The sequence below is a fragment of the Micromys minutus genome (assembly GCF_963924665.1).
Source record: "Micromys minutus genome assembly, chromosome: 7".
Classification (NCBI taxonomy): Eukaryota; Metazoa; Chordata; class Mammalia; order Rodentia; family Muridae; genus Micromys; species Micromys minutus.
In genome coordinates this window covers 5,826,030-5,969,401 of record NC_137976.1, presented here as the reverse complement: position 1 = coordinate 5,969,401, position 143,372 = coordinate 5,826,030, and the positions used below count along the sequence as shown (strand labels likewise).

The 143,372-nt window shown below is 46.8% G+C and overlaps 2 protein-coding genes across 5 annotated transcripts in view; one reads left to right on the top strand and one right to left on the bottom strand.

The window, feature by feature from the left end:
• Positions 1-45,541, bottom strand: part of URB1 (URB1 ribosome biogenesis homolog) — a 55,774-nt gene extending 10,233 nt beyond the window's left edge. For both annotated transcript variants that reach the window (XM_080918705.1, XM_080918706.1), the window contains exons 1-30: positions 45,395-45,541; positions 42,769-42,908; positions 41,861-42,012; positions 40,783-40,915; positions 37,454-37,550; positions 35,568-35,653; positions 34,107-34,241; positions 33,018-33,142; positions 30,936-31,131; positions 29,605-29,742; positions 27,787-27,960; positions 26,799-26,928; positions 26,058-26,174; positions 24,808-24,920; positions 21,941-22,060; positions 20,713-20,829; positions 20,126-20,264; positions 18,787-18,957; positions 17,757-17,950; positions 16,104-16,310; positions 14,904-15,083; positions 12,847-13,699; positions 12,142-12,340; positions 11,453-11,639; positions 8,233-8,291; positions 6,359-6,552; positions 5,081-5,191; positions 4,907-4,970; positions 3,932-4,103; positions 3,575-3,683 (exon numbers count right to left, since the gene is read on the bottom strand). In XM_080918705.1, the coding sequence (XP_080774831.1) occupies positions 3,575-3,683; positions 3,932-4,103; positions 4,907-4,970; positions 5,081-5,191; positions 6,359-6,552; positions 8,233-8,291; positions 11,453-11,639; positions 12,142-12,340; positions 12,847-13,699; positions 14,904-15,083; positions 16,104-16,310; positions 17,757-17,950; positions 18,787-18,957; positions 20,126-20,264; positions 20,713-20,829; positions 21,941-22,060; positions 24,808-24,920; positions 26,058-26,174; positions 26,799-26,928; positions 27,787-27,960; positions 29,605-29,742; positions 30,936-31,131; positions 33,018-33,142; positions 34,107-34,241; positions 35,568-35,653; positions 37,454-37,550; positions 40,783-40,915; positions 41,861-42,012; positions 42,769-42,908; positions 45,395-45,530 (4,948 nt within the window). In that variant the 5' untranslated portion in view covers positions 45,531-45,541. The remainder of the gene's footprint in view (positions 1-3,574; positions 3,684-3,931; positions 4,104-4,906; positions 4,971-5,080; positions 5,192-6,358; positions 6,553-8,232; positions 8,292-11,452; positions 11,640-12,141; positions 12,341-12,846; positions 13,700-14,903; positions 15,084-16,103; positions 16,311-17,756; positions 17,951-18,786; positions 18,958-20,125; positions 20,265-20,712; positions 20,830-21,940; positions 22,061-24,807; positions 24,921-26,057; positions 26,175-26,798; positions 26,929-27,786; positions 27,961-29,604; positions 29,743-30,935; positions 31,132-33,017; positions 33,143-34,106; positions 34,242-35,567; positions 35,654-37,453; positions 37,551-40,782; positions 40,916-41,860; positions 42,013-42,768; positions 42,909-45,394) is intronic.
• Positions 45,542-67,888: 22,347 nt separating this feature from the next.
• Positions 67,889-143,140, top strand: EVA1C (eva-1 homolog C). Of its 3 annotated transcripts, none has more exons than XM_080918869.1 (8): positions 67,889-68,425; positions 105,921-106,117; positions 109,186-109,309; positions 115,482-115,634; positions 130,802-130,945; positions 134,478-134,555; positions 136,776-136,865; positions 142,575-143,140. In XM_080918869.1, exons 1-8 carry the CDS (start codon positions 68,266-68,268, stop codon positions 142,949-142,951), a joined length of 1,323 nt encoding a protein of 440 aa, XP_080774995.1. In that variant the 5' UTR covers positions 67,889-68,265; the 3' UTR covers positions 142,952-143,140. The 3 variants fall into 3 exon arrangements, with proteins under 3 accessions (XP_080774995.1, XP_080774996.1, XP_080774997.1); XM_080918871.1 differs by having other exon boundaries at positions 68,394-68,477; XM_080918870.1 differs by lacking the exons at positions 105,921-106,117; positions 109,186-109,309.
• The last annotated feature ends 232 nt before the right edge of the window (positions 143,141-143,372 follow it).

Sequence of the window (143,372 nt, the reverse complement as noted above, 5' to 3'; positions counted from 1 at the left end):
TGAGGCTGGGGACCAGACATAGCTAAGTAGCAGAAACCTTGCCGACTACACACAAGGCCAGAGTGACCCCCAGCACCGACATGGCTAGGGAAAGCCTTCTGGGTGACACCCATTTGCTATCCGTGAGGCTTCAAGGTCCTGCCAACTGCCATGAGAAAGTGCAAGACAGTTGGCTCCTGTGGTGGTGTGAATACGCTTGGCATGGGAAGTGGCGCTATTAGGAGGTGGCACTGTTGGAGTAGGTGTGGCCTTGCTGGAGGAAGTGTGTCACTGTGTAGGTGAGCTCTGAGGCCTCCTGTGCTCAAGCTCCACCCAGTATGGAAGAGCGTCAGCTCCTGGATGCCTTTGGATGGAGATAGAGAACTCTGGGCTCCTAGAGCACCAAGTCTAACTGCATCCTCCCATGCTCCCTGCCTTGATGGTAACAGACTAAACCTCTGAAACTGCAAACCAGCCCTAAATAAATGCTTGCCTTTGTATGAGTTGCCATGGTCACAGCAATGAAACCCTAACCAAGGCAGCTCACATATACAACATCAATCCCAGATAGCTCAAGGGCTTGACTCTCACCAACAAAACCTATACCTTGTCAGCTTCACTTCAGTGGGAGCTCAAGGTTTTTCCCAAGAGTAATTCTGTCCAAGAACCTCACAAGAGAGCTATGTTTCTCTTGTTGAATAGATGAGTGACCTGGTGATGACTCCCCATAAAAAGATGGTTTTTAGATTGGATGACCCGTGACCCAATCAGGAACTGATGACGCAAACCGAAAGGAGTTCCCTATGAGCATCTTGGGATACACTGTCAATGTAATGCGTTAAAACTGAGGCAAAGACAGTGCATACTAAGACAAAGACGAGAGGATGAAGACCCCAGCAGCTTCCAGTGGTGGTAGCTGGGATGCTAGACATGAAAGCGCAAGGGTTGGGACTAAGATCAGACTAGGATAGGTCAGTGACTCAGAAGACTGTAAGAGAAACTACTTGAACCCAAATACAGAGGGGAAAATATTATGGAAAAGCCATGGTGACTTGTGAGCAGCAGGGGAACTTGCAGGAAGCCAGGGAGTGACTAAGGCCTAAAAAGAACCTGCAGAAACAAGAGCCACGCTTCTCTCAAGCTGAGCCAGGCTGTACTGTACATAGCCTAGGAGCTCCAGCTACAGGGACAGAAACAAAAGAAACTATGAAAAACTGAGGTACAAATAACCATCATGAGGTTTATAGGTAATAAAAAGTTTAACAACAGTACAGAAGCCAAGTGTGCTGGATGCCCGTGTGTCAGCCGACAGGAGCTAAGGTCATCTGAGAGGAAGGAGGAGGAAACTTCAATTAAGAAAATGTCTTCATAAGATCAGGCTGTAGGCAAGCCTGTATGTAGTGTATTTTCATAATTAGTGATCAAATTGGGAAGGCCCAGTCCATGGTAAGTGGTCCTGGGATCTATAAGAAGGCAGGTTGAGCAAGCCAGGGGAAGCATGCCAGTAAGCAGCATCCCTCCGTGGCCTCTGCATCAGCTCTTGCCCTGTTGAAGTTCCCGTTGATTCCTTTAATGATGAGCTGTGACATGGAAGAGTAAGCCAAATCCTTTTTCCCCACACTGCTTTTGGTCGTGGAGTTTCATCGCAGCAATAGATACCCTAAGACACCAAGAAAGAGGGAACATTCTACACTATGGTTACCCTCTTACACAAGGCATGAAGCAAAACCATTTGGCTGAAATGTTAACTGTGATAAACAGTATGACATGAGCCCTAAAGCAACCACAGCCACCTCTTAGCAAAGATAGGATGAATCACAACTATGATTTCGTTTAGTATACACAGTGTACACTCCAGCTAAAACCAGCGCTCAAGTGAAGGGCACAGCATTTATCACAACCCGCTGATGTTAAAGCCCAGACTGGAAGCAACTACTGGAAAAAGATCAGTCAGGTGATTATTCCAGTAACTTATGGACTCGACTACCCAATTTCTAACAACCAATGAACTCTGATGCAGAAAGAAAACTAATACAACTTTTTAAAAACATCAAACTGCACATAAAACTAATACTGCTTTGGAGAACAAATGTGTTTAAGAGATAGCAACCTTACAAATATTCATAAATGGAATATATTTGAGAGAGAGAGTCTAAACATTTAATTTATACTCAATGAGAAGGCTAGAACTCTGATGGCTTAGAGTATCTTAGTAACTACTGACATTCTAAGACAAATGAATTTTCCACATGACCATGAGGAAAAACCAACTTTCTATTTTGTGACTTTCTCTGTTCCTCTATGGTTTTGGTGTTGTACTTATAAAAAAGGGTTGCCCTTGGGTGCTGAAAATATTACTGGTTATTTAAAAGTGGCTACACAGGCTGTTCTAAGAACCACTTGAACAGTAATTTGACCTTCTAAAACCAGCTCTAAAATCCCGAGATGACTTAGCAGGACAATAACCACGGGTAAAACCAAAGCACCCAGGTTTAGTGCAGACAGACGGACTGTGGTTCTGCTCCAGGAGCACCAGCGAGTGTTCCTCAGCCTCCTTTTATACAGCATCTCAGTCAGGAACTGGAGAAGGCTCTACAGAGAGCTGTGTTCACGGCTGGTACACAGCTCCTACACCTGGCAGGGGCACTCAGATCAGGCTGTGCCAGCTGCCTTGGCAGGTATGAGTCAGGAGCTGCAGACGACAGCCCCATTCTGTCTAACACAAGATCTGCTGTGGAAAAAACATCTGTCACTGCCATTGGAAACAGCCTTGGTTGGCCCTGTTTCTTGGCCAAGGACTCAAAGAGGGGAGGTAGCAAGGTTATGAAAACAGGTTCCTGTCCCCACAATGGGCTGAAAGTGGAACAGTAATACAGAAGCATCTGGGGCCTGACTTAGGACAGAGTCGGCAACACTTGGTTCAGTGGAACTGCAAACAGACTGCTGGTGCCTTTGGTTACACCCATGTACATATATACACGCATGAAATAAAAAGGAACCCACAGAAGTCTACTGTGTGCCTTAAACTATTTCTTCTATCACCTGAATTCCAAAATTTAAATGTTATTATCCAACACTAAAAAATAATTAAATTCTCAATTCTGGGGGAAAAAATCTTGTTCTTCCATTAAGTACAGATAAAGACCTTGAAAATAACAATAAATAAACCTATGGGAGGCAAGATGACTTAGTGGATAACTTAGAGATGCTTGTTGCAAAGCCTGTCAACTTGAATCTGAAGCCTGGGAGTCACAATAAAGCATAAAACCAACTTCTTAAAGTGGTTCTTGGACCCTTACATGTGTGCTGTGGTGTGTGTGCTAAATGTCCTAAGCACAGTAATAATTACTAATTAAAAAACTAACAAACAAACCATAGGTCTCTAACGACTGAAAGGGAGAGAAAGCAGATCAGCTCAGGTGCACTGTGCCACTGTGTCCCGGATTTAGTACAAAGAACCCAGCCATGTATTCAAAATAGACAGACAGACTGACTGACACAAACCCTAAAAGGATAGTTCCTCCTGATTCAGGACCTACCTGGGAGCCATGACAATGATTAAGAGCAGTCTGACCATGGAAGGCAGCACACTCACCTGGCCTGGTCAGTTCCCCGAAGAGGTGGAGAAGAAAGCAGGGGTCATAGAGGCCGCCGAGGTCCACCCTCACAGTCTTGTCCTTCAACACCAGTGGTTCCGCTGAGTCCTGGAACAGTGCAAGCCAACAACATGTGGTCAACCTGCTGGATGCCGACCATCCGAATGCTGACCCACGGGCAGAGTCCATAAAGCATAAGCACTGCTATGAAAAGTAGAGATCACACATGATAATGTGGTCTTTGAGAGCTGCTTCAAGCTTGTGGGGGTAATAAAACCGTGTGACCAGACACTGGGGTCCTGTGTGTACCCCTGTAAAAGTTGACATGGTAAGGAGGGAGAAAAGCAGCACCACACCTCAGTGGGCAGCAGCTTCCGGCACAGCGGGAAGTGCAGGATGGTCTGCATCATCCGGTCTGGATCCAGCAGGCGGAGGATGTCCCCAACGCTTGGCTGCTGCCAAAGCGACTTGCCCAGGCTCCGGCATGTCTTGTGATGTTCCACAGCTGCTGGACCCCACAGCAGAACCCTAGAGCCAGACAAGAGAGCAGACTGGTTGCAGGACTCACCAGAAACAGAACTGAGAACAACCCCAACATGCGCATCAGTCAGGACTGTACAGAGCCTATGCCACGTGCTGCTCTGGGTAAGCGTGCATACTCTATCGCTTAATACCCAACACAGCTTCTGAAATCGGCAGTGATGGTGCTGCTGAGGGGACAGGGACAGCTGGTGATGACAACGTAAGCCAGCATCCACACACTGCTCCTGAGGTACGTGGCCAGATTCTTAGCCTACATGCTTGCATTAATTTACCTCATCTGTGCAATGATCCCATAGCGTACATGGCCACGTCCTGTGCCTGGGGAGAAGGGCACCGGAAAGACTGGGAAGCTGCATGGTCACTCACTTGCTGGTTGCTGTAGCAGAACTGTGCTCTGCGTGACGGTACATGGCTCCAAGGCAGGCTAAAGCAACTACAGGATCCTGACCTTAGAGCAACCCTGCCTGGAGAGCCCACCCTGTGCAACCCCATAATCCCCTACACTCCCAGAGGCCCATGAGATATGGCAAGTGCTATGCCGTGAGTCTGGCTCCTGCTGACATTTACACAGAGGCTTGCTCTTGACTCCCAGGTGTGCCATTCCACACATATGCCTACATGCATAAACATAAGGAAGTATAAACACTAATAAAACTTTCAAACAACAGCAACAAAAGGAATGAAGTCTTGAAGTTGAAGCTCGAATCTGCTCTGTGGCGAGGGCTGCATCGGTGGCCTGGGGTGCCCAGTGCTCTGTCCTCAGATCTACCTGTCAACCCAACACTCACCTGAAACTGATGAGGCTGAGGTTGTTCTGCTCATATGCTCGAAGGAGAAGTAAAATCTTCTGGTCTAGAGGACAAATAAAGGACACTTTCAGGACCTTCAGTGTACCTCAAATACACAAGAGGGTACACCCTAGTAGCCCTGCCCACACAGTCTGGCCATCTGGTTCTCCTCACCCAAGACACTGAGGGTGGCACTGTAGGTCCCAAGTAGCACAGCAAAGTGGCTGCTCTCACAGACAGAAGGGCACATCCTCACCAATGTGGACATCAGGTCCAGCAGGGTTTCTGCAAGAAACAACAGGGACATAAGCACCGTGGAGACCCAGTTTCAGGACAGCAGAGTTGGGTGCCTGCAGCAAGCCCTCAAAGTTGCAACTGTCCTTTCTGAGTTAGGCTGGGCTTTGGGCCTCCATCCAGCCCTCTCCCCAGGATCACAGGCACCCTTCGAATAAACCCATCTTCACAATCACCATCTTTCTAGGACTCACAGGGCTTAAGCTGAGGCTCTACTGCCCCCACCAATTTTAAGAAACCCAAGATTCTCCTCAATTATTCCACCACAATCACCAGCATGTGCTCTCCTGCCTGCACAGAATGCGGAGCCCATTTCTAATTGTCTGTACCAATACTCTGCACCTAACAGTTTTCTGTCTTCAACTTAGCAGTTTATGACAGACCAACTCTGCGCTGATGTGTAAGGTCCGGGGTGATGGCTTTATCTCTAAACAGTGTTACTCTGAGTGGGCGGGAACTGTCTTCTGGCATTCAAAGCAGACTACACTGCACTCAGGACTCATAAGCACAAAGTGCATGCCAACTGAGGTGAAGACAGTTGGAGACAGTGCAAACTTGGCTGGAAAGACTTTTTTAAAAAAAGATTATTTATTTTATGTATGTGAGTACACTGTAGCTGTCTTCAGACACACCAGAAGAGGGCATCAGATCCCATTACAGATGGTTGTGAGCCACCATGTGGTTGCTGGGAATTAAACTCGGGACCTCTGGAAGAGCAGTCAGTGCTCTTAACCACTGAGCCATCTCTCCAGTTCCCAGAAACTTCCATAGCAATGAGTTCTCTCCATAAGTTCAAGCCCTAGCTGCTTAGGTTCAATCTTCCCTATAAAATTAATAGTTAATCCACTCCTCCCAGACAAGTGTCCACTTCTGTTTTCCATCCCTCTCAATGTCCCCAATTCCCAGACTTAACACCAGCTCCTCACAGGGCCACATGAGCCCCAACACAACCTCCACAGACCAAAGCCTTCAAAACAGGTGTCAACTTCTGGGTCACTTTTAAGACACAGGAATATGTCTGGTCCCTGGATTTAGTAGACGCAGATATTTAATAGACACTTGTATTACACTGTGAAAACAGATGGGGAGGCACACTGTTGTATGGCTGTGTGGATGAAGCAGCCACCACTGAGCAGGGCTGGCAGAGTGCATGGTCACCTTTTACTTGACTGTCTGGAGTTTCCTTTTCGTCAGATGTCAACATGGTTGGCAGAAACAGAGAATGCTGGGTGAGCATCATGTGGACCACTGAAAGCTGGACAAGTTTTGTGTGTCCAGAGCTTTCTGGACTATACAGGAGCTTTGTGGCACTAAGCAGAGTCTTCAAAAAGGTGAGATCCTGGTACCGAAATCTGAGAGACAAGTCAAAGGTAAAGAGTGTCATGAAGGAAGGTTCATTTTTAAAGAAACAAGCAAAAGTACAAACTTGCGAGGATCGCGGGCTGCGTATTACTCGTCACCTGGGTCTGTCAGTGACACTCTTTGTACCTGTTTAATCACAGTTCTATCTGCACACCACAACAGGGATCACTAATATACACCATGAGGACATTTGTCATGATACAGACCTCACATAATAGACTGGCACAGACTGAGACAGGTACATTTCTAGGAGCCACGACCTCATGGGGAGCACCAGCAGATACAGGACTGCTGACCAGCCATCTTTATGTGGCACAGTCATCTCTGTGACAGACATCAAAAGGACTTTCTGTCTAGCTAACCCAGCAGGCAGCAGCACTGAGTTCGAGGGTATTACTCTGCAGTGGACCCTCCCAGGTCAGCCTTGGTCCTTTAGCCATTTGAACTGCACCAAACTATGTCTTAAATCCCTTCCAACCCACTAAAAGACCCATTATAAAAAATCCTTATAGCCCTATGTGAGCATTAGCATGTCCCTACATGAAGGAGGAGGAGGAAGAAGGGGAGGAAGAAGAGGAAGAGAAGGAGGAAGAGAAAGAGAAGAACTAGTAGTAGTTCATTATCTTGTGTAACATTTGTGTGAGTGATGTCACATGAACTCTTACACATTCCCTGCTGGGAGCACAAAGTCAACTTTGCTCATCTAGTGACACTCAAAGTGTGTGGGTACTAACAGTCAGCAGGTCCCCACCGGCATGGACATAAAGTGGATGCCAATATGCTCCCACAGACATGTGGGAGCCACTGCAGGGGCCATAACAGAGGAGATGGCTTAGGGAACAGCCTAGAAGTTCACCAGCAGGGAGCTGCTAAATAAACCACCACACTGTCTAAAGACGGAATTCTAGTCAGTGGTAAAACTGACGACTTTCCGATCTCTATATCTTAAATTAGAAAAGACAAAGAATGATATGAATGTTCCAAATGCCAAACACATGCAGCGATACTATACCACACCGTGAGACACTCTGCCACACAACAGTGCTATAAAATACTTGCCCGGCATTTGTAAGGTCATAGGTTCAACCCCCGTGCCACAAGAACAAATAAATAAAATCACAAGATAAGCAGAGCCTTGGAGACAAATGTGAAGTGGGCAGATGAAAATGTATTAGGAACAACACAGACAATGTGACACCCATTGTGCTTGAGTACAATTATAATCTCGACATTTTACTTTCTTACATTTCAGGTTTGCTTACAATGTATGTTTATGTGTGGGTGTGCACATGTCACAGCATGCATATAAAGGCCAGAAGACCACGTATCCCCTGGGCCAGAATCAAACTCAGATGGTCAGATTTGGCAGCAAGCACTTTTTATATACTGAGCCGTCTTGCCAGCCTGTTTTGTTTTCTTGAGATAAAGTCTCACGCAGCCCAGGCTGGCCTTGAACCTGCTATATAGCTGGGGATGATGACTTGAACTTCCTCCCAGTGCTGCATGACAGACAAGCAATAGCATGTCACTTCCATGTTCACGTTTTTAAGATGTTTCCTTCTCACAGACAAGGCTGACAGCTGCTCTGTGACTGCTACTCTACGACAAGACTGCACGGTCAGAACGCCCACAGCTCTATAAGCGGCACCAAGAAAATGAAATCAGCTTACTTGAGTCCTGTCTTCACAAACTGCTGCCAGTCTCCAGGGTCAACCTCCTTAACTGCATGCTAGAAAAAAAGCAAGCAAAAATGCACATGAAACATGTCAGTGAGCTGCAAACACGGAGGGCTCCAGCATGCAGTCTTTGGGGGAAGCTGACCTACCTCCAGTTCCTCTTAGAGCTTTCTGAATCAGGGTTACAAAGAACCCCGCTGTCCCTCCTACTAAGTCTGTCTGTCCACAGCAGCTGCCCCTGTCACCTACTACCACTCCCTCTGAGACGAGAGGGCAGAGACAGGACAGTGATCTTACAACAAGGACTAACACACACAGAGTCTGGAGTTACAGCAAACATAAACAAGTATCCAAACCAGACAGGGCTTTAGACAGGGTCTCGCGCAGCCCCCCCCCCCCTGAACTCACTATGCAGCTGCCTTGAACGTCAACCCATCCTGCCCTCCTTCCTGAGTGATGACCACAGGTGTGGGCCACCAGGCTGTGTATGCTGAGCAAGCTCTACCCACTGAGCCACAACCCTTTGTTTTGTTTTAAAAGAGTAGCGAAGGTAGCTTACTAACACGCCCATATACATCAAACGTGCAAAGGACATTTCCCTAGTGGTCTTGTTATATTTCCATGCCTACCTTTTCAGGCAACACTGTTGGATTTGCAGTTAGCCCTTTACTGAGCAACCAGTGGATAGTACTTAGGGGACACTCCAACCCAACCCAGGAAACAGTGTACAAAGGGAAGATGTTTGTGGAACATGAGGCTCAATGCTGGTGCTGAGGCACCAGTGAAGTACAGTTCACATCTGTCGCCTCCACCAGGCCAGCCATGCATGAGACCTCAGTTCGAAAGGGTGTGGAGGAAATCCCAGAGCACTGGACCCCTCCATGAGGGACTTCTCTGACTCATCCCATTCTTAAAGACTGTTCCTGCTACCCCAGCAAGTGCCTTTTCAGCAACTGACCTGGACAAAACTATGACAGGTAGCCCTAACCTAGACCAGATCTAGATAATCTAGAGGTCAGACCCCAGGCACCTCTGTGAGGGAGTTTCTACTTTGGGTTAACTGAAGTGTGAAGACCCACCCTAACTGGCAGCATGGGCCCCAGAGCGCACAGATGAAAAAAGCACACGTCGCCTGTCCACGTCCTTACACAGATGCAGCAACCTGCTCCCGGCACTCTGCCGTCTACACGCACCACAGCTACAGGCTGCGAGCCCAACAGTGCCTGCTACTGTCACCCATGGTGTCACGAAAATGAGAAGCCTTCACTACTCCAGGTACCATGCAGGACTTATCACAGCACTCTTTTTAACAGCGAAGATCATGGAAAGCCACCCACAGGTCTCAACAGTGTGTGCTAAGCACATTTTACTAAGAGGTTAGCGCCACTGCCAACACCAAAATGTGTCCACAGACAGTGGTGTGGGAAAAAGCCTGACATATGCATGCTATCATGTTAAAAAGCAAACAAAACCAATGCCTGAAAATCCAGGCTACACATGACTTGCACACAGTTCCATTAACACTTAAATTTGGTTTTATCGCAAATACATACATGCAGAGATATATAACCTCTCTAGGATATCCTTCACCTAACATGGTGGAATGGCCTCTCAATGTTTTCTCATTTCTGTACAGCGGTTCTCCTGGTTGTGGTGGTGGGGCTGTGGATGGAGCGAAGGGGCCTGCAAGCACTAAGCCAGCACTCCACCATTCAGTTCCCTCCCAGCTCTGCACTACGGTTTCTGTAGCAGGTATATTTGTTAGCTTTATAATCACAAAACACAGGAAGTTCAAATTTTCATGGCATTGGGGATGGTAGACATCATATATGGAATACTACTAAGAAACAAAAGCCTAGTTACTCACTCCCATGTCTGCAAAGTATTATTTAACCCAGAGAAGCTATACTGAATAATACACATTGAAGTTACTCCATGTTTGGGTTCCTGTTACTTTAAATTCACAAACCTGTGACATAACAAAGTAAGTCTAGAAGTACAGGCTGTAAAGTTCTACACACACACACACACACACACACACACACACACACACACACACACACACACACGATATATATGATATACAGCACTTTGTGATTTGTAATGAACTCAGGAATAAAAACATCAAGCAGCTAGATTAAGGTAACCACTCAAGCAAACACCTGTCCTGACCGAAACTCTACACATCCAACATACCTCTGAAGCCCTGGGGCTTTGCTCAGGGCTTCACAATGAACCAATGTACGGACCCGCCTGGAAACTATATGCCACACCTCTGGAGCTAACAGGAGCTTTTGGGATACTATTTCCATAAAAAGACAAAAAAACAGAAAACACCACCACTATCAACAACAACAACCAGTTTAAAGGGCAGGGGTACTTGAATGGAAGGGAATAAACATGGAAATGTTTCTACGTCTTATAACAACTACCAAGCTGCAGACTAAATGGCTCACTGAAGCCAACGCATAAAAAACTAGGGATGAGAAGCCCAGAGGCCATCTTACGCAAACTGTTCAGCCCACATTTTTAAAACTCCCTAAGGTCAGACAGTTTTGGAAAAGGCATCATGTATTGATGAGTGAGGGTAAGAGTGACAGATTGCTTCTTTTTTTTTTTTTAAACTAGAAACAAAGTAACCCAGAAGACAGGGCAGCAGTACCCACAAAATAGTTAAGGAAAAACTAAACTGTCAGCTTTGAATTTCAAACCCAGTAAAACTTTTCCCAACTCATCCCATGAGGCCTGCCTTACCCAACACAGAAGCATCCATCAGAGTAAAACCAAATTAAACACAACTATTCCTTATGCACAATGGAGCAACAACTCCTAACAAAACTTATTAGCAAATCAAATCCAACAATAGAGCAAGACTAAAACACTATGATCAATATATGTCAATAATATATCATGTAGGTTATCCCAAAAATACAAAAAAACTAATAGAATTCAACCTATTAAGAGACTAATCAAGAAACAGACTATAACATGTCAGTAGATGAAAAAAATCTGATAAGATCCAACATCCACTCCCAAAAGATGGCATACAAATTCAGTATCCTCCTACCCCAACTCTGCCCCTAGACACGGCTCCTCTCACTTCTTAGGAAGCCATATTCACACCACACAGCTAGAAATGCACCTTTCAAGTTTGGCTTGTCTGGCTTGCTGTCCCCTTAGCATGCAGCCAAGATCTCTAGGGAGAGACACTTACCAACAACTCGCTTAATCGGAGCAGCATTGTCTTCTCTTGCTCCTGGGTATTTTCATCTTCCCGCTCCCTGCCACTGAAGGACACAGCCAGCCACTGTATACAGGACCGCAGGAGGGTCTTCCTCCAGGAGCCCAGCTCCTCTGCTGACTCTGCCAGGGCTGCTGACACAGAGTCAGCCACGATCCAGCTGCAGCAGGAGACCAGGGTGGCAGATCACAACACTGCTAAGGGCTGTATGGTGGCACAGAGACTTCCACTGGCCGGTCTTACTGAGCATCACACTGTCAGTCTCTCCACTCAGTTGTAACTAGGCCCCCCCCCCCCCACCTCAGCACTAGTGACATACAGAGCCTGGTGCTTTCTTTGAAAACTGTTAGTGAAACACTTAGTGGCACTCTGTCCTCTCCACCCTCTGAAGACCAGAAGCCACATCACCTCACCCCAGTTAGACCCTGCAAAACAACTTCTGGGGAAGCCACTCTAGTAGAGCACTGCTCCCAGGGCATCAGCCACAGCCATCTATGTGCAGAGATGCACTTCTCCAGCCATGATGGCTGCTCTAGTCAGAACTGCTGCGGTATCTACTAATACAAGGTGACAGATGCTTTTCCTTAACTTTCACTATATACGCCAAAGAGACAAGTGACACTAAAAAGGGAAACACCATCCAATGGCCGTGGCTCTCCTACCTCTTGTGATTACTCAGAGTCCGAAGCAGGCTGGGTAAGTGGTCCATGAGAACATGCAGATCTTTGGTTCTTGCAAATGGAATGAGCTGGGCCAGGGCCTCCAGATGCGGTGCATGTTTGGAAGGCCCAGCAATATGAAGGAACCTGTCTCGCACTTGTCTCCACAGCGCCCTCAAGACAGGAGTGACAGCAGAGGATACTAGGCAGACACAAAGAACGCAGAGTACTTAGAACAAGACGATGTGTGTGGAAGCCTTCCTTTAGGAAGCACCTGTCACCATGGACACAAATACAAAGCAACAGGGAAACTGCTTTTATGTTCACTATAAATGACTGAGTTGGAGGTGGTTGGTGCCAGACTTGAGGCTCAGCAGGGGGAGGGAGCTGAATTCATGCTGCCCAGAATCAGTATGAACTCACCGACAACTTTCCTTAGGAATGGGAATTTCAGCTCAATCAGAAATAGCCAGACCACCCCAATGGCTGCCCACCCCATCCCACTTTTAAAATTAGGAATGGATAGGCAGGCACCTGGGGCTGCACCTTACTTCAGGTCAAGAGACAGGATGTTGAGATGTCTCAAGTTTCTCAGTGAGGATGAGGACTGTACTGTGCCCACACACAAGTAACAGGGTTTAAGATGGCAAACTATTTTCTTTTCTAGGTGGAAACTCCTAAGTTGCCCAAAGTCAGTTCTTCCCATACCTTCTGTTGGCCGAGTGAAGCTTCCTTGTGCCCTGTGCTGGAGGTAGACATGGATGAGGGGGAAGAAGTCATCCAGGTGCTCCTGCAGAATGGGCCCCACACCAGGCTGCCCACACCACAGCTCAAATTTCAGTAGGTGGGTGCTGCTGTACTCAAGGAGTAGGCTGGCAATGCCCAGGACTGCCTTTGTCCGTCGGACCAGGCAGTACTCGAGAAGGTCAGCTGGGACCACAGGGACCAGCACAGGGTCCTTCTGAAGAGCCTGAAGGAATACAGTGTCCAGCTCATGCTCAGCCAGAGTGGGGAGCAGAGCCCCCAGGCCTCGCACATACTCGGCGCACCAGAGTAGCTCACTGCTCTGAAGCCGGTTCTGGTGGCCGCTCGCCAGCAGTTGTACCAGGGTCTTTCCAAGACTGCTAAGTTGTCTCTCTTTCCCGGGAAACCGTGTGCCTTGCTGAGTCAGCAAGTGGGCCTCTGGCAGGCCCAGTAGGGCCAGGGTGACTTCTCGGATCTGGGCACCTTCCATGTATGGGTGCAGTTCTCTCAGGGCCTGCAGCTGAAGCAGGGTCTTTGGTGTCGTGGCTGAGTTCACTGTTCGAGAGCCGAGCTCTCTCAAGACACTTTGGGTTATGGCTTCCGAGTACTTTGCCAGAAGGCCCAAGTGCCCCAGTTTATGGAGAATTGGGGAACTTGCCACCAGTAGCTGAAGGACCCCTGCACTGAAGTGGGCTGCTAGGAGCTTCACAAGAATAGGGCTGAGCGTGTGTGGGGGTAAGGCTTTCTGCTCCAGGGCTAGAAACCAAGTCTCCAGTGTGGGATGTTTAAGGATGGCCACCAGCAGCTCCTCTACCGTCTGCAAAACAAAGTCAAGGGCATAGTTCATGCGTCACACAGAGCCAGGGGGAGGCCACAGCTACCCAAAAGTATTCTGTGTTCTCGGTGAAGCTGCAAGAAACACTTTGCAAACCCACTCTATCCTTAGCCCCAACTTTTAATGACACTCGCAGGCAAGTTTGCCATCTCCTGACTTGGGTTGTCAGGACACTACAGTCCTCTGGGGTGTGCTGCACCTTTCATCTATTCCCTGTACAACGGTGACAACAAACATAGTTTGTTCCCACCTAGTCACCAGCACGTCATTACCCAGCAGAGCAGAGATAACACAGCAACACTGCCTTTTCCTGTCATTCAGCAGAGGGGATGGCCATGTAGAAACATGTAAAAGCAGTCACCTGCTGCCTGCTCATGCCTCTCTGGTGGCTTGGCTCTACTGAACAGCTCTGGTAGAGGGCCATGGGTATAGCCTAACAAATGGGGCAGACTGTTCAGAGTTAGACAACGTCCTTGGGGAAGCAGGGCAGAGACTAAAGCACATTATGAACTGAGGTCAACCCTGTCTCTACTTTCAGATGCCCCCCAAAATGAGTTTGGCCTGGGTGAGTTCTACACAGTTCCTAGGCAGGCTAGAGAATGACGCAGTCCAGGTATATCTCTCATAGCCTTACCAAACATGATTCCTGGAAGATGGTCTACTAATTTCCAGGGACAAAAGTTTCTTTACCATGTTCATTTTTGAGGGAAGTAAAGGGACCTATTCCCTTTCCAATGAGGCTTTGCCAAACAGAAACCAGAGACACATCTCCCAGAAAGTCAATGTGGAAGTCAGGGGAAGTAGGACTGTAAAACGAGAACATACTTCTCTCCACTGGGCGTTCCCTGACAAGCTGCAGGAGAACTAGTCATCTGGCCAGTGAGACAGGAGACTGCAGACAAGACAATGCTGCTGCATAAGTGTGCCCAGTCAGCAGGACAAGTTACCTGCACCTCACTCTGTGGGCACAGGTACAAACAAGGCTGACATGAGGACTGACTGGAAAGAAAGAACCCAGATTAAGCTGCTCTCTCGCCCTGGACAGGGGTTATAGATGGCTTGCAACATCTCAGGTGTAGTTTTCTACACTTCTCTATTTTCCTACAGTGAACATGTAACTCAGAAACAGCCAGTATCTGCAACCTTGTGGGAAATGTTAACAGGCTGCATGGGGTGAGGGGAGTACCTTGTCATTAGCCACCTCAAGTGAAGCTACAGACTCCATGTCCAAAAAGAGGTCAGACTCGGCACGGGCAGCCTCCAACTTCTGCTTATTCTGGGCGTCCAGCTCCTCGGAGTGGGTGACCAGGTGCTTGAGGAGATCCAGGAGGAACTGAAGGAAAGTTGGGCCCACACTTTTGCCCAGCTGTAAGAAACACATGACCCTCAGACAAGGAAGGGCTGGTCAGTCAGAGAGCAGTGACTGCCGGCCCCTGTGGACTCACAGCAGAAAACTAGAGGGAAGACCAACACGGTAAGACTCAGGCAGTTTCCAAGTTTCTTTTCATGGGAGATTGGCTTCCTCCAGAACTATAGGCCATCTGACCACCACTCTTCCCCAGGCTAGCCCAAGCTGTAGACAAGAGAGCACTTGGCTATGTACTCGCTATTTATAGAAGCATGAGTTAAAGGAAACTCAATCTTCCTAAACCTCAGTGAAATACAACTGTTACTTTGGCTAAAGTAAGGCAAAAGACAGCTCACTGGGTAAAGGCACTAGTCACCAAGCATGATAACCTGTGTTCAGGCCCCAGGATCTACACTGTGAGAGAAAATCAACTCCTACATGCCAGCCTCAGGCCTCCACACGTATGCATGTACACATAAATCAACAGTAACTAAGGAAGTAAATAAATGTATTAAGGTTGTTTTTGGGGGGGAAAAGGGAGGTGTTGATTTTCTGAGACAGGGTTTCTCTGTGTAGCCTTGGCTGTCCTGGAACTCACAGAGATCAGCCTGCCTCTGCCTCCTGAGTGCTGGGATTAAATGTAATGTGCCACCACTACCCAGCTTTTGTTTCTGTTTTTTTTTTTTTTTTTTTTTTTAAATAAGGGGAATGGGTCAACATCCAAACCTAAGGTAAGGAAGTGTAAAAGCACATCCGCAAAGGTTCAACAGTGAGCTACTAGAATTACAAACCGGGAACGACAAGACTTGGCCACGCTGCTATGAGCAGGCGAGCACAGGCAGGGCCTTGTCCTGAGCACATACACTAGCAGGCAGAAGGGCACCACTGTCTCCGCACGGCTGCTCGAGGAGGCAAGAGTCAGGTTCTAGAACTGGGGTCTGCCTTGTGGCATTATCAGGATTCCTGTCCCTCCCTGTGGTGCAGACTCAGAAAAGCACATGCTCTGCACGTGGCGGGAGGAGAAGGGAAGGCACTGACCTGGCTGAAGTTATCCACAGTGCTCTTGAGGTACAGCAGTACCTGCTTGGCTGAGCGCAGTATGTGCTGCAGAGCGAGGCGTGGGACGAAGGCTAGAAGCTGTTTCTGGACATTCTTATCCCCAAGTGTCCGGCTTTCATATGCTGTTTGCAGCAAGGTGGAGAAGCAGGAAGATGAGGGCGATGAGCTACTGGATACCTGTACTGGCTGAGGGATCAAAAAGGATAGAACGGAAACAAATTACCTCAGAAGCAAAGGCTGCACTCACTGTTGGCAAGTGTGGTAATGTGTAATGAAGGGCATTTCACACTAAGCATGCAGGGCAGTGTGGCACTGTATTCAAGGGAACTCCATCCCAGCACTGACAGGATGCACAGACCAGCACTCAGTACGAACAGACCTTTCAGTGAGGAGTGCCTGCCTCAGGCATGGGATCTGATCACTGCACTGCCAGGATGAATTGCTGCAAACTAGAAAAGCATCCCACCCAAAGCAAAGGCCTACTGCAAGCTACGTGCCCACCCCAGAATATCTTGTCCAAAGGCTTGGGGCGGGGGTAGGTAAAGGAAAAGAAGAATCCAGAACAGTCCTGCTCCAAACAGAAGTTATTCACTTATAACCAAGCTGCCAGCCAAATCTACACGTGACCCAGAACACATGACTTCCTTCAGCCAATGAGCTTAGGCACTGGGTCCAGAAGCTCAGTGGCTCTCCAAGCATGGTCTGAGGACAAGTATTACTTAAGGCAGAGGGACAAAGGCTGAGTCTCAGGATCTCACTCCACACCTGCTAGGTAGGTCACGACATGATCAGAGCCTGGCAGCCAGGTTTAAATAAATACCACGAAGATTGAATCCAGCTGTGACCCACTTAACAGAGGGTGGACATCAACACCAGCACACAGGTGGAGTGGCACTGAACCAACCATCTGCTGACAGTTGGTGACCATGGCCTCTTTGCAGAGGAAGGTGGCAATTATTGTTTTGGACATAAACTATGGAAACAGAATGACCAAATCCTGTCCCATCCCCGACTGTGGGTGGAAGCTGTCTGCACTTGTATATAGTGATCAGTCTTGACCTATCTCTCAGAAGCAGTGGATCAAGCAGTTTAAAATACACAGGACACACCTTCAACATGGCTACCATCACAAGAAAAAGTCCTTCTCTATCTGCATTTTAAAGCAGAGCTGAAATGGAATGGATCCACACAAATCCACAGCAAGATTTACTCTGCGCCTGTGTTTGGACACACAGCATCTGAGCAAGAATCCCATTACACAGATCCACCCCCATCACCCCATTTCCTTTCCCAGTATGGAGCCCATGGGGTGTATTGAGGGGCAGGCATCATAGCTGAGAGCACTAAGGTCTGCAGAAGATAGGAGACAAACACTCCGGTTCACTTGGGAAGGGAAGAGAGGAAGAGGCCAGGCTGAAGCAGTGAGGAGCAATTTCTGCCATGAGGGAGCCACTCCATTCCCATGGGCTGAGCAGTGACAACAAGGCTGGCATTCCTCTGTTAAGCAGAGGACAGAGGAGGGTTATGCAGGCTCTGCAAACTGTACAGCATCTGCACCCTCCAGCCACACGGCCGCTGCGTATCCAGCTACGAGTGAAGCGACACTTCAGGGGAGCCGTGAGTGCAGCTCACCAAGGCCTCCTGGGCTTGCTCAGGGATCCAGAGACTGTAGTAGCTGTGAAACTGGGCGAGCTGCTGGCCGCAGAGCACGCTAACAGGCTCAATCTTGTCATAAGACTGGAGCAGCAGACACAGAGCCAGGGGGTCCCTCTGGGTATGGAGGAGATCGGTCAACACTGCAGTCATGTAAGCCATGATGCTTTCCCCTGCAAAGGAATCGGGGCAGGCAGGGTTAGGGATCAGTGAGGTTGCTTCTGAGATACTGACATGCTGCCCTTCCATAGTCACATCAGACCCAGGGGTACCAGCTCCATGGAGGGTCAGATGCCCATGTGGAAAGGCTCTATCTCAATGCATAGAGCACATGGTCTGAAATCAGGTCCTCAAGACTGCAAGGGGAGACCCAGGTGCACACACAGCTAGACCAAAGCTACCAAAGACTTGCAAGTGGCTTTCCTATCCCTTCCTCTAACGAGACACACAGGCCTCTCCGAGTCCCTCTCCAGGCACAGGCCTCCCTGCCTGATCAGATCCTCTAGGATAACCAGGACTGCCTTGCCCAGTGACCCTAGAGCCCATGCCTGCAGATGGCATAGCTAGCTATGAGACAAGAAGAGCCCAAATCCCTGGGCCACTTCCCAGAAGACAACCACCAGAAAAGCCACCTGGCCTGTACTGGCCTATGACAAGGTCAGTGCCATGGTTGTGGTAAATGTGGGCTCTCCAGACTGCTATGATCTGTGAGTGCTCTCAGGCCTAAGATACTTGGGAAACCCAACATAGCCAAGACTCATTGCTACCCTGACAGCAGGATTGAGTGCTGGTGAGAAAACCTCAGCTATAGCTGATTCCACGGAGCCATGCGAGCACATTCTTCCAGAGCCATCCTTCAAGAACTACTTTGCCAACAGCCTGGTCAGCCTTCACATCCACCCGTGCTCTGAGCTGAGCTACAGATTGTGTCCCCTTCTGAGGAATCTTACCAGGGGCTCTTAGCACTTCCAGCCCCAGTCTCCACAGACACCTGACTATGCACAGGTACCTGCTTCACATTCTGTCCCAAGGAGCAGCTTGTTCCTAGCTTCCAGAGCTGCAGGGACCAGAGCACTGAAGGGGAAGGTGAGCAGAATCATGTCTTCATTCAACAAGAATCCAATATCCTCGTCCAGGCCCTCACTGCCTTCCACCAGGACGTCCACCATGTCCAGCACATCTGAGACAGAAGAGGGGAGGCTAGCTTAAGGAGGAGCCATCAGAGGTCACACTTGAAACAGCCCAAGACAGGGAGAGGCGAGAGAATGTTTACAAAAAGAGAAAAACAATTTTCAAACTTCTCTTGGGGAAAAACGCTTCCCAGAGTTTGGGCCTGAGCAGATGAAGACGAGGCCTATGGTTTTTATGGTATTCGACAAAGTGCAGGCTACTCTGCTAAGATGGTAACTAAGGCCCAGAAGCATTACCCCATGTTCAGACAAACAAGCCGATACCCGAGAGGGTTACAGCACAGACCAGCAATCGGACACCTAGGTTCAGACCTTTCTTTCCTCTCCTCCCTCTTCTCCTCCCATCCCCATTTTCTTTCTTTTCAAAGAAGGGGAGGCCTTCCTTGGATATCAACCTGCCTTGGCATATCAGCTGCAATAGGACTAGGTGCATCTTCTCCTACTGAGTCTACACACAAGGCAGTCTAGTTAGGAGAAAGGGATCCAAAGGCAGGCAGCAGATGGACCCTGCTCCAGCTGTTAGGAGTCCCAGATGAAGACCAAGTGCACATCTGTTACATATGTGTAGGAGGTCTAGGTCCACCCCATACATGCTCTCTGGTTTATGGGTCAATCTCAGTGACTAATATGGGCCAATATTAACTGACTCTAGGTTTTCTTGTGTAGGCCTTGACCCCTTGGCTCCTTCAATCCTTCCTCCTACTCTTCCACAGGATTCCCTGAGCCCTGCCCAATGTTTGGCTGTGGGTCTCTGTATTTGTTTCCATCAACTGCTGGGTGAAAAGGTTCAAATCTTGAAGTTGCAAGTACCTGTGATAGCCAAAGTGACTTGGTCTCTGTTCCCAGTGCTCTTAGCTCTCTATTAAGGAATTAAAACAATTCCTTCCTCACCTTAGAGCTGTTGATGAGGTTTCTGAGATCTATGAGGAGTGTAACAGTGCCAACAACATACAATAGACAACACACACAGACATGCAGCAGCTGAGTTCTTAAATGGCCCTGTTTCTAAGTGAGATGGCTTCATCCCCAGAGAGCCCTCATCTTTCACACAAGGAAATGGGCTGTCTGTACGTGGAACAAAGGCTTAGCACAAATCTTGTTCTGTCTAACGCTTGCCTGAGAGTCAGAGCACAGGCAGGTGCTGGGCAGGAAACCTACCATCAATATGGGAGATGGGGATACTGACATCATCTGCATCTTGCTTGCCCACAGCGCCCTGCAGGGTGCTGGCTTCTTGGACAAACTCAGAAGCTTTGTCTGTGTATAAGTAAGGATTCGCCACCAGTGTCAATAAAATCTGAACATAAAAGAGGCAGGTGAAAACAGTCAAATAGCAACAAGAGGAAAAGAGCCCAAAACGCCCTTGGTCTAAATCAAAGGAAGTAAGAAAATATTAAGCACCTTTAATAATAATAATAATAATAATAATAATAATAATAATAATAATAATAATTTACTGAAAAGATTTAAAAAGCTTTTTTGTTATACAATTTTGAAAGTATCTCTTCTATTCTACTGCTTTGTAACTTAGTTTTTGAATACATTTATTCCTTCATGAAAACAAGCTTCCCAAATGAAATCAAGAAGCACGCAGTAGAGTGTCGCTATTTCAGAGGCTAACATGAAGTGGGCTCAGCGTCAGCAGGACGAGGAAGTGAGAGCCCTTCAGGTGTAAAGGCATCAGGAAGGCCCCAGTGTGGCCCAGTCAGCTGCCCCAGCACTGTCCCCGGGAGCTCGGCACTCACACGCTCCAGGAACTGAATTACGGTTTCCTTGTGCTTCTCTGCAGTGCTGTCCAGCCGCTCCAGCCAGAGCTCCAGCTCTCTCCACGTGTGCTCGAACACGCCCGTGTCCCGGAGAATCTGTTGGCAGTGGAGCCACACAGGTCAGAACAGAACCTACTTTCTGTGCAGCTACACGAGTTTCAAACCAACATGCCAGAGGACAGGTGCGCCGGCCATTCTCCCGGGACAGAAGCCCAATGCTGACGACAGAGCCGAGATCACGCCATGCCCCACTGGGGACAACACAGTTCCTTTCTCACTACTATGCACTTCCTTTCCTTCCTTAGTTCTTAGTAAGGAGAATGACCCAGGCGGTTCTTAGGCTGGTTTTTGATCTGGATTTCCACAAAGACCAGATAAGCACGGGTGACTCAACCTTCAGCCTGAGGGAACTCCAAGCCTAGGTATGAAGTACACCATTCCTAGCCTGGAATAAGACAGGTCTGTTTGCCAAATAAATGACCACCCCCCCTCAACGGTCCAATGATGTAGGAGGCTCAGAGGCTAAGTGCTCTTACGGCACAGAGCCCTGCAACAGTGTGCATCAAACTCCACACAACTGTAGTGTGCAGCTATTCGTCACGAGGTCAGCAAGGAAATGGTTGCAGCAGCAGGGACTAAAGCCACTCAGGTAAGAAGCTCAAAATGCAGCCCATCAGCAAACCCCACAAGGTCTCATCCTGGCACTGACTGCCATTAGTGTTTATGAGACAGGGTGTGGAAATGTGGCCTCAGAACTGCCGAGTCTGGACTACAGCTGTGCATTACTGTGCTACATGCCTGGCTGCTCAAGTGACCTGAGAGGAGTGGCTGCCACATTCAAGAGAGAAGACAAGAGGACCAAGTCCTCACTCCGGCACCTGACTCTGGGGACAACTGAGATGGGGGTGATAAACAAGGTCAAAAAGTGAGGCCCTGGGAAGTGTGAGAAGGAGGGACAAGCCACAGCTCTGACACTGTTTCCATGGGAACAGAGTATGTAGAGTGCTTGTCCTGACTGTCACCTTTCTGGTCCCCACATATACACACAGACACAAAACAAACAAAACATTATAAAAAATTAAATTTACTATACTCCAAATTAAAAGATTCACAAAATCCTACTGTACTCCTAACACAGTCTAAGTCACCACCATAAGGAAAGCCATGCAGCTCCCTGTCAGTCGAGAAGCTGCTACACAATACTGACCTTTATGATCAGAAGCTTAGTGGGTGACTTGAGTTGCAAATGGCTACTATTCACAAACATCTTCATCAACAGGTAAAAAACCGAGCGTTCTCCTCCAATGATTTCAGCCTCAGGACCTTCCTAGAGTTTGGACATTATCGCAAACTGTCAATATGTATGATAACAAGGGCCAGTACTTGTTGAGCAAACATGACTGACCGCAAGCTCAGCACCCTTGCAGGTTCACCATGTTACCTCATTTTAACTACCGATCAGAGAAACAGTACTGGATGCTGCACATAGGAAACCTTACAAGTGAGGGCCTTCATCCAGCAGCACATGGTAACAAGCCACAGAGCAACTCGGAACTATTTCTAGGGGCCACAGCTCAAGGTCTTCCTGTACGTGGCTCACATAATCCTCCCCTCGGCCTAGGAAGTGGCCTAGCTGTTACCCTATCAGACTCGCAGAAGATCCGGTGCAGATACGCACACAAGTGGGCAGTGAAGAGCAACCTAGTGTCCACCTCAGCTGACGGGCTGCATGCCATCAGCACGCCATGTGAACACACCAGCCTCTCAGTGGACACATAATAGGGCCTTTAGAACAGCTTCCAGACCTTGAACACATGCCTTACATCAGTGGTTCTCACCCTTCCTGATGCTGTAGCCCTTTAACAGAGTTCCTCATATTGTGCTGACCTCAATCACAAAATGATTTAGTTGCTACTTCACAACTGCAACTTTGCTACTGCTATGAGTTGTAATGAAATATCTGTGACTTCTGATGGTCTTGGTTGACCCTTGTGGTCATCTGACCCACTGAGAAACCTGTCTTAAGAGAGGTGCACAAAGCTTGAGTCCCAGCCCACACTCTGTAAGGTCTGTGTGTGTCATGTCCCTCGGTGGGATAACCTGGTCCAGTACACAATGCTAGTAAAGAAGACGCACTTTAGAAGCACGGAACGGGTAGAGCAGAGTGTCAGTTAACGGCATGTGTGCAGTACCGCCCACCCCTCACCCCCAGGACTCTCTGTGTGGCCGTAGCTGTGCTGGAACTCCATCTGTAGACCAGGCTGACCTCAAACTCAGAGATCCACCTGCCTCTGCTTCCCTGGTGCTGGGATTAAAGGTGTGCACCACCACCTCCAGGCTGTCAATCAATGTCTTAGAGTTTCCATTTCTTTCCCATTAAGTGGCCTCTTCTAGGCAAATGTTCATGGACAAAGACTGTGTGGAAAACATGACTTATAGTGTGTCACATCTTATGACACTCGGGATCCAAAAGTACTCAGTGTCATGCCATAAATTGCCGAAGGAAGAACTACAAAACACTGTGTGTCATTTGCTGCCCCTTCTATTTGACAACTACTCTCTGCCTCCATTGCTTCTGTCACTCTTTAAAGACTCTCCTGAACACGCTTGGACAAGTAATCCATCAGCAGGAACTTCCTAGTGCACTGTTTCAAAGCGCTGACTTGATACGCAGATACGACAGTGAGGTTACTGGCTAGAGACTGGTAGTTTGGGAGGACCTGTTCACCCTTTCACTTTTCCTTGTAAAGGTTTGCCTTGGTCCTGGGAAACAGTACAGGTTTCTCTTCTTCCACCCCACTTCTCCTAGAGATAGCAGGTGTCCTAGTTTTCATGTCTTTCTAGTAATGATCTGCACACATACATGTATGAATAGTTGTGAGTGTGCACTCGCATGTGCACATATCCAGGTTTGTATGCCCTCCTTTTGAATGATAACTATTATGTTTTCTTTTACCGTCTTAATGATACATTTGCATTGATTTACATGTGAATCCTCATATTCCTTTGGCTTGCTGTCTGTTAACTCCACAACATATTACGATCTGGATCACTGTTTTTCAGGTGAGGCCCAGGTTTCTTGTATTTAAAAAAAGAAAAGTGTGAAGGAGATGTAGCTCAGTGGCTCAGTGGTAGAGTGCTTAACTGGCACCGCAGGCACAGGTGTTAGGTTCTATCCCTAGCACCGGTGTGAAAAAGAACAATTTTTCTAACTTTCCAAGTACAGCATCAAGATCTACTGGCCCAACCCAGCTGGAATGAAAGTCTATCGACATACAGCATGTCACTTCAGGATGGAAACAGCTGAAGGCTGAGAGGAGGACTCAGGACAGCACTGCCTGGGCCCGCCACAGAGCTATAGCACTGCAGAAGTGTCCTGACCTCTCTTTAACCCCAGAAGCCTGCCCAACATGTATGGGTGGAGTGGCCAGAGCAGCCTTTGTGCAGCCTGCCATCTTGTAAGTCCGTAGGCAATAATGAACTGTCCTCAACTCGGGAAGAGAGCATCATGCAAATATACACACCTTTCTGAAAATGCTGTGTATAAATGTCAACATGCCTTTCCATGCCACTGGTTCCATACAAAAAAAGTACATAAGAACCAAGCCACTGTATGATCTGAGGTACTCAGAAGCACTTGTAATCTTGCTGGTCATCCTTCAGTGCACAGGAGGGACAGCATCTAGGGTTAGAGGGCACAGGTGAACATCTGGTGCCTGCTAACCTTCCCTGCATGAGTGAACATTCTGGTTCTAGAAGACGCTACTGAAGACATTCAAACACTGCCCAGTATCTGCCAGCCTCAGCTCTATTAGCATGGTGGTGCTCCCAGCCTCAGCTCTATTAGCATGGTGGTGCTCCCAGCCTCAGCTCTATTAGCATGGTGGTGCTCCTAGCCTCAGCTCTCTGCTGGCATGGTGGTGCTCCCATCCTGGCTACTGAGTTCTTTCAGGGTGAGAACAAAGGGAAAGTGATGTGCTTTATTTCCAAATGTGTTCACTGACAGGAACTGTGAAAGGATGGAGAGAAAAGCCAGTCAAGCACACTGGCAGACTGGAGATGCCCGATTCCTACCTGTGCCTTTAGCCACAAAAACTTGTTAGCAGGCAGTTCCAGGGCCACCTTCAGCATGTGGTGCTGCAGGATGGGGGGGACCTCCTCAGGAGAACCCTGCTCAGAGATGATGCCTGCAGCCAGAGAACAGGAAAACACAAGATTACCCAGAATTGAGACCCTAACCCAGGGAAGAAAAAGGACGTAGTCTGCTCCCTATGTTTGGGCTGTGGGAAGCATATCTTTCAACACCCCGATCTGATGTCCATCAGAATTTGTCAACAAAAGTCCAAATTCTTCATGCCCCAAATACCCCTTGTTTGTCCCTTAGCCAACTTCAACCTGTCCTATAACTGCAGTTACCATACTAAACCACACCACGCTGCCTCATAATATGGTCCCAAACTTATGAATCTTATATCACCGCATTACACTATGCAGAGACTGGCCTTATTATCCAGGCTTAAGTATTTTGTAGAGAGAGACTATGACCACCAAGGCTGACCACTGACTCTGTTCCCTAGCCTGGTCTCTAGAGTCCTCCCCTGCTTGGAAAGGATATCGCTCCTAAGATCTACATGGCCACATCTCCATAAATTTCATATTCATATGGAAAAGATAACTTTCCACCCTTCATAATTAAGATGCTAATTACAAGTCTTAAAAAATAATTATTTCAATAACTTATATAAATCCCAAGAATGGTATTTTTGCAAGTCATCTGTAGGCCCAATTATAACGTCAACTTTATTAGGCAAACTTGACCCATCAAGAAACCTGGTCCAGGCCAGTATGCTGATATTCTATACAACACGGCTTGAGCCTGACTCCCTTGGACAAATGCAATGTGCACACTGCACCTCTCACAAACAGAATGGCATGTGCCTTCTACGGGGCTCTCTTTTCTTCTGTCCCCTTGCACCTTTGCCTTGGAATAAGTACCAAATGACCTGGTTTGGGCACAACCCTTAGTAGCTTTGCCGAGGCTGGTTGGCTTTTCTCCACTCTCACTGTTGTCCTGTGTGTTCAATAAGTATGTAATATGTAGGTAATAAGTATGTAATATATATGTAATAAGTATGTAATATGTGAGCCCCACTAGCAGAGAAAAGAGTGAAACAAATAAATTATGGTGGTGGATCACATCTACTGATAAACTGCCCACACTCCCCCTTCCTGGTCCTCAGCTCCTAGACTCCACTGTCTTGGAATGTCTTTTATCCCCACTAGCAGAAACAGAAGCAGCTCGCCTGTGGTCCCTTAAGACCCACCTTTTAGGAGCTTGCTGAAGTCAAAGTTGTACTGTGTGACTATGTGAGGAACAACCTGTTGGTAGAGGCATATGACCTGGAGCAGAATGGATTTCAGAAGAATCGTTTCAGCATCATCTGAACCAAAGAGAGATAGATAACATGCATTAGGACAAATATTTGTCCTTTGTCCCTCATCAGGTGAGAATTCATACTACAGCCCTAGCCAACTGCATCCTACACACTCGGGCTACAGAAAACACAATAACTACATTTAAGGGTCAATGTGGTAACAGGGTTGATACTGTTCCATCGACCTGGTCTTAAGCCTTCTTTACTGCAGGCTACCTACCAATATCTGGGCTTCCTGTCCTCATCTAAGGGATACACAGTTAAGGACTGCCCTGTGGTGTCTAAATATGAAAAACCATACCTGGCCAATACCAAATTTTAACACAACAGGGCCTTGTAGCCTACCTCTATCTGCACAGCAACCAAGAGTCCTTACCCATTCACATGGCATGGGTGGGCAAGTCTTTAGGGACATGGTCCTAACATACAAAGACCAAAAGTATGTCTGAAACTAAAATTCACTAAAATGTACAATTCCACCTAATGCTTCTCCCTAAGCAAAGAAGGATACAAGAACTTCATGGCCAGATGGGCCTTGACACAGAACTGCTTGAGGGTCCTCTGGGGAGCCATCCTGGCTACCTGACATCTCTGTCCCAGGTCAAGAACAGAGGTGGCTGGAGCCCTCACCATGCTGGACAGCTCTGGAGGCGGCAGGGGCCTTGCTACTGCTCTTCCTCACTTTCTCATGGTCCTCCTTAAGCTCTTGCCTTTTAAATGATTGCCAGACCCAAATAACAGTGTTCAGATCTGGCAAAATCTAGGTAAAACAGAGAAGTGAAGATTAAACACCAGTCATGTGAAACATGGAAAGACATCAACGAACTGACACATTAATAGGAAAAAAGCAAACCCAGAGAGGAGAACAAAGGGAGAACAGTCATCCCTGTGAGCTTGCTTCTGCAGTATATCCCAGAACTAAACTCAGTCTTTCCCTCAAACCAGACAGTGGAACAGGAGGGACTCTTCTTGGAAACACCTCCAGTAACCTGCCAAGCACCACGAGGGTGCTCCACACTGCTGGCCAGGGTGTGGAAACCATGCCTTATTAGCAGAATTAGCCAGGGAAAAACAGATGCTCTCCAGCCACCAACTCTCATTCCCTTCTAACTTGAGTCACAGTCCCATCAGTGCGTTCACAGGTAGAGGAAAGAAGCATAGTACAGCTGCAAATGAGCCACAGGTCCCACTAGGATGAGAACCCACTGTTTTTGTGCAGAAGTCATAGCCTGGCTCCTAGCTCACTCAAGGATCTGTGCTAACGCTGTATTAGCTGTTCCTGAGTACTGTGCCAGGACACAGCCTGCTAGCTTCTCTATCCGGCAGCTAGGAGGACACATCCCTTGGTTCCCACCCCATGTCCTAGGAAAATTCTTTCTCTCTTCTGTGTCTGGTGAAGGGGTCTGCAGTGAAAATTCAAACCTGGGGCTGGAGAGATGGCTCAGCAGTTAAGAGCACTGACTGCTCTTTCAGAGGTCCTGAGATCAGTTCCCAGAAACCACATGGTAATAGGAACTGATGCCCTCTTCTGGTGTGTCTGAAGTACAGCTACACTGTACTCATACATAAAAATACATAAATAATACTTAAAAAACTTCGAACCTGGACCTGCACCCACCTTGCTCAAGGCCTCTCTGAAGAGCTGAACGAAGTCTTCCATCATCTCAGCTGTGTACACGTCTGAATCTTGCCAGGCCTCTTTGTCCAGACAGTGGTCAACTGTTTTTAGAGCTCTGTTCAAAATGACCGAAATAAGGGACAATGCTGACTGTTTTACAGGTATGCTGTCCAACTGGGAAGAAAAGAGAATTAAAGTCACATGTGTCTCTTGGGGACAACTGTGCTTGACAAGCTCTTGCTCTTCAGTTTACTATTAGGGAAAAGCAAGAGATGACAGGGCTCTATGCTCAGCAGTGACCTGGGGACCATCCCCAGACATCTATTCTATCTGACTACAGCAGCTGCCTGGAAAGCAGCTCCGGCAGGTGTGGGCCCATGGTGGATTTTGCTCTGCATGTACTTCTTAGTAAGCCTGCCCTGACAACCTCTCGCTATCACATAGTATCTGCAGTGACAGCACAGCGTCTCTCCCCAGCAGCCACTTGGAATCCAAAAGAAGCACTCACATGAAGTACGGTAGGAAGTCCAGAAAACATGTCAGGTTGCTCATGATGAAACCCACCTTTATGAAGACTAAGCAACTTTGATAACTTAGATGAAATCTGCCCCCTAAAAGTTTATATGCTAGAAGCCTAGTTCCAATAGAGTGGCAGTGAGAGGTAAGAGAACACTTAGGAGGTAGCAGCACTGAGTAGGCTTAAGTCGTCAGTTAACACAGTTCTCATGGGATGAGTTGATTTCTACAAGCAAGTGCTATTACAAAAACAAAAAACAAAAAACCTGGGCCAGGGCTGATAACCATGCCTATAACTGTAGCACCCAGAAGACGAAGGCAGGAGAATCACCATGAGTCGAAGGCCAACCTGACAAATCAAGAAATCAAAAAAAAAGTAAGCCAGCCCCTCCCTAGTCACCAGCGTCCTTCTCACATGTGTTCCCACCCACCCTGCTCACACACTCTGTGCCTTTTGTTCATCCACTGTTGCTCATGACACAGTAAGTGGGGCCTCACTGAAGCCTGAGCACATGAGTCACTCAACCTTGGACTTTAGCATCTAAAGTTACACACAAGTACACAACTTAAAGTGTTGGAATAGGGACAAAAGATGCAGCAACACAAAAAGCAACCCATAGCACAGACTTCTGATACCCAGTTTTCTCGTTAGAGAACAACCAAGAAGCGTGTCCAGGACCTCAGCGACTGAGTGATGCTCAAAGACCCATAGGTCCTATTATCAAAGAGGATGGGCCCAGGCACTGTGATACAAAACAGGAACCCACAGAACATTTCGGATGGGATATGGGGAATTCTACCAGAAACAAAATACCAATTTTTTTCTGAAGTTTATTTTGTGTGTGTGTGTGTGTGTGTGTGTGTGTGTGTGTGTGTGTGTGTGTGTGTGTGTCTGAATATATGCACATGGATGCAGGTGTTTGTAGAGGTCAGGAGACAGTATCATATGCCCTAAAGCTGGAGTTACAGACAGTTGTGAGCTCTGTGTGTGTGTGTGTGTGTGTGTGTGTGTGTGTGTGAGTGACTTACCTTTGTTTATTTTTACATTTTAAATTTTATTTTTTATGTGTGTCAATGTTTTGCCTGAATGCATGTATGTCTGTGCACCATATATGTGTGTGTGTGCATGTATGTACACACACACACACACACACACACACACACACACACACACACACACACACACTGACAGCAGAGGCCACAAGAGGGCATCTGATCCCCTAAAACTGAAGTCACAGATGGTTGTAAGCCAATACTTGCTCTTAACTACTGACTTGAGTCACCTTTTCCCCTGTGACTTACATTTAATGCCTGAGTGAACATGATTTTATTGCACACCAGTGGCACTGTGGTCACCATCACCATGGCCAGGAGCCTTGGCAAAGGGATAAACTCTCTAGTCCAAAAGGCCGGGGAAATCTCTGGCTGGGCCTCGTAGATCTACAAAAGGGAAGAAAGAGACCGAGTTAAGGATGGAAGAAGTACTAAGTTTAAGTCCCCCAAATCCATTATATATCACTACACAACCTGCTAGACCCAGTCCCGCTACTCCCTGACAGGTGCCTGACAAACCAGTCAATCCCTCTGAGGCTTCATAAAAATCTTTAGACAGACACTTAACACACAGATGTGCTCAGATGTCAAAGCTGGACCTCAATGAGAATTCTAGCCACATGGTAAACAAGCTACAACAAGGACTCAAGCCAGACTATCAAACCACACCAGTGCCCCTTCAGCAGCATGGGCTGGACAGCAATAGAAGCAGCTCTGGACAGATACTGGCACATGGCAGCTTTTCTATGCATGGCCAAGGTAAGTGCTTCTCACAGGACTCAGGAGGCCTGTACACATAGGTGCTCTAAGAAAACCATATATGAATCAAAAGAGCTGGACTGAGGCATTTGCTAACAATCATGAAAATGTCCTCAACTGAAGACCATAAATCAGAGAATGCTAAGCCACAGGAGGTGTCACTACTACAGTTCTATTTACTTTATAGTCAAGTACGACCTGCAAATCCAAGATCCACAGCTCTTTGAACACCAATATGTTCAAGTTTCATATCTTAGAGCATTTCGAATTTCAGATTGCTAGAGCTGCTTCTGTAAGAGCACTTGATACATAAATATATGAACCTTCGTTCAACGCCACAGAACCTACATAAAATATTAGACATAACTGCAGATTCTGCAGCCCCAGTAGTGTGTGTGGGAAGACACAGGAGGGTCACCATGCTTGCAAAAACCTTGTAGAGGTTATTGCAAAATTCACCCCACCCCTATCCATGCAACGGTCACAAGCGTCCAAGAACGGGCTATCTATTCGATCCAGCACACCCCACTCAAGCATTGCACCACTTCCTGCAAGTTTTACTGTTCTGTTCAGACTTCACTGATATCAGCCTAAACTGTGACTCCCAAGGATCAGAACTGAATTCAACTGAACCAAAAGCAAAAATTCCAAATCCAGCTCAATGATAATGCTACCATAGGATAAGGCCACCAAATCCTGTGGCCCACAATACTTTATCCCTGAGACTGACTTCACTGCCCATCCCAGCAGACCAGCATGTCCAATGGCTCCAAGTCCTCAGACTGTGCCACGCCCACCCAATAGCTTTGCTGACTCTGTACCTTATTTAGCAGTTTCACATTGTTTAGCCAAGTAGACTTCACTCTTGGGAGAAAGGAGAATGTGACTTCCTTGAAGTATTTGGTCAGCAGATCCGGGCACACCTTCAGAATGCTCACCACAAGTGAGGCCACCAGCTCATCCCCAGCTGCAGTTTTCAAACTCAACAAGAAGTGTAAGAGTGTCAGGTTGCCTCCTCTGTTGGAACGGAGACAAGATCAGAAAGGTCAGAAGAGAAGTTCAAATACACTGAGCACTGGAGTCACTCTCAGGGACACAGCAGTCACACGACAATGAGTACACTTTCTCTAGGGTACCTGACAGGGTATGCCGTGGCCTGAGGGGACACAAAGGGTTTTAATCTCCCTCCTCTACTTCTGAATAGCTGACAAGGTCTCCATTTCATCTCACTTGGCAATTGGAGCCCTAGGAAAGGAATCCTATGGGAAAAGAGGCATGGTGTCCCCAAACAGGCAAAGCATCTTCAAGCATAAGATGAAGATGAGAGTAAAGCCAGGCATGGTAGCACATTCCTGAACCGGAGCTATTCAGGAGGCTGAAGTGGGAAGATGGTTTTAAGTGTGCAGGCTCTAGACCAGCCTGGGCAACAAACACAAGCAAGCGTTACACCCTGCTGACATGAAAGCTCAGAGGGAGCACCGACCCACGGCCTCCATAGCTGAGGCTCCAGGGCTCTGTGTTTCATCTGCCCAAAGCCCTAATACTTTCCACATCTGCTCGACCTCAGAGCATCCAGATGTACCAAGGCTCTGCCATCTGCTCTTAGCTGGCTCACTAGGTTGCCCTACTATGGGCTACCACCTACCTTTAAAGCTGTACTTGACAGTTACAGCCATTTGTCTTCGCCTATGGTCACTTCAGTGTCACAACAGCAGTGCTGGGTGGTCACAGAGACTGGCCCTATCAAGCTTAATCTATTTGGCTCTCACAGGAAAGGTCGCCACCCCTTGCTCTATGCTGGCCCCTTGTCTTCAGTGATCACTTAGGGGTCAGCGGCCACCAGCCCAGACAAGGAGCAGTCTCTGCTTGTTCTTCTCACCAATCAGACTATGAACAAAGAAATAACTATGCATGGTGGTGAAAAGCCACAGAGGCCTTGGCCAGGCAGATGACAGTGACAGCAGAGGGGCTCTCTGAGCAACAAGGATTTCCAGGGTAAGCACCTGCAGTGGTGACACTTGTGTGGGGACCAGAAGAAATAAGAGGATAAGTCCCATGACTGTTGGGGCACCCTGCTTTGAATTCCTCAGTCCTTTCCACTTCCATCAGCACACAGTTCCCTCTTCAACCCCTAAGCACAACACTTAGTGTTTGCCAATGGTTTCAAAATATATATAACTACAGCTTTTTGCAAATTTACAGCATTTCAACTGATGCTCTGATGCTCTGATGCTTCCTAAGTGACCATCTTTCTCGGGGACACAGTAATCAAAGGAAAATCACTTAAAGGCATGTACGTAACAGGTTTCTAACATTGTCCTAAATTCTAAAATCCTGAAGTTGCATTTTAACAGGAAAATTAGTTCATTCTGATGAGGAAAGAAAAAACTCTAATTAAGTTTTTTAAAAAGTTAGGGTTAGAGATATAGCTCAGTGGTAGGGTACTTACCTACAATGCTTTAAAGTTCTAAGTTTGAAAAGGTGAAATAAATGTAGTAACTTGTATCAGAATAACCTTAAAACAAACCCACACTCAGGCAGATTCCCACCATGCCACCACACTGAAGGTGATGTCCTTAGAGCTACTCCAGTCAGAGTTAGAAATAACTGAATTCTTTTGCATTTGTCTCTTTCTCTGATCCAGGGACACTGATGTCTTTAAATACACACATGCACTACCTCCCCCTTGGTAAATTGATCTGTGCCTGAATTTAACTGTGAGCCCTCTGTCTCCTAGGGCACTGATACATACACACTCTCCAAATCTCCCCTATTAAGTTTAACTGTCCATGATTCTGACTTGAAGCACCACAGTTCCATCACTTAGCTGGTTTCCACTGGACAGTCAAGTGCCACCCTTTAAGAAACACACACGCAGGGGTTCACGGAGCAACATACTTTACCTGCCAGAAGTTCCCAAAGAGGGGTCATAAAAACTAATCCCATGCTTTCGAGAACAGCAGAGATCTATCAGGAAGTTATGAACGAGGTCCCTCACCATGGCTTTCCCCGCTTCTTCAGTAGACATCTAGAGGGATTTAATAAACCATCAATTTCAAGGTCCTTATTGACAGCTACAGAATAAAAACTGGGCAATATCACTTGATGATAACAACTAGGAATATACTTTAAATCAAATATTTGAGATCAGTTCAAAAGCAAACGAGCAAACCCCAGGCAGTAGATACACACTGATCAGGACAAAAAAAAAAAAAAAAACACTCTTAAGAAGGGTGAGATTAAGCATGTAAGTTTAATCTAAGGTTTAAAATGACTTAATTTGTCTTGTGCTTTTGAATGAAAGTCCACATTTACGAGTGCTTATGTCAGCCTGTGGGACTTCCTGGTGAGGAACATACAGCAATACGCTTAAAGCAGAAGGACAAGGGCAAGTCACCCAGACAGAAGGAAGCAAAGTAGGCTCTCAAGAGGCAGTGGCCATCAACTTAACAGGGAAGCTACACCCTTCCCAAGCTAGCCAAGTCCCTGTTCCAAGGAAAACCAAAGTGAGCGATAGGCTTGGGCCAATTGTGAGGGCTGCTGTAATTTAGCTCATGAATTAACAATCACAACATAAGCAAAATGTGAGTTCTTCTGGACAGAATTCTGAAATAAGAAAGTTACACTGCAAAAGCTGGATATCATAACAAGGAAAAGAGCCAAGTGAGAGGAGAAAGAGGCAGCCCAGAGGAGTCCTATAAACCTACCAGTCAGGTACTACAGGGCCAGCCAGGGTGCCACTACACCAGGAGATAATTGTTTTCTCATTAAAAACAAAAGTGGTATTACTCCCATTGTTCCAAGAATAGAATAAAAATTTTATAGGAATTGTATTATACCTTGCAAAGAATTAATTTAACTATATAACCCTAAGTCAGAAGAAATGGACCAAATGGTATTCCCTCAGAGGTCTGAGGTAGGACTCCGAAGTTTTCTTGTCCTGACCGTGAGGGTCACACAAGGACAAGGTTAAGTGAAACCCTGCGACTCACCTCAGTGCCTTCTGGGTTTTCTGGAACAATATCTGTGATCCCATTCCAGTTGTAGAGCGCAGCTATATGGTTCAGAAACTGCCCAGTAAAGAAACGCACCTTCTGGGTTTTTGTGATGTTTTTATTGTGGATCACCTGGATACAGTAAGAAGAGAAAGAAAAATGAAAGTCAATCATTTCTATATTCTAATATTATAAAAGTATGCATGCCAAGAGAAGATAATTTACCAAAAGAAAGGAAAAATAGAGAAATAGAGAATCTGCCAAATTCCCAAGAATCTTAGACTACGCACTTAGCATTTTAGTGTTTCTTTTTGAACCCCTCCCATCTATACCCACAATGTACACTGATTACATTTACTTATGGTTTGGATGTTTCTTTTATTTACATAATTTAGCTTTTTTCAGAGCATCATTTAGAAGATCTAAATGCCTTTCTGTGCTCTGACTGGTCCATAACTGATGTCATGGCTCCTGTGGTGCTTGTATTAGGTGATCCCACACTCTGGCTATTCCCTGCAAAGCCACGATCAGCATCCGGCTACACAGATTTTTACCACATTTCTGTCTAGGGAGTAGGTGTTGGTTCTTACATATAGGACCCACATCAAGGTCTCAGCCCCACCTAGGGATACCCTCAAATTCCTGTGCTTTAGGAACTTGTATTCCAAATGCATCCTTGGGTGGCTTGAATACATAATGCAATGAATCAACAGTTAATTCAGGTATAGGTAAGTAAACACACATAAGACATCATGCCTCTAGGCTCAGCTCTCACTTTTGCTGCATCTCTGCTAGCACTGAGTACCACTGTAGTAAGTTCATGTAGTAACTCTACTCTGGAAGCTGTCCTGTAGGATGTGCTCCAACATCACTGGTTTCAGCCACAAGGGACTAGTGGCACCATCCCCTGTGACAATCAAAGTGCTCTCCACTAGTGGAGAGTGGGTCTATCGCCCCAGTGAGACTCACTGAGGTAAACACTACCCGACACACCCTCCTTGCTTCTAAGCCTTTTTTAAAGCATTGGATTCTAACTTTTCATTTCAGGGGGTCAGTTTGTTTGCTGATCACTGAAGGTATCTCTATATACAATCCATGATCCTTTTACCAAGTTTTAAAACGTCTCTTAAGATATCTAAAAGGTCAGGATATGCAACATGACTCAAATTAGCACTTGGGCGTGTTTGTAAAAAACGAACCATGTGCAGTTTACAGTCCAAAATACTGCAGCTGAGTTTGTAGACTGACAGCTTTTCTCTTCTGGGAGCAAAAGGGGCCAGGAGGTCTTCTTTAACCCTCCAATCCCAAAACTAACTCCACACCAATCCCAAGTCTAAGCCTGAACAGGTCTTGTCCAAACTACCTCACCGTGAACTCAGCCCTGAAACACACTGTGGGTGGGGGCAAGCCTAATTCATTCTCAACGACAAACAAGATACACTAGGCAGTAGACTCTACCTTTGTTTTCAGTGTGGACAACAAAATGTTGATGGTAGAAATCTTATCCTCCTTTATGCCTGAGCTAAAAATGCAGGGGATAAATTCTGAAAAGAAATGTTGCAAAGAATTAAACTCAATGGTACTTTCAAATGTCAAGCAAATAATGCCGCCCCGATCCAGGTTCTGTACCGACCACACAAGTTTTCAATAGTAAACATGCTCCATGGCCCAGGGAATCACGGACATGTCAAGGTGAAATAACCACAGAATTCTCAAGAAGTTTGGTACTTGCCCAGCCCGATTTATTGTTTGCTTACATGAAGTAAAAGCAACTTGGTGCTACTTGGGAGAATCCAGAGCATGGCAACAGCCCTTGGAATCCCTTCCACTTCCGTGAGCTCAGGGATGCTTGGGACGGTCCTGGGTTTGGAGCTTCACAGTGCAGGGGGGCGTGTTTGCCCTTCACTGTGACTCACCCCTTTCCTCTACCAGGACATCTACAGACCTAGAGGTGACAGGGCAGAATGCCCCAACAGTCAGTCTCACTGGATCCACACAAGCCTAAAGAGCACACAGTTCTACAGAGAACTCATTCTTTTTTTAAAGTCGAAACATAAGTTTCAAGTCAAGCACAATCTGTACTCAACAGCAAACACGCCGCCATCCGAGCTGACTTGGCTTCTGCTGCTGCACATGCTGATGTTCATGATGCTATTCTCCGCTCACCCGCCTGTCACTCAAACACTGCCGTCGGTGTGTACTATGACAGCTAGTACCCCTTGCTCTGGTTGGTCAGAGAATGGTCAATGCTGGCTCCCAGCTTGCCTTCGCAGTATTATTTAGTCAGGGACCCAGCCCATGGGATGGTGTAGTTTACATTCATCTCCCTCTGCTTCCTGACCGTGATTCCATGTCACCAGTCCCCTAAAGTAACGCAAGCCTAAGTAAGCGCCTCCATCCTTGAGCTGCTGTTGTTAGGTGCTCTGCCACCAATGCCGACCGTATGCGAACAGTCTGTCTCCTCCTACCATGCCCACCAGCGGCAGAGCCCCCACATGCCCAGGCTGAGCAGTCTCACTTCCACTCCTACCCGCACCTGCAGCACAAAGCTCAGTGTGCCCTGTCCTGTGATTCTGGAACTCCGAGCAATGCCAAATGCCTCTGCAGGATAGTCACTTACTATCCTTCTGAAGCTCTGAATAAAACACTAATGTTCCTAATAACTCTGACGAGCCTTGTTCTAGGAAGGCAGTCACCAGAAGGTGGTCAAATTGAATTGAAGTTCCCTAGTGCCTTCATATTCTGATAACATGAAGTACAGCCATTATGGTAATTAATATATCTGTCTATGTTACTTATTATGATGCAGAGAACACACAATCCTTGTAATATGTTAAGTGCTATACAACTGAGCTATGTCCCAACCCCTAATACTTTATTTTTTTTAATTCAATTACTGGAGCTGGAGAGATGGCTCAGTGGTTCAGAGTAGAAGCTCTTCCAGGGGACCCAGGTTTGATTCCCAGCACCCACATTAACAGATCAAAATTGTTTGTAACTCCAGTCCCATGAGGTCTGCTGCCCTCTACTGTCCTCTACAGGTACCACAAGCATGGGCATATAGACACACAAACAGGGAAAACACCATACATGTTAAATAACTAAACATTTAGAGTACAAATACTAAGGAAAGTCTGGGCTGTGGACAGAAGCTATAAAGTTTCCTGTCTGTCCAGGCTGTGCTCAGTATCAGCCTCACGGAATACCAACCGTACTACCCACACACAGCTGCTCACAGCCTTGACAAACGTGAGCTCTGAGCGTTGTAACTCTTCTTTTGGAAGAAACACTTGCAGTAGGTTCCTCTAGACTTCATATTTCCCCATGGGACGAGGGACCCTCACCTTTTATCTCCAGCACTTGCCCTATGGTGTTGTCATCACCTGCAATTAGGAAGGAGAGGGCAAACTGGATGTAGGCCAGCCGAACGTCATGCACTCCCTGTAGGACAAAGACTCATATGTCACATGCAGCCATTACAGACAAGGATATAGAAGGTGTGTACACCTCTTAGCTCAGTGTCACCAGCTGCCTGGCCTTATCTCAGGCACTGGCATATGGATTCCTCTGCTTTACAGAAAGCAAATCTCTTTGCATTCCAACTCTGAAAGTCTTCTCTGCTTTCACTGTATCCGAGTCCTATTCTCAATAGAAACATATGACTGAAAACAGCTGCGCCCTCCCCTGACTTATGACATAAGTTTCTTTAGTTCACTCTAGAATGGCGCCAAAGATCCTTAGCCCTGCTGGAATCAATCCCTCATGCTTGCTAATGAAAACAATCTATTGTGTTTTTAGAAAAGCCAGAGATAATGGAGACATGGTGCTGCTTTTGATGAGAGGCCAATGTGGTGATATCTGGTTTTTATTAGAAACTGTAAATAAGTTATTAAATCACACTAAAGCACAGATGATGCTTCATGTTACAAATGCATGGACATCCCAGGGTACAGCGTACAGGCACTGGCATGACCCAGGGAGGCAGGCACAAAAGCCATGATTACCAGCCGCCACTTCTGGAGAAGTCGTGAGCCATCTCCTCAGCCTTCCCTCCCAGTGTTAAGACACATTCATGTCTCAACACAAGGAGGTGAAGGCACAGCTCACCACAGCTGCTCCTGCCCTGGACATGAACTTAGAGCCTCCACCACGCAGACCGAAAACCTTTCCAATGACCAGTTATTCCAAGAGTTGGAGTGCATTGCAAGTATTAAGTCAACAGGATAGAAAGCATGGTCTTGAACACCTGGCAAGACCAAGAAGTCAGCATCCCTGCCTTCCGGACCACCCTTGCCCACTAAGTAGTAACAGAAGAGGTGGCAACAGTCATTGTGACAGTGGTGAGGATGATGGCGGTGTTTACTGAGCACCTACTTCAGCAGGCACAATGGCAAACAATTAATCACTGTCATCTCCTTCAGTTCTCAACAGCCATGTGGGTGGGAGCACTCACACTTCGAAAATGAGTTAGAAAAAGACTCATCATCACCCTCCTCCTCCTCTCCCTCCTCTTCCTCTTCTTCCTCTTCCATTGAATTATTCAGAGGCAGTCTGGGGCCTAGAACCCCTAGTCCCCATTTCTGTAACTTTAGATTTTTCTAGACGATCACAGTAGACCTGGACAAGATCTTCCTGTAAGATCTTCCAAACAAAGAATTTCTAAATGAAAAAAAATCTGGTTACTATCTATTGATTCCTATCCTAGATCCCAAACCAACCTCGAATCTCAGGTCCTGTAGTACAGAGAAACTAGACTGACCACTCTCAGAGATAAGGGCATCCACTCTCCCTAGACTAGCCACCACCACAGACCTCCACCTCCAGCCTACCCTTCAGAAGCATCTCACTCCCACTGAAGCCAGCCTGTGCCTACTCCTCATTCCCACCCTATGACCTCACAGGGATGTCATCCCAGAAAGGAAACATCCTGAACTTCTCTAGACTTGTTCTAAAAAATACTTTCCAAAATAGACTGAAACATTTGGCAAAGCTGCTATTTGGCACAAGATTTTAACAATGCTTTCTTTGGCTGGATGAACAGATATAATCTACTTTCTTCAAAAACATCAAAATATACCTTACAAAGCAGAAGTGACTCTCCACAGTCAACAACTTTAGGGTATAAAATAAAAAAGGGAAAACTCAATGCTTGAGATATTTAATGACACCTGACAAACCTATTAATCAAATACAACAAACATATGGGCCTTGCTTAGACCCAGATTTGAACTAAGTATAAAAATGTTTTTGAGACTGGACGATCCAAAGACCAAACTGGCTGTTCGCGGTGAGAAATTATTAATGGTGACACTGCCATAATACCATTGCGGTTTCTTTTTTCAAGACATTATTCTGCTAAGAGTACATACTGAAACATTTATACTGAAATAGGATTCTCTTCTGAGATTTGCTATAAACGTCAACTGAAAAGGTGGGGTGTTAAGTGGGTGAAGGCAGCTGACACCAGCTAAAGCTGGAACTCAGGGTCCTTGTGCTGCTCTATTTTTAATGCCTCTGACTTTTGATAAACTATGTCTGGCTGTCACTGACCACAATATACCTAAGGGAGTGTCTGCAGATCACACAAGGACAGTACAAGCACTTGTAATGGGACAGAGTCTTCCACTTTACAATCCCAGGAGTAATATAGGGTCCCCTAGGAGCATGGATGGAGCAGCTGCTGCAGCCAGGGTTTGGGCTTTTCCATATTGTCCTGGCTGTCTGGGTGGCCTGGATATATCAGACTACTTTACTCAGAAAGCCTGGATAATTCATTCTGATATCATGTCCAAAGCCTTACCCACTGATGGGAGTCTGTTGACGTGTTAATAAAGTGTAGCATCTAAGGAACACTGAGACATAAACTTTCTTCCCTCAGATATTGCCTTATTTGTAATTCTATAAACCCCTAATACCAGACCAGTCTCAAAAAGCCATAAAAGTTACAGCATTATTATGAACCCATCCGACCACTTCCTAGCAATTAAGAAATGTAATAGCCAGGCAAACTAGGACAAGGGGCTAGCATGCTGTCTGTTTTTTTACACAGGAGATGCACAGTAACAGTCTTCTACCTCAGCCATGGTGCGATATGTATTCAGTGTGCTCTGTTCTCAGGAGGAAAGCACTCAGGCCTTGGCTGTGCACAGCACTGAGCACCATTAGGAGCCGATCTGGCAAGCAGGAACAGGTGCTACCAAGACCTGCAGCTGGCCCCTGTGCTGGGAGCTTAGACATCTTTGCTGTGTTTTCTTCTTCAGATCCCTGCCAAACCCACGTGTCACTTCTAGAGCTACCAGTGAAGTCCTGCATGCTCCTGAGATCCAAGCATGCCTGCTCCTGTTCTCCCTGGTTCCTTCAGCCTCTACCCACTAAAGATTGTAACTGAGGAGCAGAGGTCCTTTCCCACAGGCCCCAGGAGCCCTCCTGGGATTTTTCTAAAGGGGACAGAATGGGAAGAGGACTGGGATGCTGTATAAGCTCACAGCTGTAGGCCCAGGTCTTCCTTAGAGGTCCCAGTTGTTCAGGTTCTGAGCCATTGGCCCATCAAAGCCAGATTGGAGGGGGTTGGGGGTGAGGGAAAGGCTGCTGCCCTACTCAAAGGCACGGACTTCTGCAGCTGTGTGAGAACCAAGGGAAGGGAGCTGTGGACCATGACACTGGGGGTTCTCACCTTTGAATCTCTCTTGGTCACCAGGGCAAACAAGGCTTTTTTATTCAAATCAAAGCAGCTGCACATATCTCTGGCAGCTTCAGGACCCTGGGTCACCATGGCAGCCATCAGGTCCAGGCAGGCTCTAGCCATTCTGCATAGACAGGAAACCAAGTGTCAGGAACAGCACTATCGGGGAGCCCAGAGCACACCTGGCTGTAGGATTTGCTACCCAAAACCAAAAAAGAGAAAGTCTGAATGTTCTTCTCTTCCATTTTTTAAAGCATAACCAAAACTTTAAAAGGAAACTAAAAAGCCAAGAAAAGATTATAATACAAGAAAGAAAAATATATTATTAATATTATTATTTGAGACACAGATTCAGTATGTATATAGCTTTGGCTGAAATTGAACTCACTGTGTAGAGACTAGGCTGGCCCTGAACTCACAGATATCTGCGTGCCTCTGCCTCTTGAGTTCTGGGATTAAGGTGTGAACACCATGCCTAGTACTAAAGACAAAAGTTTTATCTCTCAAGTAACCATCAGTGACAGAGCAGCCATATCCCAGACACGAGGTGTCTCCAGAAGTGCCCTCTTGGCAGCCTTCTCTGAGCTTGCCAGAATTGGTGGCTCCACGCAAGGTTCTAGACCCCGGAAAATAGGATGCTACGATCCTCTGCACACATATTTAGGGGAGAAGTCAGTCAACAGATATAGACGATTGTGTCAAGTACACAGGTACTGACTACATGCAGACAGCCAAAGTGGGACATGGAGACAGAAAAGGACAGTGGGACTGTTACTGGCCTAAGGTGGTCAGTGAAGATCACAGAGGCCTTTCCTCTGCAAAGTGCTGAGGAAGATGTATACCATGACCACTTGAGAAAAGAACCATCTAAGGCAGAACAGGCTATGTAAGGCATGGTTGAGTCCTAGGACAGTGAAGAGAGCAGGCTAGAGGCAGAAGGGACACTAGGTATGAAGTGAGCAGTGGCCCCTGCTGGTCACTAATGAAGAATGGGCTGAGTCATGGTCTGAAAAACTTCAGTAATGGTCAATCTAAAGGCTGGTCCCTGGCCACGCAACAGACAGCTCACCTGTAACCAGATGCATACAGGGATTCACAGAGGAGCTTCATGTGGTTGTTTAGTAGCTTCTTCACAATGTTGGTACCCACCACGTGGAAATGGGTAAGGTCACTGGCAGTCCTCAGTAATATAGCCTCAAAAGCTTGAAATACTAACAGCATCTGCAAAGGCAGAACTGAGCTGTCAATCATCTCATTCTTGCCATAACTACAGTTATACATTAGCCCTTCCCTAGATCCTGAGCCAAAATAACAAGAGGGAAGCAGGCAAGCATTTACCAGCCTTACCCAGCAAGACCCAGGCTCTGAACTAGAAACAGACAAGAGGGTGCTTGGTTTCATGAGACAGAAGCAAAGGGCAAAACGTTTTTGAGGATGAAATTCAGTGCCCTGAAGACATTCAGTTCGACATCCTTATAACAAGAGCCCAGTTCCATATGTGTTCTGAGTCTATAACACACAGCATTTCCCCCGTGTTAAAGCAAACCTAGTGCACTGTAAGAATCTATAATCCCGGGGTGGAAAGATGACTCAGCAGTTGAAAGAACTGGCTGCTCTTGCAAAAAACCTGGGTCAGTTCCAAGCACCCACATGGCAGCTCACAGCTGTCTATACCCAAGTTCCAGGGGATTCAATGCCTTCTTCTAACCTGTGTGGCAACAAGCATGCATGTGGTATGCATACACATAAAAATAAATGAACAAACATTTTAAAAATCTAATCCTGACTTATGACATTATTTATAAACTATTAAAGAGAAGTTGCTGTTTCCCACAAAGGCCACAGAAGCAAAGCAATGAAACAAGAGATCACTTTCTGAGGGAAGCTGACTGACCAAGACATGGGTATCACACTTTGCCAAGCTCACTGCTACACAACACTGACTTCTCTTCATCATGCAAGTAAGAAACAACCTACTTCACTCTCCGGTCGCTTCTCTCCACTCAGGAGCTGGAAAATTTCTGCACATTCCATGGATATCTTGATGTAGCCCTCAACAACATCACACTTGTCTTCCCGTGGTAGCTGCTTGGCAGCAGAGACAAAGGCCTCCAAAGCTGAAATGAGAGTTAAGAGATCAATGGGACAGTCTCCTCAGAAACCACTGTAGCCAATACTACACCATACTTTTCTTGTTCAGTGACTCCCACACACCTTGAATGCACCAAAGAGGCAAAGAACCCCCTGAACTGAGGGTTCATGTTAAGGCTGTAACTCCTATAAAACTAACTGAAGACAGCCCTTCACATGAAGACTGAGGACACAGCAAGGGGTAACTGTGTGCAGTTCAGGAAGAGCCTGCATGCACATGACATTGGGTTCTTTCTACCTAGAACTGCAAGAACATAAATGCTGTTTAGCATCTAGTGTGCAGTCTTTAGTTACAGTGGCCCCGGGCAGATAAACCCATATGCACATTATAAAAACACTTAAATGAAGCCAGTGTAAGAAAGAAGCTGGTGATGAGAAACTCGTGCTGCAATTCTGGCTCTAGCCCTAGAGGGGACTTGATTCTGCAGGTGAGAGCCATAAATTGTATAGAGTCAACGATCTCTTCTTGGACAGCAGCTCTATTGGCTGACTCAAGCCATTCTGTAACATCTGGTCAGGTATGAGGATCAAGGAGCAAGGCTGTGCACTAAGAACACATCAGGTAAGAATATACCAATTACAAACATAAGTCTGTGGCAAACACCTGGACATACATCCTAGAGTGACCCACCTGTTGGCTCCATGGTGGTGGGCAAGTCACTGAATGCTGAGTTCTGATACCTTATCTATAAAACAAGCCAGAGCAAGGAGCCCACCTAACAGGGCTTATACAAAGTGTAACTCTGGTATTGCATACAGCACAAAGTGAGCCCTTCAAAGCCAGTTGCACTTAGGTGGCATCTGCTCCTACTCAGGCCTTTCCAACCTCACTTCATAGTGAGTGTAGCATCCCCCTCAACCATACTAGCTCCTTAGACACTCTCAAGAGGTGCTGCTGCCCTGGGCACCTGTGGCACAGCCAAGTGAGACAGTGAGCAAGCAAGGCCCATGGCATGTGACAGAGGTGGCCCAGTGTCACAATGGTTCTATCCCTCAGGTCTCCAAGAGTCACTTACAATACATACTCCTCTTCTTCAGCTTTGCAACATCTTTCAATCACTTCAGCAATCACATACCTGTCAACCTAGCTGCCCCGAGATGTAGACAGAAGCTTTTCAGAAACCAAGCTAACTCTTTTCTTCTGCCAGAACAGCTCCTATCCCTATACCATTCTACAACTCTTGAAAATCCTTGGGGAAACATTCCTTGATTTTACAGATCGAGGCCCCGGGCCCATCTGTAAACGGAAAGCTGGCTCCTCTGGAAAACCGTGTATGTGACTTTGCTGCTTTCCCAAACTATCAGACTCACAACGGGAAGACCTGTGCCAGGGTTTCATTCGCCCATTATATCTCTGCCTAATAGTAGCTGAGATTAAATACCGAATAAATGTGCAGGGCGATCAATTCCGTGCTAACAAAGGCATCAACCTCCAAGCAAACTACCAAGGCTAGGCACCAAATTTTTAAAAATAAAAATTATAAGAAAAAATTATTTGAGAATGCTTTTTGAGTCAAGGTCTCTCCATATAGTGTTTATTGAGTTTCTTGGCTGTGAGTTAGCCTGGAGTAGTCCAGGGAGACAGACAGCTCACTCTTCTTTGGGCTGTCAACAGAAGCAGCTGCCAACTCTAACTCTGTTGGGATGCCACCAACTATCCTTCATCTTCTAGTATTTCCAATATAGGAAGTCAAGGTATACTTGTTCTGGAACTTGTTAGATAACACTGGCCTCCGGCTCAAGAGATCCTCCTGCCTCTGCCTCCTTCTCAAGTGCTGAATTAAAGGTATGTACCATCAAGCCCTGTGATAGCTTATTAGTAATGTTGTTAACCTGAGAGAAATATTTCACTGTCTTGTTTTACCACAGCGTTGATGTCTGAATATGGTAACATGTTCCAACTATGATTCTCCTTACAACCAGTGTACTCATCACATGGTTATAAATAGTTGTATTCACACTCTGTATCGAGTGAGATTAAATTACAGAATCCGGTCCATCTCAGTCACCGATCCTGACAATCCTAGTCACTTGACAAGGAGTTCTAGGTCCTTAGGGAACCTGTTACACGTGACATCCCGCCATTATCAGGGTTGACATTTGGTTACCAGTGCCTATGAGAACGGCTACTGACAGCCCAAGCAAACTGTCTCACTGAACTCTTCTAGACTAACTCCGAGCCAGGGCCCCGTAAACGCTTGCAGTATGAACGGGGACCCTTCCTTTACTATCCTGACAGCCGAGAGGTTTTGAGTGTCTCTAGTGGTCGCTGCCCCGGAGAAACGTGTGGCCGCAAAAGCACGAACATGCAGTGCTGGGGACCCTGTACGCTCAATCACCGGAGCCTCCGTTTTCCTGGACGCCGGAGGCGCGTCTGTGACCGCTACTGTCCCGAAGCTGAGGAGTGCAGTCTGGTCCTCAGTCTCTGCCCCGGCTCGCCGCTCTCACTTACCCGGTCCTGGGCCCTGCGCATCCTTCAGCTGAGTCTTGAACCGCACGCCCGTGAACTCCTCCGCTCGAGATCGCTTGGCTGTGCCCGCGGGGGACGCCGCGCCGCCAGGGCTCCCCTTCCTCTTGGGGACCCCCATGGCCCAAACCACCGGCCCAGAAAAAAACCAGCACCGTCGGATAACCCACGCGACCGGAAACACTGGCGGCAAGGAAGGGGCGTGACTGGAGGAAAAGGCGGAGCCTGAGAGGGGAAGCCGGTCTTCCAGTGAGAAATGGCATAAGGGGCGGGGCCTGCTGAAGGGGGCGTGGAGAAGGCAGACCACCTAGGGGCGGGGCCTTTGGGGCGTGCCTCTGGGCGGGTGTGGGTGTGGTTTGATGCTGGGGCGGGGCCTGAAGGGCCTGGGATTTCTTACAAGCTCTGGCTGTGTTCTGTCCTCAGAGAAAAAAAAATCACACTTGGGAAGACTTACACGCCCTTAGCAGCAACAATCTAGGGCGGATCGATCAAAGCACTTCTCCTGTCCACCCCCAACGGCCTTGTTGGGGTCCCTGGGCGAGAACTCCCAGACCCTCTCCGAAGACCACAAAGAGCAGCACAAACAACTCATTTTTTAAAATTTCTGGGCACCTTAATGGTGTCCCTTGGAACAACTCCATGAGATTGATACTTTCTCAGTTCAAGCCCTCTGCGTGTAGGCCGGGTGATTTCACAAGGGCCTGACATTAGGTGGACTTACCGCTTGGGAATGTGGGTCCGGGGCTGAACCCGTGCCCCTAACCCTGAATTCCAGCCTTTGTCACAACCCTAGCCAGAAGGCCTGGGCCGATTAGATGTCACTTCAAGTAACCTTCATCCAAGCTTCTCCCAAACCTCGATTGCACTCCTTTCTGTGGTGCTAAAGGCCAGGGGAGATCAAAGAAAGTAAGCATTTAAGAAAACCCCCTTGGGAGGAGAAGCCCTTGGTCCTGCCAAGGCTCAAAGCCCCAGTGTAGGGGAATGTCAGGCAGGAAGGCAGAAGGAGGTGGGAGGGGGAGCACCCTCATAGAAGCAAGGGGAGGGGGAGGAGATAGAGGTTTTCTGGAGGGGGAACTGGGGAAAAGGGATAACATTTCAACTGTAAATTTTTAAAAATCAAATAAAAAATTTAAAAAAAGCAAAAAAAGAAAGAAAGAGAGAGAGAGAGAAAGAAAGAAAGAAAGAAAGAAAGAAAGAAAGAAAGAAAGAAAGAAAGAGAGAAAGAGAAAGAGAGAAAGAAAGAAAGAAAGAAACCCCCTTGGACAGAGTCCATATCTCAGCACCCTCATTAAAAAGGAGACAACAAAGCCTGCTCTCCCCAATCCTGGGCTGGAGAACAGCAAGGAATGTAATGTTTAAAGAACTGTTTTAAGGGGACAGAGAGTACAATGAGGTTTTTTATTTGTTGTAAACTGTTGATTTACAGCCTGCATTAAATGCTCTGGCAAATGTGAGAAAGTAAAATTGGGCAGTTGCATTAAAAAGCAAAACAGATCTTATCAATCCCTGGGTATGCATTTAAAATTCCAGAGCAGCCTATAGTTGCATAACGGATGATTTCTGAGATTTTCTGCCATATTCTTCTAAGTTTAATGAGGCACTCTTTCGAAAGCAAATATCTTTTAAGCATCCAAGAATGTGGTCCCTGTCACTACTCTGATTTGAGAGTCCCCAGTAGGAAAAAACACTTGCCTTTGACTCTGAGGCAGTAACCTGCAGAGACAGCTGCATCTGTGGGAATCCCTGGGTCATGGGCCTGTCAGAAAAATAAAGATGACTGAAGCCATGTATACTATCAAGAAGAGGATAAAGTCAGACTCGTGACCGATGGTCCACATGGACCCTCCTTGCTGATTTTAATTAAAGTTCATCGACACTCACCAGGACCCACACAAAAAGGCAGCAGGAGGAAGGAAGAAACAGTCAAAAGCCCAGAGTTCAGCTTATGTGGCGTTGGGAGAAATTATCATTTCTCTGTACTAGCGTATGTTATAAAAAATTAGAGCGGGAGGCCAGGAGAGTGATGGCCTCGGTTCAATCCCCGGAACCCATATGGTAGAAGGAGAGACCTTCTCCCACAAATTGTATTCTGGCCTCTACATGCATGCTGTTGCAAGTGCAACACACCCACACAACTCACAAATTAATTTTTTTAAACCCACAAGAATTAGTGAGACTGGGAAACCTAGCCCCTATTACATAGACACTAACCTTGTTCATCCTAGCTTTAGATAAAGGGGTACCCGATGGTATGTAATTACTCAGAATTACAGAGGATGTTTGAGACTGGCTCAGAGCAGTCCTCTAAATCACTGGTGCCAAGTCTTTGATACCTTGTCCAATGCCAAGCTCACCAGCTGATAGTTGGCTTTCCACAAGAAGCCCTGTGTTATTTGTCTCCGTGGTCTTGTGACAGTGACTGAAAACCTGGCAGAAAGGAGAAAAGAAGAATTTATTTTGGCCACAAGCTTCAAAAAAAATGTCAATCTGTTATGGTAGGGAAGACTTGGTGTCTGGGGCAGCTCACCCGTGGAGGTGGGGGCTTGCCTCACACTCTTTCATACGTTAACGGAAACAAAGCTTGGAACACACCCAGCAGAAGTCACCTTCAAGGTCTGGTCCCAGCCTCACTTCGGCTCTGAGGCTATGCTCTCAAAGGTTCCGCCTTCCCAGATAGGGTCAGCATCTGGGGACCAAACCCGCAAATACATAGAGAAGGCATATTTCATAGTCAAAATATAAGTTCCCAAGTTTCCTCTGTTCTGTTGAAGGCTGAGCATCACTATTCTAGAACATTTTATCCTTTTCAGAGTCTTTGAAACTTCCACCTGACGATCCTACGGTGGCTCAGATGTTCACTTCATCTGACTTCTTGTCCATTCTTTGCTCTGGCTTTGTACCGTCCTCTACTTTGTTTTCTTTTTGCCTTTCTTACCTATTGGTGATACAGAATAGTCTTTGTTAATGTGCATGATGATGCCAAGCTTGATGCTTCATTTCCATTGCCTAGAACACATACTGGGCCAACAAACATTTGTTTAATAAGTATCTGTATGGATAGGACTATGAATGACTTCATGGACCTGCATTTTCGCCTTGGGTTAAATTCAAGTTCTGCTCAGTCAGAATCCGTATCAAGTTCATAGTAAACTGTTTATCATGGATGAGAGGATTATAACATCATTGTCTATGGGAGAATGCTTTCCACAGTATCATTTCTGTTGCTGTTTTGAAGTGCAGGAACTCAAACCCAGAGAGTCAAGTATGTTAGGCAAGACTTCTACCAACTGACTTACATCCACAGCCCTGAGCTGAACTCCCTTCAATAATTTGAACTTTCACCTTGACAAGAGCTCATTGACACAGTCAGGTTGTAGAAATCAGAGTCATGATACCTTTCTTAGTTTTGATTCCAGTTCTGATCTCTTCCGTTGAAATGTGTCTTAGTACAACATCTACCAATATCAGGACAGTTGAATTTTCTGCATGATAAGCAAACAAACACTGTATTATCTCAAAGACAGTAATCTCGAGCTCTAGTGCAGAACACAGTACAGCTGGCCAGAAACCGGAAACAACCCTGGATACTCAGTTCAAGTCCACAGAAGGCCAATATCTCCCAATAGCGGCCATGGGCACTGCTTTTTTATAATCAACAACAATAGATTCAAGAAAGTATAACACAGCTCACATACCCCACTACAGGGTCACTAAGGAAATAACACATTTGACAAGTTCAGTGAAGACAAACAATTTATACAAAGAATCCAAGGTGAGAAGTTAAAAGGTCATGTAGAGGCTGTTCCTGGTTGTCAACTTGACTATCTGGAATGAACCACAATCCAGAATTGGAAAGCTCACCTGTGATCCTGATCTTGAGACTGGGAGATACAAGTTTCTGACCTGGATCTTGGCATGGAGACCTTGAGGCACGGTGGCTATGAATCCCAGGAGACTAAGGCAAGGAGATCTCTGAGTTCAAGATCATCTGGGACAAAGCAAGTCCCAGATCCAGGCGTGGTGGTCACATCTTTAATCTGGGACACACGTTCTGTTGGAGACCTACATAAGGACATTGGAAGAAGGAAGACTCTCTTTCTTTCCCTGCTTGCCTTGTGGGACTGAGCATCTGCTAGATCCTTAGACTTCCATTCACAGCTGCTGCTGACAACGTTAGGGAGTTGGACCACAGACTGTAAGTCACCAACAAATTCTCTTACTACATAGAGACTACCATAAGTTCTGTGACTCTAGAGAACCCTGACTAATACAGGTCATATGGTAATTAAATGGAATATTTGAACAATGAATACATCATGGTCATAAACTCCAGGCTATTTCATCATCAGTATCTTACTGAGATGGTAGTAAAAAAAAGAAAAAGCAGGAACAATGAGTTTGTCTATTTTCTTTTCCTTCTCTGCGGAAAAAACTTGAGGAAGAATAAAAAATATTCAATGTAGAATAAAATAGCTCTGTGAAGCTATCTTGGAGTCTTGGTTTTAATCTACTTGTAGTGTAGGTGAAGTTTATTTTCTTAGATTCCCTCCAAGTCTGCTGCCTACTTGTCCTTGCTGTGCTAAAACATTCTGAACAAAAGCAGCTTAGGAGAAGAAAGGGTTCATTTGCCTTACACTTCCGGGTCGCAGCCCATCACTGAGGAGAGCAAAGACAAGAACCCAAACTAGAGCCTGAAGCTCTAGCCATGGAGTAATATCGCCTGCTGGCTCTATCACCGGCTTGTGCTTACTCATCTTATCTGTGGTGCCCAGGGACACCTTCCTAGAGGTGGTGCCACTCACAGTAGACTGGGGTATCCTCCATCAATTAACACTAAGACAGATCCCCACAAACCTGCCCACAGGCCAATCTTACCCAGGCAATTTTGCAACTGAGGTTGTCTTCTCAGGTGACTCTAGGCTGTGTCAACCGGACAGTGAACTCTACGCACCTACCCATCTCTGCCCAGAAACAGCATCTTCGGATCTGAGTCGAGCTGACACAGCTTTCCCAGAACTGGTCTTCCCGTGGAGCGCCTGGACGATTCCTGCTTCCACCTCCCCTCCAGTGCTGAGCCTGCATTGTCCCCTCCCCCCATTCAAAACCTCTTACCTTATAAAAGTTCTCTGGGCTAATCATCAGAAAATAAGGACATTTGGTATGCTTGCCATCAGATATAGGAGCACAGTAACCCTTTGAAGCCTATCCACGATCATTTTTATACTCTAAAAGAACATTTGGAGTGCACTACCCTGGTGAATTTTGAGTGTGTTTTAGTCACTGCATCATTAGGGAAGGAGTAGCTGAGAATGAGGAGCCAGGTCATGGGCAAAGAAGAAAAATAACTTTAGAACATTGACATCAATCTACCCAGGTTCTGTCCACATGTTACATTTTTTACAATCTTAAGACTTTTCAAAGATGGACTTTTAAATCCATTCAGAAAGTATACAAGTATCCTACTAAATCCATGTTTCTGAAGGCTGAATCTGAGTCAACATGTATCCTATTGATGACCTTTGTCTTAGACAGGGATGTTCAGAAGTGTTAGGTCGCCAAGTTCATGGTCAGAATCTTTGGCTGCCAAAGCATAGCAAAAGCTATAGTGAATTTAGAGATTGAAATAGTGGATATATTTCAAAGCTATTATATAAACTGTGCTGACATCTTAATTATCTGACCGAAATCTTAAAAACACAAGGAACACACAAATAACAGTTTTAAAATTGATAGATTGTAAAAGAATTTTTTTTATCCACAGAGAATACATGTTGTTTTTAAGTGAACAAGGAACAGTCATAAAAGCTGACCATTTTTGGCCACAGAGGAGGCTTCATAAATTCCAGGATACCCACATCATAACAGGCCATGTTCTCTAAACATCACTCAGTAAAAGTTAGACCTTGATAATAAGGTTTTTTGTTTGTTTGTTTGTTTGTCTGTTTTTTTGTAAGTCCCATTAGTCATGGGTGAGGGATGCAATTTCTACTACATCATCTTTGGGAAGCATAATGGAAACCATGTTTGTCGGAATGCAGTGAATGAACCTCAGACAGCAACATCCGCTGAGCACAAGTGGGCGCAGGGACAATGTCTGCCTTAAAACAAGCCTCAGAAGGCAGGGAAGACCGGAAATGAGTGCACAGTGACAAAGGGGAAGCCATAGGACTGTGGAACGAGAAGTATAAAGTGGGGAGGGGAGCAAACGTCTCAAAAATATCAGCAAGCTTTCAAGAAGGCCAGATGTGTCCCATTTTCATAACGAATGTATAAACCTGTGACAAGATTTGTAAGGAGGATGAGATGAGAGAATACAGAAACTATAGGACTAAATGGGAAAATTAGCACACAAACAACACAGGTGTTTAATAGGTATTAGTTTATTTCAAGGATGTGGTTGTTGTGCCTGCGTGTGTGTCTGTGCAACGTGAACAAGCCTGGTGCCCGCAGGAGCTGGAGAAGGGATGAGACCCCCTGGCACTGGGGTTGTAGACAGTTGTGAGATGTCATATGGGTTCTGGGGATTGAACCCTGGTCCTCTTGCAAGAGCAATCAGTTCTTAAGAATGGTTAAAACCACTAAGCCTCCAACCCCAAACCAATAAAAGCCTTAAAACGACGAACAAATACTCAAAAAAAAAATGAAAGCTAAAAGAAATGTACACACTAATAGAAGTGATAAAAATTCCAAAGTGGGTATAAAAAGAAACCAGAACAATTGGAAAGATACACAGACATTAAAATTATAAAATAAACCTTCCCTGAGATGATGTTTCAAAGTTCTAACCATCTTTAATGAAACCCACAATCCCTATTTCCCTCAGTTTATTCCACAAAAGCAGACAAAAGAAAGAAAGGATCTCAACATTTTATTTGGCTAACATAACCCTAAATACTAAACCAAATGATCGGGGATGTGAGTCAGTTGTAGAGCACTGATTCATGAAGTGTTAGGACCTGGGTTTAACCCACAGCACTGGGAACAACAAACCCTTCAAAGCTAGCTGAGGCAGATTGCCTGAGAAAAACGTCACCAATAGTTTTTTTTCTCATCTGTGAACCCCATGAACTGCAGCAATGACCCACATTGCCATTTTGCTAAATGGGTGCTGTACTGGCTGCTTTTGTGTCAACTTGACACAAGCTGGAGTTATCACAGAGAAAGGAGCCTTCCTTGAGGAAAGACCTCCATGAGATCCAGCTGTAAGGCATTTTCTTAATTACCCATCAAGGGTGGAGGGCCCAGCCCATTGTGGGTGGTGCCATCCTTGGGCTGGTAGACCTGGGTTCTATAAGAAAACAGGCTAAGCCAGGGGAAGCAAGCCAGTAAGTAGCATCCCTCCATGGCCTCTGCATCAGCTCCTGCTTCCTGACCTGCTTGAGTTCCTGTTACCAGTCCTGATGTCCTTTGGTGATGAACAGCAATGTGGAAGTGTGAGCTGAATAAACCCTTTCCTCCCCAACTTGCTTCTTGGTCATGATGTTTGTGCAGGAATAGAAACCCTGACTAAGACAGGTGCAGTAGCAAAACTAGATATTTATATATCTATATAATAGTAGTATATATAGTAGATATTTATATATCTATATAAATTTGTAGCACAAATCTCAAACCTGACCAGGGAGGCTTCTTTGTGCAGTTGGCAACAGATAATGTGGAAGCTCATAATTATTTAAAGTGCAGAGTATAAGTGTGTGTATGTGTGTGTGTGTGCACTCTGCTGTATATGGGACAACTACACTAATTATCTTCCCACAAGACCATCAAGGAGGAAGGGCTGGAAAGACTGTAAAAGCGAGAGATTAGGAGCTGTGGTTAGCTGCCCAAGATACCAAGCCAGCCAACATTCTACCATGGAATGGGATTCATGATACCCACAACACACACACACACACACACACACACACACACACACACACACACACACCTGAGAAACTATTGACATCTGATGACTACTTTTGAGAAAGAAAGTCGGTTGTTGTTAAGGGTGTGGCCCTTGGTAGCTCTGCCATGCTCTAGAGACTAGCCCCCATCCACTACACACTCTAGTCAATAATCCACTACACACTTTACTCAATAATCCACTACACATTCTAGTCAATAATCCACTACACACTCTACTCAATAATCCACTACACACTCTACTCAATAATCCACTACACACATGCTCATCTGGGCAGCACAGATTGGACTTAGTAAGTTAGAGAGATGGGAATGAGGGAGGAGGAGAGAGGGAGGAAAAGATGGAGGGAAGGAGGGAGAGGAAGAAGAGAAGGGGGGCACAAGAGCATCAGGGCAATGATGGCATATGCTTTAATCCCAGCACTTGGGATGCAGATGCAAGCAGGTATATGTGAGTTCAAGCCCATCCTGGTCTACACAGTGAGTTCTAGACTAGCTGGGGTTACATAATGAGACTCTATTCCAAAGTAAATAAATAAATAAGAACATGAAGTCAGGCGGGGTTACAGAGCAGAGATAGATCTCAGGGGAGTAGTGGGTGGTAAATGATCAAAATACAATGTCTCCATTTTGAATTATGAAATTCTCAAAGAATTAATCAAAGAATTATACACATTAAAAAAAACATCTAAAGGAAAGCCAAAGTAGAAAAAACAAAACAAAACAATGTTCTTCTTTCAAAGACGGACCTAAATTTGTATAAATAAAATATTAGCTAACCAAGTCCAAGACTGCACTTTAGAAACAGAAGAATGATTTAATATCTTGTTTATATAATTTGCCACATTAATGGACTGAAAAAAAAAAAAAACCAAGAGTATTGAGAGGCTACAAAGATGAGCATTTGAGAAACTATTTATGATTGTTTCCAAACTCACAGAGGACTATGGGTTAGAGGAGCTTCCTGTGCTTGGATGTGATTCCACATCCCCAAACATATAGCAACTGTCATAAATAATAGAAGGTCTTGAGAAGCACTTGGATTATGATTGAAATTAGTAGAAAAGACACTGACGTGTGCAGCCCATGCTGTTGCCTGTCCCCTGCTAACTATCACTAGCTAACGAGACAAGCCAAGAGATACACATGAAAGAAGACACAAAACTTCCTCCTGCCCCCAATACAAGCTAAGAGTTCATCGAAGTTGTCACACATTAAATCAAGTTTCCAAAATTAGTAACAATGCCTCTATAGCAGAAGTTCTCAACCTGTGGGTCTCAGTCAGACGACTCTTTGAGGGGGGGAGGTCCCATATCAGATATTTTGTATGTCATACATTTGCATTACAGTTCACAACAGTAGCAAAATCAAAGTTATGAAGTGGCAACAGGAGTAATTTTATGGTGGGGGTCAGCACAGTGTGAAGGTATTAGAGGGTCACAGCATTAGGAAGGTTGAGAACCACTGCTCTAGAACCAAGTTCAGTTCTCAGCACCCATGTGGATCGCAACCCCTGTAACTCCCGCCCCAGGGACCTGATTGCCCTCTTCTCTGCTCCAGAAACAATGCGCAGATGTGCCAAAATAAACATATGCACGTAATTTTGAAGCGATGGCTCAGAGGCTCGATACATGACTGCTCTTCCAGAGGAGCTGAGCATCCACATGGTGGCTCCCAACTATAACTTCAGCCTCAGATAAAAATAAATAAGGTTCTAAAAAATAAAAATATTATAAAAGTATGATAGAAACCAAGATTGCATTTACAAAAGATGGAAGCTATAATGAATAAATTAACTCTGAACTTAAGAATACTACACACCACTTACTAAAGAGAAAATTGTACAAGAAACTGATTAAATAGACATACTACATTCATGAAAAACGTCTCCACATTATAAACTTGTAAATTCTTTCTAAATACAGCCACAATTATCTCTATCAAAATAAAGAAACAAAACACATTGATTTAACTTATATGAAAAAATAAAGGTTTATCAATGGTCCAAGTCAACTTCAAAAGAGTAAAAGATATCTTGCCTTTTCATGCAAAAGGACATACATGCCTTGGAAACATGAAGCTAGAATGTCACGGTAAAAGAATAGATAAATCGTTCAAAAGAACATAATATAAACATGATGTCATGGAAATGTGGGTTCATGACTTGGAAACATGACTTGGAAACATGCCATGTATCCTGGAACCAAAACACTAAGTCAACAGCTGGAGGGTCGAGAGAGCCAAGTTCCTCACTGTAGACACACCTGAGCCAGAAAGCAAGGCTGGAATTAACACTTTAGTACTGAATTGCAGGAGAGATTTAGCATGGTGATCATCTGTTCACCTTCATACAGCTAGAGCCGTATAGACAGAAATAACTATAACTATGTCTTCTGCCAAGGTCTATGGCTATGTGCATGTCTTCTTTTGGTTTGGTAAACCTAGGAGCCGTGACATCCCAGTAGCAGGCCATGGTCTCTGTTTTTATAACTTTACATTTATTTATCTATTATATGTCTAGGTAGGGGGACACACATGTCATGGCTTGCCAGTGGAAGCCAGAGGACAACTCGTAGGGATCATTTGTTAATGTATAATTAGTATGTAGTAAATTGCAATAGTGACCCACATACAAATTAATGAGTTTGAGCAGTAAACCATCAACCCCGCCAACGTAAGACCTGCCCATCACCACCTCAGTTTCCCTGTGCCCCTGGAGGGTGGTGAGGGCTGTGGGAGTTTTAGAACTAACTTTTATAACCCCAACTTTATAGCGATCACATAACAAACTCCCATTTCTTCCTCTGCCAGTGACAGAGTCTCCCTAAGTAGCCCATTCTTGCCTGAAACCCAGTGTGCATCGTAGACTGGCCTCAGATTCCTGGCAATTCTCCAGCCTCAGCTCCTGAGTGCTGGGGTTTCTAGTGCGTGCCACTACATCAGGCACAAACTTATTCTTGGTTTTGTGAGCTTGACTATCTTAAACACTGCATGTAAGTGTAATAGTAATAAAATATCTGTCATTATTGACTGGCTTATTACTCAAGAATGAAAACCAGGATCGTGAAGCTGTGTCTACACTCCTGGGTTCATGATAATAACACCATTGACAACTCGGCCTTCAGAAGTCAATGGCCAGATGATTGTATAAAGACAATATTGCAGGAACATTCAATGGGATATTATTCAGCCTCTTAAAAGAAGGAAGCCTTGCCACGTTTGAGAACAGAGAAGACCCTGGAGGACATTCTAGGTGTTTGATAGATGAGAGAGAGAGAGCTCAAAACCCAAAGAAGTTGCTGTGGGCAACTGCAAAATGAAGTCGTAAATTCTTCCCACCGGGTCTTTTAACCTCGGAGTTCTTCCTTTTAGGGTGTGGCAACACCTCTTCACTTGTAGGGAAGCAGCCTAGACTTGTGGATCTCCAGGAGTAGCTCAGCACCAGCTCCAAAACTACCAGCATCTTTCTTTTGGCTTCTTTCAACGCCCCTGGCTTGTTTGTTTAGCTTACAATGATCCCGTGAATTTACATCATCTTCTGTGTTTACTTTTGGTCTTTGCTGTTCTGCTTCCCTTCTGTGCACTGATATTTTAATAGCATCAAGTTAGGAAACCCTGAACTTCTAAGTCCAACTGTAATAGTGCTTTCAGGTGGGGTTGGGCAAGGTGCAGGAAGATTGATAGAACCAGTGGGTGGGTCACTATAAGTTCTACAGGTAGAGAACACAGTCAGGGTGACTAAGATGAGCAACCATCAGACACCACAAGTAGGTTAGGGAAAAGGGTCATGGCAACCCAGACGACAAAACATGGAGTTGGACCATGATCGGAGTCGGGCAGCATACAAAAGGCCAATTGTGTTTTTATGTTGCTGTAACAAAATACTTGGAGCTGAATAACCTATAAAGAGGTTTTGTTTTAGCTAACTGTTTTGGAGACTGAAAATCTAAGCACCATGACACAGATTCTGACAGGGTGTCCTAGGTTGGAGCATACCATACAGGTAGCCCACGTCAGGGGTGCATGTAAGCTGAGAGCTCACATGTTAACACATGTTGGTAAGAGAAGCAGCCATGAGAAGGCTCATAAGGCATCTTTGGGAGAAGATAAGGTCTTGGTAACATTCGAATAATTTCAATTTCTACTTCCCACACTGAGCACCAAAGGGAAAAACCACAGAGACTATCTTAAAATATTTGCGCATAGCAAGAGACTGGGCAGCTCTTGACCTCTCTTTGTCCCGCACACACTTAGCCCGAGCTGACTGTTTCAACACATTGTAGTACTTCCCTGTCAGCAATGTCACAGCTCAAAAATCTGGGATTCAGTGGTGGTTGTGATTCAAAAGGAAGGGGGAGGCAGACAGTCAGTGTGGAACAGGAAACAGAGTAGTGTTGCCCCATAGGTGTACCCAACAGGCACACACCCCATGAGTAAATACTGTGGTTACTTAAGAATAAAATAAAAATATCTCTCCTTTCAATTTACTTTATGGCAACTTTTTTCAGATTACTATTTAATTATTATAACACAGATACTTGCTAGGCTTTTTGGATCTGTTTCATAAAAAGTTCAGTTTGTAGCTGGGTGTGTGTGCATTTGACTAGGGCCACTGTGAAGAATTAAGACACAAAGAACACCAGGGCCATGTGAAGCCTTCTGCTCTGTGCCCTTTACCTGACCAGAGAGCCTGTGTTTGCTTCTGAATTGTCTTTGTTCAGTTTTGACTGACTTTGTTCTACGTAGTTTAAAGTCTCCCGTGGAGAATAGCCACTTATAATTTACACGTTTCTGTACACCCAGCTTCATAGCAGGATTAGTTACGGTGATCAAAATGTAGAAACAACCCAATTTGCCAGTGAGGGACAGATGGGAAACACGGTACAATAACAGTTCCGGGGGATGTTTCTCACACTACACGTGTAACGGCTGTTGTCCACCTTGCAAAGGAATGCAACTCTAGTGTGCTACAGAATGGATAGTTACTGAAGACATTGCGCTTGGTGGGAGAGGGGCTACTTGCAAAAGGACAACCATTTAAATGAGGTTCATAAAGTACTATCTTGAATTTATAGAGATAGAAAGTGTCCCTGCTGAGTGTGCAGGACTAGCCTGAAGGTCACCTCCATCTGTTGCATCCTGCCTGATTCAGTCACTGAACTGTCAATGCGGTCCTAGACTGTGTGACTGCCATCAGTAACACTGCATATTGTTCATTCCTTGGGAAGGAAAGTGTAGACTGCTGTCTTTATGCAGGTGAAGGTAGGCTCAGGATAAAACGAGGCCTGCGATTGGATGAGAAATAAGGGTAGGTGGGAGCAGAGTTTTAGAAAGGGGAAGAGAAGTGAGGAGAGGAAGGAGAGAGGCAAGATGGAGCACAAAGATGATTCATCTCCGCGTGGCTCTGCATAGCCACAGGTAGTTATGAATATCTTATGAGGGATAGGTTATTGTAGGACAGTTTGTCTTATCTAGGTGGGCGGATTATATCATATCAATTGGCTCTGAGTTTATTGTGTGGATGTTTAGTGGGCTGTATATTTACTGAGACAATCTGAGATAAAACCATTGCTAAATTACAAGTTTCTGGAGTTTTGAATTTGCCCGGCTGGTGGGGGTGTGGCTAGAGTTTGTGGCTCGCCCTCAGCTGGGAGAGGGTGGCAAAGGCTTTGGCTAGCAATGGGGGTGGTTGCTGGGACCAGAGGGCAGACCAGAGAGCCAGGAGGGCCAGGGACGAATACACCCCGCTGATGCCATATGGCTCTAATGATGCCGGATAATAGCAAGGGTTTATTCATCTTTTTAATATTTACCTCCATAGGAAAGAAATCCCAACATGCATTGTAACAGGGGTGAACTGAGAAATGGCACAGTCAAGGATGGGCAAACCTGTAGAGAGTCTGTTTACCTGAGGCTGCTAGAGTTGTGCATAGAGAGACAAAGTGGGTGGTGATCGCCTCAGGCTAGAAGGGAGAGCCAAGTTACTGTTCAGTGGGCATTCTGCATGATAGATAATGATGTTGGCTGCATGGTGATACAATTAATGCTATTAACCCTGCATTGGAAATATCCATGGGGGCTAGAGAGAGTTCAGCAATTGAGAGTATACGTTGGAGATGGCCAGGGTTACATTCCCAGCACCCACATCAGTTGGCTGACAACCACCTGTAACCCCAGCTCTAGGGATATCTGAAACCTCTACCCTCTGCAGGCACCTGCTCTCGTGGGTATATACCCACACATAAATATATACAAGTTTAAGAAAGTGTGCATTTTTTTGTTAATTTCTGCATATGCTATCCACTGAATTATATGCGAACTGTATTTCCTTCTTGTTAAAAGAATGCCTGAGGAAGCATTTGAGGGTTCATAGAATGTAGCAAACAGTTTGATTCTAATTCATTGTGGGGGGGGGGAATCTCCAGGTGTGAAAATTTGCAGGTATTCAGAATAGTGAGTTCTAATTCTGGGGGAGAGCAGGATTTGATCTTGGAGGGAACAGTTACCCACCCCTTCTCAACCAAAAGGTGGAAAATATCAGGATCCCAGGAAAGCCATGAGGTTGCTGTGAGAGACTTCTTGTAAAGCAAGGTGTGCTGTCTGAATGAGAATGGCCCCCACAGACTCTTGCACTTAAATGCTTGCTTTGCAGTTGGTGGAACCATGTGGGAAGAATTAGGAGGTATGGCTTTATTGGAGGAAGTGGGTTTTGAGGTTTGACTCGTTTATTTTCTATTTGTTTCAGAGACAGGGTCTCTGTGTAGCCCTAGCTTTCCTAGAACTCACTCAGTAGACCAGGCTTGCCTCTGCCTCCCGAGTGTTGGGGATGAAAAACGGGTACCAGTCTTGCTGTCTCGCTTCCTCAAACCTGTGGATCAGATGTAAGCTCTCAGATATTGCTCAAGCACCATGCCTGCCTGCAGCCATGGTATAGCTTCCCGTTATAGTGATCATGGGCTCTCCCTCTGAAACTGTAAGCCAGCCCTCAATCAAATGCTTTTTTTCATAAGTTGCCATGGGCATGCTCTCTTCACAACAATAAAACTTTAAGATTCTGGGCCAACTCGAACCCTCTGTAGGCCTTCAGAGACCTCTGATTACACCCTTCTCCCAGCTTCTGATCGGAGACTAGGGACTCTTCCTGTCAAGTTTTCTGAAGTCAGGAAGCAAAACAGATCGGAGTAAGCTCCCTCCACAGCAGAAGCTGTGGCCCTGATTCTTGGCACCCAGGCGCCTGCCCTGCACGCCAGCTTAGTGGACTGTAGTGGTCAGCAGTATGGGCTCCGTGGTCAATGAACAAAGTTTCAAATCCGAGTTCTGCCAAGACTGGTCTTGTGTTGTGGGCTGGGAAAGAGTTCATAGCTAAAGGAGTCAGCTAGGGTTGGGGCTTTGTATGTGGGGAGCCGTCAGGATGAACAATATTGTTTTATAGACATCGTTTATTGAAGATACTTAGTTTTAATTTGAACCTTTGGGGTTACTTTTCTCTTTAAGACAGGGTCTTGGGTATCCAAGGCAAGCTGAGAACTTGCTGGAAGCCTAAGGAAGACCTTGAAGCCCTGATCCTCTTGCCTCTACATCCCCAAAGCTAAGAGTATGGACATGCACACTCAAACTCAGTTTCTGTGGTGCCGTGAACTGAACCCAGAGCTTAGTGAGTACTATACAAGCTCTCTCCAAACTGAGCCGCATCCCCAAATGTTCACGATCAAATAAAGATCTCTCAGGCAGTTATGGAAACAGCTTCCAGATGGCTCCTCTGCTCGCCAACAGCCCTGCTTCTCGGCTGGACATGGGGGTTTTGTTGTCTTTCTGGTTCACTATCTGGGAACCCTGCCTGACCCGGTTTCTCAATTCCCAGTTCTGAATCTCTCCTTCCCCCCTCTCCTGCTATGTCAGTGCGGGCATACTTCACAGTCTCCTCCTCTCCCCAGCATCGTCCCGGTCACTGAGACTTCTGAAACATACCTGAGTTTTTAGACCCTAGCTTTTCTTTGAAATGCTAGTTGAACACAACTTCAGCTTTTAAGTCCCTCAAAACATGAAAAGTAAAATTACACCTTTTTTTTAAGGATGCATTTTTTTTTTAGTTCATGTGTTTCTCTGAATGTGGGGGTGTACACTCTGTGTGTGCCTGGTGTACTCAGTGGCCAGAAGAGGCTATCAGATGCCCTGAAACTGGAGTTACAGAAAGTCACCAGCCACCATGTGGGTGCTGAAAAACCATCCTGGATCCAAGAATGGCAAGGGCTTTGAACCCCTGAGCCATCTCTCCAGCTCCTAAACCTTTCAAGCCATGTTTTCATTACCTGTCTATGTGTATGTTCTTTCCTTTTTCCTTTCATTTTACATGTCACGAGTGTTTGTCTGCAGGTATGTCTATGCACCAGGTGCCCGAGGAGGTAGGACCAGGGCTCCAGATCCCTTGGGACTGGAATTAGAGACTGGAATTTGTGAGCTGTTATGTGAGCACTGGGAATTGGACCCAGGTTCTCTGGAAAAGCAGCCAAAATGCTTTTAACTGCTGATCTGTCTATCTCTCCAGCCCTAATCCACACCTTCTTTAAGACCCCATTCAGTAGTCTTTTGATCTAAGCATTGTCTCGGCAAATTTTCTAGTACTTTCTAGCTTCCATAGTCCCCACTACTCAAGCTGTCTGCTGTTGATGTGGTACTGCTCTGAAAAAAAAAAAAAAACACTATTTGTTGTTTTCTAAAAATAAGCCCTTTTAGGCGTGGAGGATATGTGGCCTTTCCCCCCTGTGCTGCAAGGTTGTTATTTTTTTCCAAGGCTGACAAACTGTCACTTATATCTTCTCAGAAGAGCCACAGCCCATCTTTATTGGAAACCGGAAGCCTTAACTTAATAGCCCAGGAGAAAAGACTCGATTAGACCTGAAGTTTAAGTTCAAAGCCCTCCAGCTACTCTGAAGCTGACTCAGATATGTGCGGAGCTAAGTATCGAAGATCTCAAAGGAGAAGAGCAACTGCGTTGTAACTTAGAGCTAGGAAGAAGCACAGAGGAAGAGAGGCACCGGACTTTCAAGGTCCCTTTGAGGTGCCTCACCCAGGAGGGTTGTGGATACAAAGTAGCATCTCCAACTCATTCAGGCAGAGGCAAGTTTGCCCAGTGGCACACAGCATAAGGAGGGGCGCTGTTACGTTGGCATCTATTCCTAAAGGCTGTGCCTGTCGGAGCAGAGGGCTTCCTTCAGCTCCTGGCTCTGGGTGAGTTAGTATCCTCAGTGTCTCTACTTATCATTTTACAAATGATGTCTTTTATTAGTAACTATGTATCTCAAAGAGCCCGAACAACTTTTCCTTTGACTCACTCTTCATCAGACTACATTCACTCTTGTTTTCTTCTCTCCAACCCTAGGGTGGAGCTCAGGTCCTTGTGCACAGTAGGCAAGTGTTACATCACTGAAATCCAGCCCTCGCTTTCCACACTCAAGCAATGTGGATTCCAGGGGCTGTAATCTGGCTGGATAGTCAAGTGGTTGTAGCCATTTCTTATCATCCAGATTCTATCATGGAAGAAAGAGCACCGGGGAGTGGCATCTCAGCTATTTCGTTTCTTTGTATGTTTACTTGTTCCTTTGTTATTTGTTTGTTTATTTATAAGGAAGAGGCTCACTGAAGAGTTTATTTGGTTTATTTGAAAATGGCGGAGAGCTATGACAGCAGGCAACCAGAGCAAGAACCTAAAGGGTCACATCTTCAACCACGTGCAGAAAGCAGAGCGAGAAAACTAGAAGCTGGGCTAGAGGGGATGGAGTTTATTTTATTTTATTTTTTGCAAGGGCTAGCCTGGGAGTAGGCAGTCTCCTGTGCTGGCCCAGGTTGTGGTCCCTTGTCCTAAGGCAGTCAGTCACTCGCAGGTCCCTCTTGGGGGATGAACAGAGAACCATTAACAGACAACCTGGACAGACGTTGTTGGCCCACTTGGGATTCACACAGGTGACACAGAAGACTGGCTCCTTATCTAGAAAAGAGCAGTGGAACATTGGTGCCTTTGGGACCAGCCAGGGTTGCTCTGTGACAGTTGTCCTCCATTGTCAAGAGAAAAGCCCATGGGATGGCTTAGTGGGTAAAAGCTCAATCACCAGGACTACCATGGTAGTAGGAGAACACCAAGTTGTCCTCCGATTTCTACATGTATCCATGGCACGCATACACACACACAGACATACACACACATACACACACGCGCGTGCATGCACGTATAAATTTAATTTTTCTGCAAGCTTTTTTTTTTTTTTTTTAAAGATTTATGCTTTAAAACCAGTTCAGTGTGTTTGTCCCCAAGTGTAGGTGCAGTTGCTCACAGGACCCAGAAGAGGGCTCTAGATGCCTTGGAGTGGAAGGAATAATGGTTGCAAACTGCAGGATGTGAGTGCTGTGAACCAGCCTCTGGTCCTCTGCAAGAGCAGTACTTGCTGCTAACTGCTAAGCCATGTCTTCAGCCTCTCAAAAAGGAAATGATTATTCCATCTTAACAAAAGAGGCCAAGGGGCAAAGCAAAAGAAGCCAAGGAATCAATCACCTTCAGTCCCTCCCTTCTCCTCACGACTGCCTTCTCCCATGTGTAATGACCCATCTTCATGAAGGTCTTCCCAGGGCTGGGGAGAAAGTTCAGTTGATAAAGTGCTTGCTGTGTAAGTGTGACAACCCAAGCTCCATCCCAGAAATGTGTGTGTGTGGGGGTGAAGACAGCAGGACCCCTGGGGCTCACTGGGCAGCCAGCATAGCTGAATCATGAGCTCCATGCTAATGAGAGACCTTGTCTTAAAAATAAAGGTAGATTTTGCCTGCGGGACAATATTGAAGGTTGACCTCTGACCTCCTCATGCATACATATACACGCACCCTTATGAACGCACTCCCAGCAAACACACAATCTTTTCAAGTCTTCTGAGGCTCTTCTTCGCTCTGGGCTCTCTCTCATGCCAGCCTGAAGTACAGTCTGTGCTTTCCTCAGGCCCATCTCCCCAGACCCACTATTTCTATGTGATTTTAAAAACAGCTTCATTGCGAAATATTTTACATGCTACTTACTCAGTCATTTAAAATGTGTAGCCCAATGGTTCAGGGCATATTACACTATTATGTTTTTTAAAGCTATGATGCACTTATATAATTTTTTCCCATTTTAACTCTTTTCCATCATACAACTCAGAGACCTTTAATTATGCTGTTACCCCATTTTCCAGAACTAAGAAAAACAAAGCAATAGAAGTTTAACTATTCATTCAGCAATAACTCCTGGCCTCTAGTCGACATTCTGCCCTGTGACCCTGCAGACTAGACACTGCCTTCATTTGTCCTGTGTCTGGTTCATTTCTCTTAGCACAGTGTCTTCAAGGTTCACCCACACCACAGCACAGACCAGGACATCTCTCCATTTTATCACCAAATAAAATTCTGCATTGTTATCCCTTCATCCATCAACGGGCGCATGGATCACATCCACTGTCTGGCTACTCTGAGTAATGACTCCTGGTATGCAAGTGTCTGCTTCAGTCCCTAATTCTGGTCCTCTGGTGTGCATTCTCTTTGAAGATCCCCCTTTTATCTGAGGTATGATACCACTATGTTCTTATGCTGACTCACACTTGCAATCCTCCTGCCTCAGCCTCCTGAGTGCCGGGATTACAGGCAGGCACCATCACATGCAGCTGGATGGCCCATTGGTGCCTTCAGTCCCTTTGTGCTCATCTGCCACAGGATCCCCCTCCCCCACCTCCCAGTGTTGAGGAGTCAAACCCAGGGACTTGAATAGTCTAAGCAAATGCCACTGAGTGATCAGCACTAAGTGTATAAGCAAATGCCGCAGCCTTATTAATGAGTATACAATTCAGAGATCTTTAATTGTGCTGCTACGCCAGATTCCAGAACTAAAAAAAAAAAAAAAAAAAAAAAGTTCAAATATTCATTAAGCAATAATTCTACCAACAGATGTCCGACCACCCAGAAGGCTTCTCTATTCACAAACCTTTGACAGTTTGACACTGAGATGCCCATTAAGGTCTGAGAAGATGATTCGGCCCACAAAGCATGACCACGTGAGCTTGATCCCCAGAATGCATTCAATAAAAAGCTCAACAAGGTAGATAGCGTGTAATCGTCCCACAGAATGCTAAAGATGTGTAGGTCTCGGGACTCACTGGTCAGCTAGCCTAGCCTTCTTGGTGAGTTCCAGGCCAGTGAGAAACCTTGTTTCAAAAAGAAAAACAAGTGGATAGTCACTGGGGAATGATCCCCCAAGTTGTTCTCTGGCCTCTGTGTGCATGCATACATCTGTACCCCACATACATGCACATGCTTAGCCAATCCTTCAGAACCTGAGTTGGGGCCTGCCAGAGTCTCCAAGGCTCCAGACTTCCATCTTCTCTGCCAACTTCTCTGCTTCAGACACCCGAGACTTTCCGTCCTTCCGTGGAGACACGCCCTTCTCAGATTTTAACCTTCGGGCCCCCCTTTCTTCCTTTCTCTCACTAGTATTGTTATCAACATGCACAGGTACATGTAAGCATATGAGTGAGGAGACAGCGAGATGTCCAAGTCCCTGGAGTTATAGGCAGTTGTGAGCTGCTACGTGTGGGTGCTGGGAATTGAACTCAGGTCCTCTGCAAAAACAGTACGAGCTCTGAACCACTGAGCCTCTCCAGCTCAGGTTTCCTCTTTCTAAGGCGTCACACACCTCCTGATCACTGGTCTTGCTGGCTTGAATGTTGTGGTCAACTCCGTCTTTTCCGTCTATCTAATGATAAACATTTCCCTAATGCCTATACTCCCTGCTCCCCCCTTCCTACCCCCCCACCCCCTGTCACTCCCTCCCTGTGATCTTTCAGTTCTTTGTCTTTTGTGACCACGCCAGTGTGGTCGGCCCAAGTCTTTCACGCTGTAGCAATGACTCTTATGGACCAAACGTCTTTGGTGTGTCTCAGGATGCTTCACACCCTCCTCCTGTATTACCTGATCACAGCCGGGGGAGGGGGCGTCGGGGTGCACTCAGTGTCAGAGGCATCTAGAAGCCTCTACAGCCACAAAAGCACAATGCCCCTATCCCTCAGGGATTCCTTCCCGTCATCCTCTTTAAGCCCCGCCAAAGAACCAGGCACACTCCTAGATGAGCGGATAAGATAGACGTACTGGAGGGACCCAAGGTTTGCACACTCCTCCTCCAGTGGTCTTTGTGAGTTAAGCAACCTTATCTACTCTTCTTGCCTCAGTTTCCCCAACGTAAGACGTTCATATTAAACTTATATCCCATGATTATTGAGGCTGTGTTTTTTTAAAATTATTTTTATGTGTGCACGCGTGCGTGCATGAGTGCACACCTGCACCCGAGCAAACCCGCCTGTGGAGGCCAGACTAGAGTTCGGGGTCCCCTGAGAGATTCAGGATGATTGCTTGCTGCCAGCGCTAGGTACTGGAGTCTGAACTAGAGTCCTCTGGAAAAGCAGCAAGCTCCCTTAACCGCTGAGCCACCTCTCCAGCCCAAGACTATGCAAACTGGATCTTTCTATTCAAACGCAGATATTTAGTATATTCCACGCTCCCCGCCCCCCATCCTCAGGATCTCAATTTGGCCGACCTAGCTCCTGCAGGATGTGTGGCTGTCATCCTGCTTGAATCTAGTGGTCCAGCTCTGAGACAGTGCCACAGGGAGGCAGAGCGTCCTCGTGCTCTGCTGGCCTGGCCTCAGCACGCTGAGCTCTGCTCCCAGAGCCGGGCGGGGCTGGAAGCCTGGACCCGCCCTTGGGCCTCGTTATCTACGTTTCCGCGTCAGGCGCTGGGTGAACTTGGCAAGCCCTCCCGGCGGCGGATGAGGAACACTTTGTGCCCAGCGCCCGCGCGCCCGGCCCTCCTCCTTCCCACCGGCGCCGCGGGGCCTGACTGGACGCCAGCTCTGTTCCTAGGTCTGGGGTCTCTTGAAGACCTAACAACTGGCCCGCAGTTCTGGACTCCCACTTACTGTCCTCGGTGTCATCACCGATCCAAATGCCTGGACACCGCGCGTGTAGTCAACAGGGTCACATAGGTGCCGTGGCCCATTTTAAAACAAAGCCCAATTATAGGCACTCGCCCAGCGGCTGCTTATTCCAGCCCAGTTTCAGATCCCCTAGGGCTGCTGTCAACTAGTACCCACCGGAAGCTCCATCCCGGCAAAAAGAACCCGGCTAGGAGTCTCGCATCTAACCGGTTTGGGACTATCAGCTCGTTCAGGTCCAGACTGCTGGAGCCTAGCAGATCACTGTGCGGTGGGCAGAAGTTGAGGACCCAGTCTCCCATTCCGTGCGATAGGGTGTACTGTCTGCTTGGTGACTGTACACTGAGCGCCCAAGGTGGCAGGGGACGGTAATGCCTCTATCTCCGGGACCCCCATCTTCCCACGATCTCGGCTCCCCTCTAGCCAGGGCAGTACACTGCTGCGTTGGTTCTAAAGTGCGTCACGGACGGGCACCGGCGCGCTGCTCTACCGGCCTGGGTGAGGTTGGCTCCCGGCCAGCGTAGGCTGGGCCAGCAGCTCTTGGCCATCACCCCGCCTAGAGACCCGGGCGTGGAAAGCACTCAAGTTGCGCAGCATTGGGCTCGCTGCTGGAGACACTCTCCGCTGGGGGCTCGGCGCCCCCAATCGGCCTCGGCAATGCTCCGGGGCTCGAGGTGACACCCCCTAGACTCCTTAGGCTCCTGGAGTCAGGGAGATTTCTTCAGAAGAAACTACGCCGCCGCCTCCCTGGGATCCTCGTCCGGCCCCAGGTCTCCGCCCCCTCCGTTTGGCTGGGGATCCCGGACTCGGCGGCGACCGCTTAAGAAGCTCCAGCAACCTGGATCGGGAGGCGGCAGGGGATTGGGAGCCCGTGGCTACGGACTCTCCCCGCCATGTGACACGGTCCTCCAGCCTGCGATCCCAGCGCCAGCGCTCGCGCCCAGCAGCGCCGCGCATCATGCTCCAGCCGGGACACCCACGCCCGCCGCCCGCACCCCAGTCGGCTCAGAATCCCGGCCTCCGCAGGCAGGTAGAGCCTCCGGGGCAGCTCCTGCGCCTCTTCTACTGCACGGTCCTGGTTTGCTCCAAAGAGACTTCTGCGCTCACCGATTTCTCTGGTAAGAGCTCCCCTGCTTGCCTTGAGATCGAGTTCCTCTAGCTGTTGCCCAGGTGAGTGGTCTCTGCATGGGGCACGACCAAAGTTCAAGTGTTCTCCCTAACCAGTTGTCTTGCCTGGTGGGAGATGTTGCAGCTAGGTGGTGGTAGCAGGAAAGCCCCTTTTTAAGGCCGGACCTATTTCGAGTTTCCCGAGGCTCTCTTGACTTTTAGTTTCTTGGGCATCAGCGACTCAAGCCCTGATCTTTGTATGTTCACACGAGGACCCCTAAGCTGAGTCCCGTACCACACCCAACTCTGGAAGATTACCAAGTTCTGAACGAAGAGTTGCACTTGGCTGGCCACCCACAGGGTGAGTCCCAACCAGGCTCCCGGGTACCCATGTAAGGAGACTTGTCCAGGGCACACTGGACCTAAAGTTCAAGCCAGGCTCGAGGGAGGGAGCTTGGGAAAACTTGGGGCAGATAGAAGCTGATAGAACCCAGACTACACTCAGAGGCATGACCCTTCAGCAAATAGGTGGCACCCCCCACACACACACCTGCTTCCTGCCAACTCAAAGATCAATGCTTTCTTTGGTGAACTCCTACCTGACCTCCCTGGCAAATATCTTAGCAAGGTGTGAGGTAAGGCTGCAGGTGACAGTTGTGGGGATGGTTTTTAGAACCCATGCTCAAAGTGACAAATGTCTTTACATCTGTAACCACCCTGTATTGGCATTCTTCTCCATCAAACCCATGAAGCATCTCTACCTACATCCTTTCTCTCGGACCTTGTGCTGAGTTCAGGCTGGGCACAGACTCCAGCGAGCCCCTTGCTCCAGTGATTCTTTTTTCTTTTCCAGCGTAAGTGTGGTAAATAGAGTCACCCGCCTGTTCTGCCCTGTGCTGCTTGTGTGACAGACTGCTGGGCAAAGAAACTGGATGCTCAGACTTGAGCTGGGTTTCTGCTTTGCTTACAGAGAATGTCATTCATTGTTAGCCGAGAGCCCTTAGGTCAGAGGTTCTTTGCTTAGAATATTTAATATCAAGGCACTGTTCTTGCCTGGCCAAGGAAGCCAAGATATGCCTTTTTGGCAAGCAAACCTCGGTCCTTTAAAAACAAGCCACAGAGAATCAAACTCTGGTAAATGTGCTGGGGAAACTCGTCGGGTTCTTTCTTTCTTTCTTTCTTCCTTTCTTTCTTTCTTTCTTTCTTTCTTTCTTTTTTTCTTTCTTTCTTTCTTTCTTTCTTCCTTCCTTCCTTCCTTCCCTCCCTCCCTCCCTCCCTCGCTCCCCCCCCCTCTCTCTCTTTCTTTCTTTCTTTCTTTCTTTCTAGCACTGTTGACTTTTTTCTTTTTCTGCAATAGAACTTTCTCGGCTCCCACAAACTTTCTGTGTTTGCTGATTTAAGCTACAGCGAGCAGCTTTGAGTCCAGACACTCTCTTGCCCTGATTATTGTAAGGGAAGAGTTAAAAGTTGACACCCCCACACCACCACCAGGTCCCATGACATCATTCCAACTGAACAAATATTGCTTTAGACAAATTGCGACGAAACTCCCCCACCCACAGATTATAGACTCTTTGAGTTTGTTTGGGGGGGCAGGGGGGAGAGCAGGTGCACTTCCAACAGTGTGTAGTTAGTTGACCATATGAGTCTGGAAATGAACTGTGCTTAGCAACTTGACATAGAGCAGATCTGGCCTACAAACCGGGACGTAGCATCCTGCGAGACGCAGGTGCTTTGGTTCTTATGGAGTGAGACAGATGGACAGCTTTTCCTGCTGGTTTCTAAGTCTCAGGGCCAACAGCAAGTGCTGGCATTACCAGACCGGTTCAGCTTTTTACTGTCTAGGGACCGAAAGAAACACATGGTCCTGTCTTCCCAAACTATAGGCCCACTCAGGTTTAGACCCAAGTTCTATATAATGTGGGACAGGGAAAACCTCTGAAGTCTCAAAAAGCAAAGCTGGCCCGTTTAACTAGATCGTAGCTGCGGGATCGAGCCCTGCGATAGTGTGGTGGCATACAGGGAAACCCCGCACGCTCCCGGACAGTTTGAGTGCCCATTTGAGAGCATTGGCCTCTTCCTGCGACTGTTTTTCCTGTGGCCTCGAGGGTCTGCCTGATTTCCTTGGGACAGGCAGGCCTGTTCCCTTTCGTGAGTTTGGCAAGTGTGTAGCCGGGGAACAGACAGGCTGTCCCCTGCAGAGCCTTACCACAGTAGCCCGGGGCTAGGAGTGAGGTTGACAATGCTTGTTTTCTAAATAAGAGAACCATCTTATTTAGTACGGAAAGTACTAAAATACTTTTTTTTAGTAAAAAGTACGGAAGAGAGGGCGGTCAGGACCCTCTGGACAGAGGAAGTGTTCATGTGAGAGGAAGTCCCAGGATGTAGTGGGCCCCACCAGAGGGCCCCTGGAGTCATCAGTGCAAAGACTCACAGTTCATCCCTGCAGTCCGAGAACATTACTCAATGTCTCCTCCCCTTTGCGGTTTTCCCAGGCCAATGCCTTGGGCTGTCAGCTGCTGTCATTCTTCCTGGGTCATTGATTCCCCACCTCCACCCCTGGAGAGTCTACCATCAGATTGTCTCATAACACAGAGGCTGCCAGGTGGCCCGTCCTTCCCCTCTGTGCTTGTGACTTGAGCTAACCACCCCCAAGACTGCCGAGGCCCAGGCTCTCTGATACCCTCTTCTCACTGAAGATTGTAGATTTCTGGCTGTGGTGGCCACTGAAAAGCTACTGTCCCCAAATTAAAGAGGTATCCCACGGTAGGCAAGATGGCTCAGTGGGAGCTTGCCACCAAGTTTGATGACCCGAGTTTGATATCTGGACCACATAGTTGAAGGAGAGTTGTCCTCTGATCTCCACACACATGCTGTGGAATGTGTGTACGCACACAAGCACACAAAATAACTAAATATACATACATAAACATATATATCCTCTCTATATCAAAGTGTATTATCTTTATAAATATAAAACATATATATATCCTCTCTATATCAAAGTGTATTATCTTTATAAATATAAAACATATTATATATATATATACATATATATATATATATATATATATCTTTCTAACATTCTCTTACTTTAGAGAACAAAGCAGGGGCCTGGGGTATAGGGGTATAGGGTGGTGGGGTGCCTTTTGGAGTCTCAACCATGAAAAAACAAGGCATTTGCCTATAGACAACACCATCTAGTTCATGGGGATTTCATGTGTCTGCTCAAAGTGCCCTTCTGCACTTACTGAGTTTTTTATTTTCTTTAAGTTTTACTGATCACTGTTTGTTTGTATACACTAGTGTGTGTGGGGAGGGGGTGTGCGTGAGCACGTCCGCGCACATTGGCCAAAGTGAACCTGAGGAGGTCAGAGGGGGGTAACCTTCAGAGGGGTAGCTTTTCTCCTCCCACTACAAGTTCTGGGGACCAATTTCAGGTCACAGTGAACACTTGAACCTTGAAGGCAATTCATGGGGCAATTAGAGGAAGTATAACTCTTGGTCACAGTGAGACAAGTCTGCTCTTTTTTTTTTTTTAAAGACTTATTTATTTATTATATACAAGTACACTGCAGCTGTCTTCAGACACACCAGAAGAGGGCATCAGATCTCATTCCAGATGGTTGTGAGCCACCATGTGGTTGCTGGGATTTGAACTCAGGACCTTTGGAAGAGCAGTCAGTGCTCTTAACCACGGAGCTGTCTCTCCAACCCAAGTCTGTTCTTTAAGATGATTACTAATCAGGAGAAATATGGTCCGCCTGTCTGGGCCACTTGTTGAGATGTTTTGTTTGACCTGTCTCTGTTGTTTCTCCTCTGAGGACAGGCAGGTTTCTTTCCATCTTGACTTCTTTGCTTTCTCTCCCATTTTCTTTCCTTCTTTCTTCTTAAAGAAGTTCAGAGGCTTGGGCTGGGGTCCAAGTGAGAAGGGGAGAAAGAGAAGCCAGGGTCTCATTCACCTTTCCCCTGAACTCTCAGGGTTTGGTCAATATGGTCTTGGTACAAATGCTCATGGTTCGTTTCCCCTGAGCTTTGGGAAGATGCAGAGAGGTAAAAGCAGGAGGGATGAGGATGGGAAGGAAAAGACTTCGAAAAAGGCTACACTGGTCCCCATGCTAGCATTCTGCCCTTTCCTACTGGCGGTAAGGTCATCTGCTCAGGTGACCTTGACAAACTGCTGCAGAATGGGATTCATGAGCACAGACATGCGCAGTCACAGTTTGGGAAGTTGGGGGTCTGGGATAAGACTCATGGGGTTAAGACACTTGTTACCAAGCTCGATGACCTGAGTTCAGCAACCTGGACTGACATGGGGAAGAGACAACAGACTCTACCAGCTAGTCCTCTGAGCGCCACATTCTCAGATGCACTGGCATGCATGCTTTTCCCACACAAAATGAATCAATAAATGTACAAAAAATATTAGGGGCTGAAGAGATCACTCAGCAGCTCTGGCTGCTGAAGCCAGGCATGGTACCACTCCCAGCACTTGGGAGGCAGAGGCAGGTGGATTTAAGTGAGTCTAAGTGATAAACAGATGAGTTTAAGGCCTACAGAGTGAGTTCCAGGACAGCCAGAACTACATAGAGAAACACTGTCTCAAAAAGTAAAAACAAAACCAAACAGTCAAAAATGAACTCTGCTCTTTCAGAGGGCCTGGGTCCAGTTTCCAGCACTTCCTGTTGTAACTCCAGTTTCAGGGCACCCAACACGCTCTGCGAGCCCCTTCAAAAGTCAGACATGCATGTGGTTCAGAAACATACACATGCACATAGCATTTTTTCAAAGTCCCCTTTAAAGCTCTTAAAAAACAAATAAAAAATAAGATAAACAGAGAAGCAGATTGAGAAATGAGCCTCTAACTTCAATATTTGGCCTCTGTCCTTGGTTTAGAGGCAGCTGGCTTCTCACCCATGGGTTCATCCTTCTGTGTGTCTCATTCCATGTGTTCATTTCCTATTTTGAGCCACCAGTCAGAAGGATCGGGCTCACATAATGCCCTGGTCTTAACCTAATCACCAATTTAAAAACTATACCTCCAAGTTTACTCCCATTCTAATGAGAATCCAGGTAACACGAAAAACAGCCTGTAACATGGTGTCTTAGGGTTGTATTGCTGTCAACAGATACCATGACCAATGCAAGTTTTATAAGGACAGCATTTCATTGGGGCTGGCTTACAGGTTCAGAGGTTCAGTCCAGTATCATCAAGGTGGGAGCATGGCAGCATCCAGGCAGACATGGTGCAGGAGGAGCTGAGAGTTCTACATCTTCATTCAAAGGAAGCCAGGAACAGACTGAGCATCCTCAGGCAGCTAGGAGGAGTGTCTCCAAGCCCACCTCCACAGTGACACACTTTTTCCAACACCTAATTGTTCCACTCTCTGGGCCAAGCATATGCAAACCATCACATTCCACTCCCTGACCCCCATCGGCTTGTTCAAACCTGTGAGTCTATGGGGGCCATACCTAATCATAGCATAATGCAAAATACATTTAGTACAACTTCCAAAGTCCCCATAGTCTGTAGCAGTATCAACAATGTTAAAAGTTCGAAGTCTCTTCTGAGATCCATCCAATCACTTAACTGTAATCCCCGAATTAAGACAGGCAACCAGCTGGGCAAACTCCAAACTCTGCCATCTTCATGTCTGATGTCAAAGTGGTCTTCAGATCTTCAACTCTTTTTTTTTTTTTTTTTCATCTTTAATGGCTGTAACAAACTTCTTTCTCCTTTCTGAGCTGGTTCCACTCCCTGTTAGCAACCTTCCTTGACAGGTATCCCATGGCTCTGGCATCTTTAACATCTTGGGGTCTCCAAAGCAGCTTCAATGTTACAGCTTCTTGTTTCAATGTTTGGGGTCCACACTTGATCTTCTGGGCTCCTCCAAAAGAATGGCTTCTTCCCTCTGTAGCACTCTAAGCTCAGGTTGATCCACTATACTTTTGCTGTTGTTTTTGGTGATTATCCCATGGTACTGGCATCTCCAATACACTGGGGTCTTCTACTGCAACTAGACTTCACCAATAGCCTCTCATAGACTCCCTTCATGGTGCCAAGCCTCAAATCCTTTGCAGTTGCAAAACCCCTTCAGTCCTGTATTGTCAGCTACAACTGAGGCTGTATCTGCACCAATGGCCTTCCATGGCTTCTCACAGTCCCAAGCTTCAGCTGTTCTTCATGATACCTTCATGCCTTCAAGACTAGCACCACCTGGGTGACTCTTACACATTACCAAGTACAGCTGCAGCATGAGGTACAACCTTGGCTATCTCTGGAACACAGTTTTTATGTGCTCTCAGAAAACACTTCCCAGATCTCACCTCAGTGATGATGGTCTCTTCTTAATTACCACTAATTTCTTAGCTCCAGCTGACCAGCATCAATTGTCCCGATAATCTCCTTCTCCTCTTACATATAAAGCCAGAGCCACAGGGCCGAAGCTGCTGAGTTCTGCTGCCTGCAGGAGCTGGAATGTGATCCTCTTGTTCTATTACATTATCATCAGCTCCCTCTTTTCTATCTAACTCCTTCATTTCCTAAGCTTGGCTCTCCTGGATCTTGCTCTGTACATTGACCTTGAATTTAGAGATCTGTATGTCTGTCTCCTGGGATTAAAAATGTGTACCACCACACCTGGATTTAAGCTTTTCTTCACCTAGAACTTACTCAGTTCTAGGCTGGCCCTGAACTCAGAGATCTGCTTGTCTTTGCCTCCTGGGATAAAAGGTTTGTACTAAGTTGCCCGAAGCTAACTTAGCTGGGTGGGATTTTGCCCCACGACAATTCAATTCCCGTAATTCAATATTTTTGAACACAGGATTCAGCTCCATTTCACTTCCTGGTGTCCCTTTAATACTGGAACCATCTATTTTGTATTTTTCCTTTCTCAACTTGCTCCTTTTCATTAAAATGCTCATCATAAGAGTGAACTTTAGTAACCACACAACAGAATTTACATCAGGCTGCTTTGAGACTTCCTTTTCAAAGCAACTAATTTTAATCTCTTCATCTTAACCTCAGGCAGACTCTGTGGACAAGGGCAAAAAGGAGCCATATTTTCCACCAATATACCCCCAAAACAGTCTCTAGGCCACATACTGAAATTCTTTACTGAACCCTTTTGGACCAAGTCTGCACATTTCAAATCATACTCAGCAACAAAGTGTAGTGATCGCCTATCTTGCCAGCAAGAAAGACACGCCACAACAGGATCCTTCTACAGGTGTTTATTGCGGGTTTGATTGCAGTTGCGAAAGACCTCAAGCCCAGAAATCAACCCTCCTTATATATGCTTAGGAGGAATGTGTCGCTACCTGATTGGTGCATTCTGTGCGCCCTAATTAGCATACTTGGACTAGAGAATGAGTCAGCATAAGTCAGCAAAACAGGCATATTTGCATGCACACTTAGGTTGCTTATCTCAAAACTGGCCAACCTCCCTTCGGGCTGGGCGCCATCTTGTAATGGCAAATGCGGTGGCTTCCCACAACAAAGTCTTCCATATTCCTACTAGGATGGCCCATTAAGCCCCATTTAAAGCCTTCCGCAGCTTTTCAAATCCAAAGTCCCAAAATCCACATTCTTCCAGATAACAGCATGGTCAGGCCTATCACAGCACTACCCCAGTCCCTGGTACCAACTTCTGTCTTAGTTAGGGTTTTATTGCTGTGAACAGACACCATGACCAATGCAAGTTTTATAAGGACAACATTTAATTGGGGCTGGCTTACAGGCTCAGAGGTTCAGTCCATTATCATCAGGGCAGGAGCATGGCAGTATTTAGGCAGGCATGCTGCAGGAGGAGCTGAGAGTTCTACATCTTCAACAGAAGGAAGCCAGGAACAGGCTGGGCATCCTCAGGCAACAAGGAGAAGGGTCTCCAAGTCCCCCTTCTCAGTAAGTGACACACTTCCTCCAACAAGGCCACACCTTCTAATAGGGCCACTCCCTGGGCCAATCGTATGCCAACCACCACACATGGATCATCTGAAATCAAACCAATAGACCTGCCTGGATGCTTCATGTTTCAATAGCCACAATTTCAGGATGTAGAATGGTGGTTCTTAGAGGCCAAGTCCTGAGAGGGAGATAGGACACACGTAATTGTCCATTTCTAGAAGCTAAATTTTCCTGTTTTGTTCCCAGACAGTGGGTAACCCCAAGTGTACAGAATAGCCTATATACCCAGGCACATAGTTCTAGGAATGTCTGGCTGCATTCTAAGTTTTCTGACTAACCTGACTGTGGGGTGCCAGGCACTGAGTTCTTTTAAGGTTCCCCAGGCAATTCCAAGGTGTGACCAGTTGAGAGGCACTATGCCAATAGTCACAGGACACAGCTACTTTTTGTTCATCTGTCAGTCCACCCAGAACGTGGCTGAATAGGATTCCCTTCCACATTAGCCCAAGGAGATCCACCACGTATACCAGGCCTGTGTTTCTCTGGCTTATCACCACCTCACATCTATTCTCCGACCCCCACCTCTCTCTCTCATGCACGCACGTATGCACGCACACATTTACACACATGCACGCACATACTCGCACACATGCACACACACACACACACACACACACACACACACACACACACACTCCATCTGCATTTTATCAAACTCAGTCACTTTACCCTTTCACCTAGGAGTTATTGTCACTTAAAAAAATTGTTACTGTGTGAGACACCAGTGCATACCAGAAGGAAGCCAAACAGAATGCCTGAAGTTGTCTGGCTCTCATGAAAGAAGAGTGGGGGAACGAGGGTCTCAAACTGCCTGTCTGTTTCCGTGGGAAGCAGCTGCACTTGAAAAATGTCCTGCTGGCCCCTTCTGCAGTAAAGAGATGTCTCATCTCACAAGTGGGCTCCTTATTGATGGCTGTGGTCTCCCTGGTGCTGTATTGAAAAGAGCAGCCAGCCTAGCAGCGGTCCCAGGGAAGAGAGTGAAATTGATTGAGCTCAGTTTTATTTGTTCTCAGCCCTGTAGCATCCTCATGGCCAGTTAGTCTCACTTACAGACAAGGACGCAGCCTTGTATGGGAAACTAACTTACCCCGGATGCTCACGGACAGAACAGGAGCTACCTCCAACACTGAACTTCAGCTAACCCAGGGGACATGCTTTTGATGGTGTCAAGGGAACAAGGCCAACAATGTGAGTCTACCGTCTGCCCAACCTTTCCAGACAGCTCCTGGAGTGACCCTTTCCTTTGCAGCTCCTCATTACACTCATTGGAAACAGGCTGCAGTTGTGGGTGATACACGAAATCCTTCTGGTCATCTCTGAGTATCTCCTGAGGAGTGACCCAAGGACCTCCACGGACATCAATGCTCCTTTCTGAGTAAATGACAACGTTTGAGTGTTAAGTACACAGCACTCTGTGTGGGCTTTCAGCCATTGCTAATCATACGCAAAGCAGCTAGAGCTCTGTGCAGACAGTTATTATATTGTTTAACGAATGGGCCCAAGGAAAAGGAGCCTGTACCCATCCAAAACAGCTACAAATTGTGTGTGTGTGTGCGTGCGTGTGTGTGTGTGTGTGTGTGTATGCGTGCATGCATATGGGAATGTGTGTGCATGTGTACACTCATGTATGTGTGCATGCACACATGCATGTGTGTGTGCATGCCTGCGTGCCTGTGTGTGTGTGAGAGAGAGAGTGCATGCTATATACGTGTGTGTATGTGTGTGGCTGTGCATGTGTATGCATGTGTGTGCATGCGTGTACATGTATGCATGCATATGGGGTTGTGTATGCATGTGTACACTCATGTATGTGTGCATGAGCACATACATGTGTGTGTGCATGCCTGTGCGCCTGTGTGTGTATGTGTGTGTGAGTGCATGGTAGGTACATGTGTGTGTGGCTGTGCGTGTGTATGCATGTGTGTGTGTGTGTGTGTGTGTATAAGAGTCTCACGTAGCTCAGCTTTAGCTCCACTTGCCTCAAGCTCACTATGGAGCTAGCTGAGGATGCCACTGAAATCCTGCTGTCCTTATCTCTGCCTCGTGAGTGCTGGAATGACTCACGCTTGCACACAAAGTGAATGTCAGGTGTGCACAGGTGTAGTTCAAGGCCAGGTGTGATGGATACACCTTTAATCCTAATACTTAGGAGCAGAGGCAGGCAGACTTCTTTGAGTTTGAGGCCAGCCTGGTATATATGGTAAGGTGTGGGCAAGCCATGGTTCCATAACAAAGAAACAAATAAAAATCAAGTACTTTTGATCTGAAGTATGTTGAATGTCCATCAGTAATTTCCATGCGTAGGGAGGGTAGGTTGTATGTGTTGTTCCATCCTAAAGAGAGAGAGAGAGACAGACAAACAGAAAGAGAGAGAGAGACAGAGAGAGAGACAGAGAGAGACGAGAGAGAGAGAGAGAGAGAGAGAGAGAGAGAGACGAGAGAGAGAGAGAGAGAGAGAGAGAGAGAGAGAGAGAGGGAGAGGGAGGGAGGGAGGGAGGGGGAGAGAGATTTTGTTTTAATTGGTACATACATTTATAGTTGGACAATGTATCATTTATGGATAAGCATGCACACATCAGAGGTGTTTGTCTAGATGTTTTGATTGACGGTTCATTGTAAAATGTGGAGATCACTGATCTTCCCTCTTATCTGTCAGCTTCGGGCTTAGCCTTCCTGAAGACACCGGTTAAAGGTTAAGGAGACAGCCTCATCCCCCTGCACCACACCCATCCCTTACTGCTTGCTTTGCCTACTTCTTCCCTCCGGTCAATAAAACTTAGAGTCAGCATTTGAGCCCAGTACTCATCTGGTTTCAGAAATCCACACACTTACCATTTAAGCTAAGGCTGAAGAAAGCAGGGCAAAGGTTTTGAACTTTATGGATGACTGTCACTGTTTAAATGAGGTGGAGTCTCTGAGACTGTTAAGACCAGCACTATGAGGAGATGCCTACATGGGCCCAGCTATCTATCAGTTCGCCTTCCCTCACAGGGGAGCCTGTTACCTCTTCATGTGGCCTCCTGCAGCCTCCCTCAGCACAAGTGAGAAACATGGATGAGCTGGAAACACCTCTGGTTTACCAGATGAGAAGCAAATCAGAGACCTCTCCCTCAGACGCTATTCCATGAGTTTCATGTTCACAACTCATTTTCTCCATAAATTATGTTCTAAAATGAAGATGTAATGTTAAGAGGTTTTAATCTAGACAGTTTTCTAGTATCAAGGGAAGAAAAATAATATAAATTTCAAGGGGCTTAAATGAATATTACTTTTGTAACATTTAGTGCCAATTTTACCAGAGCCAGCATTTACCCGAATTCCTATTCCATGTCCTATAAATACATAGATGTTTCCTACATGGAACATTAGGAACACAGGTCATTCAAGATTCATAGGAGCATCTCTTCAATACACATACAATTTTTTTCTTACAACTTTATTTAAAAAATAGAGATACATGTGCAGATTTTTAAAAAGCATTTTGACAACTCTTTTAGAGGTTTGATAGCATGCATTGAAATCCCACTAGTTACCATAAGCATAAAGTACATGTAGGACAGAACATAACATGAAAACAGTCAGAGTTTTCTTAGTGAGTATAGATTAAACAGAATGATCCTCAAATACCAAAAATTGCCACAAGGCTATATTCCTAGCTCTTGGGTTATTAATGATTTAAGGTCTAGGTGTACCACACTCTGAGAGGGTGCTATACACTTATTTATTTTTTCCTAAGAAGGACTGAGGCTTTCACTATTTGGCCTTTGTTATTCTTGGGCTTCATATGGCCTGTCAGTTGTTTCTGGTGTATTCAGAGCTTTCTGGGGCTAGTATCCAATTATCAGTGACTGTATAGTATGTCTGTTCTTCTGTGACTGGGTTATCTCACTCAGGATGATATTCTCTAGATGCATCCATTTTCCTAGGAATTTCATAAAGTCATTGTTTCTGATGGCTGAGTAGTACTCCATTATGTAAATATACCACAATTTCTGTATCCATTCATCTACTGAAGGACATCTGGGTTCTTTCCAGTTTCTGGTTATTATAAATAGAGCTGCAATGAACATTGTGGTGCATGTGTCCTTATTGTATGTTGGAGCTGGAGAGATGGTTCAGCAGTTAAGAGTACACATACAATTTAACTTAAAAAGATTCGTACATGTGAGAGGCTGCTGGTTATGAGTGCACAGTTGAAAACAGCGTTATCCAAACGATACTTGGCAGTAGCAACAGAGCTCCCAAGAAGTGGAGGATGGACTTCCCCGAAGCAGAAACGAGAAACGTCCATCAGGAAAAAGAATGTGCAGAGGGAAAGCTAAATGCACCTCTGGACATGAAGAAGGCACAGACTGGGAGGGACATCTTTGTAGACAGGCGAGTGAGCAGAGACACAGCTGAAGAGAGAAACAGCAATGCGGAAGTGCTAGAGAAATCATGCAAGAGGAAATAGGAAGAATAAAGGCCTAAAAAATATAGGAAATGGAAAAAAATGGATAGGCATGCAGGATGGAAGGAAAAGCTACCACACTGAAAAATTCTCCAGAAAGGGAGAAGCCAAGAGAGGTGCACACTCAACGTCACAGAACCATATGACCAGTATTCAGGAATTTCTGAAAGTTTTGTTTCAAGCATCTCATGCGAAGTAATTCGAAGACATATCAAACCTGTAAAATACTAAAAACAAACAAACCGAGGGGAAATATTATCTCTATTTTATAGGGAAGGAGAAGGGGGAGGAGGAGGGGGAGAGAGGGAGAGACTGGCCTGGCTTCTGAAACCTCAAAGCTTCTCCAGGCAGCAGCACTGGGAGACGGAGACAGGGAGATAACTCCTGTGCTTCTGAGGAAGTGAAAATTCGAACCACGGTCAACCGGAGCTGTAGATACGTCAAAGAGTCTACAGACATGAGTATGAAGTGAAGACCTTCACCAGTGACAAAGCTTCACTGAAAGGACTTCTACAGGATGCTTTGTGTAGGACACAAGTCCAGGGAGATGCCTGAGAATTCTAGAACAGTGATGAACACAGAAGCCAAACAGCGTTGGGTCCGTCCCCACTCATCTTGCTCTGTCTTCACACTCCATGGCGGTGCCCGAGTTCTAGTGCTGTGAGGAGACACCACCACCAGGAGAACTTATGGAAGAAAGCACTGAATGGGGGCTGGCTTACAGTTTCAGAGACTTAGCCCATTACCATCATGGTAGGAAATGTGGTGATGCTGGAGAGGCAGGTGAGAGCTTTGCATCCTGATACAGACGCAGCAGGGGTGGGAAGAGGGAGGTCGGAGGGAGGGAGAGAGAGACTGGCCTGGGCTTTCGAAACATCAAAGCTCACTCCATAGTGACACACCTTGACCAAAAGGCCATACCTCTTAATCCTTCTCAAATAGTTTATCACCTAGGGATTGAACAATGCAAATATATAAGCCTACAGGGGCCATTTTTATTCATCTACAAGTGGTGCCTCCTCCTCCACCTTTTTTTCTTCTTCCTCCTCCTCCCTTCCTTCTCTTCTTCAACAAAGTCTCACTAAATAGATCTGAAACTCACTGCACAGGTCAATCTTGCCTCAGAAATCTTCCTGTATCTGTCTCCCAAGTGCTGGGATTAAAATTGTGTGTTACCATGCCTGGCTTGCATATCTTTATCTTAAGAGTGATGTTCTTTTTGGTATCTTTTTTCCCTCTCTCCAAGTACTAGGTATTAAATCTAGGACTTCACACATGGCAGATGGGTACTATGCCACCAGGTTGCATCCTCAGTCCAGATACCTTCTTTTGTCTAAATTCTAGATCTTTCTTGACAACCTTCAGCTCCTCTACTGACTATACTCACATATCCTCCCCAGGGGAGCCTCAGTTCCAGTGACAACCCAAGGGCTGTGGGTTGATGTCAAGGTGATACTTGATTGGACAGTAGAGAGTGGGGCGGGGACAAAATTTTTTCAAGGAGGAGAAAGGAGGAGAATGGAGATGGAGACAGCACAGGATGATCCAGATCGAGGCGGTCTAGGTTGGGTCTAGGTCAGGTCTAGGTTGGGTCTAGGTCAGGTCTAGGTCAATTTTATCTTGTCTAGGTGGGTGGTTTACGTCTTTATTAATTGGCTGTGAATTTATTGTGTGGGTGTATCGTAGATTGAGAATTTAACATACAAATCTGATTGATAAATAACAAGTTTCTAGAGCTTTGATTTTCCCAGGCCACAGAGGATGTGAGCAGAGAAACAGCTGGGGAGCATGGCTAGAGAGGACCTGGGGCTAGCATGGTGTGGTGCGCCTGAGTGGCCCAAGGAACTCGATGTGTGTGTCAGGTGTGGTAACAACCCGCCAACGGGACAGTGTGAAAGCAGTGTGGCAGAGAAGCAGCCGGGGCACGTGGATCTGGCTCAGTGGCCTGCGGCTCCTCTCGATAGGCTCGGAGTGAGAACTAGAGGAAATTGGTAGCTGCCGATCTATTTTAATATTTACCACAACAAAGGGCAATTCTGTGGGAAAGGAAACGTCTCTCAGGTACCAGAGGCAATACGTGACTACCACGTAGAGCCAGCCACTCTTGTCTTGTCCTTGGTTTTGGTGGATTCGTGAACGTGCACATCATAAGGGAGGAGTCTGAGGATAGTTTATAGAATTGCCGGGCCTCTGAAGTAATAACCAAACCACAGAGATACACATGAGTGTTTCATTCTGCGCCACAGAGCTGGCAGATGACTCCGCCTGTGTACAGATTTTCACATGTTCCTAATGGCTGACTCACACTTTCTCCCACACCTGTCCCCTAGAGCACTCAGGCCCCAACACCGAACCTTCTCTGTGCTAAGTCAGAGGCTGGAGTGGTGCTTGAGACCAGTTGTTTCAGTCCAGCGGCCAAGTTTTCCAAACACAGGGCGGTGTAAGTCTGGGCAACCAGGCAACATTAAAATTCACAATTCGGGCTGCTGAATCTGAACCATGTTTGCAAATGGTCTGATTTCATGTGTGCCTCGGATGCCCCATGAATACAAATAGCCTCATTTGGGCTCAGAGGAACAGGGAGGAAGAAATCGAAGAATGATCTCCAAAACAAATCTTGAATTCTCATGAGTATAATGGAGTGTATTCTGTCAGCATTCCTTTGATGATGACAAACGAGTCCCTTTTCTGGGGCCATGAGGGGAATAATCGGGATAAAAAACCCTTTTTGTCTGCGAAGGGCCGGAGGACCTTGTGGCGCTTACGTGTGACAGCTGTCACAGTAGCGTTCAGAGTCTAAGGGCACTCACGGTGCCACTGAGCCATTTCCTTTCTTTCTCGTGACTCAGAAACCTTTTTATGTTTGGCCACTTCTAAAAATCCTTGGACTTGAAATCATACATCATTAATTATACTGTTCCAAGGGACAGGAGACCTGTCACTGACCCCACCTCTCCCCATCCCCCTGCCTGTCAGACAGAAGACAGGTGGAAATGAAACTGAATGATCTTATCTGGAGAGCGGATTTGCACAGCCATGGAGAGACCTGCTTTAAGAACTGCAGACAACGTGGCAGCCCCTTTCCATTAGGGGGGGAAATGTACATTTGGGTTCCTGTCTCTTTGACTGCAAAATGTAAGGGATACTTGTGTGTGACACTGCTTTCAGTTTTCCGAGACTAAACACTTGTTGCAAAGCAGGTGTCCAAAATGACCAGTGGGCAGGTCAGAGTGGAGGTAGAAGCTGTTCCCAGCATTGGAAGGAGGGGTGCTGCAGACCCTCTCTGTGGAACTACACATCTCGTGAACGAAGCAGGTCTTGTCTCTTGGGCCTGGTGTACCTCTTCCGCTTCCAGGGTCAAGTTCCTAGGTCCTTCTGCTCTGAATTTTCCTTTTACTTAAAGTCAGAGCCCACATCTGATTGGCGACTTGAGGTGGCTTAGATAAGTAAGTCCACAGCTGATTGGCGACTTGAAGTGGCTTGGATAAGTAAGCCCACAGCTGATTGGCGACTTAAGGTGGCTTGGATAAGTAAGCCCACAGCTGATTGGCGATTTGAGGTGGCTTGGATAAGTAAGCCCACAGCTGATTGGCGACTTGAGGTGGCTTGGATAAGTAGAGTCTCCAGTGACCCACGCATCTGAGCACCTGGTTTCCAGCTGGTGGTGCTGCTTGGGAGGTTTAGGAAGTGTGGTCTTGCTAGAGCACGCATGTCATTTTCTAGTTTCTGCTAGGTGTCACATGCATGGATGAAGACCTGAGCCCTCAGCTTCATGTTCCCCCTGCCATGCAAATTGCTGCCACGAGTCCCACCAAGGTAGACTCGTCTCTCTGGACCCATAAGTCAAAATAAACCGCCTCTTCCATAAGTTGCTCATGGGCATAGTGTTTTACCACAGCAACAGGAAAGTCACGACCACACCACTTAAAACCATACTCGGGATCCCTGGATCCCGTGAGGCTGAAGGGTTCTCCTTGTCTGGGGCCTCTGTGGTGCTGTGATCCCCAGCAGGTTGTTTGAGACCAAAGCACTCACCAAGGTGCTGCCTGGTGGTAGCCAGTGTCTCCCCACACAGGGGAAGTTTGTCTCCCCACGCAGGGGAAGTGTACCTCCCCAAAGGGTTAAAAGTCTGAAAGGGTGCTAGTGTAACTGAGCCAGGACATCTGAGGATGCTGCTAAATGTCTTCCAATGCACATGGCAGCCGAGGAAACTGAAGTAGACTTGTCCCTGTCTCATTTCCCAACCTGTTGGAAACTGAAGAAATTAAAACCCTTAAAATTTTTTTTTATATTACTTCTTACTGTGTGTGAACACGTGTGTGCTATACATGTAGAGGTTAGAGGACAATTTACAGGAACTGGGATCTTTCTACCTTTTGGGTTCCTGGGATCGAACTCAGGTCATCAGACTTGGTTGTAGGTGCCTTTCTCTGCTGAGCCATTTTGCTGGCACTTAAAACATTTGAACAAAGAGTTCCAATACACTGTCATGGCTCATGTCCTGAAGCTCAGCTTGCCTTCTTAGACCAGGGAACTCGTCAGTTCCTCCAAAGGGAGGCTGGAGATCCTTCTGGAAAGGTGCTTCTCCACTCTGTCCAGGGGGGTTTTACTCAGCCCTCCCACCCCCTTTCCTTTCCTGTGAAACTGGCTTGGGCCTTTTTCTCTCCTCACCCAAACACAACCATTTGCCGCCAGCAGGAGTCAACCACAGTCCTGTACTGCAGAGACACCCAGGCTTGAGGCCTCTGCTTGCTCGGAGTATGAACAAGGATGAGTTTGCAGCATACCTTGGCTATCTTGAAATCTCAGTGATCAGTGGCATGCAGGGTTCACAGTTCCATCTGAGTCTTACAAGGGAAGAAAGAAAGGAAGTCATAGGGATCGGATGGAGGCCTACTTTCCCCTGGAGTCTCCTTGTGGGCTTCCTTCCTTGCTCCCCTGCAGCCATCCCACGGCCCCACCCACCTCTGCACACCCACTCGAAGTCAGCCCTGACACTCACAGGCAAATACACTGCTTTTAGACAGTAGTATCTTTGCTGTCGTGTGGTCTGTTGCTAAGTGGCACCATTGGGCCCACCTTGAGTAGAGTGGAGCCCAATACCACCCTACCCAGAGGGATGACTCCCACTTTCAGACCATGCTCAGCCCTGTCTTTTAGAGACAAGTCACAACATTACTCAGAATATTTCCTTCTGCCACGCACAGAAAATCTACTATTGTTTCCGAGAGAGTGAGCAGAGAGGGCCACTGGGAGGAACGGGTGTGTAGTATTTGAACAGTTCTGTGACTCAGCCCATCTGAATTTCCAAGTATTTTAAGAGCTTTGTCCAAAGATGGGGGGAAAAGGGTCTATTGTATGGTTCTTGGCACCGAAGAAAATAGCAAGCCTGTCGGAACTGTTTCAGATTTGATTTTCAAGTGGGTGATGTAAGAATGCTGTTTGACAGCGGGGACGGGGCTCATTTTCTCGTTCCTGTTCTTTTAGGGTCCAGTAACTTAAGTTTTCAGAACCAACTCATGTTGGCATTGGAAAATCTTCTCTTGTGATTCCTTCTTAATACAAAAAACAAAAAAAAAAAAAAAAAAAAAAAAGTGTTGTGTCCTTAGGCAAAGATGAAGATGTTTTTAGATGCATGGGCTTGCTGGACAAAAGGAAACACACATTTGAGTATTTGTGTAGCATAGCTCCCTCAGACAACAGACTCTGAGGATGCTCACATGTCTTCCGTATCACAGGCTTTCCATGTGACCTGCACACACGGTCCCATCTATTTACAGATTATTTAACAGCACGAAGTGCAAGGGAACGCTACACAAACAGCTGGCATACCGTATTATTTGGGAAACCAGTCTGTGATATTCAGTAAGACATTATTTCTCCCCCCACACATACACCCGAGTGTTTGCCCTGCATGGTTGGTTGAGCCCATGAGTGTGGAATCCATGGTTACAGATGGCTGGCTGCATATATTTTCAGAGTTGGGTCTTGTACAACCTTATCCTTTTTCCTCCCCTTGATGCCATTTGAAATCGCAGGCCCCGAGCTTCCCTGATGCCCCGTAAGTTCCCTTCTGGATATAGGCATCTTAAGCATAAGCAGGACAAGTTGGGTGTTGAAACACGCCCTTTGTTGTCTTCCTTGGATTTGAATAGTGACTAGTGATTGTTTTCGACATGTGTACATGTGTGAGCATGTATGTAGCCTCTCTCAGCTCTCTCTTTTCATGCTGTTAACTATTATGAACGAAGAAATGGCACATCACACTGAGCCTTGGGTCCCTCTGAGCCATAAGAAGCTGGTGACATGTTCACAGTGGGGCCGGGAATCCCTCCTTGTGATGGGGACAATTCTCTGCTCACTTGAACCTCTGTCTAGTGACACCTGTCCCTAGCAAAACAACTTAGACATCCTTCTTCCTGGTTTCCAGAAAATTCCTTACGTAGCTCTGAAAGTTTTGATTTTGTTTCTACAATGGGAAATGTAACGTGGCGTAATATGGAGAACCCATGATACATCAAGAATTGCTTCAGACTGATTCTCAGATAGAATAAGACCTTGGCCAAGATGAGTGTCTCAAGCACACACACAAGCCCTCCTGAGGATGTCACTTGCTGTCAGATAGGTCTGACCACAAGAGGTGCCTCAGGCCTCTACTTCTACGTGAGCGGATAAACATGATAAAACCTGTATCTTTAGAAGACGTTCAGTGATGATCTACTGACCCAACAGCCTTCTCTGGAACCCTGTGGAACTTTCTGGAATGTGACTTACTACTGATGAAAGCCTAGTCTGTGCCATTTACCTTTGAGGCCCACATACCTGCTTTTCAATGAGAAGGTAAATTATTAGGCAGGGTGTAGGCAGACTGATGAATTAATTGAGAGCTCAGCTTTAAAGAATGTTAAGTGTTTGTCATTCAGCCTCGCAGACTGGGATGGAACTTCAGTGTTCGAAGGCAGGTTGTACATTAGTGTAATTATCACCATTACTATTCTCGCAAACGGTGAGAAAGGAGCAGTAGCCGACCCTGTGTGAGCTTCAGCGGACTGTTGGCATCGCTATCTTTATGGAGGGCTGAGGGCCACAGGGGCATTCCGCAGAACAGTCGCAGCTTTGGTGTGTTTCACCACCCACTGAATTCTTCATCAAAGCTAGACTTTATTAAAACCGTCACAAGGGAATCACATGAGAGGGGGGGTTGGCAAGCGGACACACAGTACAATCTGTGTGTATGGAAAACTAGATATTATAATGACTGCTGTAGGCAGAGTAAAAGAAGGGTAAACATCCCTAGTAAATGTCGTTTAACTCAGTGTAACGTAAAACATAGTCATCTCAACAGGAATCTCGGACCCACCCGTGTATCGGCCCTGTGCACGTGGCACACTCGTGGAGGTCAGAGGCGATCCCTTGCCTTCACAGGGGTCTTTATAGTTGTCTGTGGCCCTGTACACCAGGCTAGTCGGCCCACGAGCTTCCTGGGGATTCTTCTGTTTCTATGCTATAGGACCTCTCACCATAAGACCACTGGGACTACATACATGTGCTGTGACATGACTTCTGGGGATCCAAACTCTGGCCTGCATGCCTTCCCAGGAAGCACTTAAGCTACTGAGCTGTCCCCCTGTGCTGGTTCTGATGTCCTGTTAGGCTTGTTTGAAACCAAGAACAGTCTTTACCATCTGCAAGACTGGCATTTGCTATTGTCCCCTAGAGGCCCCTGCACCGACCGCTGTTGAGAACTGTCACCCTGAAGAGAACAGTGTTCGACCAGGGTTGGGAACGATGTCTTAAAGGTCCAAGGAGTATCTCCAGCCGTTTTCACCCCAATGAACGGATCCTTTCCTTAGACTGGAACAGTTTGGTTCAGGAAGCATTAAAGAAGAGAAGAAAGGAAGTCAGTTCTGGAAGCTGAGGCTTTGGGTTTGGGGAGAGGGTGCAAAGGAGTCAGCCTTTGATCCTCTGTGGCTTTGCTGAGGGCTGTGCTGTACTCATGGCGTTCGCTGCTTCCTTTAATTACAATACTTATTACTTAATTCACTTACTCGGCCCCTCTGCACACGTGTCTCGAGTGGAGGCCAGGGGTCAACCTTGAGCACTGTTCCTCGGGAAACAACACCTTAGTTTTCTTGTTTTGTTTGTGTGTTTGTCTGTGTGTGTGCGCGTGTGGTTTGTTTGTTTGTGTTTGAGACAATTTCTTTTAATGGGAGCTGGGGCTTGCCAGTTTGGTTTTTAGGTGTCTTCTGTCTCTGCCTCTCAGGGCTGAAATTGTAAGCGCCTGTCGCATGCCTGACTCCTCCCCCACCCTGGGTTTCATGAGGGTGTGGAAGGACAAGTTCAGGTCCTCATACTCGAATGCCAAGTGCCTTGCCATCAGTCTGACAAGCTCTTCCCCATAGGCCAGCTCCTCACGGCTCTTTCATTGTCCTCAGTCCTGTCAGCAAGATATAGCCGCTCCCCCTTTCCAAGTCTTGCCTCCATCCATCTGTTCCTCTGGGAATAATGGCTTCCCTATCCAAGGGAGATGTCTGTTAAGGTGATGTCTGGCTGGGGCATGTTTGAAAGGTTGACTTGTTAACTCTTACTGCTCAGCCCCAGGTCAAATGCAAGTTCATGGTTTCCAAGAGCCCTTGAACTTGTCGACAGGAGGCAAAGACGATTGCCCCTGTTCACGGATTTTGATTAGTAACTGATCACACTTGGCTCTCTGATGTGCATGTGGAGCTGTGTGTCAGTGTTGTTCAGATCTGCACACTTGGCATCCAGGCCTCCAACTGGCCCCTGAGAGGCAGCAGAGGACTGGCCGTTAGCTGCTTCCCTTTCTGCACATTGCTGTTGGCATGTCTGCCTGTTGTCTTCAGCAGCTATGGAAATATGTTGTACCCCTTTTCGAGTTCCCTCTTCTTACTCCACTTACTTACCCTCACCCGGGCCCCAGGTGCTTCTGGGAAGACACTAGTTGGCTGTGGAGATTGTGGCCACAACAGATTCAGACTCCTGGCCTCGGCTGTCCTTCACTGGGCTCTCCCGCATACCTGTGAATAATTCTGCAAACAGTTGGGGAAAGAGCAACAAAGACCAGCCCTTCCACAGAGTTGGGGCAGGCAGCTAGGCATTGGATGCTGTCTCTCCAGAGTCACAGCTCCTAAGCCCCAGTACCACAGAGCGTGGCCTTATTTGGAGACAGAGCCTTGGCAAAGGTGATCGAGTTAGAATGAGGTCATCGGGGGTAGGCCTGCCTCCAACCCTATTGATGTCCTCACACTAGGGAACTTGGAGACACACATGCACGTGGGAACACTGGGATTCTATTACCATGAGCCAAAGACCTTCCAGAAGGGGGAAGAAAGGCTCCAAACTGACCCTTCCTTAGGGCTTTCAAAAGAAGCATGGCCCAACCACAGCATTTCAGACTGCTAGTCTTTAGAAGTGTGAGAAAATCCTATTGGCTCCTGTTGCTGTAAGCCACGCCCACCCATCCATCCACTTTTTTGAGTACCTTGTTGAAGCAATGGAGAGAGGCAATACTGCAGGTTTCTGGGCACTTCACATACAGCTGCTCATTTGCTCTCCTTGATTGACTGACATGCTGTTGCCTTTCTTTGATAACTTACACCTGTGCTGCAAAGGTTGCATAATTTATCCGAGGTTTCGAGAACTAACGATCCTTCCCACCCCTCCAGTCACCTGTGCCCCATACAGTCTTCTCTGCTGAAGCTGTGTCTTTATTGTCCAATCTCTCACACAATTGCCTTCCCAAGTGCCCTACCCGAGTCCTCACGGTAGCTGTCCATCCCCCATGGCTCCGCAATCACTAACATCCTCCCTCATCTGTCTCAGAGCCTGTGACTCTGGACCCCGTGCAACATCCTACAAGCTCATCCTGGACAGGACAGACTCACAAAGCTTGGTCCTTGTGGACAGGCCTTAGTAAGCAAACGAGTCCACTAAGTTAAACCAGGAGCCGTCCTGCCTGAAGTCTTGGCTCTCCCTTATGCCCAGGTTCCCACTATCACCTCCTCATTCGAGGGCCAAGTTGCCTTTTTTTACAGGCACCAGCTGTGTAATTTGCTGGACACTGTGCAAAATTAAAGTGTAAACTCCATGTTCCTAAACTGGTAAAAGGGAATTTTTTTCTATTCTTGTCCTGTATATGTGTGTGTGTGTTTAAATATATAACATACATACATAAACACACACACAGTTTCACTATGTAAATCAGGCTGGCCTTGAACCCATGAAAATCTGCCTGCCTCTTCCTAGAGCCTACTAGGTAGGCTAGGTTGTCTGGCCAGAAAGCTCCAGGGATGTCACTGTTTCTGACTCTTCAGCGCTGAGATTACAAGCATGTGCCCACCATGCCTGGGACTCTCAGTCAAGTGAGATGCGTGTGAGACAAGCATTTTACCTACCAAACTATCTCTCTCCAGCCTTAAATACGGTTTCCCTTCAGCTTGGTTCATTTGGGCATGGTCCCATCCCTCTTCCCCCTCCCTCTGTAAAGGCAATGAGAGGTAGCTGGTGACCCCGAATCAGGGAGGAGCCCTTGGGAGGAGGCTGGACCAGAAGTCAGAATTCCTTAGAACCCTTACCTAAATGAGGCTGCTTGGACCTGCAGTCTCTGCCGTCACACCCCTGTTGTTAGCCTGCTATGAAGGCGGGGTAGCCTTCTTGACATCACTTGGGGTATGAGCATCAGAAGGTTCTGAGTTGTCATCTTCCTTCCTGTGGCCAGGAAATCCCTGGAAATATTTCAGTGAGTTGCTTGAGTTTTCGGAAGACAAATGAAGTGGGGCTCACCTGAGTATTTATTGGCAGACAGGATCTGATGTTCAACGTATCCAGCTGCAGGCGGCCAAGAAGCAAGACTTAGAAACAAAGTTCTTGGAGTCGGTGGTCGATAGAGCTGTCAAGGCAGGGGCTTAGAGGGGAGGGGTGTTAGTCACTCAGCTGTCACCAAGTGAGGTGGAGACCAGTAGGCATAGATCAAGGCAGCCAGGGCAGCCTCACTCTGAGCACAAGTGAAGGAAGGTAGGTCCCGGGCCAGCGCTGGTATGTGTGCCAGGGAATCAATTAAGGGTGAACACAGAGCTCCAGGCTAGCCCCGCCTAATTACTGTGCAGACGCCTGTATTTCTTTTCATTTGGTGACTACCAATCCAGCCGCCTGGTGTCTGTGAAGTACGGGGTGGGGGGTGGGAGGGTGGGAATGCAGTGCGTTCCCCAGGCTCTAAGATGAAACCAAAGAACAGAAGTCTGGATGGTCTGCCCGGATCATCCACTGAGCCCAGGTGGCAGCTGTGCCAAACAAAGCTAGTCTAAGTTGTACCAAGACACTTTCAGATGACACCACTTAGGTCAGATTCAAGTCTTAGGAACCACGGGATGTTGGGTTCATGTCTGCTTAGCAACATGGTATGTCTGGTCAGAATAGGAAACTTGCCCTGCTTCCCACATCCAATAGTCTTTTGAAGTTTATAATGCTACTGTCTAAGTGTCATCATCCCAAACACGCTAAATAAATAAATAAATAAATAAATAAATAAAAACCAAAACCAAAACCAAACCAAAAACTACTGCCATTAACTTGAGAAGTGAGACAATCTTCCAGTTAACTGAATGAAGCACAAGATTCACGCGGCTGAGTCTGACTTCCTTCCTTGACTGTCTTACCCATCCTGAGAGTAGGCAGAGGAGGAAGAGTCATCAGAACCAAGAGTGGTTAGGAGGTCCCGGGGAGCGGGTGAGCAGGGAGGGGGAGCGGGTGAGCGGGAGACTGCACCTCCAGCCACAGGCTGGCTATTAGGCTCTGCTGGTCTTGCTGATTGACCAGTGACCCAGAGCCTTGTTTCTGAGAGCCTTTTGTTGAACACAGAGGGAGGGCTGCAAGTTCGGCCAATTCCAGGCAGAAAATGATCATGGAGAGATTTCATATCTGGGTTTTAAGTGCTGGTAAAAGTTGCATTAAGTTATCAAGTGCACTGCAAACCTGGCTTCCTGGCCGAAGTGGCTCTGTAGCTGGGGTAGACTCTAGATGGAGTAGACTCTGAGTCCTGAAGAAAAGAAAAAGTGTTTTGTTTAGATGCTGGGGGGGGGGAGTGGGGGTTGATCCAATTTCTCTTAAACTAATCCAACCCAGATGGAGCTTGCTGAATAACTTCTGGGGCTGGTACCTGGTTAGAAAACAAGGTGTTCATTTTATAGAAACTAAAACCTTCCATTGGGAAGGCAGAGAGGGGCTCCTACCTGACCTGTAGGGATCAAATAGTGAGAGTAATCTAAAGATGGTAATTTCAGACTAACACCGTACATTGAGAGTAATTGTTTGGGGTAATAATTTAATTGATTGATTCATATCCTCCTCCCTGGCCACTCACAGGCATTCCTCCGAGCTCATAGTCCCCCATCTGTGGCTTCCACTAATAGTAGATTGAAGATACAAAACAAAACAGAACAGCAAACCCCAAACCTGCACGTCTACTGAGTATATATAGGCTTTTTGTTCAGTTCCTCCTAGATGTCACGGTATAAAAACTAGATAGAAAGCATCTTGATTGTGTGTTATAGTCGGCATCCTAAGTGATCAGGAGGCCCTTTAACATGTATGGGAAGACTGCAAGGGTTATAGAAGATACATGGTTTTGCTTGTAGGTTTGGTTTTGGAGATAGAGCCTTGATACACAGTTGCAGCTCCCTGGTTTCCTGGTTTTAAACCCCCTCTGTGACCCTGGCTGGAAATCTTAAGACCTGTTTCCTTATTCTCCTGTGGTTTCATAGAAAGAACCTGAGTTCTGAGGACTTGCATATCTGCAGAACTTTCTGGAACTGTTATCCTGTATGTACCCAGGGGTGGCAACAAACTGTAATGAGACATCTGCAAGTCCTGACAGCTCATGAGGACTCACTCAGCTCTGGCTTGGCCAGCCTCCCTCATTGGCTCTCTTACTCCCATTCAAAAATAATTCACTGGAGATGGAGAGACTGCTCAGCAGGTCAGAGCACTCACTGGCTGCTCCTCCAGAGGATCTAGGTTCAATTCCCAGCACCCACATGGCAGCTCACAACGGTTTGTAACTCTGGTTCCAGAGGATGTCACACCCTCAGACAGGAATACCTGTAGACCATACACCAAATGTCCATAAAAATAATAAATGAAAAAAATCACACACATGCACACACACATGCGCATATACATTTCTAGGTACTAGAAACATGGCCATTGATAAAGCATTCCAAAGGGGGAAACTGACTATGCCCTCAGTTTTAATTATATCAGATTTGGGGTTGTGGCTAACACTGAATGATTATGGTAGAGTTAGGGTCATGGCTAACAAGCAGGCCTAAGGATCTGTGCTCCACGCAGCTGAACACACTCACGTTTCACCTAATGACATCAGTCAACAGTGGTTCTGTAGCACTGACACAGGCTGGGTTGCCATAGCAATGCATGTTGTGTATAGGTATACTATATGATGTTTGTGCAACTCCGAAATTACCAGATGAATTAATCGATTCTCAGGATGTACCACCTGTATCTATAGAGGCTTTATTTTAAATTTAAATAATGTATACTTGTGGAGGGGAGGGTGGGTATTTGCACATCTGGTGCATGTGGCTGAAGAGTCCAAAAGAAGGCGTCAGATGCCTGGAGCTGAAGTTGCAGGCAGTTTCGGGGCACCCTGCTTTACCAGTGCTGAGAACTGAGTGCCAATCCCTTGCATGAGCAGCGCATGCTTGTAACCAAGGAGCCATCTCTCTAGCCTGCATCCCTGCTTGGAGTGATGCTTAATTGCATATATGCTCAAAACATCCACCTAAGACATATGTGAGTATATAGGGGAAGCATGTCTATAAACCAGTGGGTCAGTGCACAGACAGACAGAAGAAGAAACTGACAGAAGAACTCCAAGTCCGGGGGAAATGTTGGAAAGCCTCCGGGTGGGGTGACAGTGCAGCTGGCTGTGAGGCTTCTCATAGCTTAAGGCAAAAAAAGCCACAGAACCAAGAGTTCCCATCACATGGAAGCCAGTAATTGTTAGGATTATTTTTTCCACATTGAGACATTTGGGAATTCTCGAATTTTGAGTGTTGTTGAACAGCAGCATACGGGGGAAGTTCCTGCATCTGGCAATAGGATTGTTTGGTTTTAAGACAACCAAGCAGTTTTATTGTCAAAGGGAATAGTTGTTGTTGAGGAAGGGTACCGGAGAACTGACAGCAGGCATTTGAATACCTCATATCTCCCCCTATCTCATCCCTGTGTGTGTGTGTGTGTGTGTGTGTGTGTGTGTGTGTGTGAGAGAGAGAGAGAGAGAGAGAGAGAGAGAGAGAGAGAGAGAGAGAGAATATACATGTCTCCTCAGCATCCCCGAACTGGAGGTAGATGTCCCATGGCATCATCCCCTTGTGAAGCTGAGCGTCTCCTCTAAGATGCTGTGTTCCTGAGTTCACACTAAGCCTGAAAGCAGTACATTTGGGATATTGCTTCTTCTTCCCCTCTTAGGGTTTCTCTTTCCAACACATCTTGGATGGCCAATCTCTTTGTTTTTCTGTCTTTATTTTACTAGTTCATTTTTAAATATTGTGACCAAAATACCTCAAGCTGGGTAAACTTACAAAGTAAAAAAAATTAGATGCATCATAGTTTTAGTTCAAGGTCAAAGACCAACGTCTGGTGCCAATCTCCTTGCTGGATGAACCTTGAGTTACCCTGGGACATCCTGTGTGGGTGCATCTGCTTCTAAGGGGCTCGTCCCCTTATATAGCTGTCGGTGCTACTCTGATGACATTACCTAAGCTTAGTGACCTGCCTCTCAACACTGTGGAGACACATACAAACCCTGTGCAAACCATGCCCTGGGTCCCTGTCGCTTGCTTTTCCAATTACCTGTGCGCAGCTGCAGAGAAAGCACACGCCTCACATTATGCAGAGGAGGGAGGGGAGAGTCACAGTAACAATAATGAATCTTCTCATCAAGCTGACCGGGGGAGGTTCTAGAACTTTCGTTCCCTTCACAGAGCTCACAGACTTACTGCTTACTGCCTGGCTCCTTTTATTCAGGACGGGGGCTCTCTGGAGAGTCACCCTATCTAGCCCTCAGTCTCCACCCCTCTCCACACACAGTATGCTTCCTTAGTATTCCGTCAGAGGCTACTTTCCTCAATTTCCCGACGTGGCTCACATTGTGGCAAACTCAGATCCAGAGTGAATATCGGGACTGGAGGCTAACACGGGAGACCTCAGTCCCTTCTCTGGTCTGAGACTCACTGTGTATACCTGGTTTGCATCAAACTTGAAGAGCTGCTCCCATTTACACACCTTGCACGCAGGTCTACGGGCATAAGCCACATTACCCAGAAGCAAGCTGTTTTTAAAGATTCACTTGTATTTTTCATAGATGTATATGTGGTTGTCTCTCTTGTATGAGTGTGGGCATCTGAGGACAGAAGAGGTAGTCGGATCTCCTGGAACTGGAGTTACAGAAGGCTGTGAACTGACAAATGTGTGTGCTGGAAACCAAGCTTCCGTCCTCAGCAAGTGCTCTTTAGCCAGCGAGCCATCTCTTCAGTCCCCTGTTGTAAGTCCTTAATTCAAAGAAATGTTTTCCACAATGAGGTTTAGAAAGTGTTAATCCTGAGATTTGCCAGAGAAAAACCAGTTCCACAGTTTGGAGTCAATTTGAAGCAAGCTTTAATTAAATACTGACCAGGATGGATTTTGTTAAGGACCACTCACTGGAATTTCCAGCTGAGTGGCCCAGAGACACGTGTTAAAGAGGCTTTTAAGGACAAACCAACATGGCCACCATATTTTTCCCATGTGGCTTTGTTATTTTTTAAGAACTACAACTCCCAGAATTCCAGGAAGTTACCTGGTCATTGGGGAGGTTACAAGTTAATGTTTTGGGTTTTATAGGAGTTAGCAGAATGGGATCTACAACACCATCCCAAAACAGTAAGGTGGTTTTGTTACTTTTCAAAATCTGACCAGCGACTTCTTACTTAATGTAAGCAACAGCTCTAAGGATTCCAGATTATTGATACAAAGTAAGCTAGATATTACAAACAAGAACTCCTGAGTGTCTGTGGCAGAACAGAAAGGAGGGTCAGTTCCTGCTCAGGCCATTGTTCTAGGAGACTGAAAAATCAAGGAACTTTACTGTGCTATCTCCTAAGGATCCAGGCTCCTTCCTTCTTGGGACAGCCACATACTTTGGGGTCCCAGTTAGCTCTTTGTCCTTGTAGGAGAGCAAGTGGGAAGGCAAGAACAGGGGTTTCATGGAAACATAGACAGGTTTCATGACCCAGTTTTCCAAGTGGCAAACATCTCCTTTGTCCTCTTCCCATTGCCCCAACGTTTGCTGGCCAGTTTGATGACAGACTCCCTGCCCCCTAGAAACCACTAGAAACAAGGTGGGCTACCTCCCACATAGAAAGTGTGTCTTCTCCAAGCTTCAGGTGCCCTCTTCTTATCTGGTGTGCTTTTTGACCAAGTCTGAATCTAAGAATTGTAATCAATACCATTGGCGCCCATGGCCTCAAGTGACTTTTCCCTCAGGTATCTAAGAACAAGCAGGTGGGTCTAGTTTTCTTTATCTTCAGACCTTTCTAAAGGGTTCAGAGATGGCTCCCAATGGCTTCATGCTGGGAAATACTCCACCACTTAGTCTTGGCAGACCCCAGAGTCACTGTTTGTTTGTTTTGAGTGATGCTGGGACTTGAACCCAGGGCTCTGTGAGAGGCAAACACTCCACCTCTAAGGAGGCATTCCTTGTCCACCTCCTACTCAGACCCCAGTTCACTTTTTGGTTTTGCTGCTCTTGGCATGTAGAGCCTAATGGTGGTCGTTGACCTGTGGAGGGGCCTCCAACACCCAAAAAACCCCAACTCATGGCTCCAAACACACTCAACAAACACAAAAGAAAAACTTTTTTTTTTTTTCTGAAATGAATGTCAAACATGCAGAGACACCTCTGGATGTCGTGATTAGAAGGGTGTGGTCTCTTATCAGGGGAGGAGGGTACCACTGCAATTGTTTTTGTAAAGAGATGAGAGGAAGGCTAGGAACAATTGAATTCCTTTCTCTTTCCAAAATGGGTGTGAAATTGTGAAGTTGTCCTGTGGTGACTCAGGGACTGAAGCGCCTGGATGTGGAGACAATGCTGTTGCTCAGATTGACTCACACAGCCTTGGGCCTTAGAAAACTTGGAGAATCTCTGGCTTCACAAGAGAAAGCGGGAGAAAGACTTGACAGCCCATTTAGCCTCTTCTGAATACGTGTGTGAGAGTCTTATTTTTAATTACTAACTCAACACAATCTAGAATTACCCCTGGTGTCTTAGTCACAGTTTCTATTGCTGTGATGAAAGACCATGACCAAAGCAAGCTGGGGAGGGAAGGGTTAATCTTGCTCACACTTCCACATCATAGTCCATCACTGAAGCAAGTCAGGACAGGAACTCAAGCAGTGCAAGGAACTGGAGGCAGGAGCTGATGCAGAGGCCATGGTGGGATTCTGCTTACTGACTTCTGTGCCTCTTGGCTTGCTCAGCCTGCTTTCTTACAGAACCTAGGACCACCAGCCCAGAGATGGCACCACCTACAACAAGCTGGGCCCTCCCCCATCAATCACTGATTAAGAGAATGCCCTACAGCTGGATCTCATGGAGGCATTTTCTCTAGTTTGTGTCAAGCTGACATAAAAAGCTGTCAGTTTTTGTTTTCTTTAGCACAGCCACAGAAAGGAAACTATATAACAATTAGCAATGTTTAGACTTGACTTAAAGGCTGGAACAAGAAGGGGGAAAAGGGGGGAATGGAGGGAAGGTAATCCGCCTTCTCCACAGCGGCTGCGGTTCTGACCCACAAGGTTCTTTAAGATGAATGGGATGTGAACAGTAACGTGCAGAGCTGCACAGCAGCATGTGATACGTAAAGGATGCTTAAGCCCGCAATACCGCTCAGTTCCCACAACAAATCCTGGGCGCCGGTACTGAGAGGTGAGCATCACTGCCAAACGCTGTTTAAACCTTTGACCTGACCTTCAATCCTCTGTCCCCTCCCCCCTTCACTAACCTGCTCACAAGGATTCCAGGGCTTTATGGAAGTCTGCAGTCATCTCAGTTAGATGCAGGTCTTGGCTCAGACTGTGCGTTATGGGTGCAAGTGCAGATTGTTTGAGATGTGTTCAGTACACTAGCACAAGGATGGTGCATTTAACTCACACACATACCGATGTATGCATACACACACACGCACTCACTCAAGCACGAGTGATGTATTTGATGTATATATCCATGTGCACACACAAGAATGATATAGTTGAGCCCTTAGATGTTTCCTGCAGCTGGTGGGGTTGTGTGCCTGCTCTGATTAGGGCTCCCAGTGCATGTGGCATACCTGGCTCTGAGAGTTCTGCAAAAGAGCCCTGCTCTGACCCTATTTTTGCAAGTGATGCCTACCCAAGCTTTTGCTGTGAATCTCCCGTCCCTGTGTTCTTTACACAGAAGTGAATTTTCACTGTCAGAGTGATAAGGATGCTCTCAAGAGCGACTTTCAATAACGAAGACCTGATTTCTTCGTATCTCTACTTAATATTTGTATTGCATTTATTTCTCAGTGTGTGCGAGGCATGCGGGTGCAGTGCTGTTTATGTGCTCATGAGAGGACAGCTTGCAGGAGCTGGCTCTCCCTTTCCGCCACATGGGTTCTAGGTGTGGAACTCGGGTCATTGGGTTTGATGGCAGGTGTCTTTACCAGCTGAGACATCTCGTCTCTATCCTCTGCTTCTTTCCAAAGATGGAGGGCAACTCCCATCTCACTCGGCTTTTTGGCAAACTCCTCATCCCTTTATCTAGTCTTCTCTTAGGTCTCTTCAAGACCAGTCTTCTAGTTGTCCAATTGAGGAAGATTCTGGCTGAAGAAGCTGCCAGAGTTCTGATGACATAGTGTGACCGTTTGCCAGGAAAGAGAGTCTGAGTGGAAACCACAAGTTGTGACCAGGCTCCTGAGCTTGTAGGAAGGTCTTCACCCACCTATGGTAAGCCCTCACCTGCCAGTTTAACCAACAAAGTATCTCAGGTAACACTGGACTTTAAAGAGAGATTTTAAAAAAGAAAACACACTTCTACTTATGCTGGCCATTGTTGTTAATACTGCTAAACGCAAAGTTTGAGTAGCTGAGACAGGAGGATAGCCATGAGTTCTAAGCCAGCCTGGGCTGCATGGTAGGTTATGGGCCAGGCTGCTGGGATACAGTGTAAGGTTTCTGTCTCAACAGGAAATAAAATATTAAAAGTGAACATGGGGTGGTGGTCTCCCCTTTGATCTCAGTACTTAGATTAGAAGTTCAACATCAGCCTCAGGTAAATAACAAGGTGGAGGCTAGCCTGGGCTACTTGAGGCATTGTCTCAACAAATGGGACAAAACACTTCAGTTTTATTCTAAGATGGTAGGTAGAGTTAAGGTGATAAAATCCTGGGGGTTGGAGAGATGGCTCAGTGGTTAGGAGCACTGACTGCTCTCCCAGAGGTCCTGAGTTCAAATCCCAGAAACCACATGGTGGCTCACAGCCATCACTTCTGGTGTGTCTGAAGACAGCTACAACATACTCATAATAAATAAATAAATAAACAAACAAACAAATAAATAAATAAAATTTAAGAAAGACACTGTGTCAACATGGATAGATAGACAGACAGACAGACAGATAGATTTTTTAAAAAAGGTTATAAAATCCTTGGCTGGGACTATGACAATATAAAGCATTTGACTCATCCAGTATGATCCAGAGAGAAGTTATAACCAACAGTAGCAACGGTAACTGTTTCTTGACAAGTGTTATCTTTTGAAGCAACGGAGAAAGCAAGGTGTGGGGAAGCCAAGTGTGTTCACTGAACAGCACTCTGGTGACAGTGGGCTCTTTCCCACCTCAGAGAACTGGATACACAGGACAACCCTGGCGACAGGCTGCTCTGCTCCTCTTTCTTTTGAGGTGCACTTGATCCTAAGGGGATCCCCATTCATTGTACAGAGACTTCTCCACTTTTACTCTTCTAGACTGTTCAGTGATATTTCTTTTTCTGTTATCATTACATTTATTTAGTGTGTGCATGTGTGTGTGTGTATGTGTGTGTGTGTGTACACCTGCATGCATGTGTTCTTGCTATGGCATTTGTTGTGGAGGTCAGAGGTCAAGTTGTGAGATTAGTTCTCTCCTTCCACCACATGGGTCCCAGGGATTGAACTCAGGTTGTCCGGCTTGGTGGCAAGCATTTTCACACTGAGCCACCTTCTTGTTCCCTCTGGGTCATTCTATCGCTCTGGCCTCTGGGCTTATGACCCTTCTCAGCAGGATCCGGGTCCCCCTGGGCTTCAGTCCCTCCCACACTTGACTGTATTTACCAGACCCATGGTCTCTCCTTCCCAGAAGTTTCTTGTCAGTATTCACTTTCAAATTTATTGGCCACAGCTCACAGTAAGAACATTATTTGCACATGATCTAGAACCCGCTTGATATGTACAATTATATACATCTGAGGTTTTCCTCACTTTAATCCAAACATACTTATTTTTAAAATCTTGCCCTAAAAACCGTTCTTAAATCCACAACTCTGGGTTTCTCGTGTGCACCAGGTCGTTCTGACAGTCACTGGAGCAACCAAATAGCCACAAACTTAGTTTCAAAACAGCACAGAGGGGCTGCTGGGAATCTCTGCCGTACAGTGCTGGCTTGATTCCTGAGTGGGCATGGAAGAGCCGGAATTGCAGAACGTCTTGTATTCCAGTGATTGGGGCCGGGGGACTGGCAGATTGGCTGGCTCGCTAAGCTCTGGGCACTGAGGGACCTGTTCTCAGTGAGAAAGTGGACAACACCCACGAGGAGACATCAAAGGTTGCTCTCTGGTCTCCATGAACATGTTCCCTCCTAACAACTCTTGCGGCTATTTTGGGCTGTCACAGATACTATGTAGCACAGGCTGGCCTTGAATTCTTGATGCCCCTTAGTGCAAAATTCTTCTGCCTCTTTAGTGCAAAGGCCACAGGGGGGATCACTCAGTATCCCTAGGTCTGTGGGATTCACTCTCGGTGGTGTACGTAAGAGTTTGGGCCAGTGTAAGTGACACACATCTACCATCACAATCCCGGACATCAGATAGTAATTTTATGGCCCTGGGTGTTCACTGTGCTCTGCCTGTTCCTCCCTCTCTTCCTGTAACCCTTGGCAACGGTGATCTTTCTCTTGTATCCTCAGTTCAGTCTCTCCCAGAACATCATATGATTATAATTGCTTGGTATAGAGTATACTGCTTTTCAGACTAGTTTCCTTTATTCAGTGATGCGGATTTAAGGTAAAGTAACCCTGTGAGGGTTGTTTTGTTTTTTTGTTTCTTTGTTTGTTTTGTTTGTGTGTGTATGTGTCATAACTCATTTTCAAAGACTAGAGCTCCAACCTAAGGCCTCATGCCCTACATCTCTAGTCCTTGGCTTTAAAACCAAGTCCACGGACCCAGTTTTGAAACAGGGAACGGGCTAAATATGATGCAGACTTTACTGCCCCAGTGTCCTCCTTGGAGCTCAGAGTAAGAGGGCTTCGGTGATCCTGCTTTAGTCAGTTCTGAGCAGTCCCAGGATAAAATATGGTATGGGGCAAGTGGTTTGGGCACAGCAGACACACATCTGTTTTGATGGAAATGGTCCTACCCAGGTCCAGCTCAGTTTCAGTGGAAGAGAACATGGCTCATAGAGTGAGGTAGGAAGTGATTCCAACATGGGCAGGATTCACCTGTCGCTCCTGTGCCTTTGCGTCTGTGCCTTTCCTCATTGCTGTGGCCAATGATCCAAGGAGGAGCAACCGGGGGAGAAAGGGTTTATCTTGGCTCATCGTTTGAGGGTGGAGTCTACTACGGCAGGAGTGTGACACAGGTGACCACATTGTGTCTGCCGAGGAGGCAAAGAGGTGTACTGGGGGCCCATCTTGCTTTCTCCTTTAAAATTTTCTTCCTTCATTGTTTTTTTAATTGTTGTTTTGTTTCCTTTTTTTTGTTTCTGTCTTTTTGTCAGGGGCGGGGGGCGGTTCCGTGTGAATTTATGTGTACGTGTGCATTGGTGCATAAATCTGTGTGTGTACATGGAACCCCTCGGAAGAGGGCATCAGCCCCCCCCACCACCACTCTCTACTTGCTTCTCTGAGGTGGGAAACATTTTTCTCAGCTACCCTGGAAGTCATCAAGGATCTTCTGGGCTCTGTCCACTTTGGGATGTGGCTACAAGCATGCACAGAACTCCTGACTCATTGCACGGGTGATGGGATGAGTAGTCCGATCTTCACGGCACAGCCAAGGCTCATCATAATCAGGGAGCCATCTCCCCAGCCCTCTTTATCTCCATTTCCTTCTGGGGCTCAGACCTTGGGATGGTGTCATCTGCATTTAGGGTAGGTCTTCCCTCTTCCACTAAACCTTTCTAGAAACCTCACAGGCAACCTGTCAGATGATCTTAATCAGCATCAAGATTAACTATTATAGAGCACTTCTGTACAGGCAAACAGGACCCAGAACCATCTCAAGATTCCACCACACTTAGAACACTGTCCTATCCTGTAATTATTCTAGCAGCGCTATCTTTTACATAAACAATGAGCCTTAACCCAGTGTCATCCCCCGAGAATTACTTTGAAGTTGAAATCAGCTGACTTCTCGGCAGGGGTCTGGGGATAGGGGTCTTATGGACAGGAAGTTTTAAGAAGATGTCCAAAGGGATCAAGTAGAGGGATCCCTGCCTAACACGTTTCAGAATAAAAATGCTGGCCTTTCTAAAACAACCACCCTGATTCCCTGCAGGCAGAGTGTGTCCTCAGGGTGTTGAAACCCATAAAGAAATCCTAAACTACTGGTGCTTGTCACTAGGTCAAAGGCTCCCTCCCTGCGTGCTGTGCAAGGAGACACTGACCCATTACTTATGAAGTTGAGGGCTGGTGGTAGAGAAGCAAGGATCAGATTCAAACTGATACCTGATTTCCTTTTGCTGTTCCTATTAGATGTTGCGTCTCTGAGCAAGGTAGCTTCCCAAAGGAGGAGGAGGGAAGGAAGAGGAGGAGGGGATGAGGAAGAGGGAGAGAAGGAGGAAGAAGGAAGAGAGAGAGAGGAGAAGGAAGAGGAAGGAGGAGGAGAAGGAGGAAGAGAAGGAGAGGAGGAGGAAGAAGGAGGGGAAGGAGAGGAGGAGGAGAGGGGGAGGAGGAGAGAAGGAAGGAGAAGAGGAAGAGGAGGAAGGAGGAGGAGAGGGAGAGGAGGAGGGAGAGAAGAAAGAAGGAAGAGAGAGAGAGGAGAAGGAGAGAAGGAGGAGGAGGAGGAAGAGGAGGAGGAGGAAGAGGAGGAGAGGAGGAGGAGAGGGGGAGGAGGAGGAGAAGGAAAGGAGGAGAAAGGAGGAGAAGAGGGAAAGGAGGAAGAAGGAGGAGGAGAAGAAGGAGAGGAAAAGATAAGAGGAGGAGAAGGAAGAGGAGGAGAGGAGGAGGAGAAGAGGGAAGGAGGAGAAGGAGAGGAGGAGGAAGGAGGAGGAGAAGAAGGAGAGGAAAAGATAAGGAGGAGGAGAAGGAAGGGAACACTATGGCTAGGCTAAGCCTTCCAGTGGGAACTCACTTGTAGCCTTCCTCAGAGCACTCATGTATGAATAAAATGACCCTGGGCCCTACTACGTGTGAGAATCCAGGAAGCCGAGGTACTTTTATCCGGGAATTTTACTTCTGAGAGATTTTGAAACCTGAATGAGACTCACACAGGCGTGGGTCAGCTGTGTGGGAACCAGAGACTTCAGGACCGGCCCTTCCTCCTGAAAAGCTTCCCTGTCCCGCTGCCCAGCAGATACCACACACACCTCAGCAGAAAGTCCCTGGCTCTGCTCCCAGCAGCCTCCCTGTTGACATCATGAGGTGTGAGAAGGAGGAAGAGAGATCTACACTCCGGCCAGAACTTACTTCCTCGGTTTCTGAGAACCAGCAGGAGCTCCAGACATGTCAGGTTGTTGGTCCCCAGAGCTTCTCGGAGCCCAGGCCCAGTCTGACTCCTCCTCCTCCCACTGCTTAAGAAGTCACTAGGGAGACTGGCCTGCAGAGTCTGCTTTTGTTCCTGTGGCGTAGGAACAATTTCCAAAATGGGTGGAATGTACCTCAGAATCCCCACTCTGTAGTACCAGAGGTCTGAAATCAAGGTGTCGTCTGCACCTCGGTGTCTGCTGATGGCTGTCCATCCTTGGCTACCCTTGGCTTGAAAACATCCATCTCTTGGCTTGTCCCATCATTGTCTTCCGCCTACCTTCTCTCTCTCTCTCTCTCTCTCTCTCTCTCTCTCTCTCTCTCTCTCTCTCTCTCTTTCTTTTTTCCTTTCTTTCTTCCTTTGTCTCCTGATGGGTATGCTTACCATATGGCGTTAAGGTTTCCAAGTTCAGGAGAAACCTTAACTTGGTAGGCCCTCCTTTTAACTACTTATAACTGCATTCCTGTTTTCAAATAAAGTCACATTCTGAGCTACAGTAGGAATACGGAGATACACTATTCAGTCCACAACAAAGCTGCACTATATTTCTGATCACCTCATCCCCCTTCCCTCCTGAACTTCTTCCTGGCAGGCTTACCCTATGCAGGAGTGATTTTCTGAAGTTTAACAGTATCCCCTCACTCCAGGAAGACCTAGAGATTAGAGAACTCGAGTCTTCCTTAGGACGGGTGTCCACATGCCCAGTGACACCCACTCAGCATACTTTACTACTTTATGGGCCCTTCCAGATCCTCTGGGCTCATGTCCAATCCCTTTGTGTGGTGCCTGAATGGAACGGAGCCCTCTAAGCTTGCACCAGGCCATCACAGACCAAGGTGCCTGGCTCACACAAGAAAGCCAGCATCTGACCCCACAGATCCCTGTGGCCTCCTTTGGGCACCAACCTCAGTTCTTCTGTAGAAGCTGAATACACCTACACCTTCTTAACACAGCAGCCCCTGCCTCAGGGATGCTAGTGTCTTCTTGCTCTGAAATCTATGTAGGAACGGGGAAGGGGGCTTCCTGGGGCTCCTGTAACCCAGCTAAATATTTTCCAGGTTACTTAACCAAACTCCTGCAAAACCACACCGCCTATGCCTGTGATGGGGACTATTTGAATCTACAGTGCCCTCGGCATTCAACAATAAGTGTCCAGTCTGCATTTTATGGGCAAGATTCCCAAATGTGTAGTTCCCAGGACCCCACCTCCCAGAGGGACGACAACTTGACCTGTGTGGCATCCACCACTTTGCAGGTATTACGTTTTGTGGATGTTCTAAGATCATGAAGTAGATTTTTCCTCTCTCTTTCCTCTATCTCTGTCCCTCTCTCTCCCCCTTCTTCCCTACATTCATATATGTGTAATTTTACAGTTCATGCAAAGCAAAATTCATGAAAACCCCAATTACTATACATCATTAATTTTTTACAGGTGAGCTACTACTTGCTTCAAAAAAAAAATGAGTCTTTGTCATAGAGTACAAATGGAATCACTACAAGATAAAATGTGCCCCCAGCACACGTTCAATATGAAGTTGGTCACAGGCACACTCTTTACACAGTGAAGCGAAACATAGCCACGTTGGACTTCAACCCCCAGGCCTACATCACTGATTAACGTCCCAGTGGGAAAGTGGGAAAACCCAAGTGTCTTTCTGATATCAGAATTGGTCATGAACTTCCTAAAGAATAGTCCAAGAGACATATTAATAGCTGTCTTTTGTGTCTCATGGTTTGTTTCTCTACCTGTGGACAACCATGTGGTTCTCATTTGGAGAATATTTTGAGTAGTGTTGGTTGAATTTGTTTTTCTTCTGAACAGTGCCAGGAAAAACGAACAACAACTTCTCCTTTTTCTTCTTCCTCTTTGTCTTCCTCCTCCTCCTCCTCTTCTTCCTCCTCCTCCTCCTCCTCCTCCTCCTCCTCCTCCTATTCTTCCTCCTCCTCCTCTTCCTTCTCCTCCTCATCTTCCTCTTCTTCTTCCTCCTCCTCTTCCTTCTCTTCTTCCTCCTCCTTTTTCTCCTCCTCTTTCCCTTCTCCTTCTTCCCCCTTCTCCTCTTTTCTTCCCCCTCTACTCCCCATCTTTCTTCTTTTCTTCCACTGTGGGTACATTTGAGGAAAAATTGGTACATATAGAGGCCAAATCATTTCACTGGTGGCATTAGCCTATTTGTGGCTTATACATGCAATTTGGTTCAGCACCAGGGACTGACTGAACCTAGGATTTCCTGAACACTGGGCAAGCACTATAACCCTAGGCAAGCTATAGCCTCTGCCCCCTTTTTTATTTTTTATACTTGAGACTGTTTTGCTAAGTTGTCTAGGCTAGCTTTGAACTTGCTCTGTAGCGTGGGTAGGCTGTGGACCTCCAACCTGATGTCTGTGTGCAAGACTGGGATTACAGGCCTGTGCCACTAAGGCTACCCTTATCCAAGCAATTTATAATCTGTCACCTCAACTACCTGGCTAAGATTAAGTCACCATCCTGGGATGATTTTAATGCCTCTCAAGTTCTTTGTTATAGATGGTGTTAGGAGTCACCTTGACTATGGTCAGCACAGAGTATGTAGATGAAGGTAGATTTAATGGAAGGTCTAAGGAGACTTCCATATAATTTTTCTAATGTCCACAGAGAAAAAGCAAAGATATTAGATGACACGAAAATTCTCCCATTTTTCTCCTACCACATATTCAGTCCAAAAAAGCCATATAAGATCTGGGCTGCCCTATGATTGGTGAACAACAGAATAGAATGTGTCTGGCTGACACATCCCTCTACGTGGTTTCTGTTCTGTGATGAGCGACAACATGTTCCTTTGGAAGTCAAGCGTGGTGTCTTTGAATGCCCTCCCCACCCCAGTCCTGCTCCTCTGGGCCTCCCTTCCAATAACCATAGTCCAGCCGGCCATTCCCCTCCCTCTCAACCCAACCCGGATGGCCAGGCCCTTTGCTGCCCTCCAAAGTTTGAGAGAAGACCTAGTCAGCACAGGAGCAAAGGCTTGCCCTGATGTGTGAACTGCTGGCACCCTGGTGCCCTGAGGGAAGAGGAAGTTCATTTAGGCTGACTCGTTAGCATCTGTGAACACAATCAGAGGCTGAGTCTGCCAGGAACATCCCTGCACAGCTCAGCAAGTTCCTTCCCGCTGGGGCTGCACACTGTACTGAGTCAGCCAGTGTCCCGAGGGCCAGCGGTGTTAGAGATAGGGACAGGTTAACGTCTGCCAAGGTAGCCACCATGGCGCCTCTCAGCGTTTTGCAGTTGGCAACATGGTTTGAGCACGGTCTGCCTCAGAGCCTGCTCCGAGGCTGTGATGAGAAGAGCCATACAGAAACACCTGAAGGCTGGGCAGTTCACCTAGACCATTCTAGTGTGCCATCATCTGAGAGCTGTCTCCCAGGGGTGTAAAGGGTCTCCCCTGGGAGTCCTTTCTGATTGACAGATCTATGTCTCCTGGGCTCCTGAGGCGGTGGGGTAGGTGACATAGCTGGACCGACATCCTTCATGGAAATCTGTGTTCCTCAAGCTGCTTATGGTAACTCAGGGAAGCTCAAAACTCTGCATGGAATTCAATCCTAAAGTCTTTGTAGATTCTTGAGAACAGTTCCCTTTCTGGACTTGGTCTCTCTTTCATCAGAACCAAGGCTAGGACCTGAGTTTATTCTGGGCAGGCCTTTCCCTGAGAGCCCAGAGGAGCAGGAGGAAGTCATGGATCTTTCCATGAAACTGTAGGGTTTTCCACAAGCTTCCAGAGGGAGTGGTGGAGCCACTTTCTGGCTAAAGGAGTATTCCTCTAAAGAGATCACTCAACAGCAAGCTCACAGGCTAACGTCCTTGAGTTCGTTAAGGGTGGGAGTCAGCTTTCTTTTTATTTGGTCGAACAAGTTTGGGTGTTTGAAACTTTCCCCAAGTTCCTAAGACTTGTGAGTGGCCTGTAAGAAGGTATGGCCATAATTCCAGGTGAAAATGGCTCACTTCAGCTTCCAGGTTTGAATTGCCCCCTCCCCTCGGCTGAGCAATCAAATGTGACTTCAACTCACTCACATGCCTTAGATCCTCTGAGGGACGGCGCTAAGAGTCAGTCATAGTGCCCACTGTGGCTGGTTGGGGCTGGCTCTCCCATGGGGCTAGCTCTCTAGACCAAGTGCTTTCTGCTAGATGTCATGGGGAGATGCTCCACCCCACCCCCACCTCATGTGCTTTCACCAAGACACTGCTCAGGTAGGGAAGCCTCACACCCTTAGGGCCCAGAGCACCCCAGGTTTGGGGTCCTGCAGACACCGTGTGCCGTTTACAAGCCTCTCCTTTTCTACCCCTCCTTCCAGAAGGTGCTGGACGAGTGCCAGAACCAGCGGGCCTGCCACCTCCTGGTCAATAGCCGAGTCTTTGGACCTGACCTTTGTCCAGGAAGCAGTAAATACCTCCTGGTCTCCTTTAAATGCCAACCCAGTAAGTAACTTCTAAGGGGGGACAGTGTGTTTGGGATTGGCCCCTGGTTATGAACACTCCTGACCCAAGTCCTCAAATCCCTTAACAGGAAGATCAGAGAGACACACAAGTGCATGAGTGTGCTCATACTTACAAATCTTTCAAGTGTAAAAATCACCCTCAAGGTGTAAAACTCGATCGTGTTGATCCTGAAGGTGTCTGCAGAGTGGAGGAACCAGTATTATGACACTGATTTTTGCTGGGCTCGGTGGCACGGGTTCCACCAGAGCCACTGCCTCCTGTGGGTGCGCATGTGCGTGTACGTGTGTGTGTGTGTGTGTGTGTGTGTTTGTGTGTGCACGCACATGTGAACTGACTGTCCCCAGTTTTCTGGATGTGTGGTGTGCTCCTCCATTCCGGTTCTTGTGTTTTCTCCATTGACTTTTGCTGTCCGAGATGCTCAAGGCAATGTTTACACCGAGAGGTGCGGTGGGTAAATCTCTACTCTGGCTGCCCCAGGGGGAAAGAAGAGGCATGGAGGCTGTGTGGCCTGCTCCTTGGCCATCAGAGCTTTGGAAGGCAGTTTTGGAGGCCTTTTCTCTTAAGCCTTCCCACCTTCAGAGTCTGTGGTCCTGGCTCTGCTGTGATCTCTGCAGCTACACCCAGTGCTGTGACACATGAGTCCGGTACTGCCATACGGAGCGTTCCGTCTCTTCAGGCTTCATGTTCTGAGAAGTCCACGTGACTGGTGAATTGATGCCAGGGAAATTGGCACGTGTACAGAGCAGTGCTAGTGTTCTGGTTGGGTTTTGGAGTTAGCTTACCAGAAGGCATGTCGAATGTGCCCCCCCCCCACACCTTCCCTGCCTTCATTTCTTCACTGGCCCCAGGGCTGCCTTGTATCCAAGGAGTTCTGGATAGGTTGCTATCTGACCTTGGACAGTTGCTTTCAGACGCTCCATTGTTCAGCCGTGCAGTGAAGAAATGTCGCCGGTGTTCGGGCTGCTGTTGTTTGTAAAATGCCCAGCACAGGCCTGTGGTGGAGTTGAGCGGAGTCATGGCTGGCTGGTATGCCAATAAGCAGGTTAATTAGTTCTGGTCACTGATGTGCATTCTGACATGCACTGGTGCTCCTGGGGCAGACTCGGGGATGTGTCGTGGGAGCTGGTGGTGACATGGTGCCTTGTCAGTACAGAGAGTCTGAGGACACGATTCAAGCAACCAAGTGTTCATCTTAATTTTAACACCACCTTGTAGTGGCAGTTGTGAGCAAGACCAGTATCAAGCCACCCCTGTGACACCCTTCCAACCCCCTGCTGAGCTGTAACAATAAACTGGCCCAGATGCTAAGTGATGTGTGCATTATGGGGAAGACTAGACTTTGGATATACATTGTGGGGCTGGGGATTGAACCCAGCAAACATTGACATTTTGTGTTTCTCTGAGCTATCCACATGCAATACTCTCTTTTCTTGCAACACTTAGCAGTAGCTTCCAGCCGCAGTTGGCCCTTTAAAACCATCACTAACTTGAGCGGGAAGGGAAACTTCCAGGGCGTGTATGTGGAGGGCCGAGGACGATTTGCAGGAGTCAGCTCTCTCCTTCCAACGTATGGGTAGCAGGGATCGAACTCAGGTCATCAGGCTTGGCATCTCGCTGGCCTTCAAATGGTCATTTTATCACAAGGAGAAGCTAGAATGTGTTTGCAGCTTAAGTGTGTTAAATGCATTACAATCTACTTTTTTTGTTTTTAAGAAAAAAGAAATTATAGTTTTAAAAAAAATGACATCCATATTTTCAACTTGATGATGTTTTAACTCACTGTGGGTTTATTTAGGCATGGCCCATTTCAAGACAGGGGCTCTTTACGAAAAAGGGGGTGCCCACACAGCCCTTTACTTGGCTCTGAGCAGAGTCCAGCCTCTGCCTTCCCAGGCATCTGCTGGGTTCTTTGCAGGTCTGTTGGTGACTCACCCTTGAGAAGATGTCTAGAGCTCAGAGTGGCTCCATTCAGTTCCTCTTAGAGAGCAGCAGTTCTGCTCCTTTAGAACCCAAACTGTGCTTTTAGGTGACAGCCAGCACATTTGCAAGGAATCAGGAAACTCAATACAACACAGCAGGTCAGTGGTCAGGGGCAGGGCATCTGAAGGCCTTACACATGGCTGCCCTGTTACCTTCAGTGGGGTTTACTGCCATTGAATGACTGAGCTTTCGTTAATCAAAGAGCCATGGCTAATATTCATTCCACGGTGTGCCTTAAAAAAAAAACTGTAATAACTGGGGTTAGAGAAATAGCTCAGCAATTGGGCAGTGGTTGTTCTTCCAGAGGTTGTGGGTCCAATTCCCAGCACCCATAAGGAGACTCATGACAAGCTATAGCTCCAGTACCAAGTGATCTTCTGGACTCTGCCCTCACTCTGCCAGTGCTGACCACACATATGGAACATATACATACGTACATACATAATACGTACATACATACACATATACATACATACATGCAGGCAAAAGCATCCCTATACATTAAATAAATAAAATAAGCACTTTGTAACATTTTTAAATGCTAACTTAAGGAAAGAGAGACAGAGACACAGAGAGAATTAATCTTGTTTTTAGAAGTGTTTAAAGCTGGATATGGTGACACAGGCCTTCGATCTCAGTACTTGGGTGGCTGAGGCAAGGTTCAAGGCTAGCCTGAGCTATACAGTGAGTATAAGGCTAGCCTGGTCTATAAAGTAACTATCTCAAGGTAAAGAAACCAAATGAACAAAAAGGTCCATGCTGAAGTTTGGTTGTGCCAGCTTCTCCCACCTCTGCCTAGGAGGTTCTGTGTTCCTGGTAGGAATTCTGAGTACATTCTAACTGCAAAAGCTCTCTGCTGTGGCTCCCATGTTTTATGCATCGAATGTCAGCTGTCACCCTGGGCCTTTGACGTCAAGCGAAATGCCATTGTTGTCACTGTCAGTGAGGTTGAGCACCTGCTCAGACACGGCAGAGAAAGTGCCTGACACTGGAGACTCAGCTCACCAAAAAGTCAACAGAGTCTCAGAGTCGGTGGTTTCTTTATTTAAAGGAGACAAACTTTTCCTCGGATTGAAGTGTAATGTCTCATGCTGAGACTGCAGTGAGCCAGTTAGGGGTCTTTTAAATCTGTGCTATGACCTTGGGTTCCTTTGCCCCCATTCACCCGTTCTTCCTGTGTGTCAAATGAGCAGAGACAATGGGAATGCTGTGAGCATCATCAGCCTGGCTATTGCTCTGATTGCATGTCGGTCATGCTCCTAGGCAGGCTCAACCTTTTACAACTGCAGCGTGACATTATCTGCAAAGTAAGCCCTGGTTTTGTATCGGCTATGATTGTAACTACCTATGAGTGGCCCATAGGTATCAGGCTAAACATCTGCCTGGAATGCCCCCCCCCATTTTAAAATATATAATCATTTGCCCCTATCCAGAGGGACATGCTCCTATGATTTTATATAGATACACACCAATGATAATGTTTAATTCATAAATTAGGCACAGTGAGATTTCTGCAACCACAGATAATAAAAGTTATAGCCATGGTTATACCAAAACTGTCACCATTAACATTTTTGTAATCTGGGGTTGTTAGGAAGTAAAATCAGGGTTATTAGAATATAAATGTTTCAATATTTCAACAATAAATCTGATAACTAAGACAATAAACCAGGGGCTAATGGGCAGGTAGCATATTCGGGAAGGAAATGTTGGGCAAAGGCAGGACACATATCTTGTGTAGACAGAGCCCAGATGCATAAAACTGCAGCAGACCACTGGGAACAGAGGTGTTTGAAACTCGGGCAACGTTTATTTCTGGAATTTTCTATCTATTATTACCAAGCTGTTATTGATTGTGGATTACCCAACATCACAGAAATCCACCTGCAGGGCAGTAGGGGGTTGACTATATTAAAAACCATCCCCAGGGCTCACCACTGAAGCTGCCTGGTACCTGAAGTCTTTCCCTGCCCGTCATCCAAGGTTTGGACTTTCTGCTTCTTTCTGGGCTTTGGGTGAAGAATGACAGGAACTTCCAAGTCATGGGAAGGTGGGCTTTGTTGCTGCAGATGGTTTTCTTTCATGTCTTATTTTCAGAGCTTAGACAGTGTTGGTTCTGTGGAAGGCCAGCCAGCTGTCCTAGTTCTGCTATGGGTCACATATGCTCTTCTGGAAGCCTTATGGTGAGAGCTTTTGGATTCCAACCCACAGGGGTGGGGGGGCACTGTGGTTATTGTCCCAACAGGACACACACTCACATTAGCACAACTGAAAGATGATCTTTTGAAATAGCCATGCTTATCCTTACAGAATCCCCTTTGATGCTACGATGATTTTTAATCATTCTTTATTCCTTTTCTGTTTCTTACTCTTCTTCTCTTCATCTTCACCATCTTCTCCTCATCCTCCGGCTTCTCCTGCTGCTTCTCCTTCTTAAAAAAAAAAAAAAGATTTATTTGTTATATATAAGTACACCATAGCCGTCTTTAGACACACCAGAAGAGGCATCAGACCCCATTCCAGAAGGTTGTGAACCACCATGTGGTTACTGGGATTCGAACTCAGGACCTCTGGAAGAGCAGGCAGTGCTCTTAACCACTGAGCCATCTCTCCAGCCCCCTGCTTCTCCTTCTGTGTTTCCTTCTTCTGCTTCTCCTCTTCTCTTCCTATTTCCCCTTCTGCTTCTCCTCCTCCTCCTGTTCTTCTTTCTTCCCTGAGGGACCAGACAGTACTTACTACGTAGCTCAGACTCTCAGCCTTTGTGCCAGGGCTGGGGTCACCGCTGGAGGCTATCACTCCCAGCTCGGTTTGTAGTTTTTAAATTTCCCGGGGACAACTGTCTAACTTGATTTTGAGGCCCATCAGTGGGTCTCAGATGGCATTTGAGGGAACTCAGTCTTGAGGCGTATGAGGATCTGGAGTCTGGCAGAGTGGAAGATGAATGTGAGCTGAGGAGGGACATGAAAAGCAAGAGCTTTCTTGGGGAGGCTGATTCCCTCCAGACAAGCAGCCATAGGGGCAGCACACCAAAAGGCCTCTTTGAGTGAAGTTCATTACTACATCTAAAGTGCTTGGAACAGGAACAAGCGGAAGGGAAGCCTTCAATATCAACTATCACTATTTTTAAGGTCTCTTGTATAATTTATATAGCACGAAATCACCCATTTTAAATGAACAGTTCAACAACCTGGTTTCCCAAGCTGTGTTCTCTTGACCCTATCTAACCATAGAACATTCCTGTCCTGTGGCCAGGTTTCCCGAATCTACTCCTTGATCATACCCACAAATTATTGTGAAAGAGATCATTACTTTTAAAAAGAGAGAGAGAAAAAAAAAGTCATTGTTGGGCGGTGGTGCCACAAGTATTTAATTCCAGCACGTGGGAGGCAAAGATACCCGAATTCAAGGCAGGCCTGATCTACAGAGCAAGTTCCAAGACAGACAGGCTACACAAAGAAGCCATGTCTCAAGGAGGTAGGAGGAGAGAAAAAGGAAGAACAGAGGGAAGGAAGGAAGGAAGGAAGGAAGGAAGGAAGGAAAGAAGGAAGAAAGAAAGAAAAAGAAAAGTAATTACTACAAACTTATATTTGAATCAGCAAGCTGGTCCTGTGGGTAAACATGCTTGCTGTCAGGCTTGGTGACTTGGGTTAATCGTGGAATTCACATCATGGAAGGAGAAAAGCCTCGGGCAGCTGTCCATACCTTCGCTGAGACACTTGTTCCCCGACCCCCTCCCTCCCACACACATACACACACTATAACGTTTATATTTCCTGTTAAGTGGATGGCTCTACCATAGGCTTATTATTTTTTTTAAAGCAAACCTTTTTACCTTTGCAGTCCAGGAAAATGTCATAATTCATAATATGTAATGAAAGATTTTTATTATGGTAACACAGAGAGAACTTCCTGTTTCAGCCTCCCGGGCACTGGAATTATAAGACGATACTCCTCCCCCCTCTCTCCCTCCCTCCATTAAAAGAAAGCAGATCTCATATATCCTCCAGCTAGGGGGATGAGAATTATCCTGAGCTTCCTGTCCTCCCGTGGGCACCTCCCAAGTGCTGAGATTCTGGGTGCGAGCAGCCAGCTCTGATGTGTGTGATGTTGGGTCTGCAGCTGTTCCTTCTCAGCGAGGCTAATCTGTCACTGGTTTCTGCTTCTTTTCCAGATGAGCTGAAAAACAAGACAGTGTGTGAAGACCAGGAACTGAGGCTACACTGTCACGAGTCCAAGTTTCTCAATATCTACTCTGCCACCTACGGCCGGAGGACCCAGCAAAGAGACATCTGCTCCTCTGGAGCGGAGCTGCTGCCCCCCTTTGGTAGGTGATTTTATGTGGCTGTAATCAGGTTGTTGTCTGAGTGGATGGTGGTCCTGGGCCAGCCGTGAAATGTGGCTTGTACTGGCATGAGAGGGAAAGTCAAAGTGCTATAGGAACCTCTCTGCCCCACAGTCCTGAATCTCTCAGTGCTTCAGTCATGCTACAGGGAGAAAATAGTGAGCACCTGCTGTATGCAGGGCCTGTTCTAGGCACTGGGAAGTCAGCCAATAACCTACCCACCCATAGAGTGGCCTTCCAGCACTGCAGAAGGAAGCCATAAGTAAACATAAGAGGGAGGGGTGGAGACAAGTTGGCTCTCCAAGTGCACAAGTTCTGCAACTGTGGGCTAGCCCAAGCACAGTAGGAAATACCTAGGGGAAGGTCCTCTCATGCATAGGTGCCAGCATCTTTCTTTTGGTACCAGGAGGACCCACCTTGCTGCCCAGCATCTTTCCTTTGGTACCAGGAGGGCCCACCTTGCTGCCCATCAGCTACACATCCTAACATAGAGAGCAAAAGGGCCCAACACATCTGTAGAAGTCAATGCCATGTTCCAGTGTCAAAAGATTGTTTATAATACCTTCTATAGCATTACACCTACTATACAAACATATCATACTGCATTGTTGCTAGGAGCACATGCCTTGAAGGCCTTATGATGTTTGGATGTAGCTTGCATGTCTTCCAGGGATCATGTGCTAAAATTTAATCTCTGGTGGGGAAAATTTCCATATTAAATGCTAGAAAATGTTACAGAGGCATTTAGAGGTCTGAATTTTGGAGGTAATTGGAGACAGATAAGGTTATCAGTGTAGAGCCCCAGAATCCTTTATAAGAGGAGGTGAGACCGGAGGAGACACCCCTGTCTTGTTATGTGGTACCCTGTGCTGCCTAGAAACTGCCAGCAAGATCATCCTCAGATAAAGGCTCCTGCCCTCAGGCTGGAGTCATGAGCTAAAAGAAGCCCGTTTTTGTTACAAAGTTACTTGGTTCAGGTATTTTGTTACAATAAAACAAAACCCGGAAAACTAATGCAGAAAAATTGCCCTGGGAGTATATGGGGTTATTACTATATCTGTACTTGAGAATTTGGAAGTGGCTTAGAAACTGGATAATGGGCAGAGGTCAGAGGAGGTTTATATTGACATAAATGGTTTATATTGGTATAGGGCAAATACTACTGGCCTGTTCTGAGTATGGTTCAGAAGAGACAAGCAAATTAGTCTTAGATGGAACAGAGAGCCGCTTAGAAAATAGGAAGGAGGTTATTACATGAAATAGCAAAGAACTCAGCTGTATGGGGACCACACCCTAAAACCCGAGGAACACCACATGTAAAGATGCCTGGCTTGTTTACTGGGTCCATGCGATTTCAGATCAACCAAGGTTCTTGCTGCTGTGTGGCTGCTATTGGCTGCTTTTAGTCAGATTGATAGTAAAACTCAGGACCAAAGGGAAAGATTTGCAAACCTCTCAGTCTGGCCAAGGAGGGACCAAAGAGCAAGCTAGAAAGGTGTGGCTGGAAAAACACTTGCTAGAGAGATTAGTGTGGACAAAAGCCAGCCAATGGCTGAGATCAGAGCAACTGGAAAAAGGCCTGGAGTCAAACAGGCCTGCGTGCAGCTCCTGTGAGTGCTGGCCCTTGGCACCCAGACCAGGCTGGAATTTCAGGTGTGCAGTTGTGGTGCCATGGTGGATTCCCTCGAGGCTTCAAAGGGAAGTCTGGCAGAAGCTAACCGTGGGTTGGAGCCCCCGTGGAAAACCCCTAGCTGAGGCAAGGCCTAGAGTAGCTGATACAGGCGGGTGCAGGAGTTTGGTGGGCACCTGCTGGGGTTCCCTGCTTTCTGTGTTTGTAACAAGGGATTGGATGTGGTTAGAAGCAAGCAAAATGAAGGGTTTATTAAGAGTGCATTTTAACCGAGCCATGGTGTGTACACCTTTGATCCTAGCACTTAGGAGGCAAAGGCTCTGTGAGTTCAAGACCAGGTTACACAGAGAAACCCTGTCTCCAAAAAAAAAAAAAAAAAAAAAAAAAAAAAAAAAAAGCATTTACAGGAAAGGAAGCAAGAAGCCTCAACTGTACAAATCATGTAGACTATTACACCTCACAGTTTCTCATACCCTATTTTTCCTCTTTTGCGTAGGTCTTCCAGGTCTTATTCAGTTCTATTCTCCCTCACCTTCCTCAGAGCCAGGGCTGTGTCCATCTAAGAAAGGTCTAGCCACGGGCACCTGTGCCTTCACCGAGGAAGGGCACGAGAGAGCAGTCCTGTGGCCACGAAGCTACTGCAAGGCTTAGAACCCTCCTCTCCCAGTGTGTGAGAGAGGAAAGTCTTGGCACATTAGGTTTTAGCGTCTACCCTGCAGGATTTCAGTCTTGCTTTGGGCTGAGTATTCTTTCCCACTTCTCTGTTCCATCCTTTGGAACAGGAACGCTGGCCCTGTTTCACCCTTGGATCTTGGAAATGGAACTTGTTCTGATGGTCCAGAACCCCAAAGAACCAGCTCAAGTCTCAGATGAACTTGGAGTTCTAAATGAATGTCAGACTGAGCTAAGGCTGTAGGACTCTTTGGATGAAAATACAGTATTTTGCATTGTGAGGTGGACAGGAAAGGGTATTATGGTTTACATATAATTTCACTGTGCCACCCACCAAGGGCTCCTGTTGTGAAACCCTCACCCACTGGAAGGTACCAAGAAGAAAGAAGCTGTGATATTTAGAAGTCGGACCTCTGGGCATTGTTCAGAGTTAGGTAGAGTCATCAGAACAGAGAGAGCACATAATTCAGTGCTGGTGACGAGGAAGGAGAGATCAGAAGAGAACACACTTGTATGTGGATGTGTCAGTCAGGGTTTCTATTCCTGCACAAACATAACCAAGAAGCAAGTTGGAGAGGAAAGGGTTTATTCAGGTTACACTTCCATATTGCTGTTCATCACCAAAGGAAGTCAGGACTGGAACTCAAGCAGGTCAGGAAGCAGGAGCTGATACAGAGGCCATGGAGGGATGTCACTTACTGGCTTGCTTCCCCTGGCTTGCTCAGCCTGCTTTCTTATAGAACCCAGGTCTACCAGCCCAGGGATGACATCACCCACAATGGGCGGGGCCAGGGATGGCTCCACCCACAATGGGCTGGGCCAGGGATGGCTCCACCCACAATGGGCTGGGCCCTCCCTCCTTGATCACTAGTTGAGAAAATGCCTTACAGCTGTATCTCATGGAGGCCTTTCCTCAGCTGAGGCTCCTTTCTCTGTGATAACTCCAGCTTGTGTCAAATTGACACAAAACCAGCCGGTACAGTAAAGAAGGCTATAACTAAGTATGGATCCTTAACCTTGGACCAGGGCTGTGAGTCAAAATAAACCTGTTTTATTTTTTTTTTAAGTTACACAGACTCAAGTATTTCATTATAGTAACTAAAAATCACAGCAACAGAGGCCCATATGCAGATCTCTTATTGTATCTATTTATATGGGGAGGGCTATTTGTGCATGGCAGAGCATACATATGGATTTCGTCGGTAATGCACAACAGTTGGTACTGTGTGGGCCCCAGTGACTAAGCTCAGGTTGGTGGACTTGGCAGGAAGAAACCTTGCTGGCCCATATGCTTTACTCTTGAAAATGGTGGACATCTTTTAAAGGGCAGCCCTGGCATGCCCCAAAGGCACCAAATCTCAGCTGTCCCTTTCTAGATAGGGAGCCAGTCTTCTGTGTCACACATGCGATTCCCAAATGGGTCAAAAGGCACCTGGAAGGGCTGGTCCTGATTGTGCTGTGGAAGTTGTTCTCTTCAATGTCTCTGTGCCTCCTGAGTTAGGAGACAGGACCACAGCCTGGGCCTGGCAGGAGACTTCCACTCCTAGGTTTACTGTTGTCCCCAGGCTGTGGAGTCATCTCCTTTAGAACTGTTTCTGTCATTCTCCTAACCTCCCTCTACGGGCATCATGGGTGATGTGCATCCTGTGGCTTGACAAGGGACCTTAAGGGCAAAATAGGATCTTTTTGGGTTTTTTTTTTTTCTCCCAGCTTTTTTTGTTACTTAAGAGAGGGTTCAAATGCTGGGGCTCTGTGCCTTTATGCGGTCTCCCGGGCCTTTTTCCACATACCATTTCTTTTAAAGAACATGTTCGGCATTTGCTCATTCGTTGTATAATTGTGTGTGTGCAGTGGTCAGGAGCAGCTTGTGGGATTGATGACCCCCCTCCTCCTACCCTGTGTGGCCTAGGGATCAAACTCTGGTCATCAGGCTTGGTGACAGGACAGCAATGAAGACGGAGCTCACTGCTGCACCTCCGGAGCCTTTCTTCTCTTGCAGCTGCAATGGGAAGGTCTCAAAGGAAAGTCGGGGCTCCTGAGGACCAAACTCGGAGACCTCAAGTCTGTGCTCAGCCCTTGGGGCAAAACTATGCATGCAAAGTTGAGGAGAAGAAAGCTTGGTGGGTAGAACACTTGCTATTCACGCATGAGCACCTGAGAGGGCCTGAGTTCTGGTCCCTAGCAATCTCATTATAAACAAAAAGTCAAGTGTGGGGGTGCACTGGGAGGCAGAGACAGGAGGCTACCTAGGCCAGCCAATCTAGCTAATCGATGAGATCCCAATTTAGAGAGAGATCTTTTGTCAATAAGCAAACAAAATAAATAATATTTACATAAGTAAATGTAAATATTACATAAATTATATAAATAAATGTAAACAGCAAAAGTCAAAGACATATAATGTTGACCTCTGTCCTCTATTCAGGCAAGCATGTCACCTCCAGCCCACCCTACACACAATTTTAAAATGGCATTCATACATAATTTCATTTGTAAAATAAAAATAAATACATCTCTTAGAAGACCCAAATCTCTGCTGACTAATACATGTCTTTGACAAGCTGGATGCTAAGAAATCTTGGCTCTCTGGATTGGTAATACTCTTCATCATGGTTGCCGCGTGCACTGAAAAAGGCTCCCTAGAGACGGCTCAGTTTATCCCTCTTGTATAAATAAACTTTGCCACCCAATTGACAAAACACACTTCCCGTCTCCCCAGGTGACCCATCCACCTCCTCCCTGACCGTACAGTCTCCCCCTGGTGACAATATACTTCCAATCTGGCTTCTTGGCTCCCAGCCCACTCTGAGCATCTCATCTGGACCACAGGTTCCCTCCTTTCTTCATGGAGTAACATGTGAAAGGTTTTACTTAAGTTAAGCAGGCTATACCCTTACCGTGTAAAACTTGTACTCTGCCCATTGTAACTAGACACAGAAGTCAGCTGTAGTTGGTCCTGTTTCTCTCTATTCCCTTCTCTCATGACCTGTAAAGCATGTGGCCATCTCTGTCACACTTCTTCGGAGTCACCTGGACTGACACGGGAGAGGTTTCCCTGCCACCTGCCAGAACAGAGCCTTGTTATCGACTCTGTCTTCACAGTAAAAACTTCTTGGAATGAGTAGGTGGCTCTTCTCCCAGATGCTGAGTTCTGCAGGGGCTGGGTCAGCAGCCAGAGTGTCGCCTGTCACAGGATGGGTGCCCTGTGAACCTTTGGTGGGTGAATGAATCAGGGCCCCTTGTAAGCATGGCTTGGTGCCTGCCCTTGGCTCTGGGTTGCAGGCTGGAATGTGGGCTTGGTGTGGTCACAGCCTATAAGCTCTCCTGAGAAGCTGGAAATCCAGTTATTTTTTAATGTGAAATGTTCCAACTCTTAAAACACCAAATAAGCCAAAAACAACATGCCTACAAGGCCACATCCGGGCCACAGGCTGCCTGCCTGTGTGTGTGTGTGTGAGTGTGTGTGTGTGTGTGTGTGTGTGTGTGTGTGTGTGTGTGTGATCTCCACCCTCTGTTCCCAGCTGTGCCTGCAGCCCAGGCTTTGAGGAAGAAGGAAGGCACATTTGGCCTTTACCCTAGACCTGGCAAGGGCTCAGATGGACGAGCAGAGGAGAGCTGAGGGCTGGTTCTCATCAGGGGCCTGTAAAGTGCAGCCCTGTGGTTGGTGTCCCAGAGCATCTGGCTTTCCAGATTGATTTGTGTATTTTCTATGCATGTGAGTTGAAGTCTGGCAGGGCCACATGCTTTAGATTCAGCACACCCCTCTGCAAGCCCACGCTTTGCTGGGGATGAGATAGCCTGTCAGGCACATAGTGGTCATGGACCAGTCTGGCTTCTACAACAGCTCAGACAGGCTTCAGCATTCAAAGACTGGGAAGAAAATGTTTCTCAAACTTTCTAAACCATCGCCATTGTCTTTGGCACAAACACATAAACAGCATCAAACAGTAATGAATAACAGTAAAACCCGGCTACAATTTTGGCTGCCAAATGACAAGATATTTATTTTTCTGAATTTCTTCTAAGTCCTGATGCCTAAGAAAAAAAATTTAAACTAGCCTTTGGCCTCCTTCCCCTTAACTTTATAGCAAGGGTCTTTTCCCATGTGGCCAAGAAGGCACCAACACTGCCTACCATCTTGCTTAGAGGATTCCATATTGCGAGGGTTTTGCTGCTTCTGAGTTTCAGAATACGTTTTGTAGGCAAGTGTGAGCTGGTAGTTGTTTATGGGCCATTTCTTTGGAATAAATTCCCACATGTTTTATATCAGAAGTAAATGGGGCCTGTTTATATCCTCAGATATGTATAAACTTCTCAGTTTGTACGTACAAGCACGTGCGTACCAATTCGCATTTATTAGTGAGGCACAGGCTCTGGGTTGCCCTGCAACTTTGGCTGTCCGGTGTTCCATTTTCCTGAAGGCTTTCATAATATCGCTTTAATTTGCCTTTGATGGCTGATGGATGTATATACAATATATATACAATGTGCACATTGTACTGGTATACGTTGTCTCTAGCTTTTCTCCCCATTCGCTCCCTGCTGGAGTTTTGGTTGATTGACTGAGCTCATATTTTTTTAAGCTCTTAGCAGAGCAGAGAGTAACCTTGAATGGTTTTCCTTCTATAAACATCCTGCACTCTTATAGCAGGACTTGTAGCTTGGGTTTCCTATATAGAGCTGGCTACCGGCTTCTTTAGCATCGTTTTATTTATTATTTGAAAGGTTCATACCTGGATACAGTACATTCCCCACATCTTACCTATACCATACCACCTCCATTCAACTCCCTGGACCTCCCATCCTATCTCCCTCCCCACTTATCTCTCCTTTAAAAAACCCTCTATTAATAGCCCCGAGTTTTATTAGTGCTGACCACTTTGGGTCTGCCCGTGTCATATGTAGACCAGTTTCACGAGGAGCTGGCTGGGAGACTATGACAGGTAGATTTCAGTATGTGTGTGTGGCACACTTGAAGTCACAAGAGTGATTGTACTGTGCTGTGATTGATATGCACCTCCAGGGATGCCCAGTGCCCGGCTATCAACGGAACACACACTCTCTCTGAGTGAGCACAAGGGGGTGAGGGTGCTCACACCTGCAACTGTGTTCTGGGACCACAGAGAAGATGGTGGCCACTGTGTCCCGTCTGACCAGGCCAAGCACGGAAAGGCGGGGGCCGAGGTGGCCAGCGCTGGTGCACAGTACAGCCTTGTCCAGGGCAGTACGTCACATGACTCTCTGCCTCACGCACACAGGTAGTTGTATTCATTCGGCATAGCACAGAGAAGTTCAACCGGGTATTGCTTGATGCCCAAGTCAATGGCTGGGGCAGGTCAGGGGGCAGGAGCATCCATCCTACTGTATCTATTCAGGGTTAAGCTGGGGCACCCACACTGGAGCCTCTCTTGACTTCAGGGTATAAGGTTGCTGGACACTGACTTTTTCTTCAAACCCCTTAAATTTTCTCCAAAATTCTCTGCAAGGTCTTCCTAACTCTTGCTCACTGCTCGGTCCCAAAGCCACCACCTCAGCCACAGTTCCTGAAAATCTACCCACGCCCCCACTTCCTATTGTTCTGTAATAAGACACCCCACATTTTAATGGGCTTCGATAAAATGCGTATCATCTTGCAGCCTCTGAGGGACAGGAATTCAGGGGCAGCTGAGAGCAGAGTTTCTTGCTTTTGGTGCGGGGAGGTCTCCCGAGGTTACGTCTCTGGTTGGAGGGCTGCGCGCCGAAGGTGGTCAACTGATAGGAGGAAGTTGGCACTGGTGGGGGGAGGTTGGCACTGGTGGGGGGAGGTTGGCACTGGTGGGGGAAGGTTGGCACTGGCTGTTGGTAACAGGAATCAGTTCGTCCTCTCACAGACTCAGGGTGTTTTCGTGAAGTGGCAGCTGGCTTCTCCTGGGAATGAGATGTAAAAGAATTAGAAACCAACCACCTCACCTCTGCCTTACTGTGTAGACCACACTTGGTGCATGCGGGAAGAGGATGTTCCTAGACATAAATTCCTGGAGATAACTGGCTGCAAATTTGAGTGCTATCCAGATGCCCCACCAAGACTCACACACTAAAATCCTTCCTGCCAGTACCTGAGAGTAGAGCCATTACTTACAAATAGTACCTTTAAAGGGTGGCTTAAGTTGATGAGGGGTGGGGGGGTCATTCTAGTGGGCCCTGCACAATCTGATTTGTGCCTTTATAGTAAGAGGAAGTAGGACACAGGCATGTGTGGTGTGACAGCCACGTGAAGACAGACCAGCCAGCCAGAGGCCCCATAGAGCCAACCCTGACAGCACCTCAGTCTTGAACTTCCAATTTCCACAACTTTCAAGAAACAGGCTTCTGGGTATGCGTCTGGGGGTACACTGCTGCTACCCCAGAAAATGAATGTCAAAGAAGGAGGTTACAGCTAATAAGTAACAATGGAAAGTGACATCAAACGGTCCCGTGAGGTGGGATGAAATGAGGTCTGAGTTCTCTGTGTTGAGGGTGGCCCAGCCAAGGCATTTCTGAAAGATTATGAAGTGAGCCAGACCTGTTACCACTAAAATTCATCTGGGTGAGGGAAAGGGACAGCAAGGGGTGAGTTCAATGAGCCATTGCCGGCCCTCTGAGCACCAGTCCAAGCCGTCCTTTAATGTGAGCCGGGAGGGAGCCTTCCCAGAGACCCAGGCACCAGGGTGCGCCTCCACCTCCGTGTGTCATTTCCTGCTATGGTCACATTTTCTGGGTGGGCTCCAGGGATTCTGCTATTTCCTTAATAAGAGCATGAAAAACCACACAACACAATGGGCCTCAAAGGCTGGGCTAAGGCTGTCCCAAGGCCAAGTGTGGGCAGGCCTGGGCTTTTTAGCCAAGATCAAGGTGCCAGGAACTCTCTACTGCCAAGACAGGGCCACTTAAGCACAGCCAGCCCAATTATCTAAATAAACACGGGCTTGCAAGAGTGATTAACTTCAGTCCTAGTGTTAACAATTGCCAAGAAGTAAGAATTCAAATGGTGGAGTATCTTGTTATCACATGTATTGGGGAGGAGGGAGCTTGGCAGCAACAGAGGCAGAACCCGTGTGGGTGGGAAACAACCACCTTTAAAGAAACAACAGAATCCTGGGAATGGTTCAGAGCTCAGCATCAATCACGGTACAGCCCTGAGTCAGCCCTGAATTACCTTGGCCATTTCCTGAGGTCACGGTTAGGATAAAGTCTCTGGAGATGAGATAAAGTCTTCGGGATGGAATAAGTTCTGTCCCTGAAGCATGGAGGGTGTTCAGTCAGTCAGCAGTGGTCCTCATAGCTTAGACTTAGGTGGCTCTTTTCTTTCTTCCATCGGTCTTCAGCGCTGTGTTCAGGATGGACTGAGGATGGAGCTCACTTAGAAGAGGGCTTGCCTAGCATGTGCCAGACTCTGGCTTTGATCCTAGCATTGCATAAACTGGGCATGTTGGTGCATGTCTATAATAACTACTTGGAGAGATGGGAGTAGAAGGGGCAGACATTCAAGGCCATCCTTAGCTACATGTTGAGTTTATGCCAGCCAGGGAAACATGCAACCCTGGCCCAAGAAAACACTAATAACAACTCTTTCCCCCAAATGGTTAGGTGCAGTAAATATAAAATGGTTGGCTTAACCTTTTATCATCCCCCCGAGGTCTCACTCTCCGGATGCCACTCTGGTGTGGAGCCAAGCGTTTGGACTCTGTCACTCGGTCTACAAGCTACACTCTCCACGAGATTCCCTTCCAAGGTGGTTCATTCCGCCTGCCCTGTTGCTTCTGTCCCGGGTGGATACGACCACCCCCGACACAAATGTGACTCTAAAGTCCAATAGCTTTTCATGGTTGTTTTGTATATTAAATTCTCAGTCTACAAACCCTCTACACAATAAGATTATATCCAATAGACAAAGATACAAACTGCCCTTCTATATGAGATAAAAAACCTATAGCATCCCTTAAAATATTCATATCTACCTAATGCCAATTAAGCCCACCTGGATCCAGCTCATCCTTCTTGAGCTCCATCTTGATTTTTCCTTCTTCTCTCCACCCCCTCTTCCTTTTTCCTACCTTTTCTCCGCCTACCTCTCCACTGTCCAATCATATATCACCTTAACATCAACCCACAGTTAGGCATCTATTTCTTCACAACTCTAAGAGAACATAAGCTTTCTAGAACATTATTTTATTGTCAGCAGCCTACAATGGTAACATTTCCCTAAATAATAGCTTGTCAATGTATCACAGTATTCATTCGTTGGATCTTTGACAGGGCAATCTATGACCATGAATTCTCATGCAAAGTCACACATTTGCCTACAAATATTTAGCTCTAAGCAGGTTCATTATGACATTGCTTATTGTGTTAAAAAAAATTGGGGTTAAAAAAAAACCCCTGAGTGTTCCCCTGGATGTTACAGGTAGATGAAAATCAGGGCAACCTTTAAAAAAAAATCGATGAGTCTAAAGAGAGTGCTCAATGGTTAGAGCACATAAGGACTCAAACTAGATTTCCAAGTACCTGATACACCAGTCCCAGGGCCATCCCAACACCTCTGGCCTCCATGGGCACCAGTGTTTACATGCATACACCTACACACTGACCTCCACGTATCCACATACTCAAAAACAAAAGTTTGAAATTAAATAAAGCTTACATTTATCTGTTCCCAAACATATTCATAAAGGGGAAGAGCCATGTACAAAGCCACGTGTGTGTGGCAGCATTGAGGGGACAGGTATTTACATAGAGAAAAGTGGCAAAGGAGAATTCTTTAATTGTTTTATATTTATCCAGTTTAGTTCATGTGCTCAAGTGCTTTGCTTGTGTATTTGCACACATTTGCTTGGTACCTGTGAAGACCGGAAGAAGGCATTCCATCCCTAAAACTGGAGTTATAGATAGTTGTGGGTGCTGGGAACATAACCAGGTCCTCTGAAAAAGTAGCCAGTGCTCTAATCTGCTGATCCGGCCCTCCAGCTTCCTCTCTTGTTTTGAAAAAGGGTCTCCTATAGCTCAGGAATAACAGAAAGTCGTGATCCTCTTGTTCCCACCTCCCAGGTGCTGGCATTGTGAGATGTACCTCCACACTTGGCTCAGAAAGATGTCCTTAAAAATGAACAGGCAGGGAGAGTTTCCTTCCGGACAATTGGGGGATTTGCTGGGGAGTTTTCTCTCCAGTGTTGTTTTATCTGTATTTTAAAATATGAACTCTTGTATAACTTGTAAAAGAAATCTTGTATAACTTGTAAAAGAAATAGTGAGGCTTGTGTACTAAAACCTCTGGTTTCTATGATAAAATTTAAGCCCATACAGACAAAGTCTTCCTTGTGCAGGTAACTTCTGCAGGGATCTTATTTGTCTGTGCCCTCTGGAGAGTCAAGGACTTTACAGTTTAGAGAGGGGAGGTTCTAGCCTTTTGTATATACATGTGAATTGTGGCTTAGAAGAAACAACTTCAAATTTGTAAAATGTGTGTGTGTGTGTGTGTGTGTGTGTGTGTGTGTGATTTGTGTGCAGTACCCAAAAAGACCAGAAAGAGGGTGTCAGGATCTCAATGTGATCAACCAAACTTAGGTGTTTTGGAAGAGTAGTAGAGACTCTTAATTGTTGAGCCATCTCTCCAGCCCCTGAACAATGTTTTTAATCTGAAGATAAAAATAAACCACTAATCTTTGTGCACACAACTCACAAAGCAACAAGAAAGGAGTCTGAAAGAACATGGAGAGGATTGGAGTTATTCCCCAGACAAACGCTCTGTAGTGTCTGGGAAGAGCTAAGTTGTCCCAAGAATAGTTTGAATAATGTTACAGAAACTTTTACATTCCTCCCCCCAAAAAAACCATACCTGCAGACTCTCACCCTTTAAACACTGGCTTCTATTTCAACACAGATTTTATTTTTACATTTGCAGAAGTTTATTTTGTGACCCTGGCCTATAATAACCAAGATTCAGGAGGATAAGGCAGGAGGATTACCAGTTCTAATCTATCTTACCATATAGAGTGAAACCTTGTCTCAACAATGGGATAAACAGAACATGGTAAGAAGGTTACTAAACACGGGGACTTACCCCTCAAAACCTCAGCATTCAGGAGGACTGAGTCAGGATTGCCACAAGTTCAAGGCTAACCTGGGCTACAGAATTACACACTATCTTTTTAAAAGAATGTTGTTTTCATAACACGTTGGGAAGGACCTCCCAATAAGCATGTTGAATAAACTTGGTGTAATATAAGCCAGCGTTTCAATGGTGGCAAACCCTACTTTCCCCTACTAGTCACAGTGGCCTCTGCCGCCATCCCTGTAACCTCATGGCCACAACACCAAAAAGGGAGGAAGAGGAAAGGACTGGAGTCCAGCATCCCCATTGAGGTTACGTCTTCAATGCCTGAAAGAACTTTCTCGAGGCCGGTATACCTCCCAGGGGCGCCAAGCTGAGGAGCAATCCCCTACCGAGGCTGTGGGAGGACATTTAACAACCAGTCTAACACCAGGTGGCCCAATGGCACTGATGGCAACCAGGTCCCCTGGGTTTCAGCTGACAAGCACACTTGCTGTCCAGGTGGGGAAACCGAGGCTTTGCAAGGACACCGGCTCACCTGACGCCATGCTTTAGTCACTACTGTCCCCCTGAGGCTGATGTGTGGGATTTTAACCACGGCAGCTGTGTTAGTCTATGGTTTCAGTTGTAGCCACTGTGCTGTTGACGAGAGAGCAGGAAGGAAGGAGCATAAAGAATGGGAATTTATTCAGCTCTAAGTTGCTGGAGCTCACATCTCAGAGCATGGCTCAGGCCCTGCCATCCGAGGGCTTGCATGTTGTCATAGTGCAGGCCATCACAAGGAGAGACAGAGCCAGCAGCCCTTTAGGTCCTCTTCCATTATTTCTTGTGTGTATATGCATGTGACTGTGTACACGTGTGGGTGCACACGTACATGTGTATGTGAGAAAATACATGTGTGCATGTGTGTATATGGGCCAGAGGACAACCTCGTGTGTGGCTCCTTAGATGCCAGCCACCTTGTTTCTTGAGACAAGGTCTCCCTGGCCAGGAGTTCACTAAGTAGGCAAGGTCGGTGCCGGGAACAACTCAGAAGAGCAGCTCTTAACTGTGGGATTGTGAGTCCTATGAACTCTCTGCCACAGGCTGCAGCCAGGGAGCTGGGCACGGGAAGTTTGACCATGCTGGGCTGTAAGGAAGCCCTGGGACACTGGGTGTGGGAAAGCACTTTCTGAGGTGCAGGATAGCCGGAGGTGGTTGGGGGGGTGTTCCCCGATCTGTGATGAAGTTGGGGTCGCATGGTTCTCAGACTCTCAGACACCCAGGCGCTGCTGGAAGCCACAGAAGAGCTGAGAATGGAGTGAGGGTCTGCGTGCTGGGTCTAGCCCAGGGCTGAGGTTGAAAAGCGGGAGGGGAGCTGCGGGGGTCTGCGTGCTGGGTCTAGCCCAGGGCTGAGGTTGAAAAGTGGGAGGGGAGCTGCGGGGGTCTGCGTGCTGGGTCTAGCCCAGGGTTGAGGTTGAAACGGGGAGGGGAGCTGCGGGGGTCTGCGTGCTGGGTCTAGCCCAGGGCCGAGGTTGAAAAGGGGGAGGGGAGCTGCGGGGGTCTGCGTGCTGGGTCTAGCCCAGGGTTGAGGTTGAAACCGGGAGGGGAGCTGCGGCTGGTCCTGCAGGGATAGTCAGTCCTTGGCTTGTCTGTGGTGGTTGGCTTGAGCTTGGGCTTGGTAGCAGTCTTGGCTGGGAGCTCAGAGAGGCCTTCTATGGAAGATTAGCCAGAGCTCTGTCCGCAAAGGCCTTCTCTGTGGCTCCACATAGTGGATCCTGGTGAAAAGAGGCAGTCCATGGTTTTAAGGCATTTATTGTCGTAGAAAGTGGATGAGTAAAACCGTACCTCAGTTCTCGGGGTGGACCTGAGATTAAATACCTTTTTCAGGAACAAGTGTCTGGGATGGAAAGCTTATTAGCTAAGCCCTCCAGGTCTCTGTGTACCTCACTAAAATGGAGATCTGTCTTGAGCCTACAGGTCCCATTCTTTTCTACATCTACATGTGGAGGGCTTGGGGCATTGTCCTTATGTGACTGTTGGCCACAAATCTATGGGGGGGGGGGCTGTGGCTAGTGACAGGGGCCTAATGCCCGGAAACAGGCAAAGTTCCTACTGTCCCTTCAGGGTCTATGGGGCTTCTAGCCTTAGCTGAACTGGGGGCCACACTAGCTTTCACAGTCCCACAACCCTCCAGCATTTGAACTTCTGGGGGAGCATCAGAGCCTCACATGGCTAATGCATCCAATCTAGCGATGGTATTGTGATCATGTACTAAAGGCAGGTCTTTGAACTCACTAGTTCATTCTCCCACTGTTCACCGGTTGCATACTGGAGCCCTACAATGGGCCAACAATAGGAATTAGGTTGAGGAGGAGAGACATATTCCACATGGAGTGTATGGTCATGTAGAAGGAAGTCTTAAGCAAGGCAGAGATTTCAACGTGCATCGGTCATGAAGTGAATGAGTCTCATCCCATATTCTGCGTATATTATCTGCTCTATATCCATAACCAGTTACCCATCTGCAGAGCCCGGTGTGAGGTAAATATGCAGGTTCTTTGACAAGGTCTTCATCGGAGTTCGCGGATGGTGCCAACAGACCCGTAAGCCAAACTCAGGGCTCCCTAGAGACTAATGGTTACGCTGGCGCAGAGCGTCTTGGGTGATTCAATGAGCCAGATCAGCAGAGCAACCGTCTCTGTTTGATCAGCCCTGTGGACTTATGTATAGCAAGTGCTCTAAGCTGTGTGGGGCCAAGTGCAGACCAGGCTGACGCTCTCCCTGCTCCTTCCCTTCCAGACTGCCTGTCTTACACGGCCTTACAAGTCCTGTCCAGGAGGTGCTATGGGAAGCAGAGATGTAAGGTCCTCGTCGATAATTACCACTTCGGAAGCCCCTGTCTTCCAGGGGTGAAAAAATACCTCACTGTTGCCTACGCCTGTGGTAAGAATCAACCCTCAACCAGCTCTGTGAACACGTGCCTGGTAGGGGAATAGTAGCTATATCCAAACAGGAGTGCGCGACACTTAAATTGTACGTTGTGGGCAGGGCACGGCCAACAAGCACAACCAAGCGGGGGAAGAATGGAGAAAGGTTTACTACAGCGAGTCATTCGCGCCTGCACACAGTCATCTAGGAAAACACCTTGGGGGCGGTCCGCGGTACTGAGCATGCTCAGTTTAAGTTCATAGGGCAGGCAGGAATGGTCGCTGAAACATCCGTAGGTTCTGCTCAGGAGTCCTGGGGTTGACATTTAAAAGGTGAAAACGGTGGAGGAGAACTCCTCTGGGCATGCTCAGTTCATGTCATAAGAGCGGCGGACAGGAAATGGGCACAGCCGGGCACACTTGCAATCCCAGCACCATGCAACTGAGGCAGAAGGATTGCTGGGAATTCAAGGGCTGGCCTGGGCTACATAAAAGTCCTCATCTCAAAAGGACAATGATAATAATGGCGGGCAAGTATATTTTTGGATGTACTCGGCCTCTCTATCCCAGTATGGTTTCAGCTTGAAACCAACGGAATGGGCAGTTTGAGATTCTGGTAACAGGCGCTGGCCCTAAGGGTGCCCGTCCTACTGCGCCGCTGACAGAGCCTGTCAGCTCAGCTGGTTACGGCAGACGTGCCTCGCACACCCCAGACTCTTTCTCTCCATCGTCCTGGTTTATGGCATTCACATCAGATAAGCAGTTAGATTTTCTTTGGTCAAAAGTGTTTTGAGAGCACCTCAGGCAATCAGATTGGCAGTGGGCGAGGAGCGTGGGGATAGTTCAAGCATCCTGGGACAGCGCTGAGGTCACCGAGAACAAACGATTTCTATCTTGCTTCTTACGAAGCCCTGAAATGCACTTGTGCCACGTGAGTTCACAGAAGTATTGTCTGGCTTCTTTCTAGCCCTCCGGTTTCCTCCATGGGCCCCTGGTGACTAGCCCACTGTGCTAACACCTGTCGTATCTACACGCCTTCAGCAGACGTGTCACGTAGCACAGGCTTCCACGTGCTGTTCCCGCGTCTTTAGAAAGTCCAGCTCCACTCGGTTTCTGTGCTCAGGAAGCTACTTATGAGCAAGTCAGCAGCTGTGCACTGGGGACCGTGGTGGTCCAATGTGTAATCTTGACACATTGCTTGCTCTTCTGAAATGCGTACGGAAGTGGAGGGAAAGCGGGACGCTCAACAACCAAGAACCCAATGCCTCCCCTGCCAAATAGCATTCATTAGACTTGGCTCAATTTTATCTCAAGATAAAATTTGCCAGTCAAGCATGCAATCTAGGTTTTTTTTTTAATTTAGTATATCTACCTAATTATGCAACTATTACCATTGCCAGTTTAAGAATATTGCTGTCACCCCAATCCATTAAAAACGTTTTAAAGTCAGGGTCTCATGTGGTCTGGGGTGGCCTTAAAGTTACCGCGTAGTCAAAAAGGACTGTGAACTTTTGATCTTCTGTCTCTACTCTCAGGTGCTAGAAGTACAGGCATGTACTGTTTCACATAGTAAACAGACAGGTTGCTATGGTGACCGATGTCTCACAGCTACATGATCTGGTGGCTTGTTTGACAAAGCTCATCCCAGAATGCCCGTCTGCTCCGAACGGCTCTCTACAATTCTGAATCTATAGTCTCTCAGATTTGTAGAGAGCAGGAGTCTCATCCCCGCACATCTTGAGAATTAGCTGACAGACCGGAAAGAAAAATGCTACTTCCGGCAGGGAAAGCCAACACAGCCCCAGCTTTACTTCTGCCGGGGAATCAGGGATGAGCGAAAGGTTATTGAGCTAGAAAGCATGTGTCCTGATGCTGCTGTGTTCTGGGGTCAATGCTGTGCCTCTCCAGCACCTCCACTGCACCTCTCCAGAAAGCCCCCCTCATCTTGATGGGCACAAAGGCACCAGGGTCTCTCGGATTTGGGGGTTTCATAATTTATGGCTTGTTCTCTGCTTGTTGGTCCTGGGATGTTTCCAGAAGAATTTAGTTAGGTACTCAGAGAAGGAAGGTTTTCTTGTAGCTGGGGTGATTTTCAGGGTCTCTGTGCTGCAGATCTCACTTCGTTTGTCTTGGCTTTACTTGCTCTTTCTGTAGCCACTTCTCCCAGATACCATCTAGGTTGAAACAAAAATAAAAATAAGCAATTTTCTGCAGCTAGAATATTTGGCATCCTCTCCCTTCTCAGCAGTGCGCTTCACCTTCGTAACTTATCTGTCTCCTCTCTAATCTCTGTCTCTCTTTGTGTCTGTGTCTACCTGACTCTGTCTGTCTCTGTCTCTCTCTACCCCTCTGTCTCTCTCTGCCTCTCTGTCTCTCTGTGTCTCTATATGCCTCTCTGTCTCTCTGCATGTCTCTCTGTGTCTCTGTCTGTCCCCATCTCTCTCTGGGTCTCTGGTAGCCCAGGCAAGTGCTGAACCCCTTCCATAGCCAAGGATGACCATGTGAGCCCTAAATGCTGGCTCCTCTGGGTTTATAATGAAGTGATAAGATGGGGGGGGGGGTTCAGAGAAAACGCCAAAGAGAACAGAGCAGGACTGGGCGGGGTTGGAGCTGGTCCTGACTGGTCCGGTTGCTTTACTGCATCTCAGATTTGCTGGGATCCCCCTTAACAGTTTTCTAAGGCTCTCCCAGCCTGAGCTCACCCACTGTGAGACACCTCATGGACTTCAGCACACCGAAAGCTGTGTAACTGCCCCCACATTTTCTCGACCCCTCCCAAGGTTTCCCATGCTCTCCAATGCCCCCACTAATCAATTTCAGTCTCTAGAGTTACCTTTTCTAGGCACTTCATGTTAATAGAATTATGCAATAGATGGGTTTGGTAACTGCCTTCTCCCATGGAACATGTTGTTTTGAGATTCATTCTTGCGTCCTATTGCTAACATTTTCCGTTAGATGTGTGTGCTGTGGTTTATTTACTTTCCTCTTTGTGTGAAGTGGGGTCTTACTGTGTAGCCTCAGCTAGCTTGAAAGTTGAAGCTCTGCTACCTCAGCTCTCCCAGTTTTAAGATCTTTCAAAAGAAAATATTTGTTTTATATTAGATATGTGTGTATAGAATTAAATATATTTGTGCAGAGGTATGTGCATATAGGTGCCTGCAGAGACCAGAGAAGAGAGGTGGGTCCCCAGAGCTGAATGCACAGTTAGAAGCTGCCCATCGTAATGCTGGGAGCAAACTTGGGTCCTCAGCAATGATGCTCTGTGCTATCTCTATAGCCCCAGCTTCTCAAAAAAAAAAAAAAAAAAAGTGCAAATACGTGCCTGGGTTCTCCAGTCTTGGATATTTAATGATCTCATATTACCGTGTGTGTGTGTGTGTGTGTGTGTGTGTGTGTGTGTGTGTGTGCGCGCGCGCGCGCAGTCCTAAATCATCAGAAAGTATTTTGTAAATCTGCATCTACACTGTCCCTTAAATATATATGTTAAATGCAAAGGTGATTTTTTGGAAATATACCATGTTTTAAAAATACTTCTTTTTGGTTTTTAGTTCCCAAGAACATACTCAGGGCGGTTGACCCGGCCATCAATAACCTAAATCCTCCTCTGAAGAAAGATGATGAATACGGTAATTTCCAGGGTTTACTCCCAGAGGTTTCCTTTGAAGTGAGGTCAAATGGGCAGCAAGACCAGAGTGGAGGGGGGAGGCAGAGGTCTGATGCAAGGGGCGTGGCTGGGGCTCCAAACTTGCAGCTGGTGCTTTGTTTCAACAACAACAACAACAAAAGAGAATTAAAATCACAAGTAGAACAAGTTTACCCCCATTTTCTCTCTCTCTCTCTCTCTCTCTCTCTCTCTCTCTCTCTCTCTCTCTCTCCTAAAGGAAAAAAAAATATTAAAAATCCCTCTGAACAACATATCTTCTCAGAAACAACTTGGGTTTTTAGTGGACACAAGGAGCTGCTAAGCTGGGGCCGGAGCTTGCTGACCACGCCACCCCTGCTCAGCCCCTTCCTTCCCACGCAGCTTATATCAGTAGGGACATAGATGTTCTGATTTTATTTATGCGTATATGTGCATGGGTATGGCCGCACGTGGGGGTCTAAGGACAGCCTATGGGGTCCAGTTCTCTGAGTTTACTCTATGGGGAGTGAGCTCTGTCATCAGGGTTAACAGACGCTGCAGAGCCTCCCTGTCAGCCTGAATTTCTTTCTTTCTTTTTTGTTTTAATGACACATAGAACAAATTCAGCCCATGAAGTTCCTGACAGAAACTGCAGAAACCCCATAGAGTACATAAGATGCTAATTTGGGGTGGCAAGGTTTTCTCTTGTGCCATTTTGTTGTATCTCCACCCCCCTGAAAGTAAAGCATAGCTGTCTCCTCTCTAGCTTAGGGGTTGGTTCTAAAACTTTCCCTGCGCCATCCAATCAGCAGGTGTTCAAGCCCCGAGAAGCAGATCGGTATTTGCACAGAACCCACACAGTCCCCCTGTGGGCTTTAATCTCTAGGGGCTCATAGTCCTTAACATCAGTGCCATGCACACTGTCATTGTACTGATAGTTTAAGAAACAGTGACAAGAAAGACATTTGTACACATTCCAATGTCTCCTGAGCAATCTTTCTGCCTGTGGGTGAATCATGGATGTGGGTCTCCCTAACACAGAGGACTGGCTCTGTGCTTTGCTTCCCTGTGTACTTCTTGCTATAGAAAACACAACCCTGGCTCAGTGGTTAGAGCACTGACTGCTCTTCCAGAGGCCCTGAGTTCAAATCTCAGCAACCACATGGTGGCTCACAACCATATGTAATGGGATCTGATGCCCTCTTCTGGTGTGTCTAAAGACAGCTACAGTGTACTTATATATAAAATGAATAATTAAATCTAAAAAAACAAACAAACAAACAAACAAACAAAAAACCATAACACCAAGACATAACAGCCCTTAGCCCAAAGCTAGGGGTGAGGACTAGAAACATCCTCCACATTCTGGTCCACAGCCACCCTAACAGGCTCTGCACCTCAACCTCCTCTGTCTCTCACTTGGCTCTCCACCCTTCAGGGCAACCCCAAGAGCCACATCTTTCTTAGAGGCATCTGCCCTGTGTTATATTCTCAGGACTCCCTGAACTCCAATTCTGCATTTGCTAAATGTCTACAAGGTCCCTCACATCTGAAAGCAGCCCAGCCACACATAGTGTGTGTGTGTGTGTGTGTGTGTGTGTGTGAGAGAGAGAGAGAGAGAGAGAGAGAGAGAGAGAGAGAGAGAGAGATCAGATAATCCTCGCACACCTCCCTCCATAACCCCAGGTCTGTGGAATCTCATGTCCATGGTAAACTGAGGGATTATTTACTCAGACTGACAGAGGCCATTGTTGGGATGGAATAGTGGGTTCTGTTCTGGACGAGGGCACATGAACTATACCCGAAGTTGGAATTGAACTGTTTTGGATCCCTTTAATGATTTGATGTTTTCAGAGATGTTGTCTGCATCAGCTGTTTTTCCTGTCACTGGGACAAAATGGCCTGAGAAAAGCAAAGTCAGAAAGGTGGCGGGACCGTGAGACAGTTAAGAACAAGAGGGCACATAGGAAGTGGGGCCAGGTTACAAACCTCAAGGTCCCCTTTCTCCAGTGAAGGCTCACAACCTCCCAAAGCACATGGCTGGCTGGGAACCAAGTCTTCAGACACATGCGCCCACAGGGACACTTCACATTCAGGCCTCTGCGCTGGGTGTTCTGAGCCTCCTCTAGCTTAGTAATTTCTGTGGCAGACCTGCGTGAACATTGGCGGGGCTTTCAGGACAGATACACAGCTCTGACCAATGAATGGCCTTTGCACATTGCAGGTATAAAATTCAACCCAAGCGGATCGAGGGTTGTACGGAAAGACGGAGTGATCGTCAGCAGCTCTCTGGCTGCGTTTGCTTACATTCGAGGTAGGTGAATGAATGGGTGGGAACTCCCGGATGCTGAGGGGTTTGCCTGGTGCCTGCTAAAGGAATGTGGCTTTAGTTGTACCTGACAACGGTAGCATTGTGACATCCACTACAGGACTGGGAGTCAAGGACAGTTGCAGCCACAAAACCAAGGGACCTACGAGAATAAAGTCGAGTTACTGAGGGTGTCATCTCCGAAGAAGTCCCTTGCAAAGTGGGGATGCTTCCATCAGGCCCGAAAATTCGGATTATTGAATCCTCCCAACAACAGGAACAAAAAAACAAGGCAGCTCATATAGAAGCAGAACAGGTCTTTCCATGGGATGACACAGTGACCTCAGGAGGCCTGTGAGTTCCTCGTTAGTATTTCCAGGGCTGAAGGCTTGCACCAGGCCTGGCCAAGTACAGTCCGCTCTGTGGAGGAATGTACACGGGCCTTGCTACCTTCTGTGTTCCTGAGGACAGATTGTATCGTAGAATGTTGACTGTAGTCTCAACACTGGCTTCCTGCTCCAGGAGGGCTCTGTGGGTCAGCTTTCCTCCGTCATGACTTAATACAAGCCCCAGCTACTCCTGAAGGAAAAAGAGGTGTATTTTGGGTCATAGTTCTGGGGCTCAAGTTCAAGATCCAGTGACTCAATCAAGACAGTGAGGCACTGTGAGGGATTACATTTTGAACCAGAGGAGAAGGAGAGAAGGAAATAGCAGAGTCCCACAATTCCCTTTGTTGCACAGGCCTAAGGACATAAAGACTTCCCATAGACCCCGCCTTTTAAAAGACCACACCATCCCCCAGGGCCACCGCTATCAAACCCAACTCTTAACTTCTGGGTCTTAGGGGAAGGAACACTTACCAAACCATGCAGAGGCCAGAATCTCTGAGGCCTTGGGCAACATGCACTCTGACAGGGTGGATGGATGCTGCTATTCAGGCCTGCTGGGGCTGGGCTTGTGTGGGGTAGAGCTTCCTCAGAGGGAAATTGAGGCTTAGAGAAACACCTTAATACAGGAGCTAGAGAGCCTGGCCCAGCACTCTGTCAACCTGCGCTCCTTCAGTGGGCTTGCCGTATGCTGTATGTATTGTCCTCTTTTGTTCTTACAACCCTTCCCCATTTCCATTCTTGCTGCTCCCAACAACTGCCACAGTTAAAGAACACGAAGATTTGGGTTTTCGAAGTGTGTCCTCAGATTCATAGTCCCTTCAAGTGAAGGACAACGCTGAAGAGAGTCAGAGGTGCTGCTGGCTGAGGGGCAGCCATGCTGGGCCCTTCGCTGTTGGACTCTGTCCTTTCTCAGTTGCCTTGGTCCAACTGTCCACAGTACAGCACTGAAGATGGACGCTTAAGAAACAGTTTTTATTTCCTAACGGTTCTGGGGAGGCTGGAAGTAGATGATATAGAGCTACCTTCTGACTCTTAGATAGCTGCTGCTTGTTGCGTGTGTGTGTGTGTGTGTGTGTGTGTGTGTGTGTGTGTGTGTGAGAGAGAGAGAGAGAGAGAGAGAGAGTGTGTGTGTGTGTGCGTGCAAAGAAAGAAGAGTGTGTGTATTTTTCAAATACCACCAGTCCTATCAGATAAGGACCCTCTGGTGAATACTGCTAACCTTAATTAGCTCCAGAAAGTTCCATCAACAAAGTCATATTAGAGTTTAGGGCACCAGCATGAGTTTGGGGGGGACAGGGTCAGTATAGAGCTGAGGGATGGGGGCTTTGATCTGGACTCTGTGCCTAAGGGAGCTGAGGGTCAGAGGAGTTGAGCTTTTGCCAAGGGCACCACGGACAGCGTCTGGGTCCAGCTTCACGCAGGGCGAAGGGCAGGAAGCTGTCAATCAGCTCTTACAAATAACCGTGTCTTCAGGATTTGAATGACGGGAACCTCTTGCGTTATATAAATGTCCCTTCCTCCAGCCTCTGTGCTGGATGATGCGTCTGGATGATGTGTTTGTCTGTCTCAGGTCCTTAAGGGCAGATGACTGTCATCTTGTTTATCTCTGTCATAGCCCTGTGTCTAGGACAGTTTGGGGCAGACCAGGCTACAGAGAGTAAGTAACGAATGGCTAACTAATAAATGTGAGTTGACAGTATGGCCGTCTTATACCCCGTCTTCATCTGTGATGTATACATTTTATTTATGCACCAGAAAAGATGGCTCAGTGGTTAAAGAGTGTTTGCTGCTCTTGCAAAGGACCTTAGTTCAGTTCTCAGTACCATGTCTGGAGGCTTAACTCTGCCTGTAATTTTAGTTCAGGAGACCTGTGGGTATCTACCAACACACATGCGGTCTACATTCACATGGACGCACATACATGTAAAACATACCAAGCCATGCATGTCAGAGGACAACTTTGTGCGGTTGATTCTCTTCTATAACGGTTTACATAGGTTTGGGGATCAAGTCCGGGTTGTCAGGCTTACGTGGCAAATGCCTCTACTTCCTGAGCCATCTTGGTAGCCGTCTGTAAGCCAGAACAATGCTCCGCCCTTTACTGTTAAGCTTGTCGGGGTATGGTCTGATTTGTTGTGAGACACTCCAGTGTTTTCACTTTAGCAAGTCACAGGAATGTGCAGAAAGCCTTGCTAGGGGACTAGGGCCTAAAGCCTGGCCCCAGGCTCCTGGCACTCTCTGAGAACTGGCTCCAACAGCTCGAGCAGAGAGTAATCTTGGTAAACTGAGGGAAGCCATTCCCTAATCAGCCTACCAAGTGGCTTTGACACATAAATTCAGTCACACTGGTGGGGGACAAGCAGACTGGCGACCCAAGCCAAGGGGCTTGTCCTACGCAGGGAAACTTGGAGGTGGGCAGAAGGGACATGGGGGTGTGCAAGGGTCTCACATAGACAACATCTCCTCTGGTTATCTGCCTGATCAGCAAAAAAGGAAGTGTGTGTGTGTGTGTGTGTGTGTGTGTGTGTGTGTGATGTGGTTGGTGTGTATGTAGTGCAGGCACATTTGTGTGCTGCATTTGTGGTGTGTGGTAGCATGGTGCATGCATATGGTACATGGCAAGGGTGTGTGTACTGTGTATAGGCTAGTGGTACTTGTTTATGACATGGGGGTCTTTTGGGGGTGGTACTGTGTGCTCGTTTGTGCATGTGTGTTTATGTATGTACGTGTGGTTCTGAGGAGACCAGTTTATTAGCTGCTTCAGCAGAAGCCATTGTCCTCTGGCTGAATGACATATTAATTTAGTTTTGTTCTCTAAATAAATTACATGACTCCCCTCCAGCCACCAATTTAGTGTCATATTGTCATCTGGCTTTCGGTGTTTGCCTCATCTGTGCCTACAGGCCTGCCTCTATGACTCAATATTCTGTCACTGCCTCTATTGTTTGGGATTGTGGGGTGTGTGTGTGTGTGTGTGTGTGTGTGTGTCCAGCCTCAGGCAAGCCTAAGAACTTTCGGGGTGTCTTTGGGAATCTGGGACCACGGCCAGAGCAGTCTTGGAGGTTCTAAGACAGGAACTCTAGGATATCCGATGAGCAGTGTGAAGAGATTTTATCGCACATCACAAAGTCGGTCACATGACACTCACAGGGAGGACAATCAGAGAACAGCATAGCCCTGTCACATGGTGGGCTCTGAAGTGTCCCCAGGGTTTGCAGCTCTGACAGAAAGTTCTGCCACACTCCTAGGTGACATCAGAACTGGTTCCAAACACTTTGTGCTTCTTCCTCCCGGAGGACTCTGGCCACAGTCCCCAGACCTGTGCTGGTGGCTTCTGGTGTCTTATCTGGGTGTGACTAAATTTAAACTGGAGCTTATGTTGGCCTCAGTTCTAAAGAGCAAATGGGGCCTAAAGGCCACTGGCCACCTGTCCTGAGGCTCCTGGAGTCGTAATACAGATGGTAAGTCATTCCCTCTCCCCTGTGATGAGCTGAGACTAAATTTAGAATAATAGCAACAAAAACACTGTGAAGATTCTATTCAACCACAGCAAAACAAATGCCTTGTGTTTCAAAAAGACATGACAGAAAGGGGGTCACAACAGTCTGAACTGGTCCAGTTAGTTTAGGAAACAGTTTTGCATAAAGTCTGGGGCAGTGGCTTAAACCCAGGTTCAAGTCAGTGGTGGCTTTGGAAAGTGTCATCACTAAAGATGCCAACTCATCTCTAATGTGCCACCTGCCTACAATCTGGTGACTGTGTGGCAGTGACTTCTTAATGATCAGAAAGTTTTCTTATGAGAGCTGCCCGTCTTCCCCATCCTGGGCCACTGGGTCTCAGTGACAGTCACAAGTTATCCTGGGGCAAGAGGAACCTCTGGGTCTCAGGAATCAAACCAGAAGCCTGGGGGTACAGGAGGAGGGGATGCTGACTGTGGTAGCATGTGATGTGCCCTAAGGATTATGACTCACTTAATTCAACTAATCTACATTCTTTTAAAATGAAGCTGAGGTATGTGGCTCAATGGTAGAGCACTTGTCCAGCAGGTGTGGTATCCTAACATTCAGGCTTCAGCATGGGGAAAAAATATTTAAGAATAAATAAAGAGGTAAAGTAAAAAACTCAGTGTTGTTTTGGAGCAAAACCTTGATCCAGAGCTGGTGGAGTCTGAGGACCCTGTCTACTGCACTCCCTCCCAGGACAGGGATGGGCAGGCTGGGGAACAGGACAACTGTGAGTGCTCTTGGCTCCTCAGACACCTGACGTCTGGAGCTGGCCCTGTCCCCCACACAAATGGCCAGAAAACGATTAAGGCTCTGGCCCCTTGATACGTCACAGGAGGTATCAATTCTAACACATAAAAACCTGAAGGACATAGAAGCTGCATCTGAACTGAGTCAGACTGAGTGTGGACTGGTAGACCTGGCTTTGATCTGCAGGAGAGGGGAGGTATGAGCAGAGGCCCTGGCCTGGGTACCACAGTGTCAAGCATCCATGTCTCTGGATAGCCCATCCCCCACCACTCCCCTCAGTCAAAGTAGCCTCACTCCCCCTGGAAAGGGCGTGTAGCTCAGTGAGAGCACATCCTTTTCATACTTTGACTCTTGATACTGTACTGATAGAAAGACAGAAACTGTTTGTCCTTTCCTCAGCCAAAACAAATGTTAATTCAGACATCTGTGTCTTAAAGAGGGTGGGGTCACCACAAGGCAGGGGCAGTTGAATAGAGCCACTCTAGGGACACATGGGCTGTGGGAAGGATGCTGGCTGGGGAGGTATCCACTTTCAGGAAGATGAAGTGTCAGCCTCCATCTCTCAGATCTCAGCTGTGGGGCAGAGTTCTGAGTTCTGAGACTCCAGGCTAGACCCCTGGGGAAACAGCAGTTGTAAAGACAACAGTCTTCATTGTCTTTCCCAGAATGAAAGACTAGTCAGTGTGCAGGAGGCTCCCAGCAGTTGAGATGTACCGAGAAAATGCTGGAGATGCCACAAGGAGCTCCTGGATCTAGCCCTGCTCTGCCTGGAGAGGCTACTGGTCTCTCTGCAGCTTTCCTTCTATACAGTCTGAACATCTGTAGGTGCGTCCAGTGAACGGCCCCCAGATCAAATCTATAAATAAAGTTTTATTGGGACACAGTCAGGCCTCGTGCAATACATATTTATCAGTGGCTGCTTGTTATAATTTGAATCTGGTTTTGAATGTGTGTTCCCCACTAGTATTGCCATTTTGGGACCTGCCTGGTCCACTGTGATGAAACGGAAGTCTTCAGACCCATGAGCCAAAATTAAGCCTTTGAGACCCTCACGTGTTCTCTTCTCCTCACAGCCCACCCCGAGAGAGCTGCTCTGCTCTTCATGTCCAGTGTCTGCACCGGCCTGCTCCTCACACTGTGTGCCCTGGTCATCAGAGTGTCCTGCACCAAGGACTTCCAGGAGCTGAGGCAGGGGAGGGAGCACCTGGTGCTAGGGAGCGACAAGGCGGAGGAGGACAGTGAGGAGGACATGGAAGAGGAGGACTCCTCGGAGTCCGAGTTTCCTGTGGAATTGTCCAGGTTTTGTAGGACTTCATATCCAGCCTATAGCTCTATAGAAGCCGCTGAGCTGGCAGAAAGGATTGAGCGCAGGGAGCAAATCATTCAGGAAATATGGATGAACAGCGGTCTGGACTCCTCGCTCCCCAGGAACACGGGCCATTTCTACTGAAAGCCAGATGCATCTGGGTGAGATCATACTTTCTGAAGAAGGGAGGATCCAGAATGCGCTGTCTCCCCACCCTCTCCAGTTCTGGCCTTGTACCTTCTGTGAAGGAGAATCTGCCATGTCATCTGAGACTGGTGAAGCCGGAGAGCTGTCAAAGGGACGTCTCACTGTTTACAGAACACCCTGGAATAAATCGGGAGGAAGACGCGGTGTCTTGTACTTGTTTGGAATCATGTCTAGTCATCAATAATTCTATTCAGTGCTGAGGTTCACATTTAGTCAGCACTTAAGGTGCCAGGTGTTGGGTCACCTACATTTGTGACCTGAGTAAACAGGGGGCCACACCATTCATTAAAATTATTCTGATGGGAAGCAGTGGGTGAAAGGTGAACGCTAGCAAGCCTGACCACTCGAGTTCAATTCA

What these genes read in the sequence shown, in the direction of transcription:
- EVA1C (XM_080918869.1), top strand. Translation starts at nt 68,266, where the DNA reads ATGCTCCAGCCGGGACACCCACGCCCGCCGCCCGCACCCCAGTCGGCT. An exon ending in GGAGCTGCTGCCCCCCTTTG is followed by an intron (nt 115,635 to 130,801) that starts GTAGGTGATTTT and finishes CTTCCCTTCCAG; the next exon opens with ACTGCCTGTCTTACACGGCC. An exon ending in TGCGTTTGCTTACATTCGAG is followed by an intron (nt 136,866 to 142,574) that starts GTAGGTGAATGA and finishes TTCTCCTCACAG; the next exon opens with CCCACCCCGAGAGAGCTGCT.